Source organism: Anomaloglossus baeobatrachus, chromosome 5 (assembly GCF_048569485.1).
Source record: "Anomaloglossus baeobatrachus isolate aAnoBae1 chromosome 5, aAnoBae1.hap1, whole genome shotgun sequence".
NCBI lineage: Eukaryota > Metazoa > Chordata > Amphibia > Anura > Aromobatidae > Anomaloglossus > Anomaloglossus baeobatrachus.
Window position 1 is genome coordinate 338,110,239 of NC_134357.1, and position 144,179 is coordinate 338,254,417.

Below are 144,179 nucleotides of genomic sequence, written 5' to 3' on the forward strand. Positions count from 1 at the left end.
GGGCGTCTTGTTCCGGGCACAAGAGGAGCAGGCTGAGACAAAAGACGCGACGTCCGTGCGAAGGGATGGCCACCAGTAGTGACGTACAATTGTACTCCATGTTCTCTTCTGACCAGCATGGTCGGCTATTTTCGAGGCATGGCCCCAATGCAACACTTTTTGTCTGTCAGTTTCAGAGACATAGGTCTTCCCGGGCAGTATCTGGGCCAGAGTGACAGGGGCCACCGGAATGATTTTACTTGGGCAGATGATGGGCTGGGATGTCTCCTCCTCCTGTTCCATTGGCACAAATGACCTGGACAAGTCATCTGCTCGCACATTCTTATCCGTGGGCCGAAAATAGAGCTGAAAATCGAACCTGGCAAAGAACAAGGACCATCTGGCTTGTCGTGGGTTCAGTCGCTGAGCAGACCGCAGGTATTCCAGGTTCTTGTGGTCCGTGTAAATGATCACGGGGTACACTGCTCCCTCCAGAAGGTAGCGCCATTCTTCCAGAGCTAGTTTGACTGCTAATAGCTCTCGGTCACCGATGGTGTAGTTGCGTTCAGGCGCTGAGAAGCTCTTGGAGAAGAAACCGCAAGTAACCATCTTCCCGGTGGAGGACTTCTGCATGAGCACTGCTCCAGCTCCAGAGGAGGAGGCATCCACCTCCAAGGTAAACTGTCGGTTTAACGCAGGACGGTGGAGCACAGGAGAGGAGGCAAATGCCCGTTTCAGGGAGCCAAACGCGGCGTCGGCCGCAGGTGACCAGTCCTTTGGATTAGCCCCCTTCTTGGACAAGGCAGAGAGAGGCGCAGTCAGGGCAGAGAAATGAGGGATGAACTGACGGTAATAGTTCGCAAATCCAAGAAACCGTTGAATTGCCTTCAGTCCGGAAGGAGGGGGCCAGTTGAGAATGGAAGAGACCTTCTCTGGGTCCATCTGCAGGCCGGTATCGGAGATTACGTAACCCAGGAAGGGAAGAGAAGACTGCTCGAAGACACACTTCTCGTACTTGGCGTACAGACGATTCTCTCTCAGTCTTTGTAGTACCAGCTGCACGTTCTCTCTGTGGGTCTGGAGGTCCAGAGAGAAGACCAGGATGTCATCCAGATATACCACCACACAGACGTAGAGAAGGTCATGGAACACGTCATTCACTAATTCTTGAAAGACTGCCGGTGCGTTACACAGGCCAAAGGGCATCACACAATACTCGTAGTGCCCATCGCGAGTGTTAAATGCGGTCTTCCATTCGTCCCCAGAGCGGATGCGGACCAGGTTGTAGGCACCCCGAAGATCCAACTTGGTAAACACACGAGCTCCTCTAAGCCGATCAAACAATTCGGGGATGAGCGGCAGGGGGTATTTATTTTTTACGGTGATTTGGTTCAATCCCCGGTAATCAATGCATGGGCGCAGGTCGCCCTCTTTCTTCTTAACGAAGAAGAAGCCTGCTCCAGCAGGAGAGGAGGATCTCCGGATGAATCCCCTTTGTAGGCAGACATGGTTCTTGTTTCAGCAGGGGACAAAGGATATATCCGTCCTCGAGGTGGTGTAGTTCCCGGGAGTAGGTCGATGGCACAGTCGTAAGGACGATGTGGCGGCAGTACCACTGACTCCTTTTTATCAAAGACGTCCGCGAAGGACCAGTAGGCCGAAGGCAGTCCTGGTAGGGACTCCGGAACCGGAGGTCGTCGGATGGGCTGTATGGACTTCAGGCAGTTCTCGTGGCAAGAGGAGCCCCATCGGGTAATCTCACCAGTACACCAGCTGACCGACGGTTCGTGTGTCTGTAACCAGGGGAGTCCCAGCAGGATTTGATGAGACATGTGTGGGAGGACATAGAGAGTGATGTTCTCGGTGTGCAGGGCACCGATACGTAGTTCTACTAGCTTGGTGATCCACGAGATGGTGTCAGAGAGGGGTCTCCCATCTACAGAGGCAATCACGAGGGGTTTGTCGAGTGGAGTAACCGGCACCTGGTACTTGTCCACCGTGGCCTGCTGGATGAAATTGCCTGCTGCCCCGGAATCGAGGTACGCCTCTGCCGTGAACCGCGTCTCTCCCGTTGTCACTTGAACAGTCCACGTAACCGGGTCTGAGAGAGTCCCAGCACCTAGGGTGGCCTTTCCTACCAACCCTAGGCTTTGGAGTTTCCCGGCCTCTCTGGACAGGAACGTAGCAGGTGTGTGCCCTCTCCGCAGTAGAAGCAGAGACCCTTGGCGAGCCGTTCTGCTCGGTGTTGTTCGGACTGCCGCACACGATCAATCTGCATGGGTTCGTGGACAGAGACGTCAGACGATGCCGACTGAGGTACGACGGGCTTCTGCGGAGGAGAGGAATGCTGTATCAGACGTCTCTCGTGGGACACCTCTTTGGATCGTTCCTGAAAACGGAGGTCCATGCGGGTGGCTAGTGCAATCAGGGCATCCAGAGTGGAAGGAACATCGCGGCCTGCCAGCTCGTCCTTAATATGACTGGAGAGTCCATCCCAGAAGGCGGCGGTGAGAGCCTCATTGTTCCACCCCAATTCTGAGGCCAAGGTGCGAAAGCGGATGGCATATTGGCCCACTGTCAAGGTCCCCTGACGTAGCCTGAGGAGTGATGAGGCGGATTCGGCGGCACGTCCAGGTTCATCAAAGGTGGTTCTAAATGCCTGCAGGAATTCCTGGATGTTAGTAGTTACAGGGTCCTCCCTCTCCCACAAGGCGTTCATCCAGGCCAGTGCCTCACCCTCTAGATGGGACATCACAAACGCCACCTTGGCTTGGTCGGAGGCAAACAGGTGCGGAAGCAGCTTAAAGTGGAGGGAGCACTGATTCAAGAATCCTCTGCAGGTCTTAGGATCTCCGGCATATCGGGGTGGAGAGGCCAAGCGGAGTTTAGAGGCTTCCGAGGAAGCTGCCACTGGAACTGCGGCCGTGGACTGTGCTGTTGAAGCCTGAGATGCCAGGGATGTGGCAGTTGCTTGCAGCGTGTTCAGGCGGGTATCCACCGAGGACATGAAGGCCAGCATGCGGGACTGAGTCTCGCGCTGTCGTCCGAGTTCCTGCTGCAAGTTGCCCAGCTGGGCCGCTAGTGCTTCGGCGGGATCCATGGCCTGTTCTTACTGTTAGGACCAGGAGGACGGGTAGGCCCAGGAGGTGGATCCACTGGGCTGAACACCTCACCGAGGGCAAGGTGCCCGGTAGCCGGAGCACTACGGGTAGCAGGACAGTCCGTACAGAGGAGTGGAGTGAAGAAGTCCCTGGGACCACGGAGTCTCTGAGGGTAGTCCGGGTGACGGAGCTCAGGTTCGGAGGCCGAGATGATGTCAGGCAGAATCCGGAACCAACAGAGCGAGGAGGTGGGTCACCACACGGATCCAGGGATCGGAGATGGTAGGGACTGACGAGATGGCGGACAGTCACCGTTTCGGGGTTCTGGAATCGTCAGGACCGGTTGGCGGGACAGGAGCGGCTCTACAAGAGAGATAGTTGAGTACGAGACAATGGCACAGGGAGACCTGACTCCTAGCTTAGCAAACACGAAGAACAGGCCCCGCCCACTTGGAAAGGAACCCCCTATATACCCTGTACCTGCATCTTCAATATCCTGTTGGAGGACGCTGGCCCTTTAAGAAAAGGTCAATGACCGCGCGCGCGCCCTAATGCGCATGCGCGAGGCCCGGGTGCCAGAAGCCAGAGCAGGATGCGGTGTACAGGAGGCAGGAGTGCCGGGCCGGCTCAGGACAGCAGACGGGAGCCGGGACCGGGGACCGGGTTGCCTGGAGGACGCAGGTGAGGGAGCATGGAGGCTGAGGAGCGGGGGACCGAGGAGCGTGGCACGGGAGCGGGGAAGCGAGGTCCGGGAGCGGGGGAGCGTGGCAGAGGAGCCGGGGAGCGTGGCAGGGGAGCCAGGGAGCGTGGCAGGAGAACTGGGGAGCGTGGCATGGGCACCGGGGAGCATGGCACGGGCACCGGGGAGCATGGCACGGGCACCGGGGAGCGTGACACATGTTCTAAAAATGGAGTTTTTCTGGTATATTTTTTACATTGGCTTCTTATAAGAATTTAAAATGTTAGAAAAAAGTAGGTAAAAATGTTACAAAATAAAAAATTCAACTAAAACACCTATAAAAAGACTAAGATAATGGTAAAAATGATTGGTCAATTTTGCAAGCATTTAAAAGGGGTTGTCCAATTAAAGAAAAATGTTGTGCTCAGGCATAGCTTAGGCTACTTTCACACATCCGGTTTGAGCACTGCGGCTCAATCCGGCTGTGAAAACTATGCAACGGATGCGGCGAAAACACCGCATCCTTTGCATAAGTTTTTACATGCGGCCCGTCCGTTTTTTTCCGGTTGCGGCATGCTACTGAGCATGCGCAGTGGCAAAAACCGCATGCGGCGAGCTGATGCGTTTTTTTCCGCATCGCGCCGCATCCGGCCTCCATAGGTATGCATTGAAAAATGTGCCGCAGCGGCCGGATGCGGCGCGATGCAGTGTTTTTTGCCGGAGCAAAAAACGTTGCAGGGAACGTTCGATCCGGCCGCGGCATCGGCTAAATCTGCCGCATGCGGCAAAAACCGGACCGGACGCAAGCCCTTGCGGCACAATACGGCACTAATGTAAGTCTATGCAAAAAAAAAACGCAACCGGCGTTACAAAAGCCGGTTGCGGTTTTTCTGCAGAACGCCGTATTGTGCCGCAGAGCAAAAATCCGGATGTGTGAAAGTACCCTGAATGTAAAACACAAGCAAACTGCTATTGTCACCCTTCCTGCTTTCAGCACTGAGTCTCCACCATTGCTGAGCCAATCATTGAGCTCAGCGGCTCTGCTTATATAAACTGCATGAGTGGAGACTCAGTGCTGTTTACAGGGAGGGTGGAAAAAGTACAGTTTTTTTACTCAAACTGCGACTTGGGAGAGAAATTTATGACTCGCCCACCCCAGGGCTATGGGACACCCGGTGCCGGGCCGGACTAGTCCGGTGGTAGTCAGTGGTGGCTGGGCCCGGCTCCGTGGCCCTGGTGGGTGTCAGTAAAATATGTGGCTAGATGAATAAAGTTTGTGTTCGTGACGCCACCTGTGGTATGCGGCTAATAGGCCGCCGCTGCTGTATGAGGCCTCCGGGGGATGTTATAGCAGCAATGGTGGTACTGCTCCCCACAGGTGGAGCAATGCCCGGGGCACTGTTGGTGCTTGTGAGTGTCTATGCAGATGAAATAACAGAGGCAACTTCAAGGGTGCAGTTCAAGTTCTTTACTCACAATTCTTGTTGGGGCCCAGGGCCCTTGGACTGCTGGGACCACTGTCAGGGACCTCCGCCGTTTCTGGGTGATTCTGAGAGTAAAAGCCGGTACCCTTCTCTTTAGTGTCTCTATCTTCTGCTGTCTTCCTTAGCCTTGCCTTTGATAGGATAAACCTGGCTTGGCCTCCACTACAGCCTCCAGGCTGGGGGGTCACCTGTCGGCTGATTACCCCTTTTCTGAAAGGTCTGCTATGGGTTCTGGCCCGGGGAGTTTACAACATTCCCTGGGCCTCGGTTTTTACTGTTTGGAGATGATCTTTGCACTCCTCCAGTCTCTAGGGACCGTCCCCTGTTGCAGCTTGATCCCTCCACCGATGTTCTTGTGGAACAGGCCACCGCAGCTCTACAACTACCCGTGGCACCTCTAGGACTACCCGTGGCCCTGGGACCCTTTCTGTTCTCTGCGTGGTGTCACCTGGACCCTCAGAGTCCCAGGATCTTCACCAGGAAGCGTCTCTTTCTTCCTTTTCAGCTCCTGACTGACTTGGAGCTTTCTTTCCGTTACTTCTTCTCCTCCTTGCCTGCCTCCAGCAGGCCTCCTCCTCCTTCCCCACTTTCTCTCGTTCTCCTTCTCCAACTACATGCTGGCTCCTCACCCTCTCACTCCCTGAGGTAGACTCCTTAAACTTGACCTTCCTCTCTGTGTCTCCTCTCAGATGGCTCCTCCCACCTCCCCAATTGCCCTGTTCTACCCAATAGGAGCAGGGATGGGTCTTACGACCCCTCCCAGCATGCAGCATGGGAGGGTTGTCTGCCACTTTCCCTGGTCCCAGTGTGTTCCTAGCAATGGGTGTAGTGTGGATTTACCAGGGGACCGGAGTTCACTCTCTTCCTCTCCCAGAATGGGGCATCACACCGCTGGATGGGGTGCAATGACCTGTGGCGACGGAAGCATCAGGGGCGCCACATTTACTGATACTGGAAAGTGGCTTTAAAAATATTACAAAATAGTGTGTGTGAAGGAGGGGCTTATTATTTTTAATGGGGTGCATTTATAAATTTGAAAAATTTAGATTATATGATATTGAGTGGTGACGATATATGATATTGAGTGGTGACGATGTGAAAGGGTAAATGCACGGAGCTGATTCAAGGATAAAACAGTCTTATATTTCTGTAATCTTCCCAGCCAGCCTTGCATTTAAAATATTAGAAAACAATGTAATTGAGTTCTAAATTGATGACCTGCAACATTGCACATTTCTCCATAGAATAACATATATCTCCATTAACAGTGAAGCATTTAGTGCAGTTCACTAATTATCATAATATAATACTGCCATTCCCTGTATATTATTTAGTAGTCCCAAGCTGTTTCATCACTTTTCTTCCACAAAATACCTCAAGCATTAACAATGTTGCTTTAAAGCATTGCACACATTAGTTGTCCACAATAGTATACTCCATCACTAAGCTGACTGTGAGGAGCTAGCCATGAACTAAAGACTATTGGACCTTTTCCAGTACAGAGCGCTGGTTGCGTATTGTTGTGTTTTCTTAGACATTTGCTTCTTTGTCAGTTTGAGATCAGTTGTCTGTACACAATTGGAAGGGGGAAGGGGTTGTAATGCTGTGTCATCCAGTGTTATCAGTCCTACAGTAGGATTCATTGTCTTGCATCTGGTGGGGAGGTGGGGTTTTTGTTCCTCTCTGCAGGGCTTTCTCCAATACACATCTTTTCACACTGGGCTTCCAGAACCTTCTGCATACTTCAGTTAAATGTAAGGATTGTTTAAGAGGTTGGGATATGATCACCTCTTATAAACAAGGGGGCTTATCTCAGGAAAATAGAAAAGCAAGGAAACAAGTTTGCTAAGCAGTTGGTGCTGTGACATGGAGGGGCAAGGAACTGTTGCTGTGGTAAGGTGCTGGTGCCCTTAAACGCCAACTGAATATCAAAAGGGTATTACAACTCCAATCAACCAAAAAACAAACCCCTTGTTAAAATAGATAGCTTTAGTAATAACTACAAAATCACACATCACAAACCAGTGCATATAATAAAACCATGCAATTGCACATATACAGTTAGGTCCAGAAATATTTGGACAGTGACACAATTTTCGCGAGTTGGGCTCTGCATGCCACCACATTGGATTTGAAATGAAACCTCTACAACAGAATTGAAGTGCAGATTGTAACGTTTAATTTGAAGGTTTGAACAAAAATATCTGATAGAAATTGTAGGAATTGTACACATTTCTTTACAAACACTCCACATTTTAGGAGGTCAAAAGTAATTGGACAAATAAACCAAACCCAAACAAAATATTTTTATTTTCAATATTTTGTTGCGAATCCTTTGGAGGCAATCACTGCCTTAAGTCTGGAACCCATGGACATCACCAAACGCTGGGTTTCCTCCTTCTTAATGCTTTGCCAGGCCTTTACAGCCGCAGCCTTCAGGTCTTGCTTGTTTGTGGGTCTTTCCGTCTTAAGTCTGGATTTGAGCAAGTGAAATGCATGCTCAATTGGGTTAAGATCTGGTGATTGACTTGGCCATTGCAGAATGTTCCACTTTTTTGCACTCATGAACTCCTGGGTAGCTTTGGCTGTATGCTTGGGGTCATTGTCCATCTGTACTATGAAGCGCCGTCCGATCAACTTTGCGGCATTTGGCTGAATCTGGGCTGAAAGTATATCCCGGTACACTTCAGAATTCATCCGGCTACTCTTGTCTGCTGTTATGTCATCAATAAACACAAGTGACCCAGTGCCATTGAAAGCCATGCATGCCCATGCCATCACGTTGCCTCCACCATGTTTTACAGAGGATGTGGTGTGCCTTGGATCATGTGCCGTTCCCTTTCTTCTCCAAACTTTTTTCTTCCCATCATTCTGGTACAGGTTGATCTTTGTCTCATCTGTCCATAGAATACTTTTCCAGAATTGAGCAGGCTTCATGAGGTGTTTTTCAGCAAATTTAACTCTGGCCTGTCTATTTTTGGAATTGATGAATGGTTTGCATCTAGATGTGAACCCTTTGTATTTACTTTCATGGAGTCTTCTCTTTACTGTTGACTTAGAGACAGATACACCTACTTCACTGAGAGTGTTCTGGACTTCAGTTGATGTTGTGAACGGGTTCTTCTTCACCAAAGAAAGTATGCGGCGATCATCCACCACTGTTGTCATCCGTGGACGCCCAGGCCTTTTTGAGTTACCAAGCTCACCAGTCAATTCCTTTTTTCTCAGAATGTACCCGACTGTTGATTTTGCTACTCCAAGCATGTCTGCTATCTCTCTGATGGATTTTTTCTTTTTTTTTCAGCCTCAGGATGTTCTGCTTCACCTCAATTGAGAGTTCCTTAGACCGCATGTTGTCTGGTCACAGCAACAGCTTCCAAATGCAAAACCACACACCTGTAATCAACCCCAGACCTTTTAACTACTTCATTGATTACAGGTTAACAAGGGAGACGCCTTCAGAGTTAATTGCAGCCCTTAGAGTCCCTTGTCCAATTACTTTTGGTCCCTTTAAAAAGAGGAGGCTATGCATTACAGAGCTATGATTCGTAAACTCTTTCTCCGATTTGGATGTGAAAACTCTCATATTGCAGCTGGGAGTGTGCACTTTCAGCCCATATTATATATATAATTGTATTTCTGAACATGTTTTTGTAAACAGCTAAAATAACAAAACTTGTGTCACTGTCCAAATATTTCTGGACCTAACTGTATATAAGGGAAGGGGCCCAGGGCAAGTTCCCTAGTGAATCCCTTGTTAACTGCAGAGGTTGGCAACCTAGTATAGTGATGTGCCGCCTCCGCTCACTGATGGCTAGCCCTTATAGATCCTATACTGAGACCACTAATAGATGTTTCTAGCCTAAATGAAGGGCATACAAAAAATACACCGGAAACGATAGGGTAATAATTCATATGATAATACCCCTAGTGCCTTTATGCCACTTCAAAAATACCTTAATGAGCTTTCAGAACCATAGGAAATCACCCACCCAATAATATTCCTTCCAGTAATAAATAAAGAAGGAAGTAACCAACTAAATATCATTGGTGGGCCTCCCTGAGAAGACAGGATCATGATAGTGCTACTACAAATATATGGAGAAGGCCCATCATCGGTCTACAACTGCTGTTTAATCAGATAAAGGTGAACACAGTTGCCTGAAATGATTGTGTCCCAATTCGAATATACAGGGTTAAACATAGCATTCTAAAAGATTACTCATATGTGCAAAAGAATATCCACCAATAAAATACTGTGAGCCACAAATAGAAGGTAAAAAAATTGCCTAATGGCTAGTACTTAGCTTATAGATTAAGGGCTATGGGATATAATATATAAGCTAAGTACTATCAATTACGCAATTTTTTAGAATAACTTTTTGATGATATTCTAATTTATTGAGATGCACTTGTATGTGGAGAAAGATACACACCAGAATTAAACTGGAAAAACTGCAGAGAGGGAAAGTTAATGGTGGCTTGGCTATGCCAAATCTATGGATCTATTTAGTGGCTTTACAACTGCAACAGTTTCATGGATGGGGTACATGTGGGCAGGGCTGCCACTAGGAATTTCAGGGCCCCATACTGGCAACATTTTTGGGGTCCCTTGAGTCTCCGTCCAGTCTCCAACCCAGCTCTGCCTCCAACCCTCAAACCTTACACATTCTCACCGCCACTCTTGAACAAACAGTCATGGCCAAAAGTGTTAGGACCCTTGAAGTTGTTCCAGAAAATAAAGTATTTCTCTCAGAAAATGAATAATACACCCCCCACACCACCACTCTCCATAATAAACCCTTTACACCGCCCATCACCATGATATCTCTCCAACACTGCCCCTAAGTACATTCAGTTCAAGCAGGGGCTGGGGTCTGCGGGCCCCTCCACCACCCCCGGCGCCTGTGATCATCTCACACCTGTCTTTAGCTCCTCCATGGAGCGCTTACCATTTTCCGATGGCTGCCACGTCCTCCACTTGCGCGGCTCTGCGTATGTTGCCCGCAGCAGTGTGATGAGGTTGCAGCATGATGACCTCATCACACTGCTGCACGCTGGACCGCGGAATGATGCCCCACTGTCCCTGGCACCATCGCATGGCATGTGATGTGCCTGAAGTGCATCATTTGCTAATTATCCATGTGGTAACCAGCACTCAGTTAAGCAAAGCGACATGGCTAGCCCACTCTGCTGTGGCTATACTACAGGCTTTGACTGGGGTATGGCCAGGATTTAATAAATAGTAATAATATTTATTCACTTTACAGCGCAAATAATTTCACAGCGCTTTACTTACATTGGCAACTCTGTCCCCATTGGGCTTCACAATCTAAAGTCCCTATCAGTATGTTTTTGGAGTGTGGGAGGAAACCGGAGAACCCGGAAGAAACCTATGCAAACATGGTGAGAATATACAAACTCCTTGGAGATGTTGTCCTTGGTGGGATTTGAACCCAGAATCCCAGCGCTGCAAGACTGCAGTGCTAACCACTGAGCCACAGTGCATAGTAATTACACTGGCTGAGCCCACCTCCCCTCTTCACAGTGCCACATACATCGGTAAGGGCAATAATGCCCTGATGGTGGCCCTGCTCGTACCTAAGGGAGCCCAACAAGCTCTCAAAAAGTCATATACATAGAAGGAGAAAAGATAATTGGGAGTGATGTTACATGAAACACAGAGGCACATGAGCTTAAAGGGTTTTAGCCATCTTAGACATTTACAGCGTGTCCACAGGAAATAAATGTTCAGCAGCTCTGAATGCAACTGCTGTCTTGAGCATGGGGCCTCATTACAGAGGTGCTTAGCAATCGTGCTCAGCAGGTTTGTTTTAACTGTGATACAAATTGGTGAGGAGAGCCAAGCATACCACGTCTCCATTGACAGTATTATATGGAGAGAAGGTATGCACACCAGTGACTATGAAAAAGGAGCCAGCACGATCTGAAATTGGCATGCATCATATAAAAAGTGCAAAATCACAGATTTATTCCAACTGTCCTATAATAAAAAAATGAGATTTTTAGCAAATAATTGATCAATTGTTTGAGCCACCCCTGCCAACGTGACGGTAAATCTCAATAGGGGGGTCCTAACCTATATTATGTATTTCATGTGCCATGCGGCCTCCTAGATAAAGTTAAAAGCAGAACCATAATGGAGCACACATACCTGTAACCTGTATATAGCCGCTTCCATGTTGCAAAAGAGGCAATTATGGATAGAGGCCAGCCCAGGTCCCAGCATGTGGAGCAAGCTCTACACCTACCAGGACTATATCAAAACTGACCCTCCCAGTGCCAGACAGCAACCATTGATAAAGGCGGACCAGATCCAAGTATAGTGCTTAATTAGCATTGCCTTTGGAAAGGGGTGAGGCAACTGAATGTGAACAGCTACCAACAGGAGGAATACATTGCAAACCAAAATCAGGCGTGCATGGTATGGTGATGGTCAGTCACCAGAAATATAGTGTAGATTTTTTTAGGTTTTTGTACCCAGTTCAGATTCAGAATGGTGTTCCAGATGTTATTTCTTAATTGATTTGTAGTTTTTCGTTTGTAAACCCGGCCCCACCCACACCTATTGCCAGTCCACATTATACGCATATATAGCCTGGGTCTCAGCTTCCCATACACGGTAAGTTTTTTTAACTGCATGAGAGGACACACACTAGCTAGGGACCCCAACGTAGAGAAATACTTTGGCGTAGTGTTGGGGCTCTGTTGCATTGATCAATTCAATAGCTGAATTTCTCTTTATTCATATGTTCATGGCAGTAATGCAGGTTCCATTTTTCACATTTTCACTCTTGCATATAGCTATTGGATTTTTCATGTCAGTATTCACACAGCAGTTTCTGCTTTTCATATATTCCCCTTACATAGTCACTGGTGTGCATACCTTCTCTCCATATAGTGTAGATTTTTTTAGGTTTTTGCACCCAGTTCAGACTCAGAATGGTGTTCCAGACGTTATTTCTTAATTTATTCCATTGACAGTATGTGATGGTGCCACTTTCTCTGGATAATGTCAGGTTCAAACAGCAGAACATGCATCTTAATAACATTTTTAGCATATGCTATACATATGCAATAAATGTCCCAAATGCTAATGTGACGCCCCTGGACTAGTCAGGGCATCACAGAGAACTGCACTCCTTTCTCTTACAGTGCAGAACTCACCCTCCATGGTTCTGGGATCCTAACCATTGGTATTGCTTCATCAGCATTCAAATCCTAACCACACCTCACACCACACCCTGTTAGGCACACCAGTGGGTGGTCTAGCTGGAAAAAGGCCACCCGCCTAGGAGTCAGATAGGCTGGTGGAAGGGACATAGTCAGTCGAGTGGTATCCCTCAGAGAGTGAGGAGCTGAGGGAGTTGGAGCTACTCTTAATTTGCCCCTGTAAGTATAGTCACCCTACTAGATTGTTTCCTGCTGTCCTGTTTTCCAGTTCTCCTGCATTCAAGATGACCCCAGCATTGAGAGGCAATCTAAATGGCCTAGGGAGCACAATGGATGGTCTGAACCATACCTCCTTTACCTTTCCTGTGCTGTTGGAGGTGTGATCAAGGCATACCACTGTTCCCCATTCTGCAAGCAGGAGGACTCAAAAGCTGATATGACCAGAGGACACTGCAGGAGATGAACGGAGGCCATCAGGCAGGGTGACTATACATTAAAAGGTCACTTTTCAATGCCAGGGTAGAGGATTCCTTTAAGGGTACAGTTCCACTTGGATGAGTGCAATCCGACTTCACTCGCACCAGTTCAAAGCTAAGGGGCAGTGTCTATCTGCAATTGATTTATCATGCTATATCGGCTTGAGAAATGAATTGCAGCCCGCTGCATTTGGCAGTGAGTCTCGGCTCACTTGCACCCATATGTGACGCCCCTGACTATCAGCACTCTCCTTTCTCTTAGTGCAGAACTCACCCTCCATGGTTCTGGGATCCTAACCTTTGGTATTGCTTCATCAGCATTCAAATCCTAATCATACCTCACACCACACCCTGTCAGGCACACCAGTGGGTGGTCTAGCTGGAAAAAGGCCACCCGCCTAGGAGTCAGATAGGCTGGTGGGAGGGACGTAGTCAGTCGAGTGGTAGCCCTCAGAGAGTGAGGAGCTGAGGGAGTTGGAGCTCCCTGGGAGACTCTGGTTAGGTCGCAGATGGTTTCTGGGACCAAAGGAGTCGGAGACCCAGTCGCAGGGTATTGGAGAAGGGTGCCCAGAATTAGTTTTGGAGAACGGTCGGCACCGGAAAATCTAGTAACTGGACTGGTACCGAGCACAGCGGGGGTACTGGACCCTAGATCAGGGAGTAGCTTCATGCAACCTGATAATTAACCTGTGGAGGATAGTCTCTTTATAAACTTTCCCCAAGAGCTCAGAGATCAAAGGCACCAACACAACAAGGGGGATAGGGCTATCCAGCTTATGCGGCCCACTGAGATCCCAAGTGTCAGCCATCGAGAGCACAGCTCCTCTAACTAATTGTATTGAGCGGGACCCCGAAAGCTTAAGGCTGAGGGGTCACTTAGAAACATCTGAATATAGTGCATAGAGGCAGATCCAGAACCATCAGCAATACCAACGGGGACGGATTCCCGGACGAGCTCCCCTGAGTGGCAGTGGCACCCAGAGTCTTGGTTTACTCCTGTGTGAGAATCTGTTTAATGGCCGCACTAACACCCACACAACCTGAGTGAGTATGCTGATTCCCCTAAATCTCCCCGCCTGGCCTGCACCACGCTACCCTACATCTCCACCATCCAGAGTCCCGGGGCCTACCCTACCCGTGGAGGGAATGTCATCTGGCTACCTCGCTCCATCTCCCCCGGGTACTCCCATCGGCAGCGGCGGTACTCCCCTTACTGCGAACCACGGGTGGCGTCACGAACACTAATCCCCCTGTAAATAGCCCCTTTTATTTTTGAGTGCCCGCAAGCCCCTGGCTCCGGAGACCCTCGAGCCACAGTAACCCCGGATCCGAGCAGTCCGACTGCTGCAGGGGCGGTACACTAATACTGAGCCAGCTGTAAATCAGTGGCGGGGACACAGTTGCAGTCACTAGTCACTATGCACAGAGCGGTGACTAAAGCCACATCGACAGCCCACCTCTATGACTGAAAGCCACACTGCCAGAAGGAATAAAGTTAATTTCATCCCGGCAGTGGGCCTCTCAGGTGCTATACTGAACACAGATTAACACCATGTTTGCAGGTTAATACCGTTAATTTACATGACAGGTTCCCCTCAAAAAAGGAAAGCAAACTTGAAAAATTATGCAAACTTTATAGGGAATAATGCGCAGATACTAAAGCCACTAATCAAAAGCAATTGTAGTGCCCCTGAAGCCATCAGGAGCTACAGGGACCTGCATCCTATCCAGGATGCAGTGCCTACCCCCAGGGACCCAGAAGACCAGTGCCGGTAACAGCAATACATTCAATTTAATCCCTGTTTTTCCCTATTCCCAAAGACTGGTGACAGGCTAGAGTTGGACCCAATGGATGGCCACCTAGGGTGGAACTGATCCAGTCCACTAGACGACAACCAGGGGGGAGGAGTCAGACAGTCAGTAAGTGGAAGTGGGAGGAGACGGACGCAACCGTACTGACAGGAGAATGTAACGGTGACCTGAGGGCACAGGCGTGTGGTTGCCGGTATAGTGCGGTGGAGTGGAGAACCATAGCACTAACGGGGTACAGAGCCCTAGGTCAGGCAAACGCTTGAGGTAGACCTGATAAAATCTGCACAGTGAGGGGACAATCCAGGACCTCACTTACCACAAAGTTTGGGACATAGTAGCAATGGGAGAACCGGGGAACAGGACCCACAGGGTTCAAGCTACCTGTCATACGGACTAAGATTGTGAGACTACCAGGAGGGGACCCCAAGACACTCCAAGCCACGAGGACCCACCAACCAAAGAGGTGCAGGGGAAGACAGCCACCAGGTCATCACACCGGAACTGGACCTAAGGGGACCAGTGGTGAGGACCAGCCTTCATCGGGTTGCTAGTGTGACGCCCTGGCAAAACCAGGTAGTCACAAAAGTGTACATCCTCCTTGTTACCACCAGAAACCCACATCCAGGCATAACACACAGCCATTAAACCCTAACCACCCCTCATGATAATAAGGGCACGCCAGTGGGCGGGATCAGGCGGATGAGAATGCCCACCTAGGGGTCCTGAGGTGTCAGAGGCAGGAACACAACAGTTCAAGTTGGAGTTGAGTTCAGTCGGAGTCAGAGAGAAGTTCAAGTTGAAATGTGGAGAGCTGACAGCAGTGTAGTCCGGGGTAGTAGCCCTTGGACTACCCAGCTAGGTGGCAGACAGTGAACAGGGCCACGGGCGACGGAGATCCGGTCGCAAGAGACCTAAAGTGGACGAGGGCACAGTTGTAGCCCGCCGGTGCCGACAGCGGGAATCCGGTCCAGAGGCCGTGCACAGTAGGGGTGCCTGGACCCTAGGGCGAGGAAGGTTGCAAGCCCCTTTCCAATTAACCAGATGGGGACAAGGTTCCAGACTTTGTCCCACTAACTGCCCAGAGAGAGCGAAACAGAAGCCCAACGCGGGGGATAGGGTGTCCGTCAGAACCCACTGAAATCCCAAGGGTCAGCTTTCGCAGGCCACAGCTCCCAACACATACAGAACCGGGAGAGGACTTCTCCATTCCATGCGAAGTCGTCCAAAAGGAAAGACAAACACAAAGTGCAGGAGGAAGGGACACCTGTTCATTAACCAGGGTGCGGGACCCGAATGCACCCTTCTGAGGCAGCTGGCCACTGGCAACTTGGTTTACCACTGGACTTGTGTGAAGTTACTGAACTGTGAGTACATCATGGTCCCCCAGTCCAGCCCGGCGCGCCACCTCCAGCATCCATCACTCCCGTGTTCAATCCTCGGGCCCCGGGACTACATGTCCCCTAGCTGTGGAGGGGATCCCATCTTGCTGCCCCGCTCCATCAGCCCCGGGCGCCCCATCACCAGGCAGCGGCGGTGCCACCATCCTTCATCGCAATCCATGGGTGGCGTCACAGACACAACAACTCCCCTGTAAATACCCCCTTTCTGACGGTTGTGAGGATGGGTGGCCGTGAGAGGCCGGGTCCGGTCACCGCTCGAGCCGCAGCAGCGAACCCAGATCCAAGCAGGCCCACAGAGAGAAGCGGCAGCGGCCCCCACCCACAACACTAGCCATAACAACGCTGTGAGTAAAAGGAACCAGTTATACTGCAATCCCTTGTGTGCTCTACATTCTTTCCGCACCCAACATCATCATCTATCCCCTGGGGCCTGGCGCTACTTGCGGAGGGCCCAACTTACAGGCTGCCACTAATACCAGCCCCAGTATTAAGAACTGTGCAGCGGCGGCTCCACTAACATAGCTGCAACCCGCAAGTGGCATCACAACAAAAACTTTTTTAACATTTCCCCTGTAAATAACCCTTTTTTTAAAGTTACCCCCCCAGGGTCACGGAACCGGGCAACGGCCACCCAGTGAACTGTCCCAACGTAACCAGGCCCAGGACCGAGTACCCCATAGTCCTGGGACGAGTCAAAATTTATTCCAGAAACTGGAGAAACAACGATGCTGTATGTGGGCCATAGTTTCTCTTCCATAATTTTGGCTTATAAGGCTGATTTGCTGATATTCATCAACTAGACTTGCAAATATGACCAGAATGGCTATATTCCCCTATGTCATGCCAAGAACTGGTACAGCTGCCAGGATAGCCACTTTTGTATTTCCTCTAAACATCCATAGTAAAGTAGGAATCTGTATTACACCAAGCAAAGGACGGCAATATCTGCACAGAGAGCAGTGCATTTATGTCCTTCACAAATCATTGTCTATTTAGTACCATGCATTAATGGATTTTTCATTAAAACGTTTCGTAAGGTCTGTAATGCAATTTCAAGCTCTTATGGTAAACCAGTTATAACGGCTTTATCGTGAAGTAGTGGGTGTAGCTTTATTACTAAGGGACACCCAAGTATGCGTCTATATAATAATGGAAAGTGTCATGTTTATCTGCGCTACGTTGAGAGTGTAAGTTTCTTATTACACAAAGCACAGTGTGTAAATCTGTATAATACACAAAGAGGTGTGTATTCCATATAACAAATTAAATATGGATTATTCACTCCAAGGTTGCTTACCGTCTAAAATTGTATTTTCAGCTCTCCCGTAACTACGCCTAATGTATTCTACAGGGCTAAAATGCCCCCTACTGTTAGCAATAATTAATACAGCCAATATCGATGTCAGGTAATGGGACCCCGGGGGGGAAGTAAGAGGATTTCAGTTGAGGAATGGTCACCGTCCTGTCTTCTTGTGCTTAGCTCACTAATACATCATTTAAAGCCCTGATTCAGGATCCTACCCTAGAGAATTAGAGACCAACAGGCAGCAAAGTCAGTGCAAGGAGAAAAACGTCCTTATTGTCTGTGATTTCTAATGTGCCATAGTGACCTTCTCCATTTCATTTGTGTAACGTCTGCTTGTAGCTGTATGTTAATTATCTATGATTAATCCCCCACTGCCTATGACATTTCCCTTGAAGAAATCCCTCTCGAAATGCACTGCTAATTCCCGAATGCTAACTACATTCTACACATTTATCTAGTATGCAAAGTATTTTAGGTTTGACCAAAAGCTGTGCAGACACCAAAATCAGCACAGCAACTGTCATAAAACACTTTAAAAAGTTTAAAAATGTTTGTGCACCATTTGAAATAATCACACCAGTTTGAAGCAGCTTTGTCAAAATGGGTGGAACAAACGAGAAGTCGGGGTAGAACTTGGCGTGCACCCATCAAATTCAGAAAAAATTGTACTGTTTCTTATACCAGAAATGCTACCCCAGCCCCTGTCTGGAAAAGTATTTCTGGCTACGCGCACAGAGAGGCATAACACTGAGAAGATGTGCCGAATTCATTAACGAACCACTCGTTTTGGTTTTTTCTTCATCGCTGGAGTAGCGCTTTAAATCTGAGTCCCCTGTCTCCTGTCATATACTCACTTTCTGGTATCTTCACCTTTTACTAACACCGCTCCCAAGGCACCGTTTTGTGCCCATAACTTCTGACTGGCCAGTGCAAGTCTATGAGAGCCAGAACAAGGTCAGAACGAGGCTCTCATAGAGATGTATTGAATATTGACCTCTAGGGGGCTCTATGAAACAGGGGATCTCCTGGTAGGTCACAAATCTAAAGAAACAGACCGGAACGCTGCGGTAAAAGATGAAGACTCCAGAAGATGAGAATAATACAGGGGGCAAGGGACTTACATATAAAGCACCATTCCTGCAATGCAATAAAAAAAAAAACGCCAGAGTAGTGCTTTAAGTGCAAATTCAGCATATCGTACTCTAACGGATCCTTCATTAGGACGTCAGTCTTAATGAATTTCCCTCTTTATATCATGCAATTTCCAAACCTTTATTACATTCTTAACCCAAGATTACAATGTTCGAGGGCATCAGTAATCATGTCATCTTTATTTGATGCTTGGTTTTGTGTTAGCATTTAGAGTCGTCTTATAATATGTCAAGATATGTCACAATTATAAGATGGTCATTCATTGAGTAAGTCTAGGATCTTGAAGGGTACAAATGCCAATGGCGTAGCTATAGGGGCAGAGGTAGCAGTCACATCCAGGTCCTGATGCCTGAGGGTGCCAGAGTCCCATCTGCAAATGGATAAAACATCAATATAATTACTGGCACACAGTATTTGGGGTCCCTGCTATACAAATGCAGCAAAGGAAAAGTTCTGATTCCCAGCACACCATCTTGATTACTTGCCACAGAAGGTTATCTGAAGATAACTTAATATTTCACAAACATTGACTGTTCTCAATTTGGGTATCAAAGTTCGCTTTTTGGTGCTTTGTTATGCTATCATCGCTTGTACAGTAGATACTTCCAATTTTGGATCCATCTGGAAGGGAATAAACAGGAATAAATTGAACCCGTTCAGGATCCATTCATTTGTTTGGGGATATGTTCTAAAATGTCTTTCATTTGACTGTAGTTCATCTGCAATCCATTTTCAAGCTGGATTACGTTCTGTTCACATGTCCAGTTGTCATCCGCTTGTAAAAGATCCAGAATTTTTAAAAAATTGGATCTGTTGAAAAATGGAGCAAAAAAACAAAAATGCACACTCTGGTTTCTGCAGTGCATCCTTTTTTGTTCTGTTTTCTTTTAACCTCCTCTATACACAGCTTCATCCTGTGTATCCTTTTTTGTTCTGTTGTGCATCCTTTTTTGTTCTGTTTTTAACAGATACATTTACTAGAGGTGGATCTGAACATCTCCAGTGTTCTGGGCCTTCACAATACCTAAAAACACATGTCTGTTAATGGATGACATAACTTTGACCATCTCTTATGATCTGTTTCCCATACACTTCAAAATTAAACACAGATCCAATTGCTGTTTTTTTGGCCAGCCCAAAAAGTTTTGAACAGCACATTTTTTAATCTAGCTACAAAAAAAATGTTTTACAGTTGGATTGCAGTCAAATGAAAGGTATTTCAGTTCCCACTCATATAAATGGATCCCGTACTGGATCATTTCGTTTGCATTTTTATAGTCACAAAAGGGATTGAAATATGAGAATAACATAGTCCTTAAAGGGGTATGCCATGAACACAGTTAATTTCAAATTTTATTTTATTTAATAGATATAATAATAATAATAATTTCCACTATTGGATGTATTTAAAAAAATGTTCCTGTGCTGAGATAATTTTATATACAGTTAGGTCCAGAAATATTTGGACAGTGACACAATTTTCGCGAGTTGGGCTCTGCATGCCACCACATTGGATTTGAAATGAAACCTCTACAACAGAATTCAAGTGCAGATTGTAATGTTTAATTTGAAGGTTTGAACAAAAATATCTGATAGAAATTGTAGGAATTGTACACATTTCTTTACAAACACTCCACATTTTAGGAGGTCAAAAGTAATTGGACAAATAAACCAAACCCAAACAAAATATTTTTATTTTCAATAATTTGTTGCGAATCCTTTGGAGGCAATCACTGCCTTAAGTCTGGAACCCATGGACATGACCAAACGCTGGGTTTCCTCCTTCTTAATGCTTTGCCAGGCCTTTACAGCCGCAGCCTTCAGGTCTTGCTTGTTTGTGGGTCTTTCCGTCTTAAGTCTGGATTTGAGCAAGTGAAATGCATGCTCAATTGGGTTAAGATCTGGTGATTGACTTGGCCATTGCAGAATGTTCCACTTTTTTGCACTCATGAACTCCTGGGTAGCTTTGGCTGTATGCTTGGGGTCATTGTCCATCTGTACTATGAAGCGCCGTCCGATCAACTTTGCGGCATTTGGCTGAATCTGGGCTGAAAGTATATCCCGGTACACTTCAGAATTCATCCGGCTACTCTTGTCTGCTGTTATGTCATCAATAAACACAAGTGACCCAGTGCCATTGAAAGCCATGCATGCCCATGCCATCACGTTGCCTCCACCATGTTTTACAGAGGATGTGGTGTGCCTTGGATCATGTGCCGTTCCCTTTCTTCTCCAAACTTTTTTCTTCCCATCATTCTGGTACAGGTTGATCTTTGTCTCATCTGTCCATAGAATACTTTTCCAGAACTGAGCTGGCTTCATGAGGTGTTTTTCAGCAAATTTAACTCTGGCCTGTCTATTTTTGGAATTGATGAATGGTTTGCATCTAGATGTGAACCCTTTGTATTTACTTTCATGGCGTCTTCTCTTTACTGTTGACTTAGAGACAGATACACCTACTTCACTGAGAGTGTTCTGGACTTCAGTTGATGTTGTGAATGGGTTCTTCTTCACCAAAGAAAGTATGCGCCGATCATCCACCACTGTTGTCATCCGTGGACGCCCAGGCCTTTTTGAGTTCCCAAGCTCACCAGTCAATTCCTTTTTTCTCAGAATGTACCTGACTGTTGATTTTGCTACTCCAAGCATGTCTGCTATCTCTCTGATGGATTTTTTCTTTTTTTTCAGCCTCAGGATGTTCTGCTTCACCTCAATTGAGAGTTCCTTAGACCGCATGTTGTCTGGTCACAGCAACAGCTTCCAAATGCAAAACCACACACCTGTAATCAACCCCAGACCTTTTAACTACTTCATTGATTACAGGTTAACGAGGGAGACGCCTTCAGAGTTAATTGCAGCCCTTAGAGTCCCTTGTCCAATTACTTTTGGTCCCTTGAAAAAGAGGAGGCTATGCATTACAGAGCTATGATTCCTAAACCCTTTCTCCGATTTGGATGTGAAAACTCTCATATTGCAGCTGGGAGTGTGCACTTTCAGCCCATATTATATATATAATTGTATTTCTGAACATGTTTTTGTAAACAGCTAAAATAACAAAACTTGTGTCACTGTCGAAATATTTCTGGACCTAACTGTATGTGTCCTTGCTGTGTACTGTGTAATGGCCATGTCTGACCGTACAGGGACATGGTCTGATCATACCATATCTCCTGGGCAGAGGAGGACGCAAAAGAAAGTACTGTATAAAGATAGCACAGCATAGGATCATATCTGATTCTTTTTTCAGGTAAAATATTTCCTTGTCTGTTTTTAAAATATATTTTACCTCATAGGAAGAATAATTTGCGATCCCATGCTTTAATGTTTTTATACTATATTACTTCCTCCGCTGTCCAGAAGATGTGGTATGATCAGACCATGGCCCTGTACGGTCAGACACGGCCATTACACAGTAGACAGCAGGGACACATATATAAGATTATCTCAGCACAGGAAATTTTTCTCAATCACATATAATTGTGGATATAATTATTCCAAGATCTATTGATTAAAATCAACTTTAAAATGTACATTATTCGTGGGAAAATCCTTTAAGGCTATATGCACACGCTGCAAATTTACCACAGATTTTGCCGTGGATTTCCCGCAGATTTGCTGCAGAAAATGTGTCTAACATTGCTGCAGTCATTCCCTAGAAAATTCTATGGGTTTTAAAAAATGCTGTGCGCACACTGCATTTCTTTATACCTGCAGATTTACCCGCGGATTTTCCGCTGCAGAATTAATGAGCATGTCACTTCTTTTCTGCAGATACCTGAGGTTTTTGCCATAGTTAATGGTAAAAATCCACAGGGACCAACCTGCGGAAAATCCGCGGTAAACACTCGACAAACCGTGGTAAAACCGCATGCGGATTTCGTCGCGGTTTTTTACCGCAGGTGCGGGAATCTTTAAGAGGGTCCGGATTTTCCTTAAGAAAAAGTCACTTTCTAGTGTGCACATGGCCTAAAACATTTTTGGGACGCTTAAAACGGATAGCTACTGGATCTGGGGGGTTTTACATTGAAGGCTATGGGAAATGGATCATAATGTTATGCCATCCATTAACACATCAGTTTTTAAGCACAGCACATGTCCAAAACACTAGACTGTAAAGACACCTCTCGTAAAAACAGATTGTTAGAATTGTAATTAAGACAGGTGGAAAACGGTAACCAAAGCAGTTTTGCTCCTTTTATAATGGATCCTATTTTTTATTTATTTTTTAATATTGGATTTATTAGAAGTGGATGAGAACAATACATATACTTTTCTTGTCCTGCTTCAACATTACTAACGTTCACAATGCTATAAAGATCTGGTCGTATAGAAACTTTGGTTTCTTTTTTTTTTTTTTTAAAAACCATAAGAACCACTATAAAATCTAAATCTATAATCGGTTATCCCAACCATATAGCCATATAAGACCATGTACAAGGCTGAAACTTTGGATTTTATACAGTCATGAAAGTACTACTTATGTTCAAAATCTGAGAACTGTCTCCATCGCTACATCAGTCAACACTTTAATCATTCGAATGACACTTCACAAGTCACATTGAAAAGTTCCTGTTTCAGAATGTATGATATAATTACTGAGAAGTATCAATTATTTACCGGCTTCTGGTTCCTAGATCTTAGAATAGGCTTAATGTGTGTTTTTTACCTAGAAAAGAATATTTTAACACGTGCTTTCATCTTTGATAAACCATGACTGAATAAAACAATGACTTCCATAATACAGCGTTATTACCAGAATATTACCTGAACCTCTAACCAAACATATCTACGGGCCATCTTGTGACAGTCCGACAGAATAGATGATGTTATGGATAAGTTTGACCCAAATGACATCTATCTTCTAACATGTCATTCAAATTGTTGCAGATCAATGTATTTGGACCTCCTCATCCCTTTGAAAGACCTGGTCATGTCACTAGGGTCAGACTGAGGTTTCTGGTATCCACAGGAGGAATTGACTCAAGGGTTCCCACTACAGCTATATGCAAATACATGTAAGTCATTATCCTTGTTATAATGGAGCATTGACTGTAAAATATAGGAGTCTCCTGAACATCTACTTTGCACACACCATTGCGTCGATGTATAATTACGGTAGTTTGCATTAAATAAGTGCTTTGGTGAAAACAAGTTATCATCAATCCACATGATAGGTGATAACTTATAAATTGGTGGAAACCACACAGATAGGAAGAATAAGAAACTTTTATTCCTGACAGGTACTTTTATCCCCATTTTAAAATGTAGCTGCAGGTGGGATGTGTGACCGCAGCTTCATTCATCCTCTTTCGGGTGGTCAGAAAAAGCCAAGTGAAGCACTCGCAGCCACTGAGTGTATGAAAGAATCAGTGATTGAGTTGAACATGAGCTCCACTCTACTGGGGATTAAGTTCTCCATGCTGCCATTTGGTGCAGTTCTAGCAGTTGAACCTCCACCCATCGATAAGCTATTACTTATCCTGTGGGAAGGCGATTACTTGTATTTACCAGAGAACCCCTGTAAGAACATCTCTGCCACTGTGGAATAGCCACAGAACAGGAAAGAGTTAAACTTCCACGTATTTAATCTCATATTGAAATAAAGAATGTTCTCCTAATGAATATCAGAGAGAATGACCTCCATACACAGCCCAATCCACTATACCAATACCAATAATGCCGCATACAAGAGACAAAATACCACCACACTATGACCAGACTGCATTGTACTACAACATAGTGACTAAATAATACCACATAAGGGGAAAAATACCACCACACCATGACCAGACCACATAGTGATCAAACAATACAATTCTGATCATGAATAAAAAACACAATACTAACAACAGTAATTTTACGACCATAATACAAATAATATATACATAATAAGAGCTCTGTATATTTTCAATAGTATACAGGTTGCTCAGAGTTCACAAGTGACATACACAGGAGCTCTGTATATTGCAGGATTGGGAAATGTATTTTTCCGAGGGGCAACATGAGGGACCATGACAGTTGTGGAGGCAAAACCAATAGGCTAAAATAATTTTGCTCAATATTAATAACATATTATTCATAATATTATTTCCCATTAATATTAATTGTATCACTTAATATTGAGCAGAATTAAGTAAGCTGACTCCCACACATATGATCCCCACACAGCCCCCTATGTACAGCATGATCCCAACACATCCCCCTATATGCAGCATAAGCCCCACCACACAGACCCCTATAAACAGCATGCCCCCTATAAACAGCATGATACCTACACAGCCCCCTGTATACAACATGATCACTACACAGCCCCCTTGTATACAGCATGATCCTCACACAGCCCCCCTATGTACAGCATTGCAATACATTATACCTTTCAGTGCTGCAGTGACAGAAGTCTCTTAGACCATACTCCTGATATGGTTTAACAGGCTTGCCGTAGATGGCTTACCCAGATGTCCTCGTAACAGCCACAGGTTGCCATGGCAATGATTGCCCCCAGGATCACGTCAGCGGGGTTCCAATCGGCAGGGTGAGGGAGCACACTCCCTTTCCCAGCCTCCTATATGCTGCAATTGCTATTGATAGTGGCATTTAGAGGGTTAAAAAGCATGTGCGGGCACCATCCCTAGCTGTGACAGCTATAGGTCATCTATATATTACGCCAAGCTCCCAGTGGTGATCATGCAGGCACAGTCACTGTGCCTGCGTGAGCTTTATGTCACGCTCCCCGGGTCCCCTGTCCAGCTTCCCGGCTCCCCTGCCACGCTCCCCGGCTTCCCTGGCTCGCCCCCCGGCTCCTCTGTCCGGCGTCCCCCGCTCCACAGCCTCCAGGCCTCCTCACCTAGGATCCCCAGGCGTCCCGGTCCCCGCTCCCAGCGTCCGCTGTCAGCTTCGCTCCAGCCCGGCTCCCCTGCCTCCTGTTCGCCGCTCCCTGCCCTGGCTTCTGGCACCAGGGCCTCGCGCATGCGCATTAGGGCGCGCGCGCGGTCATTGACCCTTTCTTAAAGGGCCAGCGTCCACAGACAGGATATTGAACACACAGGTACAGGGTATAAAGGGGTTTAATGTCCAAGTGGGCGGGGCCTGTTCTTCGTGTTTCCTAAGCTAGGAGTCAGGCTCCTTGTCTCTGTGATATACTCACCTCTCTCTCTTCTAGAGCCACTCCTGCCTCGCCATCCGGTCCTGCCGATTCCCGAACCCCGAACGCTGACTATCTGCCATCCCGTCAGTCCGTACCATCTCTGATCCCTGTGGTGACCCGTCTTCTCGCTCCATCGGTTCCGGACTCCGCCTGACAACATCTTGGCCTCCGAACCTGAGCTCCGTCACCCGGACTACCATCAGTGACTCCGTGGTCCCAGGGACTTCTACATTCCACTATTTTGCACGGACTATCCTGCTACCTGTAGTGCTCCGGCTACCGGACTCCTTGCCTTCAGGAAGGTGTTCGGCCCAGTGGATCCACCTCCTGGGTCTGCCCGTCCACCTGGCCCTAACACTTTATGACGTACATTTATGTCATTTTGAGGGAACCCTTTCTCAACCATGACATAAGTGTGCATCAAATGATGCAAAGGGGTTAAAGGGATTGCTACTTTATCTTTATTTTACCATATTTGTTAATGACTTGATTTTGTGGCATTTACTCATATATAAGTATTAGAGGTTCTCCTTCTGTACTTCTGCTTTCACATCAGCTTTTTTTTGGCGGTTGGCAAAAAAATGCAAAACACATATGACAGGATCCTTTACAAATGCGCTGTCATTTTAATGCATTTGTAATGGAATTGCGGCAATATGCGTTCACTTGTGGTTGCATGCAGCACACACTGGATCCGGTAAGATGCAGTATTTTATCGTTTTTCAAAATACTGCATCTCACCGGATCCTTCATATTGCGGCGGTACCAGCAATGCTTTTCAATGAGCCAGATCCTGCTCTACCGGAAGTCAAAGCATTCTTGTAGGCAGGATTCTGTTTTCAGTACTGAGCATGCCCACAAAGCAGTTCCTCCCCCGTGCTTTCTATTGGAGTTGCATCAGTTGAAGAAATAAGACAGAAGAAAGAATACCAGGATCGTGGAGGGGTGAAAGGGAGTTAAGATGGATTCTCTAAGTGTGTCTGTGTATTTATTTCTAATAAAGTGTCTGAGTATTTATTTTTAATAAAAAAAAATTTCTCACTGTGATGTCTTTTTTTAACCCTTTATTGGAGATTCTTAATGGCTGGGTCAAACTTGGGCTGACATTAAGAATCTCGGGCTCCTTACAGAAAAAGCTCAACATTTTACAGTAGCAGCAAAATAAATGAAATTTCTAAAATTTCATTCACATGGTAAATTGTTTTGCCTTCACTCTTTGACCTGCTGTGCATTTAAAAAAAACAAAAAACAAAACAAATAACACAACATGTCGGTTATTTTGTGTTTTATTTAGCCATTTAAAAAACACATAAAAAATGTACGGAATTATGTGAACATACACTAAGGCCATGGGCACACATTGAGTATATGGTGAGTTTTTACCTCAGTATTTGTAAGCCAAAACCAGTAGTGGGTATAACATACAGAAGTGGTGCCAGTGTATCTATTATACTTTTCCTCTGATTGTCCCACTCCTGGTTTTGGCTACAAATACTGAGGTAAAAAACACCAAATACTGAACAGGTGCACATGGCCTTAAAAATTGTGAGGTAAAAAAACTCACCAAATACTCAGCGTGTGCACAGGGATTGAATGTTCCACTCCTGGTTTTGGCTGACAAATACTGAGGTAAAAATACCCACCACATACTCGTGTGAATGTGGCCTAATACTTGGATATTAGTAAGTTCTACAAACTCATGGTAATAAAAAATGAATAGAGTGGCCAACCCCTCTAAGAAAAATATTATTAACCTGTTTACATAAAAAGGTTACCGATGAGCTTCTTCTACACTGCCGTATTTTCCCAAATCCTGAGCTAAACGCTACTGCATAGACTGCTTTAATGATATTCCATATTTTCGATAGGGAATCAGGGAAATTGGCTGCTTTTAGCGTTAGCAATGTGCTTATGTTATATTGTATAATGATTTCCATAAATATAATTCCTCCCTACAAATTAGTTTGCACATCTGTGTGTAAAACTGCTCCATTCAATTATACTCCAGGTACTATAATGTGGTTACAAGCAGATTTCATGCTACGGCTCCGTCTTCTTCGCAAGCCAATAACCGGAATCAGAGGGATGAGCAGACCACAGTGCCGTCCCTGTGATGTGTGCTTATGTCTGGGGGCAGATTGTAACAAGATGTGATCATTTGCCCCGCACACAGCTGCGTAGGGAATATTTGTGTGAAGTGGCAGAAAAGATTTTAAATGCTTATGAAGTTCCCACAGCCACAGACATATCTAAACAGATGAATATATTAAGATTCATTAATTAGGGACTTAAACACAAATCCCTGAGGTTAGTTAGTATGCAGAAAAGCAGCAGCGATCGTAGACTAGTGCAGCTCTTAGCCAGAAATTGGAACTGCAGAGCATCGCACTCCAGAGGGGAGGTGAAAATGGTGGTATAATTGGTGAGACATCAAGAAGAGCCGAAGATGAAGGAACACAGCAGAGGACACTGCGTCACTGTCCTGCATTAAAACAATAGGTCACAGTGTACAGCGGCTCTAAGGAGAGATACACTCATAGGAAGGACACTGCATACATTATTATGTATACTGTATGTAAACTATGTGTAGGAGTGTGGTCATAAAGAGATATGACAGCGTCAGCTGGCAATCACACATAACTCAGAGTTACAACAAGCTTTAATGATGAATTTGGCTCCATTACTTCTGTGTACCCCAGTTAAATCTCAGTTCCACTTGCGTATAGCTCCCGATGTGAGAGCATCGGAAGCGATATGCTAATGATCCTTTGCTGCGGGTGTCAGCCGAGGGCTATGCAACTGTGATGCCATCTTGTGATCTTGCCGGCCTGTTTCTGTGTACATTGCATTGCAGTCGGATGACATGCGAGTGCAGTGCGATGTTTCACACGCTCCCATAGACTTGTATGTGTGGTGTCCCTGCAGCAGTCGGACTGCTCGGCTCCAGGGGGTCCCCGGACCGGGGCTCAGCGGTCACTCAAATAAAAGGGGGAAATATTTTACAAGGGGACAGTTTGTGATGCCATCCGTGGTGTGCGGTAAGGGAGTACCGCCGCTGCCGATGGGAGTACCCGGGTTGGATGGAGCGGAACAGCGAGATGGTGGTCCCTCCATAGGTAGGGAAGGCCTCGGGGTTCCGTAGGGCTGGTGAATGGGATGGAGGAGGTGATTTGGGCAGGTTGGGACCCGGGGAGGCAAGTGTATTCACTCAAGCGGTGCGGTTGTTAGTGCAACCAATAAGTAGACTCTAACACGGAAGTAAACCAAGTCTTTGGGTGCTGCTGCCACCCTGGGGAGCCCGTACGGGTGTCCGCTCCCGCTGGTATTGCTTAGTGGTCGGAGCCTGCCTCAATGCACAATTATGTAGATGTTCCTGAGTGACCCTTTGGCCTAAAGCTGTCAGGGTCCCGCTCCCTATAGTGAAATAGTTGAGCTGTGCACTTGTCGCGGGCGGGGAGGAGGGTGTCGGCACACCGCGCTCACCCCTTCTGCTCGGGTCCGGCAGTTGCTCCTGGTGGCTCGAGCTGTGGGCCGGATCCCGGGGTGTCTCGAGCGACACTCCTCGCCCGTGAGTGAAAGGGGGTGTTTGTTGGGTGTGGGGATTGTTATAGTTCGTGACGCCACCCACGGTTGTGGTGATTTCACCACCGCTGCTCAGTATGGGGGTCCCGGGGATGGTGATGCGGAGCAGCCAGGTGTTGTGTTGCCCCTCCGTGGGTAGGGGTTGGTGATCCCGGGGCCCAGTGGAGAGATGTAAAGTGTGGGGCCCGGTGGGCGCAGGGACGCGGGAGCAGCGCTGTGCCTTGCGGCACTGTGGTACTCACTCAGCCTGAGACACGGACACAGTTTGTACGGTAAACCAACGGCTGGTAGGACGGTCCCACAGACGGCTGCACCTGCACTCCCGGTAGGTGACGGTGACGTCTCTCTTCCTTGCACCTGTGTTGTCTGATGGTAGCGGTGGATTCCCTCCGGTTACCCGCTCCCCGACTGCAATCTGGGCCGGAGGAGCTCTACACTTTGCCCGCAGGCGCTGGCCCTGGGGAAACTGGTACCCTGGCGGTGGCGGTGTCTCCCCGGTAATGGTTGGGCTGTTGCCGTCAATCGGGACTTGGTTGTTGGGGGATCTACGTCCCCGTCACTGACGGATTTGGCAAATCTGGCGACTCTTAGCCTTGCCGGTGTCCGAGAGGCCCCTGCCCTGGTGCTGACTGTCCTTCGGAACACTGCTCCAGACCACCGGGCACACAGCCAACGGGGTCCTTCCAGGAACTTCCAAACGGTCCCCCTCCGGACAGTCACCACCGTCGCTGACCTTGCTGTTCTGGCCCTACACAAAGCTGGGCTCTCAGGCTCTGCACACTCTCTGCTCTGTCACCACTTGCTCTCCTCCTTTTCCACTTTTCCTTCCTTCACTTTCCACTTGCTGTTTACTTTAGCCCTGCCTGGGCTAATCTGCTGTTTTCTCAAGCTCGTCCCTGAGCTGACTGCCTGGTTACTTCCTACCTCCAGAGTTGTGAGCTCCTCGGTGGGCGGAGCCAACCGCCTGGCCCACCCCCTGGTGTGCATCAACAGACTCCCGGAGGAAGGCAACAAGGATTTGTAGGTTAGCAGATGTGCCTACCTGGAGTGTGGGGTGTGGTGGTGTTGTGACCTGTGTCCCCTGGCTTGCCCAGGGCGACACATTCCCCCTTAGCAAAATGCAGACCGTCCGCGGGCTGCCGTCCTACACCGGTTTTATTTTTCTGTAAAAAGGGGATAACAGGGTTAAGCAAAATATAAATACATTTTTAATCAAAACTCTTCCCAAGACGGGAGGCACATTTCTTTTAACGTTACAACGGTGTATGGTCACGGTTTCCGCTCTCTCCCACCCAAGCAACCTGGCCCTGATGCTGCCCCTAAAACCCAGGCAGCACCCCTTGACCCACAGTCCAGCACAAGTTACCCGAGCGGGATCTGTCCTTCCCCTCCAGAGGGTAGCCACCGGTTCCTTTGGTGGCTGGGCCCTAGCCTGCTCCGCTGAGGGCCCTCCCTCTAACCTGCCTCTCCGGAGGCGGCATTGCGGAAACGGTAACGGTACCCAACATATTTACAAGCCACTTAACGTTTGTGGTGCCCTGCAAGTTCACGGGCTTGTCCATGGATAGTTTCCATGCATTTTAAACGGTCCCCACGGGGACAACGGTGCCGGCTCCAGCCGGTTGCAAATCAACATCAGATAATCAGGTAACTTCTTCGGTAATTTCACTTATCATTTCAAACTTTCAAACTCTTAAACAAACAAACAACTTCAGTGATGGTCCCAACGGGGACGGTGCAACGGGCATCCGCTGCCCTACTCCGGTCCTTTTGCTGCTTCATCCGAGGGAGGGGATGCAGAGCTCACCTTGCTCTCCGGGCTGCCCTTCAGCTTTACATCCAGGGCAAACCACCCCCTCTCTCCGCAGTGCCGGGTATAACGCACCATGTCCCCCGGTATGAGATTGCGGCCAGGATGCTCCTCGGGCAGATGGGCATTCACGTCCCGCCGGGCCACAAACACCTCGGCCTCCAGGCCCGGTTCGTATATGAATCCGTAGCCCCGGCGGACATCAAACCGCCTCACCTGCCACTCGTAGAACGGGCCCCGGACACGGAAGGTTGCTTGCCGCAGGTTTTCCTTTTCCCGAATGGCTCGGGCCACCAGCTCGGCTTTCCTTCTCTCCCTCTCCGCGATCTCCAGGCCCAGCTTTGTCGGCTCCCTGTCCCAGTATGGCGCTGCTGCCAGCTCCGGCGCACGGGTTGAGCCCGCGGGACATCCAGCACGTTACCCACTGTCAGGAAGGTGGGTAGCGTATCCCGCGGTGTCATGGCCTTGGGCGCTGCCTTGCAGCAACAACCCGGCGCCACCTCAGCCGAGGTGTGGGGGATGGGCACAGGGGCTTTCCGCAGTTGGGCCTTCGGCTCGGAGCGGGTCATCGGCTCCGGCTCGGGAAACTGCTCGGGGACTGTCTCTGGCACACTCTTTGGGGCCTTCCAAGGCAATGCCTTCGGTTTGCTTCGGGCTCCGGCTACAGGTCGGTCCGCTGGGGCGGACGGGCTGGGTATCGCTACCGGTTGCGGTGGTAGCGGGCCTAGTGGCGGGGTCACGGCCCCCGAGACGGGTGGCGAGGGAGGCAACGGGGGGAGAGGGCTTGGACCGGGTCCCTCAGCCGCAGCGACCGGTCCCTCCGGGACATAGGGGCGTGGGTCACTCACCCTCCCTTCCTCCGCTTCCTCCTCGCGTCTCCGCACGGTGGCTATAACGTCCGCCATGTCGGTCTCCCACTCCTCCAAGAGGAGCTGCATCTTGACCTGCAGCCTTAGGTGGAGCTGCGCGGTCCGGATCTCCACCCACGCTGCGGTTCCCGGTGCGGGGGCCACGGTGTTTCGGGACGGCATCCACATGGTATCTTCACTGTTTGCTTCCAGGAACGGTCTTCTTGCAAGGTCCTGGCGTCCCTGCTTTTATAGCGGCGACTACATGCCGCCAGCCGCCATCGCGTCCCCCTTAGCTCTTTCCCGGCCCCTCCTCTCTCGGGGCGGGGTTTTGGCCTGCGCGCCTCTACTGCTCGAGAAGACGCTCGAGCGGGAACTTTTCGCGCCAAACATGGCGGCTTCTGAAATTTTTCTGCCGGATACCTCCGGCGGTAACAAGGCGCACCTCTACCAGACGGCAGAGCGGTAAGATCCTGTTCGTGACGCCAAGTTGTCGCGGGCGGGGAGGAGGGTGTCGGCACACCGCGCTCACCCCTTCTGCTTGGGTCCGGCAGTTGCTCCTGGTGGCTCGAGCTGTGGGCCGGATCCTGGGGTGTCTCGAGCGACACTCCTCGCCCGTGAGTGAAAGGGGGTGTTTGTTGGGTGTGGGGATTGTTATAGTTCGTGACGCCACCCACGGTTGTGGTGATTTCACCACCGCTGCTCAGTATGGGGGTCCCGGGGATGGTGATGCGGAGCAGCCAGGTGTTGTGTTGCCCCTCCGTGGGTAGGGGTTGGTGATCCCGGGGCCCAGTGGAGAGATGTAAAGTGTGGGGCCCGGTGGGCGCAGGGACGCGGGGGCAGCGCTGTGCCTTGCGGCACTGTGGTACTCACTCAGCCTGAGACACGGACACAGTTTGTACGGTAAACCAACGGCTGGTAGGACGGTCCCACAGACGGCTGCACCTGCACTCCCGGTAGGTGACGGTGACGTCTCTCTTCCTTGCACCTGTGTTGTCTGATGGTAGCGGTGGATTCCCTCCGGTTACCCGCTCCCCGACTGCAATCTGGGCCGGAGGAGCTCTACACTTTGCCCGCAGGCGCTGGCCCTGGGGAAACTGGTACCCTGGCGGTGGCGGTGTCTCCCCGGTAATGGTTGGGCTGTTGCCGTCAATCGGGACTTGGTTGTTGGGGGATCTACGTCCCCGTCACTGACGGATTTGGCAAATCTGGCGACTCCTAGCCTTGCCGGGGTCCGAGAGGCCCCTGCCCTGGTGCTGACTGTCCTTCGGAACACTGCTCCAGACCACCGGGCACACAGCCAACGGGGTCCTTCCAGGAACTTCCAAACGGTCCCCCTCCGGACAGTCACCGCCGTCGCTGACCTTGCTGTTCTGGCCCTACACAAAGCTGGGCTCTCAGGCTCTGCACACTCTCTGCTCTGTCACCACTTCTTGCTCTCCTCCTTTTCCACTTTTCCTTCCTTCACTTTCCACTTGCTGTTTACTTTAGCCCTGCCTGGGCTAATCTGCTGTTTTCTCAAGCTCGTCCCTGAGCTGACTGCCTGGTTACTTCCTACCTCCAGAGTTGTGAGCTCCTCGGTGGGCGGAGCCAACCGCCTGGCCCACCCCCTGGTGTGCATCAACAGACTCCCGGAGGAAGGCAACAAGGATTTGTAGGTTAGCAGATGTGCCTACCTGGAGTGTGGGGTGTGGTCGTGTTGTGACCTGTGTCCCCTGGCTTGCCCAGGGCGACACACACTCGATGGCTGACACTTGGGATTTCAGTGGGCTGCATAAGCTGGAAAGCCCTATCCCCCTCGTTGTGTTGATGCCTTCGATCTCTGAGCTCTTGGGGAAAGTTCATAAAGAGACTATCCTCCACAGGTGAATTATCAGGTTGCGTGAAGCTACTCCCTGATCTATGGTCCTGTACCCCGCTGTGCTCGGTACCAGTCCGGTTACTGGACTTCTGGTGCCGACAGTTCTCCAAAACTAAGTCTGCTACACCTCCTCCAATACCCCGTGACCGGGTCTCCGACTCCTCTGGTCCCAGACCACCGTCTGCAACCCAACCAAGGTCACACAGGGAGCTACAACTCCCTCAGCTCCTCACTCTCAAAGGGCTACTATTCGACTTCAGGGAGCTGCTACTCCCAGCTCCTCACTCTTTGGGGGGCTACTGCTGAACTCCTCTATCCCTCCCACAAGTCTGCCTGACCCCTAGGCGGGTGGCCCTTTTACAGCTAGACCACCCACTGGTGTGTCTGACAGGGTGTGGTGTGAGGTGTGGTTAGGATTTGAGTGCTGAAGGAAGCAATACCAGTAGTTAGTGTAAGACCTGTTAACATTTATATATATATATATATATATATATATATATATAGGTTAAAAGACTGTTTGGTGGACTTCCTTGTGTTATGCTGCCACCTGCTGTCAAAACAGAGAACAGCGGGAAAAAGTCCTGCTGCTCAAGTGACTTGATTGAGTCTGGAACAGGAGGAGGAGGAGTCTACATGTGGCTGTTTTGCAGAGAGGAGTGTGCTGGAGTGGGCTGTAAGATAGAAGGCCTCAGTCTGCCCTGTTTTTCCAAGGTCCAAGTACCTTAGAGTGTTGCGTGGTGTCCCCCCCCAAGACACAGATCCAAAGAGGCTGGATGTGGAGCGAGGAGCCAGACAGCACGTGCAAATTACAAAATTACAGATCCAAAGAGGCTGGATGTGGAGCGAGGAGCCAGGCAGCACGTGCAAGTTACAGACTCGGGACAAAGACTGAACTTTAGAGGTGTCTGCCAGCGGAATACGGGCCCCAACGGTGACGAGGTACCCCACGCTGAAACCTTGCAGTTAAGTGTGCACACTACTTTTAGTTAGGGACAGATAGGAAAAGACTCTGCACTGTGTTATACGAGTAAGGTAACAAGGACTCTGCGTTTTTTTGTTTAATAAGGATTTCTGTGTTTTGCTTTTGGGAGTACAATCTGAGGCTTCCTACCCTTGAAAAGTTATTCAAAGTAGTTGTATGTATATTGCATTATCTCTACTGCTGTGCACCTTTCCAGCTTTTCTCCCCTTCCCACAATTTTCCTCTACCTGTGTTGTGCAATACATTATTAAATTTGCATTGATTAACCCCCGTGGTTCCGTGCAGTCCTTGCGTATCCCGTTACCTGCAGGTTATTACATTTGGCGTAGTCAGCAGGATACACAGGCTGGTACGGAACAATGGACGGACAGGGGGGTGTCGCTGATGGGGGTGTTGCTGATGGAGGTGTACTAATACAACCTGATGGGGGAATACCAGCAAGGCAGCTGTCCCTGGGGGCTATGCTGACCCATATACCAAAATTTACTGGCAACAATGTACCTCTCCATGACTGGGCGCAGAGAGTGAGGGGCATGTTGAGAGTAGCAGGAGTGACTGCAGAAAATCAAGGGGAGATACTGTTGATTGCCCTTGAAGGCCATGCTCAAGAGACTATTTTATTGCGCCCTGAGAGTGAACGAAAGACGTTAGAGCAGGTGGTGAAGATTCTTGAGAGAGTGTATGGTGGGAAACCAGAAGCAGGAGATTTACAGGCGCAACTGTTCTACAGGCTGCAGGGTGAAGAAGAAGGTCTGCCACAGTATGCAAATGCACTCCAGAGAATAATGAGACAGATGCTTACAGCAGAGCCAGAGCTAGCACAAACCCCCAGTTATGCTGACCGTACCCTACGAGATCAATTCCTCCGTGGGTTACATAACCGCAAGATCAAAGGTGCCCTCCGTGAACGGCTCAGGGTAGAAAAAAAAACTAACTTTCCAGGAGATATTGGAAGAAGCAGTCTCCCGTGCACAAACTGAAAATTGCGACCCGCAGAAAGCCTGGGGAGAAGTTTGTATGCATAAGGTAGTCCCGGGTGAGAAAAACCGAGAACCGAGCCAACTTGAGGCTAAAGTGGATCAGTTACAAGAGACTGTTACTGCTCTACAAGAGTTGCTGAAGAATATGCAAGCCCCGGCGTCAGAAGTAAGAACGACAGCACCGCGATCAAATACCCGCACGCATACCTATCAAGAAGAGAGGGGACAGATCGAGCAGAGACGACCAAGACCCGCTGGAGACTACCAGTGTTGGAACTGTGGAAATCGGAACCATTTATTCCGACACTGTCCGGAGAGGAAGACGTCACAAGAAAGACCGCCGTTAAACTAGTGCCTCCCTCCATGGATGGGCACATGGTGGGGAGACCAACTGAGCTTAGAGAAAACCAACGCCCTGAAGATATAGCAGCCTGCACGCCGACGATCATGGCCGAATTTGAAGGGAAAGAAGTAAAATGCCTGATGGATACTGGGTCCCAAGTGACCACCATGCCAGAACAGTTCTTCTACCAACATTTTGGACAAACTGTATCCATTGACAAAGGGGCACATATCAAACTGAGGGCTGCAAACAATCTTCCCATTCCGGTTGTAGGGGTCGTGTGGATGAACATACGTGCCTGTGGCCAGAACTTAGGCAAAAAAGGGATTGTGTTAACGGAGGGCCGGTACGACAGAGAGGTGCCAGCTATCGTGGGCATGAACGTCCTGAAAGAATTACACCAGTTGCTCTTCAACAAGGGGGGCTGTGATTACTGGAAGACGACAGTTGCTAACAGGCCTGCCCAAAAGGTCTTCCAACACCTTATCCGTGCCCGAGGACTGTGGAAGAATGGTGGGAGCCGCTACCCGGTGGGGAGGGTTCGAGTCCCAAGACAGACAACAATTACTCTACCTCCAAATCGTGAGACAGTCCTCACCTTGCCAGTCGGGGCCCACCGTACACTCGAGGGGATGGAGGTGTTGGTGGAGCCTTACCGTGGTGAAGAGAACGGAGACGAACCGTTGGTGGCTCGCACTTTAGCAACAGTGAGAAATGGAAGGGTCCCTTTCCGTTGCGTGAACACCGGTGAACAGGCCTACACCTTGACTTCGGGAGTTGTTCTGGCCCATGTCTACCTGGCGCCTGAAGAGGTGGCGGCCGCAGAATCTATTGAATTGCAGCCCATGGCAGGGGAAGCCTGGACTTGGGCTCTTTCTATGGAAAGAAATGAGAAACCCACTGATCAATGGAACAGTCGCGTCATCTTAGGGCAGATGGGAGTGGACCTAAGCCCCTTCGATTCGGAGCAAGCCCAAGCCATAGAGGACTTTATTTGGGAGAATCAAGCCACGTTCTCCCGTCACGCAGAAGATTTCGGCTGTACTGACAAGATTCAGCACGAAATACCCACAGGAGATGCCCCACCGATCAGGGAAAGGTACAGGCAAATACCCCCAAAGTACTACCAAGAGGTAAAAGAGCTTTTGGCGCAGATGCTGAAGAGCGGGGTGGTAAGAGAAAGTCAGAGTCCATGGGCTGCCCCAATCGTGCTGGTCAAGAAAAAGGATGGGTCTACCCGCTTCTGTGTTGACTACCGCAAGCTTAATGGATGCACGGTTCGTGATTCCTACCCTCTGCCCCGGATAGAGGAGTCCCTGTCGGCGTTGGGAAAGGCACGTTACTTCTCCTCCCTCGATCTGGCCAGCGGATATTGGCAGGTCCCTGTGGCAGAGAAAGACAAGGCCAAGATCGCATTTATTGTACCCATGGGACTCTTCGAGTTCAATCGCATGCCGTTTGGACTAAATAATGCCCCAGGAACTTTTCAGCGCCTCATAAAAAGTTGCCTTGGAGACATGAACTTCGAGGCCACATTGATTTACCTGGACGACATAGTAGTGTATTCTGCAACCTTTGAGAAACATCTAGAAAACCTGGGCCAAGTGTTTCAGCGGTTACGGGCCCATGGGCTTAAACTAAAACCAAAAAAATGTCGGATCTTTCAGGAAGAGATTGAATATCTCGGACACAAGGTGTCAGAAGCCGGCGTACAGCCCTCCGATGGGAAAGTGAGAGCAGTGCTACAATGCCCCACACCCAGCACAGTGCGGGAGGTTCGAGCTTTCCTGGGGCTAGCCGGTTATTACCGTCGCTTTATCAAAGATTTCGCGAAGGAGGCAGAACCTTTGCACGAATTGCTCCGAGGCACTGCGAAAGGACCAAAAGCACAGAAAATTTGCTGGGGACCAAGACAAGCAGAAGCCTTACACCGATTGAAAGAGGCCTTGGTTAGCGCCCCTGTGCTTGCCTATGCAGACTATAACCTCCCCTTTCGGTTGTATACAGACGCGAGCCTCTACGGCCTGGGTGCAGTACTGGCCCAGGTACAGAATGGTACTGAACGGGTGATTGCATATGGAAGTCGGACGTTGCGAGAAGCCGAGCGCAACCCCGAGAATTACAGTTCCTTTCGGCTGGAGTTACTGGCACTAGTATGGGCAATAACCGAAAGGTTCTCGGAATATCTCACGGGAGCTCAAATTGAAGTCTATACGGATAATAACCCCCTGGCTCACATCTCCACCGCCAAACTGGGAGCAATGGAACAGAGGTGGCTGGCACGACTCTCCAGATACAATTATCATGTGCAGTACCGCTCTAAGCATGAAAATCAGAATGCGGATGCCCTTTCTCGTGTTACCACCGAAGCCCCAGTGGGGGAGAGAGATGAACAGTTGGAGGAAGACGAAATTCCGGACTTTAGTAAATTCACCGCTCAAGTGGTAGAGACTCGTATGCTGGAAATTACGTCGGGCACGACATCACGCCTGCTTGGCCAAACCAGAGAGGAATGGGTGAAAATCCAGTCATCTGACCCAGAACTGCTTCAAGTGAAAGAGTGGGTGATCCAGCAGCGCAAGCCTAGAAAGGAAATACGGGCCACGCTGTCGCACGTGGCCCTCCAGATTCTCAGCCAGTGGGATAAGCTGTCGGTGCAAGAAGGGATGCTGTATCGGAAGGTGCACCTAGCTACAGAGTTGGAAGTACGGTGGCAAGTAGTGATACCCCAGAAGATGGCAGTACCATTGGCCCGAGAGGCGCATGAGAAGGGAGCCCATTTCGGACCGGACAAGACTTACCAGTGGTTGCAAAGAATAGTATACTGTCCTCAGATGCTTCGGGCAGTAGAGAAGGCCTGTAAACTGTGCCGTTCCTGCGAGTTAAGTAAGGCTCCTCCACAGCAAGCACCAGTACAGACTATTGTAACCAAAGAGCCGTTGGAAGTACTCATGATCGATTATCTCAAGATTGGCCACTCCCACCGGGGCTATCAGTTCTGCCTTGTGATGACAGATCACTTCTCCAAATTTGCGGTGGTGACGCCCACCAGAGATCAGACGGCTGAATCAGCTGCTCGAGCCATCAGTGATGACTTTATCCAGGTGTACGGCTGCCCCAAAAGAATACATTCTGACCAAGGAGCTTGCTTTCAGGGCAGTGTCATGAGAGAGCTGCAAAGGATTTACGGAATGCAGAAGTCAAGGACTACGCCTTATCATCCACAGGGCAACGGAGCCTGCGAGAGATTTAACCGGACCCTCCTACAAATGCTACGCATGTTGGAGGATGATCGTAAGAATCACTGGCCCGGCTATCTCGCAGAACTCGTGTGGGCGTACAATAATCGTGTCCACTCCACCACTGGGTACACCCCATACGTGCTACTGTTTGGAAGAGCCGGAAGAGGCATTGAAGAGCTGAACCTAGCTCCCCCTGAGATCAGTAAAGGTCAGAGCGTAGGTTCCTGGGTTGATTGTCACCGTCGACGGCTGGAGACTATCCATCGAATTGTCACCAAGCGGTTGCAAGAAAAGACACACCCGCAGCGGAAACCTGTGTGTGAAACCCCGTTCTTACCAGGAGACAGAGTACTAGTTGCAGAGAAACACCCGAGACACAAGTTGAGCGAGCGCTGGAAAACAGAGCCGTATATTGTGATCAGAAGAATCTCGCCCCATGGATCAGTATACGAAGTAAGAGGCGAGCAAAGAGGCGGCACCCTCATCCTGCATCGTAATATGCTGAGGCCCTGCTATTCAGAAGACAGGACCAGACAAAGTACCTCGGAGACGGTGCCCGTGCCTGTTCCTGTTACCTTCGAAGAGGGCTCTGACGATGAAGAATGGTGGCGGGCCCCGACCAACCCAGCAGACTGGGAGAGATCCACACCCCCATCCGTTCAAGACACAGGTGCCACCCCTGCAGAGCAGGAGTCACTAATCTCCAGAGATGGGGACGGGAATACTGTACTCCCTGATACGGCGCCGACGTCTGGCGAGTTAGCTGTGGTGCCACGCCGGACTGAGCGGGCTAATGCTGGTATTCCCCCTGATCGGTACTTGGCAGATGAATTTGTGTGTTCGGTCACTGAATCCTGTTTTACAACATTGGCTCCCAAGCAACAGGTTGTGAAGCAGGGCAGGAGTTGCCACCGTGTGCCCCTTTGCAGAGTGCCTCAGGAGTGTATCGGCCGGGACGGCTGAGGTTAAAGAGGGGGGGGAAATGTAAGACCTGTTAACATTTATATATATATATATATATATATATATATATATATATATATATATATAGGTTAAAAGACTGTTTGGTGGACTTCCTTGTGTTATGCTGCCACCTGCTGTCAAAACAGAGAACAGCGGGAAAAAGTCCTGCTGCTCAAGTGACTTGATTGAGTCTGGAACAGGAGGAGGAGGAGTCTACATGTGGCTGTTTTGCAGAGAGGAGTGTGCTGGAGTGGGCTGTAAGATAGAAGGCCTCAGTCTGCCCTGTTTTTCCGAGGTCCAAGTACCTTAGAGTGTTGCGTGGTGTCCCCCCCCAAGACACAGATCCAAAGAGGCTGGATGTGGAGCGAGGAGCCAGACAGCACGTGCAAATTACAAAATTACAGATCCAAAGAGGCTGGATGTGGAGCGAGGAGCCAGGCAACACGTGCAAGTTACAGACCCGGGACAAAGACTGAACTTTAGAGGTGTCTGCCAGCGGAATATGGGCCCCAACGGTGACGAGGTACCCCACGCTGAAACCTTGCAGTTAAGTGTGCACTGGCTAACACGGTACAAAGATATATTTTACTTTTAGTTAGGGACAGATAGGAAAAGACTGCACTGTGTTATACGAGTAAGGTAACAAGGACTCTGCGTTTTTTTTGTTTAATAAGGATTTCTGTGTTTTGCTTTTGGGCGTACAATCTGAGGCTTCCTACCCTTGACAAGTTATTCAAAGTAGTTGTATGTATATTGCATTATCTCTACTGCTGTGCACCTTTCCAGCTTTTCTCCCCTTCCCACACTTTTCCTCTACCTGTGTTGTGCAATACATTATTACATTTGCATTGATTAACCCCCGTGGTTCCGTACAGTCCTTGCGTATCCCGTTACCTGCAGGTTATTACATTAGGATCCCAGAACCATGGAGGGTGAGTTCTGCACTAAGAGAAAGGAGAGTGCTGATAGAGTCAGGGGCGTCACATATGGGTGCAAGTGAGCCGAGACTCGCTGCCAAATGCAGCGTGCTGCGATTCATTTCTCAGGCCGATATGGCATGATAAATCAATTAGACACTGCCCCTTAGTTTTGAACTGGTGCGAGTGCAGTCGGATTGCAGTCATCCAAGTGGAACTGTACCCTTAAAGGAATCCTCTACCCTGGCATTGAAATGTGACCATGTCATGTATAGTCACCCTGCCTGATGGCCTCCGTTTGTCTCCTGCAGTGTCCTCTGGTCATATCTGCTTTTGAGTCCTCCTGCTTCTAGTATGGGGAACAGTGGTATGCCTTGATCACACCTCCAACAGCACAGGAAAGTTATAGGAGGTATGGTTCAGACCATCCACTGAGCACCCTATGCCATTTAGATGCCTCTCAATGCTGGGGTCATCTTTGATGCAGGAGAACTGGAAAACAGGACAGCAGGAAACAATCTAGTAGGGCGACTATACTTACAGGGGCAAATTAAGTGTAGCCTGGGATTGCCCCCTGCCGGAACCTAATGTATCATGTGACCTATCACAACTCCCATGAGAAATCATGTGATGGGTCACGTGATTGACTCACAGCTGCTCTGGTGCACACTTGCAGGTGCAAAATGACACACAGTATATAGTGGTCCATTTTTTTCCAATGTTTAAAACACTATATATTACATAGTGTAGCGCCCCTGAAACCATCAGGGTGCTACAAGGTTCTGCATCCCCACAAGGCTGCAGAGCCTACCCCCTAGGCCCCAGGAGACCAGTGCCGGTAACAACCAAAACCTAGGTAATCCCAATTTTCCACAATTCCCCATACAATGGTACCCAGCTAGGGTCGGACCAATGGATGTCTGCCTAGATGTAGAGCCAATCCAGTCGACTAGTTGACCAGGTGGGAGGGGCAGACTGTGGAGTGTAGTGAAAAACAATTTATTTAGTTAATAATTTTTATTTAGTTACAGCAGGGTATGTTTTCACAATTTTTCCCTTGGTTTCTCTTTGTCTCATGGCCAGTGTGAACATGGTCTCACAAGTTCCATGTATACCATCTCATACTCCGGCTCACTTTTTTGTTTTTATGTAGTTTTTTTGTATTCAGTACAAACAGGGAGTGGCCCCCTTCTCAGCGAGCTGGACATTTCATTCTGTGAATCCCCCTAACTGTGTGTGTCCTGTTGGGACCCGGTCGCCCTCAGCCCTTAGCCACATTGAGGCCTATTTTAGACCCATGGTAAGGTTTTAATATTAGAGAGTGTAGGTACTATCCCAACTGGGTACACCTTGACGTTTGGTGGGATAGCTTTATGCTTTTTTTGATCAAAAACAGTGTTTACTAAGTACCCTATGTTTATATGCACTATGCTTTTATTTAGTTACAGCAGGGTATGTTTTCACAATTTTTTCCTTGGTTTCTCTTTGTCTCATGGCCAGTGTGAACATGGTCTCACAAGTTCCATGTATACCATCTCATACTCCGGCTCACTTTTTTGTTTTTATGTAGTTTTTTTGTATTCAGTACAAACAGGGAGTGGCACCCTTCTCAGCGAGCTGGACATTTCATTCTGTGAATCCCCCTGACTGTGTGTGTCCTGTTGGGACCCGGTCGCTCTCAGCCCTTAGCCACATTGAGGCCTATTTTAGACCCATGGTAAGGTTTTAATATTAGAGAGTGTAGGTACTATCCCAACTGGGTACACCTTGACGTTTGGTGGGATAGCTTTATGCTTTTTTTGATCAAAAACATTGTTTACTAAGTACCCTATGTTTATATGCACTATGCTTTTATTTAGTTACAGCAGGGTATGTTTTCACAATTTTTTCCTTGGTTTCTCTTTGTCTCATGGCCAGTGTGAACATGGTCTCACAAGTTCCATGTATACCATCTCATACTCCGGCTCACTTTTTTGTTTTTATGTAGTTTTTTTTGTATTCAGTACAAACAGGGAGTGGCCCCCTTCTCAGCGAGCTGGACATTTCATTCTGTGAATCCCCCTGACTGTGTGTGTCCTGTTGGGACCCGGTCGCTCTCAGCCCTTAGCCACATTGAGGCCTATTTTAGACCCATGGTAAGGTTTTAATATTAGAGAGTGTAGGTACTATCCCAACTGGGTACACCTTGACGTTTGGTGGGATAGCTTTATGCTTTTTTTGATCAAAAACAGTGTTTACTAAGTACCCTATGTTTATATGCACTATGCTTTTATTTAGTTACAGCAGGGTATGTTTTCACAATTTTTTCCTTGGTTTCTCTTTGTCTCATGGCCAGTGTGAACATGGTCTCACAAGTTCCATGTATACCATCTCATACTCCGGCTCACTTTTTTGTTTTTATGTAGTTTTTTTGTATTCAGTACAAACAGGGAGTGGCCCCCTTCTCAGCGAGCTGGACATTTCATTCTGTGAATCCCCCTGACTGTGTGTGTCCTGTTGGGACCCGGTCTCTCTCAGCCCTTAGCCACATTGAGGCCTATTTTAGACCCATGGTAAGGTTTTAATATTAGAGAGTGTAGGTACTATCCCAACTGGGTACACCTTGACGTTTGGTGGGATAGCTTTATGCTTTTTTTGATCAAAAACAGTGTTTACTAAGTACCCTATGTTTATATGCACTATGCTTTTATTTAGTTACAGCAGGGTATGTTTTCACAATTTTTTCCTTGGTTTCTCTTTGTCTCATGGCCAGTGTGAACATGGTCTCACAAGTTCCATGTATACCATCTCATACTCCGGCTCACTTTTTTGTTTTTATGTAGTTTTTTTGTATTCAGTACAAACAGGGAGTGGCCCCCTTCTCAGCGAGCTGGACATTTCATTCTGTGAATCCCCCTAACTGTGTGTGTCCTGTTGGGACCCGGTCGCCCTCAGCCCTTAGCCACATTGAGGCCTATTTTAGACCCATGGTAAGGTTTTAATATTAGAGAGTGTAGGTACTATCCCAACTGGGTACACCTTGACGTTTGGTGGGATAGCTTTATGCTTTTTTTGATCAAAAACAGTGTTTACTAAGTACCCTATGTTTATATGCACTATGCTTTTATTTAGTTACAGCAGGGTATGTTTTCACAATTTTTTCCTTGGTTTCTCTGTGGAGTGTAGTGAGTGTCAGAGGAGGAGAGGAGTGAAGGTGGGCGTGAGGAGGTGTTCTGACTTGGGTTAACGGTATCCTGGTACCCAGGAGAGTATTTGCCGGTGGAGTACGGTGCAGTACTCCCGGAACTATGCACCAACGGGGTACAGGACCCTAGGACAGGAAAGAGCTCCAAGCCGACCTGTTAACACCTGCGCAGAGAGGGGACCATCAAGGACCTTGCTGACCCTAAAAATACAAAGACTCAGTAGCAAAGGGAGAACCGGGGACAGGACCAGAGACTCCAACTCCACAGGGTTCACGCTACTGTCAGGAGGACAGAAGTGGACAAACCACCGGACAGGGACCCCCAGTTGCTATATGCCACCCATATGCCACCCATTGCAAGATCGCATCACAGTCGCATGACCCTCGGCTGACACCCGCAGCAGAGGGTCATTTGCATATCGCTTCCGACGCTGTCGCATCGGAAGCAGTACGCAAGTGTACAAGAGCCCTCCGACGTGTGCGGGTGATGCAATGTCAGACTCGTGCGGGTCTGACATTACTTCACACACCACAGCCTGCCACTGGTCTGAACATGAGCGGGCATGTACCTAGAAACACATGCACGCCCCTGTCAGATGTGTGTGCGGCTGTGCTGCGATGTCACACTTGTGGGAGTCCCACGCTGTGACTGCTGCCTAAGATAAACCGCATGCGGTTTTTTTTGTTGTTTTTTTTAAATTTAAATAAAAAAAAAATTTCGTGCGGTCCCCCCAATTTTCATTCCCAGCCATGATAACCCCGGCTGGGGGCTGGTATATCCTCAGCCCGCAGTCGCCCGGTATAGCCGTATCTGTTAGATGTGACCATTCCGGTGTGATATCGGCTTATCTTGATTGCCCTGGTGCGGTGGCAATCAAGGTAATAGCAGGGGTTAATAACAGCGCACGGCTGTTATTAAACCCCAGGTTTGTGATCGCACGGGCGTCTGCGAGATACCCGCATCACAAACCTGTAAATTACAGTAAATAAACATGACACAGAGAAATGCTTTATTTGGAATAAATTACACACGCAGCCTCCTCCTTCACCACTTTATTATCCCAACACAGCCCTGCAGCTCCGGCGTAATCCACACGACATCCAGCGGAGACACACCCAGCTCTGCTACATGTCAGAGCGAGCAGCCATAGAGCACGACTGCCCGCTCTGAGTGCAGCGTAGTACTGACTGCGATAAGCGATGACTGCACGGCAGAGCATCACAGGCTGGGGGCGCGTCAGCCAGGAACCAATCACAGCTGAGAGGACGGCCGGTGGGCAGGGAAAACACGGAAAGCTGTTTGATTGTGTGCACAGCAGAGGAAGTGAAAGTGCGACCCGGAAGCAAGTGTGCCGCCATGACAGAGTCTCGGTAAGTATAAAACGCTCATTCATTTATTGTTTTTTTTTCATTTTTATTAATTGCCGATTCCGGATCGTGCAGCTGGAATCCCGCGCCCGGGTCCGGCCAGGGGATAGCGCTGAAACCGCGCGGATCCGGACATTTACAGTCCGGGCCCGCTATGCACTAGTCACAGGTTATTTCTTGCTGATGGGCACCTGGTTGAGGCCGCTCCACAGACAGGGTCTGATGGAACGCTGGCAATTCTACTTCTTCCAGGTCATCTTCATCCCTCCCATCATCGAACAGATGGGGCATCCTGGACAATACATCGGCGTTGGTGTTCTTGCGACCAGCCCTGTTCTTTATAACAAAATCAGAATTTACTAACCTTGCGACCCAGCGTTGCTCCAAGGCTCCCAGCTTTACTGTATCCAGGTGAGTCAACGGATTATTGTTTGTGTATACCGTTAAGTTGGCAGCAGCAAGGTAATGCTTGAACCTTTCTGTTACGGCCCATACGAGTGCCAGGAACTCAAGTTTGAAGGAGCTATAATTCTCCGGATTCCTCTCTGTGGGCCTCAACTTCTGACTGGCGTAGGCGATCACTTTCTCCTTGCCCTTCTGCACCTGTGACAGGACGGGCCCGAGTCCCATATTACTGGCATCTGTATAAGGCACGAACGGGAGACCGTAATCGGGATAGGCCAGGATTTCGTCCCCGGTCAGGACAGACTTCATCCTCTCAAAGGAATCTTCTTGCTCCTTACTCCATTTGAATGGAGGCCTTGAGGATTTGCTGTGTACCGACTGACCTACCAGAAGGTCCTGCAAGGGGGCCGCCATCTGGGTGTACCCCTTGACGAACCTCTGATAGTACCTCATCAGGCCCAGTAACTGACGCACCTCCCTGACTGTGGTGGGCCTAGGCCAGTTCTGTATGGCTGTGATCTTCTCGGGGTCCGGTGCCACACCTTCAGCACTCACCACATGCCCTAGATATTGTACCTTCGGCTTCAGCAGGTGACACTTGGATGGCTTGAGCTTCATCCCGTATTTGGACAAGGCGTCAAACACCTCAGCCTGGTGCTCCAGGTGTGCTTCGTATGTCTTGGAGTAGACAATGACATTGTCCAGATACAGCAGGACTGTTTCAAAGTTGCAGTGACCCAAGCAGAACTCCATCAGCCTCTGGAACGTCCCCGATGCATTGCACAGCCCGAATGGCATGCTGTTGAACTCACACAGGCCCATCGGGGTAGCAAACGTGGTCTTCTCCCGGTCTTCCTCGGCGACAGCCACCTGCCAGTCCCCACTGTTGAGATCAAGGGTGGAAAAGTAAGTAGCGGACTTTAAAGCAGCTAACGATTCCTCAATTCGGGAAAAAGGGTTGGCGTCTTTGTGTGTGATCTTGTTATTCTGCCGGTAGTCTACACACATCCTCATGGTACCATCCTTTTTTCTCACAAATACTAGTGGGATGGCCCAGGGACTGCAACTGTCGCGGATCACTCCGGCTTCTTTCATGCTCCTGAGCATGTCTTTGGCACATTAGTAATGGGCAGGTGGTATGGGCCTATACCTCTCTTAGATAGATGAGTGAGTGCCTGTGGGTATGTGATGTTGTACCAATTTAATCCGCCCAAAATCCAATGGGTGTTTGCTAAAAACCTGCTCATACTCCTTGACAACCCTGTAGACCCCTTGTTTATATGTGCAGGTGTAGAGTCGGTGTCCATGTGTAACTCCTGACACCACTTCTCTACCGGGTCCTGAGGACTGTTACTAGGCTGGCTTGAGGAACCTGTAGCATGGATGTCATCTGCATTAACTACAAACAGCTTGGCTAGGGTGGCATATCTGGATAGTATGACTTCCTCCTCTCCACAATTCCACACCCCCCCGGGCACTCTCCCCTTTTGAACGTCTACTACCCCTCTGGCCATGAATACAGTGGGCTAATGCTCTGAGGGTAGGGGCTCTACCACCGACTGGTAATCCTGTCCCCGGGAGCCTACAGCTGCCCTGCACCATATCATCATTTCACTTTGTGGGGGCACTACTAGAGGGGCCACACGTACACCACCTATCTCACCTCCAGAGAGATTTACCTGTTGCTGCTGCAGGAGGGCTTGGATCTCACGTTGCAGGACTCTCTGCCGCCCTGCTCCTGCAGTCTCAGACAGCTGTTGAAGCATAAACAGTACTTCTCCCATACAGTTCTCAATGACATTTGTACCTAAAATGATCTTCGAGTTCCGATCACTAGGGTCATTTTGTACCACTATGAGGCCTTGCCTCGGCAATTCTACCTGGCCCACTTTAATGGTCACCTCCTTGAACCCGATTTAAGTCACAGGTAACCCATTGACGGCATAGATGGTAAGGCTGTCATCTGGTGGGATAAGTTCACCATCAAGCCAAAATTTCTTATATCGTACATAGGGAATAGTTGTTACCTGGAAGCCGGTATCGAGAAGTGCAGAGGTCGGAATCCCATCCAGGATGATGGAAACGATGGGTCGCCCCCCTCCAGTCGGCTGGGCCTTGGGAGTTTATTCCTGGGGATTGTCCCTTGTCCCCAGGGGTTGCCCGTTTAAAAAACAGCTCTTGGCGTAGTGGCCGGTTTTATTACATTTGTAACAAACAGGTGGTCCATACCGGTCACTGCTCCGTCCGTTGTATGCCGAGGTCTGCCTCCTAATCCAGGGGGCATCCTCCAGACAGTCAGCGAGTTTGAGCTCTCTCGATGAGGTAACCTTCGACTTGAGCTGCATCGCTTCCAGAATCCTTGCAACGTCGTTACTCAGTTGCTGTACTTGGGCAGACAAATCACTTGTTCCGCTCCCGGACGTTGTTAAAGGAGCGGGCTCCGGTAGTGCCAAGGCAGGTGGCTTTACTTGCATCGGGGACGTCTCAGCTTGCCAGCATGGGAGTGGAGAGTGAGGGGCCTCTGGGGGCTGCAGGGCTTTGATTGCTCGTTCTTTCAAAGTAGTAAAGTCCATAGCAGGATGTTCGAGTGCCCACAGCCGGAGCTGCCTGCGGTCCTCCACCGAACCTAAACCTTGCAGGAATTGCTCCACCAGCATCTTGTTCCCCTCTGGCTCTCCAATATTGTTGGTCAGCCTTAGGGTCCACAGCGCAGCTTGTAGCTTTAAGGCGTAATCCCTAATGCTATCTTGGGGTCGTTGTTTGCAGCTGTAGAACCGCATCCTCAGCTCCGCTTCGGTGTGGGTCTCAAATGCAGCTCCCAATCTTCTGAAGATGGCGGGCACTGAGACCCGATCCGCCTCAGTCCAGGTCTCCACTTCTAATTCAGCAGCGCCAGTTAGCTGCCCGAGCACTACAGACGCCCGCTGCCATCCAATCAGGGCATACATGTCAAGCACATTGCGTATTTTCCTTTTGAATCCTTGCAGCACGTCTGGTCGGCCATCATACTGTGGGAGCCAGGCGGCGCCCGGCACATAGGGCAAGGTTATCGGCATTATGGGAACAACCGCCTCAGGTCCCGGTGCCGCCGCTCCCGCGGCCGGAGCGGCGTCTGCCACACCACCATTACCTTGGTCAGGTGGAGGTAGCGCCGCCACACTTCCATCATCTGGCGCCGAAATCTTCGCGCGCCCCCTTGGTTTTTGCTTCGCACTCCTTCGCGCGCTGTGGCCCTCTGGGAACTTCTGGTTCCAGCCTAACACTCAGGACGAAGGGCGGGACTTCCGCTTCGTGCGTTTTCACAGACAAGACAGCGTTTTGGCGCGAAAAGATGGCGGAAAATGGCGGAATTAGCGGGAAAAGAGATTTTGACTTGCGGTTTTCGGTTCTAAGGTGCACATCACCCAGGTAAGTGGGTCCTGCTCGAATCCTGTTCGTGACGCCAACGTTTCAAGGGTGTGCCGCCCCCGCATCAGCAGGCGGCTGCTGATGCTCGGATCCGGATCCGCAGTGGCTCGAGGGGTGTCCGGACCCGGGAGTCGGGGTCGCGCGGCCACTCGGAATAAAGGGGGGTATTTACAGGGGATTGTATGGACAGTTCGTGACGCCACCCGTGGTGCGTGGTAAGATGGAGTACCACCGCTGCAATGGGGAGTACCTGGTGGCGATGGTGTGAGCAGCCAGATGTTTAACCCCTCCACGGATAGGGGGAATGCCCCGGGATTCGGTGTAAATGACAGGGAGGTGCCATTGGGATGGTTAGGTATCACTTTAGTACTCACTCAGTCCAATAACGCTGACACTGACAACCGTGGTAAACCCAAGTTCGTAGTACTGCTGCAGCAGGGAGGGAGCACGCCTGGATCCCGTGCCCGTTGGTGTTGCTTGTGGCCTGTGGTGCCTGTGGCTTTTTCCGTGGCACCTTACTTCTAATTGGTCCCTCTAGCATAGAACTATCGGGTCCTGCTCACCAGTGTGGCTAACTGGGTGAGCTTGCTCTCAGGGTTCATGCTTGAGATTTTCTGGACTATGTAGTGGGAAAGTCCTATCCCCCTTGTTGCGCTAGTACCCCGATTTTGGAGTGGGTGGAGAATGGATCTTGAAGACTCTGTCCTCGTCGGGTAATTGTCAAGACGCTTGAAGCTCCTTCTCGACCTAGGGGCCACGTATCCCGTCATGTCCTGGCCCCTGCCCGGTGATGGCACAAGGCTGCCGGCTGTCCTCCTTGACAGTCCGTGCCCCTTGTCACGATCCCCCTGCGTCTGGGGTCCAGCTCCTACCAGGCCTAGACCAACGTCTGGCACCTAGTAAACCAAGGAGCCCAGCTCCTGACCTCTCCTCTTGAGAGTCACTCCTCAACTAACTGTCTCTTAACACTCCTGACCTCCCCTTACCAACCCCCCAAGTGGGTGACCCTATTCCCTTCAGATCAGCCACTGGTGTGTCTGGTGGGTGTGGTGCAGAGTGTTCCTAGGATTTTGATTAGCCTATTCTTAGTAACACCAAAGGTCAGGGACCCATAACCAAGGAGGAGGTGGATACTGTGCAGAAGGGCAGATTGCACAATACCCTGTGATGACCTGATAGGCCAGGGCGTCACATCCCACACAGCCTGCACCTCCATATCCCACACAGCTTGCACGCCCATGTCCCACACAGCCTGCACCCTCATATCCCACAAAGCCTTCAGCCCCATATTCCACACATCCTGCTCCCCGTATCCCACACACCCTGCACAGCCTGTACTCCCACTTACCCCTCTCTCAAACACCCTGCACCCCTTCATATCTCTCTGTCACAGTCTGCACCCCTCATATGCCATTCACCCTGCACCCCCATATCCCTCGCACCCTGTACCCCTCTATTCCACACTCCCTGTCTCTCTATATCCCTTGCACCCTATAACCCTCTATCCCACACACTCTGTCCCCCCCATATCTCAAACAGCCTGTACCTCCACTTACCCAACACCCTGCATTCCTTCACACCCCTCTGTCACAGTCTGCACCCCCCTTATGCCACTCACCCCGTACCACCCCAATGTGTCCTCTTCCGTCACTACCGGTCTCATGTGTCCCCTTCTACTTTAGAATCTACTGCTTCCTGCCAAGCAAAACTATGTGGCTCCTCCACACGGTCACAAGGTCATGACGTCTATCACAGGTCCTGTACCAATAGCAAGTATTTTCTTCATCTGGGCAGAAGTTAGTTAGTGCTTCTGCTCTGCCCCTGCGGCATTGGCAGAGGGAATTCCTCCTAGTGGCTCATTCATGAGTAGCGGTAGCCTCGGGTGGGCCCCTCCAGGTACAGGGCCACAATGCTCAAATCTTTTAATGAAACAATCAAACCTAACAGATTCATTTTGCCTTCATGTGAAGTGAGAATCCAGTAAACATTACATAATGGGCAGATTTCCCCCAAAGATGGCAGAATCAAGCATCAATTAGCTAAATTGATGTTTTAGCTATGTGAGAACTTGCAGGGAGGTGCATTGAACCTCTGAGGCCTCGTGCTAAGAAACTGTAGACATTGCGCCATATGGTGCTCGGCACTGTGGCATATTATTTAGATATTATCCCCGAGAAACAAAGTTTCTATGGAAGAATACTAATAGGACATCTGCCTCCATCAGCGTAGCAATAGGACCCCATAGATTTTAATTGGTGGTATTATAAAACATCAGGCAATTCCGTAATGGCCACTCTTGCTAGAAATTAGTATATATTTCTAACATTACAGACATAAAGTCCATTTTTTCAATGACCCCCATATTGTGCGAACTACAGAAATTCAGCGTAAATAGAGAGCCATATTTGCAGTAATTATACGCTGCTTTACACTGTTACACAGAATGCACACAACAGGTTAATACACTCCTCGCACACTTGTGATAGCTATCAGACATCACGCAGGCTAAATGCATAATTGATCAAAGCTTCGTCAATATCACTGTCATTCCATTAATTAACAGCTCTGTAAGAGAATTAGAGGCAGGAGAGTGGAGGAGACGGGAAGTGGGGGGATTATTAGGGATTAAAACACTTTAACCCCATGATTGACAAAGTAGCAAGTAATTTAGCAACTATAGACCTCAATCAGAGCATCAGCAGCAATATTCCCGCGGGAGCAGTCCCTGCAGGCTTCCTGTCTACATTCAGTATATATTCAGTATAGTTACTAAAGGGCAGCAATAATATCCAATTATAATAATGGTGCTCATCCGCTACTCAAACCATTAATAAGAATAGAAACACCATATTAATAATATTCCGTTGAATAGAAGACCGAGAGAACAATGAAGTGTATTGTCACTCGCAGCATAGATGTCATTGCCTGAATGGAAATATTCAGCTTTGTAAAGCTAATACCAGCACTTTACATCCCAGGTGTAATAAGAGGAATCCTATATATAACATAAATTATATCATAATTAACAAGAATTATAATAGAAATCTGAGTAATAATGTTAGATCTGATAATATAGCTTTGATATATTTTTATATGAAAGAGATTATCGCGTAATTTTAAATATTACATCTGAAGTTGTTTCACAGGAAGGTGAAATGTCGCCATTGAAATTAGTGAATTGCATAAAAGTTCCCAAATATATTATTAATATCGTCATCGGCATTACTTTCAGCTGTGAGTCAATTTTAATAATAAGATGCTAAATCATTGAATATCAAATTTCTTACACTTTTTCCATAGTACATGCTGGGAGGAATAGCAGCCTACTATACTAGGCTGTAAGTGCAACATTGGGAGAAACTTAGAGGGGTTGTCCACTACTTGGACAACCCCTTCTCATTCAAAATATTCACCTCCTTAAAAATAACAAAGCCTATACTCACCTCTGGTGCTGTCGCTGTTCTAGCAATGCCAAAGCTTGCATTCATGGGGCCCCCGTAACATAGTTATGACACATTAGCCCCAGTAACTAATCAGCGCCGGCTTTCTTTTCTCCTCCTTCGAACATTTAAATAATTAACAGGAAGTGAGTGGAAGCCATAGCACTCGCTTCCTGTTAATTGCATAAAAGTCCAAAGGTGGGGAGAAGAAAGCTGGCGTTGATAGGGCATGGGACTCTCCTGTCATAACAATATCATGTGGGCCCCTGGAACTCGAATTCCGGCATCTTTGGAACCATGCCAATGTGACACCCCTGACTCAATCAGGGTGTCACAGTGAACTGCACCCCTGTCTCTCATGGTGCAGAACTCACCCTCCATGGTTCTGGAATCCAAACTACTGGTATTGCTTCCATCAGCACTCAAATCCTAACCACACCACACTCTGTCAGGCACAGCAGTGGGTGGTCTAGCTGGAATAGGGCCACCCACCTAGGGGTCAGGCAGACTGGTGGGAGGGAGGAAGTGAGTTCAGCAGTATCTTCCAAAGAGTGAGGAGCTGGGAGTAGCAGCTCCCTGAAGTCGAGTAGTAGCCCTCAAAGAGTGAAGAGCTGAGGGAGTTGGAGCTCCCTATGTGACCTTGGTTGGGTCGCAGACGGTGGTCTGGGACCAGAGGAGTCGGAGACCCGGTTGCAAGGTATTGGGAGAAGGTGCCCAAACTTAGTTTTGGAGAACGGTCAGCACCAGAAGTCCAGTAACTGGACCGGTACCGATCACGGTGGGGTACAGAACCCTAGATCAGGGAGTAGCTTCACGCAACCTGATAATTCACCTGTGGAGGATAGTCTCTTTATGAGCTTTCCCCAAGAGCTCAGAGATCAAAGGCATCAAGACAACGAGGGGGATAGGGCTTTCTAGCTTATGCAGCCCACTGAAATCCCAAATGTCTGCCATCGAGAGCACAGATCCACTATTTCAATATAGGGAGCGGGACCCTGACAGCTTCAGGCCGAAGGGTCACTCAGGAACATCTACACAATTGTGCATGGAGGCAGGCTCCGGACCACTATGCAAAAACAGCGGGAACGGACACCTAGACGGGCTCCCTAGAGTGGCAGTGGCACCCAGAGACTTGGTTTACTTCTGTGTCAGAGTCTACTTATTGGCCGCACTAACAACTGCACCGCCTGAGTACACTTGCTTCCCCGGGCCCTGACCTGCCCAAATCACCTCCACCATACCGTTCCACCTCCCTCCGGAGCTCCGGGGCCTTCCCTACCCATGGAGGGATCACTATCTAGCTGCCCCGCTCCATCAGCCCCAGGTACTCCCATCGGCAGTGGCAGTACTGCCTTACCGCACACCACGAGTGGCGTCACGAACTATCCCTTGAAATATTTCCTCCCCTTTTATTCGAGTGGCCGCTGAGCCGCCCCAGGTCCGGGGACACTCGAGCCACAGCAAAACCCCTGGATCCGAGCAGTCCGACTGCTGCAGGGGCGGCACACCGACACCAGAGGTGAGTATAGGCTTTTATATTTCCATGGAGGGAAACCTGGGTAATAAACAGGGGCTGTCCAAGTAGGGAACAACCCCTTTAAAAGCACCACTGTAGCATTTTTTTTATTGCACCTCTGGGGTGGAGCTTTTAATCTCTGTCCCTGTCCCATACTCTTATACTCACCCTCCAGCGTCTTCACCTTTTATTGTTGCTGCTCCTGTTGGTCTCCATCAGTTTTTGACCTGCAGGGGGCAGCCACCGACTAGTGACAGGGACCAGTGGGAGGAGCAGCCACAAGAGGGAGTTAGGAGCCAACACAACAGTTAGGGGAGGAGAGGAAAGGAGCAGACGTGCCTCACCCGTGCTCGGGTGGGAGACAGGAGTTCACACGGTTGCCAAGGGGAGAACTTCATTACTCCCACGGAACCGGCGCCACACACAGGATGCAGGACCCTAGGGAAGATCATTCTCCAAGTTGGTTTTCCAGAATCTGATGGGACAGGAAGGTTCCAAGCTTCCCTAGCAAAAAATAGCCCGAAAGCACAGTGCCAGATAGGATCTGGGGCCTTGGACAGCACGAGGCCCCATTGTGGAGCCGCGGTACCTGCAAATAGGGACAAGAGTACTACTCGAGACGGACTGGGGTCCCCAAGTAGCTTTAAGCCACGGGGATCCAACACACCAGGCGCTAGGAGGAAGGGGCCTACCGAGTACCACACCGGACTGACCTCCAAAGGAATTTGGGTTCGACGGAGCCCATCACAGTGGGTGACCAGTACTATCCGGGTGAGCTGCACAAAGAGTGAGTAAAGACACCTCGAACCACAGCCACTAACTTGGACTCTTATTACCGGCGCCACCGCCCCGTGCTTCAGCGCCAAAGTCTAACGCCATCACTACTCCCCTAATTATCCTTCCCAGGGCCCACTCCACCTGTGGGGAGTGATACCATCTTCGGCTGCTATTACCATCCGCCCCGGAGGACAGCGACAGCATCAGCGGCTAATCTCTGGCCGTGTACCACGGGTGGCATCACGATATTATCCTACTACTACCCCCCTCATCTTCCCTCCTTATTAGTGTACACCTCAGGGCACAAAGCTGGGCAGGCCACCGGGACATCCGAAGATCATCACACCAGCACGGTGACGAGTAACTCAGGTATGAGACCCCCCCCCGTGCCTGACTAACCCCCTGCTCCCTGGGTGATATAAATATATTTATGGAAACATATATACTGCATCATTCCAGCATTTAGAGAAAAGATTTTTCTATATATGCCTCATATACAGTAAAGTTGATACTTTTTATACAACTCCATACAATTGTCTAATTCCAAATCTGAAAGGTATAGCCAGCGACATACATAGAGGTGAAAGAACCAAATAAAATGCCAAAATTAAATCTACCCCTATACTGGCAGTTGATTCTCGGTTGCCTCAGATTCTCCTTTTCATAATCCATTCCATGATTCCCTCACTTCATGGTATAAGGGTTTCATTTCTCCAACAACCATAATAGCGATTTGTATCAAAATCTCAGGGTTTTGATCCCAAAGTCCCTTTTTTAAGCTACTGGTCTGGGAAAACTTTGTACAAGATTTTGGACTGTATCTGTGGGAATAATTGCCAATTTAACCATAAGAGCAAAAGTCCAAAAATATCTTGGTCTACTGAAGCATTAAGATTTCCCTTCACTGAAACTAAATAGCCTTTTGCCAACCCCTGAAAAACATCCCCATACTATTGTCTCTCCTCTATCAAACTCTGAAGTTGTCACAATGCAGTCATGCCTATAACGTTCTGGCGTTTGCCTAATCCAGCTTTATTGACAAGACTGCCAGGTAGAGAAGCATGATTCAACACTCCACAGAACGTTTCCACTGCTCCAGAGAAGGTAATTTTCATATCCCCATCTGACACTTGGCGTTGTACTTCATGATGGAAGGCTTCCGTGCAACTGCTTGGTGTCACTATTCCTCTGTGCAGAGCATCTTGCACACTAGCAGATGCTCTGCTGTGTTTTCCTGGGCTACTGAGCTGGCAGGTTGATTGATTGCTCAGGTGTCCATCTTTCTGGTAATTGATCTGCTTATTTACTGAGCATGCGCCCACAGAACCTTGCCAGTCGTACATTCTGGTTCTTTTGTTGTGCTTTTGGCTTGTGTTTCTGCTAGTCTTCTGATCTTTGTTTTTTTTACCCCGGACTGTTGTTTAACTCCTCTCTGCCCACTTCCTGTTCCTGTCGTGACCTCCTGGCTTTAGACCTTGGACCATTACCTGACCACATCTCAGTTTACTCCTTTCATCTATTACGTGCCTTCCTAGAATTCTGACCCCTGGATTGTGAAAATGCTTTTGTGTATTCTATATATCCATACGTGAACTCCTGTTACCAGACCACGGCTTTCCTGATTATTCTTCTGTTTGTACAACCCGTAAGTAGTGACTGCATTACACTTGGCCATGGAAACCCATACCATTAACACTAAAGGAGATAGCAATGGCACTAAATGGGAAACCTGGATTTAGTAATTAACCTTTGTGTCCCCAAATATTTCTGTCCATTTATATTCACATCATCAGAACTACAGGAAATATTTTTGCATCTGTTGTATGGAGCCTGAAATGAAACTATATAACAGCCAAGAGATATCAAGCTTATGAAGACTACATTTACTTCTACATTATGTTGTCTATAAGAAGCACTACAGTGTTAATTTAGCTAGACGAAGAAATATAACAAGAAAGATACCTACTGTAAAACTAGCGTTCAGATAACTGATGGGTCTTCAGCTTGGCGAATAATTCAGGCATTCAATGGTTAAACATAAGAGGATAAGTAAATGACAGTGAAAAAAAAAGAGATCATGAAAAGATTTCTAGAAAGGATGATGAAGAGGATGGCGCGGTGACAGCAGATTTAAATAGTCTGACATTGATTATAGCCTCTGTCAGACTTTTTCACTCTGCTCACTCCTTGTTTCTCATTCACCTCTGAGCTATCTTGCAAAGTTGATTTATTGTTGTCACCGTCAAAAAAAGAACTCGAATGGGGACATTATAATAGATCCAGGTTCCAGTATCACTAAAAAGGCCATATTATACAATCCAAATAATGAATGGAAAATTGCTGTGTCTCTTGCACAAATACAGTATATTGAACTTTGAAATTTATCTATTAGATTTTCTTTACAGTTCTTAATATTTAACAAATGTTAACTATAGGTTTCTTTTTTTTTTAAAATTCTGAATTGTATTCAAAGTTTTATAAGAAACCCCACCTCCCCCCCAAAAACAAACAAAAAACAACAAGCAGGATTATTTGACACCTCACCTAATTTGGTTGAGAAAGAATGTCATTACATATTGTATACAAGTTTGTCGGATTGAAAGAAGACAATATGAGGTAGATCAGTAGCACCTGGTTTCGGTCCTAGCGCGGCATCCATCCCCGGCCTTGCCCTCACCTGCCTCCCTGCTGAATGTGTTCCGTTTCTGCCCTGAGATCTTCCACCTGTCTCCTCCTGCTTCCAGGCTGCACGCAGACCTTCTGTGAGTGCCATTAGGGTGCGCACATGGTCACACCCCCTTTTTTAAAGAGTCAGCATCTCATTACCCGGAAGTGATTCTAGAGGTCATCTCAACCTGAAAGATATTTAGGTCTCCCCTTAGAGGCAGCACCTGAGCAACGTTGCCTACTAGTTAGTGCGTTGCTAGTATTCAGGTCCCATTGGGGTGGCACGGTGGCTCAGTGGTTAGCACTGCAGCCTTGCAGCGCTGGGGTCCTGGGTTCAAATCCCACCAAGGACACCATCTGCAAGGAGTTTGTATGTTCTCCCCGTGTTTGCGTGGGTTTCCTCCGGGTACTCTGGTTTCCTCCCACACTCCAAAGACATACAGATAGGGACTCTAGATTGTGAGCCCCAATGGGGACAGTATTGCAAATGTATGTAAAGCGCTGTGGAATTAATAGTGCTATATTAATGAATAAAATAAAATTATTATTATTATTATTATGCATCTCCGTGCTGCCACGTCTGAGTCATCATCTCCATGCTGCCATGTCGGAGCCATCATCTCTATGCTTCCTCGTCTGAGCCATCATCTCTGTGCCGCCATGTCTGAGCCATCATCTCCGTGCCGCCACGTCTGAGCCATCATCTCTTTGTCGCCACATCTGAGCCAACATCTCCGTGCTGCCTCGTCTGAGCCACCATCTCTATGATGCCAAATCTGAGTTACAGTAACAGTTTACTCAGGCCATGGACTCTGCCGGGACTAAGTGTATCCGCCTGGCAGACATGCATCAGGAACTTTCCCTTCAACGTGATACCCAGGTAAAACTAATGGCACACATGAAGTCCGTTAAATCCCGTCTGGCATCCATGCAGGCTTCTGGATCCTCTGATTCTCCCCAGCTTGTCAAGATGCAGAGGGAACTCTAACGCCAGCACAAAGCACAGAAACGCATGTCTGAGTACATGGTGTCCAATGTCCTTAGACTCTGTTAGCCCTGCAGAACCCAGCTCTCCTAGCTATTCCAGACCCTGTAGGGTCACCGGCATTCCTGTCCAGATCTCGCCTTGCCTTCCCACCAATGTATGGAGGGGACCCAAGACTATGCCGAAGGTTTTTAAATCAGTGCTCCTTGCATTTCGATCTCTCTCCTTTACAGCTGGCGACCGATCGCTCCAAAGTGGTGTTCGTCATGTCGTTTCTGACTGGACAGGCCCTGGCATGGATGAATCCCCTATGGGAGAAGAAACACCCTACTGTCCAACATCTGCCCTCCTTCCTAACTACGTTTCGCAAGGTATTCAACGAACCGAGATACCTCGCCTCCACCGCCTCATTGCTCATGAGAATCCGCCAGGGGAATCTCACGATTGGGCAGTGCACCATCAAGTTCCGCATCCTGTCTTCTGAACTCAGATGGAACAATGAGGTATTAGTGGCCACGTTTTGGGAAGGTTGGTCCAGAGGAATAAAGGATGAATTGGCCAGCCGGGACGTACCTTCCACCTTAGAGGGCTTGATTTCTTTGGCAACCTGTGTTGACTTACGCTTCTAGGAGCGTGCCAGACAGATTGCCCGTGAGAGGGAGCGGAAAACCACGTGCCTGGCTGCTACCTTTCAGCGTCCCATGTTGCCTCACCCCACAAGGACCGCTATTCCATATGAGCCTATGGAGGTGGAGTCGCAGAGTCCAGGCTGCATCAGGAGAGTAGCTAGAGAATGCTACTACTTTGGAAGTCTCAAGCACTTGATTTGGAAATGTCCTGCGAGGCTTGGAAACTACTAAGCCTAGGGTCCATGGGAGAAGCGACCCTAGGTCAAGTCAAGTCCTCTTCATTTCTCCATGTCCCAGTATCCCTGTTCTGTGGTTCCACCCAATTCCAGGAGCATGCATTCCTGGACTCCAGCACCACCAGAAACTTCATCCAGCAGTCACTAGTGGACTGAAAAAGAAAAAGGACGGGTCTCTGTGGCCTTGCATTGACTTCAGGGAGCTGAATAAGATCATGGTAAAGAATAAAATATGGTAAATACCCACTTCTTCTTATTCCAGAACTGTTCGACAGTCTTTGAGGCTACAAGATCTACTCTAAGCTCGATCACTGGGGAGCATACAATCTGTTCCGAATTCAGTCAGGTGACGAATGGAAGACGGCGTTCAACACATCATAGAGCCTTTCAAACTGATGGTGGCCCCACTTGACATGCAACAAGTTCCCCCAGGTAAAATATTCATTGCAGAGGCTGATAGAAAATGAGTCCTTCAGTGGGGTCACTCCTCAAGACTGGCAGGTCATGTTGGTCAGAAGAAGTCTCTGAAGCTAATTTCTTGGCACTCCTGGTGGCCTAAGTTATGACAGGACGTTCTGGACTTTGTCGCGTCCTGTTCCTCTTGTGCCCGGAATAAGACTCCAAAGACACTTACTACTGGCACTCTACTTCCTTTACCGGTGCCATCTACTCCATGGTAACTTATTGGGATTGACTTTATCACAGACCTGCCTAGGTCCTCTGGGTGCATTGTCATCTGGGTTGTGGGGGACAGGTTTTCCAAGATGGCCCATTTTACGCCAATCACTGGCTTGCCGTCCGCTCCGGTTCTTGCCAAGCAGTTCATTCAGCATATTTCCGGTTACAGCGTCTACCCCTCCACATCATGTCCAATAGAAGAGTCCAGTCCACAGCGCAGTTCTGGAGAGCTGTCTGCAAGATGATGGATGTCACATTGGAATTTTCATCTGCCTACTATCCATAGTCTAATGGCCAAGTGGAACGTGTTAACCAGGTCCTGAAAAACTACATCCGCCATTTCGTCAATGAATACCACAGCAAGTGGGTCAAGCTTCTTCCGTGGGTGGAGTTCTCCTACAACAACCATGTGAGTGAGTCCTCTGCCAAAGTTCTGTGTCCTGTGGTGTATTCCTATGGCAATCCAGAAGCCGATACTCTCGTCAAGTCCTTCTCTGACATCTAGGCAGAGACCAAGTTCTTTGGAGTGGTACTCCATCAGTATGAAGAGAAATGCGGACAAGAGGCGCCTAGATGGTCTTTCTTTCCAGCCGGAGACAAGGTATGGCTCTCTTATAGATACATCAGCCTGAAGATGCCTTAATACAAGTTGGGTCCCCACTTTATTGGTCCCTCCAAGGTGCTCCAGCGTATCAATGAGGTATCGTACAAGTTAAAGTTGCCTCCCACTTTACGCATCCCCAACTCCTTCCATGTATCCCTTCACAAGCCTGTCGTCCTGAGTCGTTTCAACGGGATCCTAGTACCTCACCTCCTCCGGTCAGTGATTGAGACATCCATGAGGTAAATGCCATCCTTGCAGTGAAGGAGGTCAGAGATAAAACCTACTAATCTAGTAGATTGGAAGGAATTCAGTCCTGAGGAAATGTGTCTTGGGAACCAGAGGAGAATATTGATGCCCCTCTTCTCCTTAGCCGATTCCTAAAATAGGAGGGGGCATAAAGGGGGGGGTACTGGAGCGCCTGGTTCCAGTGCCAGCATGGCATCCCTGCACACCACCGCTCCCAGGCCCAGGCGGGAGTGCCCTTCCCCTCACCTGCCTCCCGTTCCTGCCCTGAGCTCTACCGCGGCCTCATCTCACTTCCAGGCCACACGCAGGCCTTTTAGGAGTGCCCATAGGGTTCATGCGCAGCCACGTCCCCTTTCTTAAGGGCCAGCGTCCCATTACCCGGAAATGATCCTAGAGGTCATCTCACCCTGAAAGGTATTTAAGACTGCCTCCACTTAGAGGAGATGCCTGAGCAACATTGCCTACTAGTTAGTGTGCTGCTAGTTCTCAGGTCTAATTATGCTACTGTGTCTAGTACTGATTGCCTTGTCCTAGTTCCAGTTCTGTGTTGCTAACCTGTGTCTCGTCCTAGAGCCTGCTCTCTACCACCATCTCCATGCTGCCATGTCTGAGCCATCATCTCCATGCTGCCACATCTGAGCCATCCATGTCTGTGCCACCACGTCTGAGCCACCATCTCCGTGCCACCACGTCTGAGCCACAATCTCCATGTTGCCACATCCGAGCACACCAGCACCAGATGCCAAGAGACTTTACTAGTCCGTAAGAGCTGACCTTCACTGGTTCCTGGTAGTCATGCAGTTAGGCCCCCTGTGGCTGTGCCACACAATCCCTATATAGGGGTTCACTACTGGTTGCCTACTCAGGGGAGTCCGGTGTACGGCCCAGTGGGTACACTCCCGGACGATCGCCACCCATTGTCGAGCGTAACAAGATCTAAACAATAGACACCATCATTCTAGTATATTGAGGAACTGAGAATCACTGTACCCAAAAAATAACATGAAGGTGGTTATACAAGGTAAATTGTATAAAGTACATAAAAAACAGGGAACCAAACAATAGGAGATATAAATCTGATGGATATCTATGTGCCTTGCTTGTGTAGTTTACTGTACTTGTTAATAAATTAATAAATGACACACAAGACATTAGGTCCCCCCTATTTTTGATAACCAGCCAAGATAAAGCAGAGAGAGTTAGGCTGGTGTTATCAGGCTGGGAAGGTCCATGGTTATTTGACCCTTCCCAACCTAAAAATATCTGCCCGCTGCCGTCCCGAAATTAACACATCCATTAGATGCATCAATTCTGGTGCTTTGCCGAGCTCTTCCTGACTGTCCTGGTGCAGTGGCAATAGGGCTAATCATTTTTGGGATTGATGTCAGCTGTGTAATGTCAGCTGGCATGAAGCCCAGGGGTTAGTAATGGAGAGGTAGTGCTGATAACTCTCATCAGAGCCACTAGTTCAATGCTACGCTCAACACGTCAGTGGTAGTGGCTCGTATGCTCCATAATAGTGAAATCACAGATGTCCATGCAAGCACCGTGCGATACTTGCTACACAAGTCCACAATGATTGACCAAAAAAGGTGGCTTGATTTTAATACTGTAAAAAAAAAAGCAATAGCTCAAGTTTCCAAAAAAATGTAGAAAGCTGACAGTAGAAGATTGGAGATTTGGCGGTATGACTCAAAAGTCAACAGACTAAGCACTGATGGGTGAAAATTGGTCTGGAAGAAACAAAGGAAAAAGGTGCTAACCGATCAAGAAATTGAAGGAACTGTCAAGTTCAGTGGAGGAAGCCTGATGATTTGGAGTGATTTCATAGCCAAAGGCTTTGGATGGTTGGTTGGTGGTCTCAATGGTAAGCCATATGTGAGTATGCTACAAGATGAGTTACTTCATATACTCGAGTACTATGGGTATGAAAAGGATGACATAGAGTTCCAGCAGGACAATGACCCGAGATTGCCAGAGACAGCAAAACAACCCCAAAATATCTTTAAACATCCACCATATTTGACTGTAGGTACTGTGTTATTTTCTTTTTAGGTCTCATTCTGTTTTCAGTAAACAGTAAAGTGATATGCTTTACCCAAAAGCTCTATCTTGGTTTCAGCTGTCCATAAAATGCATATATTTTGGCAAACTGCAGTCTAGCTTTTATATGTCTCTGTGTTAGCAGTGGGGTCTTCTTGGGTCTCCTGCTATGGCTTTTATTTCATTTAAATCTTGACCGATAGATTGTGCTGACACTAATGCACCCTGAGACAGCTTATACTTCTTTGGAACTTGATTAAGGCTGCTTATCCACCATCCAGACCATCCTGCATTGCAACAATTCATCAATCTTTCTCTGCCGTCCAAGTACAGGCAGATTAGCTACAGAACCATGGGTTATAAACTTCTTGATTATGTGGCACACCATGGACAAAGGAACATCAAGGTCTCTGGTGATTAACTTTTAACCTTGAGGTTCTTGATGTTTTTTAACAATTTTGGTTCTCAAGGCCTGAAGACAGTTCTCCTCTTTTTGTTCTCCATGCTTAGTGTGGTACACAGAGACAAATAATGCAAAGATTGAGTCAACTTCTCACCTTTTTATCTGGTTTCATGTGTGATTTTCATATTGCATCACATGCTTAAAAGAAAATTTTTTTCCCCACAATTTTGGAAAAGTGGCAACAATTTTGTCCAGTCCATTTTTGAGGTTTTGTGTGAAATGATGTCCAATTTGCCTTGTACTCTTTTTTTCGTGTTGTTTCACTACACCCAAAGGAAATAAACATGTGTATAACAAAACATGTGTAAATGGAAAGATTTTCTGAGAGAATTCTGAAACAATTTCAAGGGTACCAACAATTTCACCCATGACTGTATATGACTTAACCCTAGAACGCATACCTGGGGGCTCGCAGGCCTGCTAGGTTACTTGTTTTCTATGGTAGATTTTTATGGTTGCGCGTTCTAGGGTTAAAACATGAAAATCTGACAGACTAGAAGAACATCTTTTTTTTTCCTTTGTCATCACTATTATATTTATTTACGGCCACCCATAGTTAAGTCCTGAAATATTTGGACAGTGACACAAGTTTTTGCATCTTTAGTTAAATCAAGATAGCATTGTATAATTGGAACGCCCATACCGGCACCCTCCCGCACTGTCCTACCCTCCTCCCCAAGCAATACTAAAAAGGGAAGCTCTGCGTCACTGATTAGTAGGTGCTCTAGGGTAAAATATGTCCATAGAAAGAAGATAACCCCGGCACACTACAACTCCCAGAAAAAGGCAACATGCAAATTTTGTATGCAAAAAAAAAAATTTTTTTATTAATACAGTAACCTCTTAGGTGTTATTCGGAAAAAATGAATATGGTCCAACATACATTGCGGTCTCGGATATGTTGGGGAGACTACCCAGCATATCCGAGACCGCATTAGCCGACACAAATCAGACATTAGATGCGGGAATACCCTGTTACCTATTCCCCACCACTTCTCAACAACCGGACATCAGATTTCACAGTTGAAGTTCCAGGTCATTGATCATGTCGATTTAGCACGCAGGGGGGGCAATAGGACGAGACGCTTGCTAGATAAGGAGGCGAGATGGATACATGTTCTAGGCACACTAGAACCGTTTGGTCTGAATAGGAAGTATGAGACAGTTGTGTCATGATTCTTATTAAATTCCCAGGTTTTGAACCAACCCCTATTATTTTGGGGCCAATCAATTATGTAAATACATCGAGCGGTGGCATATTTTGTAAAAACACAAAATGAAGGGGGCATGATTCCCTCATAGTGTGTAATGTAATTTGCATTTCCTCATGTCCAATATGTTGCGGTTCATTTCCTTTATAGGTAATTCATACTTGCATATATGTGATGCTCGCACATGTTTCTGAATTATTCATATGTTGACATTGTTTTTCTCTCTCTTGCAGAAACGCTAACTCTTTGATAAAGTGGCACCTATCTACACTCACATGGTGTCAGGACCGGGAGGACTGGTAAGCCCAGGAGGTGGATCCTCTGGACCAAGTACCCCACTGGGGGGCAGGGTACACGGCAGCCGGAGCACTGGCGTGGCCAGGACGGGTGTAACCAGGGTCACGGAGTTCTTTAGGATAATACTGGAAACAGGCACAGGTACCCGGTAGCAAAAGACAAAACAGTAACAGGGTACAGCACAAGGGGACCTGAGCACCTAGCTCAGAAGACAAGCTTCAGGACACGTTGATCAGGCCCCGCCCACATGGAAAGGCAAGTCTTATATACCCAGCACAGCCCTATGTCATTTCCTGCTTCAGGTGTGCTGGGCCTATAAGACCAGGAGAGTGGGCGCGGCCTGGTCCTATACAGAACCATGAGGCCAATACTCAGAGTCAGACTCCTGAGACCAGGAGCAGGACTCAGGGGAGCAGGAGCGGGAGCGGCAGCCATGACTGGTGGACACATGGAGTGGATCAGTGGGTAAGGAGTGGTGCTGGGACACGGGGAGCGTGACAGTACCCCCCCCTCTAAGCCCCCCCCTCCGAGCACAGAACCCCAGGGGCACCCCGGATCGAGACACCGGACCGGGACCCAACGCAAAGGCGGGGAAGGACCGCTGACCCCGTACCACCTTCTTAGCCGCACGGCGCTTAGCCGATCTACCGGCAGTGGCGACGGGGGCAACGGGAAGAGGAGGACCGACAGAAACAGGACTGGCATCGTGAAGGACCGGCCCGGGCGTCTCGGACCGGGCACAGGACAGTGACTCATCCCCGGTAGCCGGTGGCATCAGAGTCTCAATCATCAGGGACGGTGGAACGACGCTGGAGTGCGTCATCACTTCTGGTTCTGGTGGCACCACAGGCACAAGTGCCAGGATCTGTGGTACAACGCTGGACTGCGTCATTTTCTCCTCTTCTTGTGACATAATAGGGTCAGGTGCCAGGGGCTGAGGAACGGACTGTAGACAGGTATCATTGCACGAGGGACTCCAGCGAGTGATTGCACCAGAGCGCCAACTGATGTCAGGGTCATGTAGTTGTAGCCAGGGCAGACCCAGCAGGAGCGCAGGAGTCATTCTCGGGATGACGTATAACGCAATAGTCTCAGTGTGCAGGGAACCAATACAAAGTCTCACGGGTTCGGTGGTGTACCGGACAGGTTCGTATAGTGGTTTTCCGTCCACGGAGGCGAACCAGAGGGGTTTTGCAAGCGGGATGACCGGTATCCGATAACGGTCCACGGTAGCTTGTAGGATGAAATTACCCGCTGCTCCCGAATCAATGTGAGCCTCTGCCGTGAACTGGGTTTTCTCGGTCGTGACCTGGACAGTCTGTGTAACCGGGACTGAAGGGATTCCGGTACCAAGGGTGGCGGTTCCCACCATCCCTTGGACTTGGGGTCTACCTGGTCTCTCCGGGCAAGAGCGAAGCAGATGTGTACCGCTTCCACAATAGAAACACAGGCCCCGGGCAAGTCGCTCTGCACGGCGTTGTTCAGCTTGGCTCAGTCGGTCGATTTGCATTGGTTCAGGAGTAGAATCGCAGAACGGCAGTGGCGGGGGAACGGTAGACCTCTGCGGAACGGAGATGTGACGGATTGGTCGCTTCTCCCGGGATACTTCCTTGGTTCGCTCTTGGAAACGGAGGTCAATCCGGGTGGCTAGGGATACCAAAGCATCCAAGGTACGGGGAACGTCACGACCGGCTAATTCATCCTTGATGCGACCGGAGAGCCCCTCCCAGAAGGCTGCCGTCAATGCCTCGTTGTTCCAGCCTAGCTCGGAGGCAAGCGTGCGAAACTGGATGGCGTACTGGCCCACCGTCAGGGTTCCTTGGCGTAGCCGGAGGAGCGAGGAGGTAACCGCGGTACTGCGTCCCGGTTCATCAAAGGTACTTCGAAAAGCCTGAAGGAATTCCCGGATGTCGGTCGTCACCGGATCCTCGTTCTCCCACAACGGATTTATCCAGGACAACGCCTCGCCTTCCAGGTGGGACATCACAAAGGCTATCTTGGCTTGATCGGAAGCGAAGAGGTTCGGGAGTAATTTGAAGTGCAGCGAGCACTGGTTCAAAAACCCCCGGCAGTTCTTGGGGTCCCCAGCATAGCGAGGCGGTGCCGCGAGGCGGAGTTGCGAGGCTGCAGAGACAACGGGTTCGGACGTAGAGACTGGTTGCTGCGTGGACTCAGACGAGGCGGCGGTCTGCAGCGTATATAACCGGTGGTCCACGGACGCCAGGAATTTCAGCATCCGGGTCAGGGTTTCACGCTGTTGTGCCAGCTCCTGGCGCAGCTCAGCCAGCTCGGATGTTTGCGCTCCAGCGGGATCCGGGGCCTGATCAATCTGTCAGGACCGGGAGGACTGGTAAGCCCAGGAGGTGGATCCTCTGGACCAAGTACCCCACTGGGGGGCAGGGTACACGGCAGCCGGAGCACTGGCGTGGCCAGGACGGGTGTAACCAGGGTCACGGAGTTCTTTAGGATAATACTGGAAACAGGCACAGGTACCCGGTAGCAAAAGACAAAACAGTAACAGGGTACAGCACAAGGGGACCTGAGCACCTAGCTCAGAAGACAAGCTTCAGGACACGTTGATCAGGCCCCGCCCACATGGAAAGGCAAGTCTTATATACCCAGCACAGCCCTATGTCATTTCCTGCTTCAGGTGTGCTGGGCCTATAAGACCAGGAGAGTGGGCGCGGCCTGGTCCTATACAGAACCATGAGGCCAATACTCAGAGTCAGACTCCTGAGACCAGGAGCAGGACTCAGGGGAGCAGGAGCGGGAGCGGCAGCCATGACTGGTGGACACATGGAGTGGATCAGTGGGTAAGGAGTGGTGCTGGGACACGGGGAGCGTGACACATGGCTATGTGCACCGTTCCTGTACCTCTCTAGGCACTTAGGATGAGCCAGACCGGCCTCCATCCAATAGAGCTCACGATCTGTGTGTTGTCCCAGCAATTCCTCCTCCCCATCACATGACACAGTCACTTTTACACCTGTCAGTGAAGTCGGGCCGGGAACGCACACTGCGCATGCGCGGTGTGCGTTCCACCGCCCAGACTTCCTGTATTCCAAATACAGGAAATGGTAATCCTGAACCCGCCCTCACTTCCCTTTTAAATCGTCTCTATGCTGGTTTTAGCTCACTGTGCAGCAGTCCTTACACAGAACGCACGCCAGCGACGGTTCAGTAAGTAAATAGCAGCCGAACCTCTTCTTTTCTATTTTCTTCTGCTCCTAGCATCTCCACATTACATGTTACTCATATGTTATTTCATCCTTGTCGTTATAAGGTCCTGATATTTTACACCTCCGGTGCTACCGGTTCCAATCCTCCCACTTTGCAGGACATTATAGGTATTGTATCTAATGATGGTATAGTTTTGGATGGAGGATAATGTTACAGGCTATAACATTAATTACTGTTCACTTTTACCACAGAACTATCAAATAGACACAGAGCAGGCTCGCTTAATAGTGGCTACATTTTTCTTTTTCTTTATCTTTTTTCTGCTTCCTAGCAGGTAATTATTATTATCCACACAATTATGTTATATACCTTATTGGTCATATTTTATTACTCATGGGCATGTTGTTTTATATACTTGTAGTTCCATCCATTTGGAGACAGGATTCAATTCAAACGTTACCTTAAGATTACGTGCTTGTGCTATCTGACCCAACGCACGCTGTTCAGCTTTTTTGGCGTCTTACATATAGGTAAATCCTTTTTAAGGTGTTATGTGCGTATCACTTCTTTCATTATGGTCCGTAACATGAGGTTTGGTTCTCTTTATTAGGGCCTGTTTAGATAGCACATTCACCAATATACCCTGCACAGAATTCCTGTGCTAATAGTACACCTGATGATTATTGTTGCCTAGATTGGGGATATATGAACCTACTCAGGTACCGTAATTTTCTATGTAAGAATACACATTAGATATTAATTGTGAGTATATCTCGCTTGTTTGCTATGTCTGGCTAACACGGATTTTTTCATTGTAGTAAAACACATAGGAGATTTGATTCATCCCCAATACTACTAGCCTCTTAAAATTGAGTGTCTTCATGCATTTGAGTTTGCACGGTGAGTGCTACGTTTGCTGACCTTACATGCCACTCCATAGACTTGCCTCTTCTCTAGCCCCTTTTTTATCTTTTCGCTTATTTTCCTTCCTGCTCTTTATTTCCTCCTTTTTCCTATTCCCTGTCTTTTTCCCTCTGCTGCTTTTCTCTTCTTTCCTTCTTCTCTCTCCTTTCTTGTTCATTATTCTCCTCTCTTTATTTTCTCGTTTTTCTTCTCTCCTCCCCCTTTTTCTCAGGTCGGACTTCTATAGATAAAGCTGGGTTCACACCTTTACCACTGGCGTAACTCACATTATGATCATCCTAGGCCTAGAATATGCACCGTCTATTTACCATTATTTATTTTCTATTATTTATTTTCTATTTTTTATTTTTTATTTTTCATGGACATATGATGTCAGATGTACTATATGTCACGTTATGTTTCTACCTCACTACTTTTCCTTGTCACTAAAATGATGTTGGAAGGTATATGAATTTTTTCTTTTCATTATGAATATATTTCTGATTGTAACTTTTTATGTATTTGTCAGATAATAGTCCATGTTGACGAAGGCCTGTGGCCGAAACGTCCATGTATGTTGGACCATATTCATTTTTTCCGAATAACACCTAAGAGGTTACTGTATTAATAAAAAAATTTTTTTTGCATACAAAATTTGCATGTTGCCTTTTTCTGGGAGTTGTAGTGTGCCGGGGTTATCTTCTTTCTATGGACATATTTTACCCTAGAGCACCTACTAATCAGTGACGCAGAGCTTCCCTTTTTAGTATTGCCTCTTTTTGGCTCTAGCTCCTGATCTCCCGCTCCAACATTTGTATACACAAATGTCACAACCAAGTTTTTCTACATTTTCATATAATGATGAGGAAACCTCTACCATAGTTTCTAAGGTGACTACATCAAATAAGTTTCTGGTCATACCCCCCGAGGAATTACGGGGTAGAAACTACGAGAGAGACCTACAGAGACAAGCGGCACTCGACCTTCACCTGGTGACCCTAGCTGAGTATCACCGTACTAAGAGGATACCTAGGGGCCTGAGAGTGTCTCTCAGACCTACACTTTTTTCTGACAACCCACTTTTTTGCGACAAGTTTGAGGCAATCCTCAATAAATGCTCGATGGACGTCATCATACTAACTATTGAATATTTACAACAGGAAATTCAGCAGATATCCGAAAGTATACGTTCTACTGAAGAACAATTGAAACAATCCCTGTCAGCCTCTGATCTGGATCAGCTTAAGACCAAAACCAATAACCTCATCACAAGTTTCCGTTCCAACCTAGAAACTAAGAAACGGCATAAGTTCCTGAGAGACCAGGAGGATTACGCAAAGGGCGCAGTATACCGATGGCGATCTGGGGAAAATTTTCGACCACAGCGTCCCTACAGGTTTGGCGGTTACATTTCTACCAGCGATTCGGATGGAGAGTATGGGGTTCCTCGACAGTCGACGAGTTTTTTAGAACAACGGAGACCACCCACAAGAAGACCAGGCGGGGGAAGAGACCGGTATCCCAACAACCAAGACAATCGGATATGGACTCGGTCACAGGTAACTCCAACCTCGTCTATAATATCTCTTCCTACAGTCTATCGCCGGCAGAACACTTAGTTTTGCAAAAGGGTTTGTCATTTAGTCCTACTGCAAAATATGATACCTTTCAAGTAGAACAAGAATTGAACCAATTTTTTAGGTCCTTAAGACTAAAAGTCCATTTTAATGATAGTGACATGAGAATTGGGCCTCCAGTGGCGAGTGGTGTCTGCTTTAACCCTAAAGATCTTGGTCTGAGTATGACCAGTACATACATGCCGCCGAGACACTACCACCCTGTTGAGACCTTTGTCTCATTGGTTACCAGAGATGTTGATGAACTTAATAGTAAAATACATAGAGGTGACTTCCACATTAGTCATAATCTTAGTTTTGAAGAATCTAGGGCTATCAGGAGTCTAAAGGAGAACCCTAATATTATTATCAAGCCAGCCGATAAGGGTGGGGCAACGGTCATCTTGGACCGCGAATATTATGTCAGCGAAATCCTAGGCCAATTGGCAGATACTAGTACCTATGAGATCATAGCCAGAGATCCCACTTCCCAGATCTCATCCTTGATAAAGGACATTTCTGCACATTATCTACAACTAGGCACTATTGACCAGAAGCTTGCCAACTTCCTCATTAATCCACACCCTATCATACCTGTATTTTACACGTTGCCCAAAATTCATAAAAACTTAACACGCCCACCTGGTAGACCGATAGTGGCCTCAACTGACTCGATTTTATCCCCCTTGGCAAAGACTATTGAAAAAATATTGTCCCCATTCATATCACTGATAACTTCATACGTGAAGGACACCTCGCACTTCCTTGAGATTGTCAAGGACCTACATCACATTCCCATCAATGCATACCTTGTAACGCTAGACGTCAATAGTCTATACACTAGCATTATGCATGATGAAGGTATCACAGCAGTCAAATGGTTCTTGAATGAGTTCACGACCTTACCTAATGACAACAAGCAGTTCTGCCTTGATCTCCTGAAAGTAGTATTGGAGAAGAACCATTTCATGTTCCAGGATTGTTTCTATATGCAGCGCAGGGGGACCGCCATGGGAAGTAACATGGCGCCTCCTTATGCAAACATCTTTATGGCCTACTTTGAGGATCACTTCATCCATCCCAACCCACTCATGAACAAGCACGCCCTGGTGTGGCGAAGATACATCGATGATGTGTTCATGGTATGGGATGGTGAACTGAATATCCTGTTGGAATTTTTTACGGACCTCAATGGGTTCATGCCGGGACTCACCTTTTCTATTCATTATGACAGACACCAGATCAATTATTTGGATTGTATGGTTATCGTTGAAGATGACGGCCTCCTGACGACGGACATCTACGTTAAGCCCACCGATAGGAATAGCCTCCTATACTATACCAGCAATCATCCCAAACATGTTAAGAAAGCCCTCCCCATCTCCCAACATACGCGTGTTGACAGGATTGTCAGCAAAGCTGAGACCAAAGGTCTTCGCCACAATGAGATGAGTCAAAAGTTCATTCAGAGGGGTTATCCCAAGAGGATAGCTGAGGTCACACATCCTACATCCAGCCGGAGTAATATATCACATAACCCACTGACGTGCGTTACTACATATCACCCTTTCCAACCTCTAGTGAGGAAAATCATTTGTCAACACTGGCCCCTTTTAAAAACTGCATACCCCAAGATTGAATCTTTTCGTGACTTACCTCTTTTCTGTCATAAGAAATCACCCAATTTAAGGAACCATCTTGTGCGTGCCGACATCGGGTCAACTAAAAAGGTCCCACGTCAGATTTTCTTTGACACACAGCAGAAAGGCACCTTCCCATGTCTGGGCTGCGCACAATGCGCTAATGTGACTAAAGGCAGCTTTTTTACACATGCCAGAACGGGCAAAGCTTTCCAGATTAAGGGCTTTTATACATGTGAAAGTACGTATGTTGTCTATTACATCAAGTGCCCTTGCGGTCTCGGATATGTTGGGGAGACTACCCAGCATATCCGAGACCGCATTAGCCGACACAAATCAGACATTAGATGCGGGAATACCCTGTTACCTATTCCCCACCACTTCTCAACAACCGGACATCAGATTTCACAGTTGAAGTTCCAGGTCATTGATCATGTCGATTTAGCACGCAGGGGGGGCAATAGGACGAGACGCTTGCTAGATAAGGAGGCGAGATGGATACATGTTCTAGGCACACTAGAACCGTTTGGTCTGAATAGGAAGTATGAGACAGTTGTGTCATGATTCTTATTAAATTCCCAGGTTTTGAACCAACCCCTATTATTTTGGGGCCAATCAATTATGTAAATACATCGAGCGGTGGCATATTTTGTAAAAACACAAAATGAAGGGGGCATGATTCCCTCATAGTGTGTAATGTAATTTGCATTTCCTCATGTCCAATATGTTGCGGTTCATTTCCTTTATAGGTAATTCATACTTGCATATATGTGATGCTCGCACATGTTTCTGAATTATTCATATGTTGACATTGTTTTTCTCTCTCTTGCAGAAACGCTAACTCTTTGATAAAGTGGCACCTATCTACACTCACATGGCTATGTGCACCGTTCCTGTACCTCTCTAGGCACTTAGGATGAGCCAGACCGGCCTCCATCCAATAGAGCTCACGATCTGTGTGTTGTCCCAGCAATTCCTCCTCCCCATCACATGACACAGTCACTTTTACACCTGTCAGTGAAGTCGGGCCGGGAACGCACACTGCGCATGCGCGGTGTGCGTTCCACCGCCCAGACTTCCTGTATTCCAAATACAGGAAATGGTAATCCTGAACCCGCCCTCACTTCCCTTTTAAATCGTCTCTATGCTGGTTTTAGCTCACTGTGCAGCAGTCCTTACACAGAACGCACGCCAGCGACGGTTCAGTAAGTAAATAGCAGCCGAACCTCTTCTTTTCTATTTTCTTCTGCTCCTAGCATCTCCACATTACATGTTACTCATATGTTATTTCATCCTTGTCGTTATAAGGTCCTGATATTTTACACCTCCGGTGCTACCGGTTCCAATCCTCCCACTTTGCAGGACATTATAGGTATTGTATCTAATGATGGTATAGTTTTGGATGGAGGATAATGTTACAGGCTATAACATTAATTACTGTTCACTTTTACCACAGAACTATCAAATAGACACAGAGCAGGCTCGCTTAATAGTGGCTACATTTTTCTTTTTCTTTATCTTTTTTCTGCTTCCTAGCAGGTAATTATTATTATCCACACAATTATGTTATATACCTTATTGGTCATATTTTATTACTCATGGGCATGTTGTTTTATATACTTGTAGTTCCATCCATTTGGAGACAGGATTCAATTCAAACGTTACCTTAAGATTACGTGCTTGTGCTATCTGACCCAACGCACGCTGTTCAGCTTTTTTGGCGTCTTACATATAGGTAAATCCTTTTTAAGGTGTTATGTGCGTATCACTTCTTTCATTATGGTCCGTAACATGAGGTTTGGTTCTCTTTATTAGGGCCTGTTTAGATAGCACATTCACCAATATACCCTGCACAGAATTCCTGTGCTAATAGTACACCTGATGATTATTGTTGCCTAGATTGGGGATATATGAACCTACTCAGGTACCGTAATTTTCTATGTAAGAATACACATTAGATATTAATTGTGAGTATATCTCGCTTGTTTGCTATGTCTTTGATTCATCCCCAATACTACTAGCCTCTTAAAATTGAGTGTCTTCATGCATTTGAGTTTGCACGGTGAGTGCTACGTTTGCTGACCTTACATGCCACTCCATAGACTTGCCTCTTCTCTAGCCCCTTTTTTATCTTTTCGCTTATTTTCCTTCCTGCTCTTTATTTCCTCCTTTTTCCTATTCCCTGTCTTTTTCCCTCTGCTGCTTTTCTCTTCTTTCCTTCTTCTCTCTCCTTTCTTGTTCATTATTCTCCTCTCTTTATTTTCTCGTTTTTTCTTCTCTCCTCCCCCTTTTTCTCAGGTCGGACTTCTATAGATAAAGCTGGGTTCACACCTTTACCACTGGCGTAACTCACATTATGATCATCCTAGGCCTAGAATATGCACCGTCTATTTACCATTATTTATTTTCTATTATTTATTTTCTATTTTTTATTTTTTATTTTTCATGGACATATGATGTCAGATGTACTATATGTCACGTTATGTTTCTACCTCACTACTTTTCCTTGTCACTAAAATGATGTTGGAAGGTATATGAATTTTTTCTTTTCATTATGAATATATTTCTGATTGTAACTTTTTATGTATTTGTCAGATAATAGTCCATGTTGACGAAGGCCTGTGGCCGAAACGTCCATGTATGTTGGACCATATTCATTTTTTCCGAATAACACCTAAGAGGTTACTGTATTAATAAAAAAAATTTTTTTTGCATACAAAATTTGCATGTTGCCTTTTTCTGGGAGTTGTAGTGTGCCGGGGTTATCTTCTTTCTCCTCCCCAAGCAGGGACGTCAGTTTCCACCTGTCCGGGCGTCCTGCAGTGGCTGTTTTGTGCTCGTCACACGCTGCGGTCTCCTGGAGCATCTGTGCACCTTGTAGGCTTGCGGCCTCTGCCCGAAGGGTGCAGGAATGGCCACGCCCCTTTTCTTAACCTCTTCAGCCCCCAGCCTGTTTTTACCTTCATGACCCAGCCATTTTTTGCAATTTTGACCAGTGTCACTTTATGAGGTTATAACTCTGGAACGCTTCAACGGATCCCAGTGATTCTGAGATTGTTTTTTCGTGATATATTGGACTTTATGTTAGTAGTAAATTTAGGACAATATTTTTTGCATTTATTTGTGAAAAAATTGGAAATTTGGAGAACATTTTGAAAATTATGCAATTTTCAAAGTTTGAATTTTAATGCTCTGCAGTTCCAGAGGTGCTACAGCTGCTTCTTCTTCTCTTCCAAACATCAAGGTCTTGATGACTGCCTCCTGAAACTGAAGGAAGGTGTTGGTCTAGCCTGCACCTCATGAGAGCACGAACGCGTTGTACAGTGCCATCTGCATGATGTGCACAGCCAGCTTCTTATACCACACCTTCCACATCGCACTATAGGGCTGGAGGACTTGATCGGAAATATCAACTCCCCCATGTGTTTGTTGTGCCCCAAGGCACAGTCTGGTTTACGAACCTGTGCCGAGGTACCTCGAACAGTGATGGCTGTTGTGCCGGGACCATGTATTGTGGTCAAGAAAAGGACATCCCTTTTGTCCCTGAACTTCACCACAACCATGTTGTTGCTACATTGGGCTCTACTCTCACCTCTTTGGAGCAGCTGCCCAATTAGCGACACAGGAAGGCCCCTCTGATTTTTCCGGACAGTACCGCAAGCTATGGCGGGAGAGTGGGATGCTTATATAAAAATAATTAACATACAGGTGATAACCTTTATCAAGCAGTGGGTGGATCAAATCCCACACAATTTTCCCACTCACCTCCAGAGTAGGTGGGCATTCTGGGGGTTGGATCCGCATGTCCTTCCCTTCGTAAACTCTAAAGCTGTGAGTGTACCCTGAGGTACTCTCGCACAGCTTATAGAGTTTAATGCCGTACCTTGCCCTTTTACTGGGCAGGTACTGGCGAAACGTCAGTCTCACCTTGAAGGGGATGAGGGACTCATCCACACAAACTGCCCTCTGGGGAACGTACACTTCAGCAAACTTCTTTCTAAAGTGTTTGATGACCGGACGAATTTTGAACAGTCTATCAAAATTTTGGTCATCATGGGGAAGACACTCCAAATTGTCCCTAAAATGTTAAAAATTTGGGCATGGTCTCAAAATGCTTTACAGGTCATAACCATGCCAAATACTGGAGTGTTGTATAAAGCATCAACACTCCAATATTGGCAAAGTTTTTCCTCTTCACCAGCCTCATGTGAAGAGCCAGACCCCAATACTTCATCATTTCTACTGAATCCGTCGGGGTCCAGCTAGAATATGCTGAGTCAGCATTTTTGGCCAAAACTTGTTGGGTGTAAAGATTTGTTTACACCACCATGAGACTGACTAACTCTTTAGGGAACTAGACTTTGAAAAAGTCTATTTCTTTAAGGTTGGTAGTATCAAATTGGATTCCTGAATGGGGAAGAAAATCAGGAATCTGTGGTGAAAAGTTTTCAGGGGCTGGGGTCAATACCCGGTCACTAGTGCTAGGTTGGGGGTTACAAGCACTAGTGCTGGGCTGGGGCGTCACTCACGCTCTGCTTTGAGTTTCTTCCTTGGGCTCCAGCTCTTTTCCCCTGGGCTCCAGCTCTTCTCCCCTGGACTCCAGCTCTTCTCCCCTGGACCGTGACCGATTCCTCGTCCTGCGACATCTTCGCGGTGGTCCTTCATCACTGGAGGAGGAAGAGGATTGGGAGGAACAAAGGAATGTAGGGTCTCGGAGGAAACATTGGCATATGCCTCCTCATCTGAATATAGTCTCTGGGATCGCAAGGACTGCGATATTGTATGTGTGGTGTGTACAAAATATTTATTTAGTGTTGGTGTGTGTGTGTGTGTGAGAAAAAAATACTTTATTTAGTGTGTGTCTTTGTCGAACAACGAAAATCTATAAAGAAAGAAAAATACAAAAAAATATTAATTTGGCAAAATAAAAAACGGACATCAGTAAAGAAAAATGTAAAAAATATGAGCGCCTGCAACTGACACTAAGGCCAGTGCCACACGTGAGAGCGATGCATGATGGGGTCAGCGGCAGATGAAGGGGAGCAGTGGTGGATGTGAGAGGGTGCCGACAGCTGGGAGAGGGTGGCAGCGGCTGGAAGAGGGTGGCAGCCGATGGAGGAGTGGTGGATGGAGGAGTGGCGGCAGATGGGAGAGGGAGTAGCGGATGGAGGATCGGCGGAGGATGGGAGAGGGCGCAGCGGATAGAGGCGTGGCGGAGGATGGGAGAGGGTGCAACAGATGCAGGAGCTTTTATCTAAGGGGTTAAAAAAAATTAGAAGTTTATCCAAAAATAGTGATGTACTTTTTGCGTCATTGCGTTCTCATTTTTCGGGATATGGGGCTTAGTGGTGGTTTATTTTTTGCGTCTGAGCTGACGTTTTTAATGGTACAATTTTTTCGCAAATGCTACATTTTGATCGCCTGTTATTACATTTTGTGCAAAAAAGTAATTTTGGGGTTTGGATTTTTTTGACGCTACACCATTTACCTATCAGATTAATTAATTTTATATGTTGATAGATCAAGCATTTCTGAACACGGTGCTACCAAATATGTGTATATTTTTTATTTTTTAACCCTTTAATTTTCAATGGGGCGAAAGAGAGGTGATTCGAACTTTTATTTTTTTTTTTAAACTTTTATTTTACTAGTCTCCCTAGGGGACTATAAGTATCAGCAGTCTGATCACTCATTCTTTTCTGTTGATCACAGATACAAACCTGAGATCAGCAGGAAAACTGACCTCTTTTTATGTACCTGTAGTCCTCGGTCGGGTGAAACAGGAAGTGAGTCATGTGAGCTACAGGAGTCATCACATGACCTTGTACTACCATGATAACCATCGGCTCACAGTGATCATGTCACTGCGACGCTGATAGAGCCCAGTGAGTACAGATTTACCCCAACGGGGATTTAAATGGCTCTGCCAGATTTTGACAGCGCCATTTAAGGGGTTAATAGGCACGTGCGGAACGCGAATCCACTTTTGCCTGTGAGGCACACATGTCAGCTGTACAAATCAGCTGACATGTGCGGGGATCCCTGCCGGATGTCGGAAAGTGCCGGCAGAGATTAGACTATGACCACTTAGGAAATATTACTGTCCGCGGTCATTAAGGGGTTAAACATGACAATTTACTCTTCAACTGCATCTCAGTTTTTTAATCTTAAAAAAAATAATAGTGGCTTATAGACTATCCAAATATTTCTGGATCTGACTGTATGTAAACATTTTTAAATTGCTCCAATGCATCTAAAGTAAAATAGGAAACAACTTTCCATATAGTTTTAATTAGTAAGATTGAAAGGTTTTGGTCTCTATACAGTTAGGTCCAGAAATATTTGGACAGTGACACAATTTTCGCGAGTTGGGCTCTGCATGCCACCACATTGGATTTGAAATGAAACCTCTACAACAGAATTCAAGTGCAGATTGTAACGTTTAATTTGAAGGTTTGAACAAAAATATCTGATAGAAATTGTAGGAATTGTACACATTTCTTTACAAACACTCCACATTTTAAGAGGTCAAAAGTAATTGGACAAATAAACCAAACCCAAACAAAATATTTTTATTTTCAATATTTTGTTGCGAATCCTTTGGAGGCAATCACTGCCTTAAGTCTGGAACCCATGGACATCACCAAATGCTGGTTTTCCTCCTTCTTAATGCTTTGCCAGGCCTTTACAGCCGCAGCCTTCAGGTCTTGCTTGTTTGTGGGTCTTTCAGTCTTAAGTCTGGATTTGAGCAAGTGAAATGCATGCTCAATTGGGTTAAGATCTGATGATTGACTTGGCCATTGCAGAATGTTCCACTTTTTTGCACTCATGAACTCCTGGGTAGCTTTGGCTGTATGCTTGGGGTCATTGTCCATCTGTACTATGAAGCGCCGTCCGATCAACTTTGCGGCATTTGGCTGAATCTGGGCTGAAAGTATATCCCGGTACACTTCAGAATTCATCCGGCTACTCTTGTCTGCTGTTATGTCATCAATAAACACAAGTGACCCAGTGCCATTGAAAGCCATGCATGCCCATGCCATCACGTTGCCTCCACCATGTTTTACAGAGGATGTGGTGTGCCTTGGATCATGTGCCGTTCCCTTTCTTCTCCAAACTTTTTTCTTCCCATCATTCTGGTACAGGTTGATCTTTGTCTCATCTGTCCATAGAATACGTTTCCAGAACTGAGCTGGCTTCATGAGGCGTTTTTCAGCAAATTTAACTCTGGCCTATCTATTTTTGGAATTGATGAATGGTTTGCATCTAGATGTGAACCCTTTGTATTTACTTTCATGGAGTCTTCTCTTTACTGTTGACTTAGAGACAGATACACCTACTTCACTGAGAGTGTTCTGGACTTCAGTTGATGTTGTGAACGGGTTCTTCTTCACCAAAGAAAGTATGCGGCGATCATCCACCACTGTTGTCATCGGTGGACACCCAGGCCTTTTTGAGTTCCCAAGCTCACCAGTCAATTCCTTTTTTCTCAGAATGTACCCGACTGTTGGTTTTGCTACTCCAAGCATGTCTGCTATCTCTCTGATGGATTTTTCTTTTTTTTCAGCCTCAGGATGTTCTGCTTCACCTCAATTGAGAGTTCCTTAGACCGCATGTTGTCTGGTCACAGCAACAACTTCCAAATGCAAAACCACACACCTGCAATCAACCCCAGACCTTTTAACTACTTTATTGATTACAGGTTAACGAGGGAGACGCCTTCAAAGTTAATTGCAGCCCTTAGAGTCCCTTGTCCAATTACTTTTGGTCCCTTGAAAAAGAGGAGGCTATGCATTACAGAGCTATCATTCCTAAACCCTTTCTCCGATTTGGATGTGAAAACTCTCATATTGCAGCTGGGAGTGTGCACTTTCAGCCCATATTATATATATAATTGTATTTCTGAACATGTTTTTGTAAACAGCTAAAATAACAAAACTTGTGTCACTGTCCAAATATTTCTGGCCCTGACTGTAGATGCTAATGCAGACCAGTGTACCTCCATGGCTACACACATTTAAGCAAATCCGGTATGTATATTAGTAAGGTGGAAGTGTGACGCCCTGGACTAGTCAGGTCGTCCCAGGTAGTCCCCCACACACACACCCTCCCTAAAAAGGTGACAGCAGCCAAACTACAAAACCCTTGTCACCTCCCTCTAGGTTTGATGTCCACACCAGGGGGAGGTGGAGCCAGGCAGTTGGCCTGGAGGCGGGAAAAACAGTAGTTCTAAGTAGATTAGCTTGGACAGTGGAGACGAGTTTGTCAAGTTCAAGAGCAGACCTGTGCTCAGGCCTGCCAATAAGTCTAGACCAGGTGTCTGGGTTGGAGCCCAGTCACCTCTGGCAAGGAGGCAGACGGTGGTGGCCACCTGCAGGAGCTGGGATTACAGCCGGTGGAACCGTAGGGACCGGGGACGGGCGGTGGCCCGCCGGTACCGAACTGGGGAACCGATTGGAAACCGGAGCAGCAGGAGGGGTACTCGGACCCAGTACGAGGCCCTGAAACAACTAGGCTAAGTCAAATCAACTGATTGAGGACTGGACTTTAGGACCTTTCCCACACAAGACCCGACTGAAGACAACAGCCCAACGATTAGGGTAAAGCCACCGCCGAGGCATAGAGACCCAAGGGGCCAGCATCTGCGGGCACACATGGCTCCCCTGGCACAAACCAGCCAGGGAGTGGACTACCGTTGCTCAGGCATAGGAGTCAATACAAATCACACAAGTGAGGTGCAGGAGAAAGGCGGAAACCATCAACCTATTAAGGGGAGAAAACTGCAGCCGGCTATGGGCACCATTCACCATCTTGTTTGGTTTACCAGAGACTCCAGCGTGTTTCATCATAGTGAGTACAGCGGTGCCTTCAGGCCGCGCACCATGCCGCGCCGCACCGACACCCCCCAGCACGCACCCGCTTCCCCGCCTCAGCACCTCCCTCAGGCCCCCGGGACCATCACTCCCCTACCCACGGAGGGGTCAACACCAAGCTGCGCAACACAGTCCCCAGGAGGCCTAGTCAACAGCAGCGGTGGTGTCCATCCATTCACCACAACCCGTGGGTGGCGTCACAAACTCAAATCCCCCTACAAGCCACCGCGGCCCAGGCCGTGGAACTCCCCGCCGAACTCCCTGCGTGTAGCGCCAACCCCCTTTCAGAGCGACGTGACCCCCGGGTTCATGGAGACCTCGAGCCACCCACCGACGAGCACGGATCCGAGCGGCTCGGCAGCCGGCCTAGCCCGCGGGGTGGTACAGAAGCAACATATGGAAGTTAGTTTTTTTTTAGGGTCAGACTACATAGAGTTTGTTTGTTGTCTGTTACCATGGTTGCACATAGGTTTGCATACAAGCTGCAGTCAAAGACCTTTACAGTATTTTAATGCAAGACCATTTCTAAAGTTTCTCTATTTTTCAATTTATCCATTAAAAATCAATAGTCAAAGGGGTTGTCTCATCTTATTAAATAGGTAAAATTGTAAAGTGCTCATAAAAACAAGCAACTTTACAATTAACCTGTTTTCAAAAATCCTTTTCTTTGTTAAGATTCATGGAAATTTTACTTCTATAGCTTACAGCTCATTGCCAAGGTCATTGACCCCACATGCAGTGTACCTGATGTGGAAGAAAAGCCCGGACGCCTGCCCTGAAGGGGCTCAAGGGAGGGCAACATGACTGAGGAGGGATGCTAGGCCGGAGGGTTAGCAAGGGGTTAAGGTGTAGGGCATTTTTGTGCGGGAAAAGTGGGAGGTGGAGTTATAAGGACAGTGGGGCCATGTAATTGGTCAGCGTGTTGTCAGTGGTAAGTGAGTATATATAGGGCAAGATATGTGGTGGGAGGTCATTCACTACCTGGAAGACGTCCGGAATTGTCGTGGTGTCCAGGACGGTCCGAGGAGGAGGTCCCTGTCCCGAAGGATGTCGACTATGGCGGAGAGACGTGGGAGCGCTGGCTCCGGGTACTGCAGCAGTGGTGGACAGTGGCCGATCGGATGGAGGTGGCCGAGCTCCTGGTGCCTCCGGGAGGGGGACAAGGCCCTCGCAGGAGCTGGATCCGGATGGGCCCCAGGACCCCTCCGGCGCTGGCAGCGGCATCCTAGGACGTCGGTGGAAGGAAAGAGGATTGCAGCGGCGGCGGGGCGGTGAGTGACGTCATCGGCCTCCTATTCTGTGGCGCTGCGGCGCGGGGTCAGCGTTGTGAAGGGGCGGCGCGACCACGTGACCCGGGGCGCGGTCACGTGGTCCGGCGTCGCGGTCACATGGCCCCGGCGTCCTGACGTCACGGTCACATGGCCCTATGGTGCGGTCATGTGACCGGGCGCCGAAGCCGGAAGTGCGGCCTGCACAACAGTGCAGGGCCTGAATGGGATCCCGGATAGTCTCGGATAGGGGTGAGGGCGGCGCAGCCATGTGACCCAGGGCGCGGGTGCATGGTCCGGCGTCACGAGCACGTGACCGTCCGGCAGTAACCGGGAGGAGCGGCCTGTGTACCCATGCAGGGCCTGGGCAACGGATGGCATCGCAGTAATCGACCGGCACTACGGTGGGGGGTGAGTGACATCTACGCCCCTTCTCCTTCATCCAGTGCGGCGCGGGGGTCAGCGTAACAACGTGGGCGGTGCGGCCCTGTGGCCCGAGGCGCGGTTATGGGGTCCGGCATTGCTATTACGCGCCCCCGGCGTCACGGTCACCTGACCTAGCGGTGCGGTCATGTGAGCGGCTACATCTGCCAGACAGTGCGGCCTGCGCAGGCGCAGGGCCAGGCGACGTGACTCATCCCTGCCTCGGTTGGATAGCGGCGCGTGGGGTTGGCGTGACGACGACATAGGTGGTGCGGCCGCGTGACCCGCGGCGCGGTCACGGGGTCTGGCACTGCGTTCACGTGCCTGCGGCGCCAGGTGCTGATTCCTGTGTGCGGCGGTGCGACTGGAGTGCAAACCCCCCTCCCCCCCAGTGGTGGCTCCGAGTCAGTGATCATCGCGGGCAGCATCCCAGGCTGGCCGGCGGGCCTGGGGTGACTACTCTATGGCCCAGGAGGACTGCAGCCTGGGTCGTTCCACATAGAAGATGGCAGTGCTCGTCGCGGAGGACACGTGGCGGCTGTTCCGTGGGACACCGCGGAGTCAGCCTAGTAAGATAAAGGTTTCACTTACACCTCATATAATGATTTGGTTATAGGGGTTGGTAGGGTTGTTATTATGTATGGCTTTTGGGTGGGTTAAGGTGGTGGTGTTTTGTCAGGGGGGATGGGACCGGCGTCTGGTTGGACAGGAGGGTGGCCCTGTAGCGGCATTTTGGGCGGCTGGCAGGACGTCCAGACAGGATTGCAGGTACCATTGTTTTGCGCGATATGCGTTTCATGGGTGTTTAGTTTTTCATGCGGGTGCGTATGTTTATGCTTATAAAGGGGACGAGTTGTTTTGGTCAGCTTCTTGTTGCTCAGGCTCTTTGGTGGACTATGTATGCTTGGTGGTGGTGGTAACAGTGCTTCGTGAGTCGATCAGGTGGACGTCGGCGGTGGTGCGGAGCCTGAGGCGAGGTGAGGGACATTGGCGGAGAGGCGGAGGATAGCCGTGAACCCCGAGTTTTGTGTTTTGTTTTGGTGATCCTGGGGGTTTCCACAGCTTCCTAGGATTGGTTAAGGTTTCGATGGTAGTTCAGTGACATGACGATCCGTTTTGTGGGTGTATTGGGTCAGCTTAAGCGTGATTGTTGCTGTTGTTTCATGAGGGTGAGAATGTTATACCTATGTCCACGGCAGGAGCTTCCATAAAGGGGGCCGCATGAGTAATGGGTGTTCCTGGGGAGTTTTTAGGTCCGCTTGGCAGGTACGGCGTGGTTGTTGAGGTCAGACGGGGTCAAGCTGGTTTGGACAGCAGGTTGGTGGGATCCTTCCTTTATTGCAGTGAGAGGATACCTCCTTTTGAGCCTTGGATGAGGCCATTTACCTGGATTTCGGGTCCGGGCTGGTTTTCTTAAGAGGGACGTTGTGAGTGGTTTCAAGGTGGTACGGTAGTTCCTTTGTTGGGGATTGAGGGCATTCTTTCCGTAGCTGGAGATTACGGTTTCATGACAATCTGTCGGGTGCGCATGTGCAGCCTGTAGGGATGGCCACTTTGTATTAGCTCCATTGTGGGGGTGATTTTATGGGTTGGCCGTGGGTGGCCGTTTGGGTGGCAGTTTGTGGTACTATTAGGAGGCGGTCAGCAGTTCGGTAACTGGAGTGGTCTCGTGCTTAGTTTCCAGTACATGGGCCAGTGAAGGGTGCTAGAGGTTTTATTGATGTTCAGGGTGTTTGGTGGCCCAGGAGTGTGTGTTTTGACAGTCCGACGGCCCTGAATCATCTGGGGGGCCTGATGTCTGGGTACGGTTACAGGTAAATATTAGATTTCAGCATGCTATTAAACGGGTGCTTTAGTGGGTGCGTTAGTGGCCCAGTTGGTTTATCGGTATTGGTTGATCAATCTGGGGCCGTATGTTGCTTGTGGCACTTGCTAAATCAAGCTGTTGGATGCGCAGCACTTGGGGGGCTTATTAGAGGCTGCGGGGTAGTACCTACACAAGGGTATTTTCAATGGTTTGCACGCGGGGACGGGTATGTTCCCTCCACGGAATTTAGTATGGTTGCAGCCAGTGCAATTGGAGGGCTGTATTGGGTGGTATTCGTTCCTGGCTGTGGGTCTTGGGCTCTGCAGGAGGTTAGTATAAAGTGGAGGTGGTTCTGCAGTCACGGCAGACAGGGGTTTTGGGGGGGGTAGCTTGTCCTGCTTCCCAAGAGGTTATATTGGCCTTGTTTATATCGGCAGGTTTGGTTAGTGGGGTATCCTCTTTTGGCCTCCAGGATGGCCGAGGCGCGTGGCGGTTGAGGAATGGGGAGACAGTTTGGGATACGCGGCCCTTTGTTGACAATTGGAACCGGGGGACCGCTGCTGTTGGTGTATGGTCGTTGCCTAATTGGCCAATGCGGATTTTAAGGCAGGTTCCATTTGTTGGGACTGTTATTTAGAGGGTGCGGGGTGTCCAGTCGTACGTGTTTTGGCCTTACATGATGGTGGCCCTAGTGGCACCATAGAGCCTTGAGGGCCAACTGTTACCACGTTTTGTATGTCCTGCATGGGATTGTGAGAACATAACTGTTCACTGCGCAGCCTGGGAGAGGCACAGTTGGCAGTCACGTGTGAGCAGCTGACAGGCGGCGGGTGACAGGCCATGGCACTGGACTTTCGGCATTGCGCGCTACAAGTCTGCTGGCTGAGCGGGGCGCAGGCATCCGGTTATTGATGGGGGGGGGCCGGGCCCCGTTTGGGGCGTCGGAGGAGCTATTTTGTCACGGGGGGACTGCTTGATATTGTATATGGTCAAGGCAGCATCGGTGGCGGCCCCTCCTCCATCCAGTAGTGGACCTCCAAGATTGGGGAAGTGGCCTTAGGCTGATCTGGGGGTTATAACAGGGTATGCAACAGTTTAGGTTCATAGGGTCTTATGTTGCTGGTAGCGTTTTCATGCTGAGGGGTGGACATGTAGTGGCCACTGGGCACCTGATTGGTGTGCTGTTTTGAAAGAAAACCGGAGAAACGTGGCGTCTGAGTTTTCCTGGACTTCGGGTCGTGTGGGAGTCGCTGCTCTCTCATTTTGTGAGTAGTGTTGAGTCTGCAGTTCAGCGGGGATTGGGCATGGAGTACAGTAAGTCTTGGCAAGAATGTGGCAACAGCAGTGTTGTGATTTTGCGTTCAAAGTGCCCGGGGACACCAACCGTTAACTCTGGTCATGTGCCCCCTTTTTACTGGGCATTGAGCAATAAGTCGTGGTCAGAAGGGTGTATTCTGACTTAGGTGTTGGGAATGCCTCTGGTGGCGGGAGTATCGTGATACATTGGTATATAGTTAAGGTCTTTCAGGCCGGCGATCGGCTTGACGGTCTTTGGGTCAGTGTTGCTGTGATTTCGGGGCGGATTGGTTCTGGCTATTGGGCTAGGTAAAAATTTCAGGATTGGTGCTATCACACACGGTTCACGGGAACTACAGCGTTTTGGTACTGCGCGTGGGTGGAGGAGAGTTGGTCGCTGGGGCATCCGGGGTGCTTGATCCGTGACATCGGGCCTGACTGCCTTGGGCCATTTCTTCTGCCCGGGGGCGTGCTCGTGTTGTTGTTCAGTGGGGCGTGACCGCCTAGTGAGTCTGTTCCTGGGTAGGTTTTCAGGAATCTGTTCGAGGTTGGGGAAATAGTGGAGGTTCTTTTGTTACACCAGTGATGGTTGGCTTTGCTTAATTATCTGTTGATGTGTAATTTTCGGGGGCGCCTGCAATGTTGCTGTCTCAACGAGCCAGAGTTTGCCCCCCCCCCTATGCCATTGAGACGGGGGCGGCGGCTCAGGTGGCTCGTTGGGGACTGGTCGCGCAGGCGGTGCATAGGATCGGATAGCGTGGTTGGCTAGTTGCTGGTCTTAGGGCGGCTGCCCTTGTTGTACTGGTACACCAATAATGGTTGGCTTTGTTTAATTATCAGTGGATGTGTAAATTTCAGCGGCGCCTGCAGTGTGGCTGTCTCAACGAGGCCAAGCTTGCCCCCTATTCCGTGGAGATGGGGGCGGCGGCTCTGGTGGCTCGTTGGGGACTGGTCGCGCAGGCGGTAAATAGGATCGGACGATGTGGTCGGCTAGTTGCAGGTCTTGGGTCGGCTGACCTTGTTGTATTGGTGGTTTGGTGCAGGTTGGCATCGTAAGGTCTATTGGGGGGTCGTTTTGCTCGATTGACATTGGTCCCGCAGTATTGGTTGCTCGACCCGAGGAGTCGGCTCGGGTCGGGTTTTGGTGGTGGGGCTCGCACGTACAAGGTGTCATACGTGCTCGCTGTGGCGGAAAGGAGGGGGGTATTTGAAGTCGGTGGATTGCACAAAGAGCGGGGGGGAACCCAGTGCAGGAGCGGGTTACCCCTGGTGGTGCAATGGTATAGTTGGTGGGTCCCTGCTGTGCTCGGTCACAGCGGGACATGTTAACGTGGGACCCTGCTGTGCTGGGTCACAGCAGGGCATGTTAATGTGCTGGGTGTCCTCGAGCCGGTGTGGTGCGGCTGAGGGCACATGGTGGAGCAACACTCGGCTGGGTGTCCTCGAGCCGGTGTGGTGCGGCTGAGGGCACATGGTGGAGCTGGTGTTGCAATCATGTACAACGGGACTCTTCACTTACCCCCCCTCCTTTGTTTGTGGTATATTTATGAATAAAATGTTGTTGATTATTTTGGTGATAATAAACGAGGCTGCTGTGGCCTTTTACATCCAACGTCACGCAGTCTGTGTCTTATTTTGGTTGAGAAGCGGTAAAAAGGTGGATAGCTGGTTTGGGTCAGTACGGTAAGATAGGGCCAACAGTCAGACTTTCCTAAGTCAAGAAAAGCCCGGACGCCTGCCCTGAAGGGGCTCAAGGGAGGGCAACATGACTGAGGAGGGATGCTAGGCCGGAGGGTTAGCAAGGGGTTAAGGTGTAGGGCATTTTTGTGCGGGAAAAGTGGGAGGTGGAGTTATAAGGACAGTGGGGCCATGTAATTGGTCAGCGTGTTGTCAGTGGTAAGTGAGTATATATAGGGCAAGATATGTGGTGGGAGGTCATTCACTACCTGGAAGACGTCCGGAATTGTCCCGCCCACCCGCCCATTTTCAAGAATTCTGGAGATCGACATGGAGAGACGAAGAGGATTGACCTTGTCGCAGCAGTCGGCGGAAAGGAGGGGGGTATTTGAAGTCGGTGGATTGCACAAAGAGCGGGGGGGAACCCAGTGCAGGAGCGGGTTACCCCTGGTGGTGCAATGGTATAGTTGGTGGGTCCCTGCTGTGCTCGGTCACAGCGGGACATGTTAACGTGGGACCCTGCTGTGCTGGGTCACAGCAGGGCATGTTAATGTGCTGGGTGTCCTCGAGCCGGTGTGGTGCGGCTGAGGGCACATGGTGGAGCAACACTCGGCTGGGTGTCCTCGAGCCGGTGTGGTGCGGCTGAGGGCACATGGTGGAGCTGGTGTTGCAATCATGTACAACGGGACTCTTCACTTACCCCCCCTCCTTTGTTTGTGGTATATTTATGAATAAAATGTTATTGATTATTTTGGTGATAATAAACGAGGCTGCTGTGGCCTTTTACATCCAACGTCACGCAGTCTGTGTCTTATTTTGGTTGAGAAGCGGTAAAAAGGTGGATAGCTGGTTTGGGTCAGTACGGTAAGATAGGGCCAACAGTCAGACTTTCCTAAGTCATGGTTTCCTAGGCAAGGAGCTTACACTTCTAAGGTTTTTGCTATACAGTTTACAAGTGCTGCTATGAAGCTGGCAGCAAAGGATTTCCAGCCAGCAGCTCAGCAGTGCTGTCAGCCCAGACGTTCAATCATCAGGAGCGCACTGCCCCCTGGCAGACAGAAAGCTGGGCGGCAGGGGAGCAGTGCGCTTTTGAAGATTAATGAGAAAACCTATTTAAGGTATGCAAATATACATAAACCAAATGGATTTAATTCCAAATAACCAGATCATGGATTTTTCAGTAAATCTGAAACTTCAGTAATGCACTTGTACTGCTAAGGAAATATAAGTTAAGCTTTACCAAATAAATGTACAGAAGGAACAGCTATGGCCTGATGACCTACTGTACATAGGACATCTTTCAGCTTTTCAGTGAGATGAACTGCTTAGCAGTATATTATAAAATTTTAGAGATAACCATTTTCTACAGATATTCTTTCATTCTATGATCATTTCTGTTCCCTAAGTAATAGCTGCCATGCTTCAAACATTACCTAGAGGATGACTGGGTGAACTTTCTGCCCACAGCTGGGTTTGCCATGTTAAGTCAATCTATTGCAGACTTTGAGATGCAAGCACCAGTCTGTGCCCAGTCATCATTCATGACCTTTTAATTCTACTTCTATTACAATGGTGACACAAAGGTTAACAACAGCTTTACAAAAGGTTAAGGAGAAATTCAATTTTTTTTTGCCTTTTAACTAAAATTCTAGCATTGTGCGTTTCACTCTCATAGTTGGGTCACTTCCAATTCCTTCTCAGGTTTCTGTCTACTTAAGTTTGACACAAAGAAGTATGCGGCTCCTTTGTACAAGATCGTTGTGGAAATGTTAATTTCGGATAGTACCAACATTTTGTAGATTTTTATTTAAGCAGAGGTACCTATTTCTAAAGAATATTAGCCTTTATAATTTTATGTATCTTTTCAATATCTGGTTAAATATATCCAAATTTGTTTTGAATTGTTGGAAACCAAAAGAAATTGGCCAAATTGGTAGACTTTTTGGGCCAATTCATCAGGGTGGTTTTGGCAGTTTTCTAACATAAAACACAATGAAATTACACAAAAATCCCCAGCCAGCTCCACGAAAGCGCGAGGCAGAGAATGGGTGGCATGTGGCGAAACCTATCCGGCAAATTAATCATATGTACATAACTTTAGTACTGTAAATTATAACATAAATGTCCCTGACTAAAGTAATATTTCTGGCTAAGTTTTGCAGATATTGCAAGATACGTCTCTGAATGAATTTGAACACATCTAAAGGGGGCGTTACACGCAACAACATCGCTAACGAGATGTCATTGGGGCAACGGAATTTGTGACGCACATCCGGCCTCGTTAGCAATGTTGTTGCATGTGACACGTACGAGCGACCGCTAATGATGCAAAATACTCACCATATCTTTGATTGTTGACACGTCGTCCATTTCCCAATTGTCGTTCTTTGAACGCAGGTTGTTCGTCGTTCCAGAGGCAGCACACATCGCTACATGTGACACCCCAGGAACAACGAACAACACCGTACCTGCGTCCTCCGGCAACGAGGTAGGCGTGACTTCCATGCAGCTGCTCCCTGCCCCTCCACTTCTATTGGACGCCTGCCGTGTGAGGTCGCTGTGACACCGCACGAACCGCCCCCTTAGAAAAGAGGCTGTTCGCCGGCAACAGCAACGTCGCTAGAAAGGTAAGTATGTGTGACAGGTCCTAGCGATATTGTGCGCCATGGGCAGCGATTTGTCTGTGACACACAAACGATGGTGTTTTTTTCACTGACATGTGAAAGAGGCCTAAGAGAAATATTACTGAACTGTGTATTTTCAAGTGTAATGCTCAGTTGTGTGGAAATGTCAAAAAGCCCTGTCATGTGGGTTTTGTTGCAGTACTGTCAGGTACCACTAGATGGCACTGGGCTCCTTAGGAGAGAAGGGAGGCTCAGATAGAAGGTTTAGTGGCAGGATTGAAAGGGTTAGCTGAAAGGCTCGGCCCATAGTGAAGAGATCTAGTCGAAGGCAGGCATTTTCTGGTTTTAGTCAGATAGGGAAAAGTGAGTAGAGAATGATGAAGTAGATGTAGCAGAGTGGAGATTATGGTGTGGAGCAGAAGGTAAAAGCAGAAGACTGAGCAGAAGGGAGAAACCAGGTGACCAGAAATACAGCTGGCAGCAGGGAGGCTTCAGTGAGGAAGAACGAGGGATCAAAAAGCACCCCCTCTTCAGGTGGGCTATCGTGAATGGTGCGGACAGTCGGCGGAGTTGGTATTGACTGACAGGGCTTCTGACACCGCACGAAGATGACTCTATGAGTTATCCTGTAAAAGTAGCATAGCCATGCAGGGGACAGCACAGCACCTAACAGCAGCACCAAACTCTCATCCTCTTTGCTAGCGGAAGGGACTCTGACTGCAGCCGTAATGCAAGAACCGGAATGTGTAGATAAGAAAATGCCTGATGTAACATTGAAACCACATTGTAAGAGAAGTGCAATGGTGTGCTGAGTTATCGCAAGTAAAATTTGTTCTGTTTTTAAACGGTGTCAAGGCGTCTCAAGTAACTCGGCACAGAGAATCGCAGATGGTGAACCAGACCTCAAGAGCCAGCTTACAACCCAGAAGCCCTACTGCCCCTAGGTAACACCTTCACACCCACTCCACTATCCACTCTGTACCCAGTGCCTGTAGCGAACCGGAGCGGGTTGAGAACTGCCACCCTTGCCCATGACTACCGCCCCTGGCTGCATTACATTATCCCTATTTTTAAAACCTGTCTATGATGATAAAAAAAACCTCTATGTTTGAACCATATATTTAGCTTCAAAAGCAGAATTGGAAAAGTTAAAAGAAATGCAGGAAATCCTTTTACCAAAACTTTACATGATTGAGTCCAACTTAAAAATCTACGACCCCTTTCAGGACCCAAAACATTGCTGTGGCTGTACTGATGATGTGATCGATATCCAGACCAGTTTATGTAAAGATCAAAAAACATTTATTGTGAGCGATATGCAATAAGATACGCCAGGAACGGGTAAAATACATTTTACAGCAATGTATTTACATAGTTTAGTAGATGACACCACTATGCCACTTAAGCATCAAGAACATTAAATCTATTCTGCTGCCTCACTTTGTAATCTGCAATCAATATAACATATTAGAGTCAAAGCCGCTTCAAACACATTGAAAATAAAAGAAAAATTATGTACTCTCCTAAAGTAAATGTGTGAAAGTAAGCTTAATAAGGATCATTACAGGAACACAATATAAATCAGATGTGTCCACTGCACTTAATACTTTATACATTACAGGGAAATTTGAAGGGTTTTTTTTACACATTTTTGTAAAAAAAAAGAAAAGAATCATGACAGAACTTTTAATCAATTACTGTATATTCTTATTGAACTTAAATTGATATCATAGTGTGTTGGTAACTAAATTATCATAGGTGACCCCTAGTTCGTGGCCAGCTGCATCCAAGAGATGATTGAATTTAGAGGAGTTTTGGCACATGCACGACTCTCTCCTTCTGTGTCTATGGACGTAAAATTGCCAAGCACAGGGTCATATATAGAAAACTGGGGGCACATAGCAAAGGTTTAAGGGCTTCCCTCTGTCTAGCCAGTTAGATGCCTTGATTGCAAGTGATACTGGCAAATGATGGTGTCGCGGGCGGAGGAGGGGACGCCGCGCTCTCCCACTGCTCGGGTCCGGCTGCCGCGGCTGCTGCGGCCTACTGCGGCCTGCTGCTGCTCAGTGGCTCGAGCGATGGGCCGGATCCCGGGGTCTCTAGCGGCGCTCCTCGCCCGTGAGTGAAAAGGGGGTTCTGGAATTTGGGATATAGTTTATTGTCCGTGACGCCACCCACGGTTGTGGTGATTTGTTGACACCACCGCTGCTCTGTATGGGGATCCCGGGAGTGATGGTATGGAGCAGCTAGATGTTTGTCCTCCCCTCCGTGGGTAGGGGGGTTGGTTGTCCCGGGGCCCAGTGATGAGGTGGGAGATGCAGGGCTTGGTGGGCGCAGGGACGCGGGGGCAGCGCTGTGCCTTGCAGCACTGTGGTACTCACTCAGCCTGAGACGATGACACAGTTCTCGGTAAAACACACGGCTGGAAAGACGGTTCCCACGGACGGCTGCACTTGCTTTTTCCCAGTAGTTGACGGTGACGGTCCCTTTTCCTGCACCTAAGATGATGATGGTTGCGATGGGTTCCCACCGGTAACCCGCTCCCCGGCTTGGATATGGGCCGGAGGAGCCCTACTTTGCCCGCAGGTGCTGGCCCTGAGAAACTGGTGCCCTGGCGGTGGCGGTGTCTCTCCGTTACGATTGGACTGTTGCCTTCAATCGGGACTTGGTTGTTGGGAGACAGTTGTCCCCTTCACTGACGGATTTGGCAAATTATGGCGACTCCTAGCCCTGCCGGGATCCGAAAGGCCCCTGCCCTGGTGCTGACTGTTCCTTGTATACTGCTCCAAACCGCCGGGTCACCACCCGTCCGTGGTCCTTCCAGCAACCTCCGAGCAGTCCCCCTGCAGACTATCACCGCCGTCTTGCTGTCACTGTCCGGGGCACACACCCGGACCAACTTCAGGCTTTACATACTGTCACTCCTCTTACTTTCCTCCTTTACCACTTCACTTAGCTTCCTTTCACTTTACTGTTTACTCCTCCACTTCCCTAGCTTATCTGCCTGGTTTTCCCGCCTCCAGAGCTGTGAACTCCTCGGTGGGTGGAGCCAACCGCCTGGCCCACCCCCTGGTGTGGACACCAGCTCCTGGAGGAAGGCAACAAGGATTTTTGGTTAGCCTTGGTGTTCCTAACTGGGGTGTAGGGTGTGGTGGTGTTATGACCTGTGACCCCTGGCTTGCCCAGGGCGTCACAATGGTTTTGTGAAACAGCTCCCAAACAGCTTTTCCCAACATTTGCCTTTCATATATGTTGAATGTCATGAGAGAAATGGGGGAGGATGGGCAGGGGAAAGGATCATTTACCAGGCACAACAACAAATTCCATAGTGGGTGCATGATCTGCACCACTGGCTAAGCGATTTGTATTAAGGATAACCACATACAGCGGGTGAAATAAGTATTGAACATGTCACCAATTTTCTAAGTAAATATATTTATAAAGGTGATATTGACATGAAATTCTCAACAGATGTCAGTAACAACCTATCCAATTAGCACAGGCAAAGAAACCAAACCATAGATGTCAATAAATTATGTGTAATATTGTGAAATGACCCTGGGCAAAAGTATTGAACACATGCAGAAAGAGAGGTGAAAAAAGCCATGGAAAGTCATTATACCAACTCAAATCTATCAGTTGTTAGAAAGCAATCCTGCCACTTGTTGAAAAATGATATCAGCTGGTTCAACTGATGGCATGTAAAAAGGTTTCTCATTAACAAGGTGCCACACAAGAAACACCTTATGATGGACAAAACCAGTGAGCTGTCTAAAGACCTTTTTAACCATATTGTGGCAAAACATACTGATTGAACTGATACAGAATTTCTAAACTGCAGAAGAGCTATAGAAAGACATGGAATTAAAAGAAAACAATAAGTAATGCACTCAATGTCCATAGCCTGTATGCACGTTCACCACGAAAGATTCCATTGCTTAACAAAAAGCATGTTCAAGAGCATTTAACATTTCCTCAACAACATTTAGACAAGCCTGAGAAATACTGGGAGAATATAGTCAGGTCAAATGAGACCAAAATTTAATAGTTCAGATGCCATAATACACAACATGTTTGGAAGCCTTTAACATCATACCAACAGTGAAGTTTGGAGATTGGAACATCATGGTGTGGGGCTGTTTTTTAGCATACTGCACTGGCAAATTTAATCTAATTGAAGAAATGATGAATGGAAAAATGTACCGAGACATTATTGATAAAAAATCTGCTGTCATCTACAAGGATGATGAACATGAAACAAGAGAATACATTTCAGCAAGACAATAATCCCAAACACACAACCAAGTAAACTCGAAATTGGTTTCAGATAAAGAAAATAAATATTCTAGCCAATCACCTGACCTGAATCCAATAGAAAATTTATGGAAGGAACTAAAGCTCAGAGTTCATAGGAGTCCACAGAACCTTCAGGATTTGATGAATGATTATGAATGATATGTAAGAATGAGCCAAAATCACACGTGAGCAATGCATGTGACTAGTTTGTCCACACAGGAGGCGTGTAAGACATGTAGAGACATGTAACTAGCACAGAACAGTAGAACTGATCTTTGTCTTCTTACAAGCACATATGCTGCAGCTCTCACAGCTCTGCTATAATGCAACAATATTGTAACATTTACTGCCTGTGAGATGGAAGCTGAAGCTGAAAGGAACTCGTAGATTATGTGTCAGTTATGCTGTAACCATTACATGAGTCACACTGATAACTCCCTCTTTTATTTAAAATAAACTGTGTGTGGTTATAACTGACACATCTGCAGGTGCCTCTCAGTACTTCAGTTTCCATCTCACAGGTAACCAATATTCCGTGGATTTCTTTCGAATGAGGCATTGGATTGACAATATCAAGGTATCATTTTATTTAGCTTACTATGACATACATGTACATAAAGTTGGCTTTGGAGTGTTGATCCTACTGGCAAATTTCCATTAAGGACGATCCTGGGCCTTTACCATAAATTATTAAGGTGTGAGTGTGACGCCCTGGCCGGGCCAGGTAGTCACAGATAGGGCCCCGCACTACACCAGTCCCCTAACAAGGTGACAGCAGCCAAACACTTAAAACCCTAATCACCCCCCTCAGAGCTTGATGGACACACCAGGGGGCAGAACCAGGCAGTTGGAAGATGTCCACCGAGGAGTCTCAGACAGCCTGGGGCGGGAAAGTAGAGAGTCTGTTAGTGGAGGTGAAGTGAAGTGGAAGCAGGCCGGTGTGTCAGGCCTGAAGCTAACTGAGAGGTGCCATGGTAGGAGCCCTGTACCTTTGGCTAGGAGACAGACAGAGGCCTCTGTCTGCAGGAGCCGGGAAGACGGCTCGGTGGAACCGAGGTGGACCGGGACAGGGTAGTGGCCCGCCGGTACCGACCCGGGGAACTGACTCGGAAACCGGAGCACAAAGGGGGGTACTCAGACCCTGAAGCTAGGTCCAGAAGCCACTGGGGGCTAGGTTAGTAACTGATTGCAGCCAGGACTATAGGTCCTGTCCCACCCAATTTCCTGACTGAAGGCAACAGCCCAACGAGGTGGATAGAAAGCCACCACCACGGCAGAGAGATCCCATGGGCCAGCGTCTGCAGGCAAAGGGCTCCTCAGGCAACTACAAGCCGGGGAGTGGACTCCTGAAGTTCCAAGCGCAGGTAGTCCACCATCACAAACAGGTGCAGGAGAAAGGCAGAGACCACCAACCGGGTGGGGGACCAGACTGCGGCCGGCTGCGGGCACCGACCACCATCACCTTGGTTTACCAGAGACTCGTGTGTATACTAATCGTGAGTACATCAGTGCCCTCCGGCCGCCCATCTCCCTGCACCGCCAAACAGCCCAACAGGTCCCGGAGCTACCATTCCTGCCCACGGAGGGGTTAACAACTTGCTGCATAACATCTCCCCTGGGTGCCCCGTAACTGCAGCGGTGGTGTCCACCTTCACCACATCCTGTGGGTGGCGTCACGAACTCAAACATGGCTCCGGCCATACACCTACGTCCCCAAACCGCCAAACCCCTTTTGATTGACGTGATCGCAGGACCCCCGGGTCTGGAGACCCTAGAGCCACCCACTGAAGGTCCGGATCCGAGCGGCTCGGCTGCTGCCGAGCACGGAGCGGCACACCTGTACCCCAGAAAATAATCTTTCTCACTCAAAAATATGTCCTTTTAAGATTTTTTTTTTATAGTATGGAAATAAAAGTTTTCAAAACAATGGTGTGATTGCATATATAGGAAGAAAAATTGTTTTGTGTTTTTGGAAACTATTCATTCAACCTGTGGTAGTGCTACATTGAAATTAATAATTTACTACCTTATCCTTCAAAAGAGTACAGCTGATTACTGTTGGTCCCAACAGTGGAACAACCTACAATCAACTTTTTGTTGGCAGTGCACTTTCTAATTATCAAGGATTGTACAAAGTGGGCAACCCCTTTATAGGGTTATTTATTTATGTTGAAATCTTTGCAAATACTGCAGCTTGACAAATTAAGAGCAATGTCTATTACACTAGTAGGATTTGGCTCCACTTGCCAGTCAAGTATCTTAAGTATGTGATTTGCATATTTGTGGTGATATGATGACTGGTACAACCGGCATGCAGAAGCAAATCCTAACAGTGTGTGCACTACATACCATCAGGATTTGTCAAGTTGAATTGCTTGCCAAAATTTTCAACAGGAGTAGATTATTCCTTTAAGAAATTCACTGACCAGTCACACTTGACAATGAAGATTTTGCTTCTTGAACACTTGTCGGTGTATGTTATGTAATTTGGACTGCTGATCACAAAAATTGCCTTGAAAGTTTCCTGTCATGTGCCACTTTTCTGAAATCTTCTGTTTAAGCAATTTTTTTTTCACATTTTCAGTCTGTCCATGTATTGTCCACAATATACAGTATGTGCTGTTATATCATTCATAGGCAACCAAAGGCATGGATTCCTTGCATTTCATTGAGGTTGCAAAATTTCAGTGGAATTGTTACAGACTAGGTACACTAAAGCCTGCTTTACACCTTACGATCCAGCATACGATATCGTATGCGATCGTAACCGCCCCCATCGTATGTGCGGCACATTCAATTTGTTGAATGTGCCGCACATACGAGTAACCCCCCGTCACATGTACTTGCCCGTCCATATGACCTCAATGTGGGCGGCGAACGTTCACTTCCTAGAGTGGGAGGGACGTTCGGCGTCACAGCAACATCATGCGGCAGCCGGCCAATAGAAGCGGAGGAGCGGAGCTGAGCGGGACGTAAGCATCCCGCCCACCTCCTTCCTTCCGCATTACCGGCTGGGAGCCGCAGGACGCAGGTAAGATCTGTTCATCGTTCCCGGGGTGTCACACACTGCGATGTGTGCTACCCCGGGTACGATGAACAATCTGACGTTCAATTCATGAGGAATGAACGACGTGCGTGCGATGAACGTTTTACCGTTCAATCGCAATCACGCGTAGCTGTTACACACTGCAATGTACCTTACGATGCCAGATGTGCGTCACTTACGACGTGACCCCGCCGACACATTGTATGATACATTGCAGTGTGTAAAGCGGGCTTCACACCTGTCTAGACATTCCTGGACGCTGCCTGCAGAGGATGTAAAATCTGTAAAAGATTCTGAAATTTATTTCAAATCTAAGCAGCTATAAACTACTACAGTACAATCTGATATACTGTCGCTAAAATGTCTTGACAGTGTTCGAACAGTCGCAATATCTTGTGTTACATTTGTGGAAAAGACGCACCACAACAGCTCTCATCCTGAAAATCTATGAGCTGTACTTGGGATGCAAGATTGGTGATCAAGACAAATCCTGGACTCCTCACATCTGTTGTCCACGATGTGCTGTTCACCTTAGAGGTTGGCTGAGAGCTTCTCGCAAGTCAATGCCGCTTGCTGTAACAATTATATGGTGAGAAGGATCATGTGATTGACTGTTCCATCTGTTTAACTAGTATTTGTGGTTTTGCTGCTAAGTACAAAAAAATCCATTGAATATCCTAATTCTATTCTAATCTGCTTTCAGGTAATAGATCAGTGCAACATGAGGACACTCTTTCAGTTTCAGGCCTGAAACACACATCCGTGAAAACGCACGCACGTGTAATACGGGCCATTTTTCAGGTCCGTGATCCATTTTTATGTACGTTTTCATGGTCCGTGTGGCATTCATGTGAACGGCGTATGCTAACTGCGTGTGTAATGCCCGTGTGTCCGTGAGATTTGTAACTGACATGTGAGTGCGATGTCCGTGTGCAATGGTACGTGTGTGATGCTAAATGACGTTGATGCATACCCGCTGACAGCAGACAGAGTCGCGCGCTGAGAATGAACTCGGGTGAACTTCACCCGACTTCATTGTCATACCGCGGCTCTGTCTGGCTGTTGTGTACTGATTAGCGGTCACACGTGAAGGACTCACCGGTGACCGCTAATCCCCTGAGTGACAGAAGTGAGCAGCGCGATTAGCGCTGCTGTCACTCAGGCTACCCGCGGCTAGCTGGATCCTCCACCCGAGACCGCAACTCACCTGTGACTTCATCGCTGTCACTCGGGCGACTTGCTGTCACAGTCGGAGGATCCAGCGGTGGCCGCGAGTAACCTCAGTGACAGCACAGCTGATCGCGCGGCTCACCTCAGTTGCTGTGTGGATCTGGCAGGAGCGGCGGTGTTCTTCTGCAGCTCCTGTCACCTTCATGCAGCAGAGCTGGAAGCGACGCGGGACCTCCGTGGATTACGCCGGACATGGATGGGTTTTTGGGGCTTAATAAATTGGTGAATGAGGGTATTTGTTAGTGTTTATTATTGTAAATAAAGGATTTTTCATTGTGTGTTTATCTACTATAACTTACAGATTAATCATGGAAGGTATCTCGGGGAGATACCTGCAATGATTTATCTTGGACTTAGTGGCAGCTATGGGATACCATTAACTCCTTATTACCCCGATTGCCAACACACCAGGGCAATTCGGGAAGAGGCGGGTAGAGTCCCAGAACTTTCGCATCTAATTTTGGGCGGCTGCTGGCTGATATTGTTAGGCTGGGGGGCTTCCCATAACGTGGAGCTCCCCATCCTGAGAATACCAGCCTTCAGCCGTGTGACTTTACCTTGGCTGGTACCAAAATGGGGGGGACCGCACGTCGTTTTTTTAAATTATTATTTTTTTTTTACTGCACAGTATAGACCCGCCCACCAGCGGCTGTGATTGGTTGCAGGGAGACAGCTGTCACTCAGCGTGGGGGCGTGTCTCACTGCAACCAATCATGGGCACCGGTGGGTGGGGAAAGCAGGGAATACGAGATTGATTAATGAGCGGCCGGCTTTTTCAAAATAGTAAAAGCCGCCGGAGTTTATTTAACAGCACTGCGCCGGTAATCGGGGATCAGTAAGTATGAGAGAGGGGGGGAAGAGACTGACCAACGGACTGAGAGAGGGACAGACAAGACAGAGAGAGACAGACAGACAGAGAGAGACCGACCGACAGACTGAGGGAGATTGACCGACATACACAGGAAAAGAAAGAATGACCGACATCGCTACAAAAAAAGCACAAAACGTACATGGAGCATACGGAGATGCATCCGTGTCACGTACTTGTGCGCACAGACCCATTGACTTTCATGGGGTCCGTGTGTGCGTGTTCCGTGCAGAAAACGGACATGCTTCCATGCAAAATGGAAACACATACGGATCACGTACACGCACACACAGACATTATGGAATAACGCACGTGTGACCTCAAACATAGCCTAACATTGGTGCACGTTTGACCGTGTCTCTGGTATATACGGAAACGGAACAAACACGCACTTGTTTAACGGATGTGTGTTGGAGGCCTTAATGACACCAAAGACATGGTTCCTAGAGGTGGCAGCCGATGGAGATGTTGCAGTCTATAGGTCACAGATGGAGAACAATGCTGATTCAGACTTTGAGGCATGTATGACTGACTGTGAGCCTCATCTTATAACACAGCCAGAACTGAATGACTTGATCTGTTAATTAAAGGTAAGGTGTCGTGTTTTTTAATTTTTGTATTAATAATAGTGATTATGGAATCAAGTATTTTTAATTCAAAATTAAACTGTTTATTTAGTTTTTATTTAATTCTATTTTTACTGAAGCACTGGGGGCTGCCATCTTGGATCTGCTGTATGTAATTGAGCCTTCAGCCCCCGCAGATGACGAGCAGGCCGCAATGCCTCCGGCCCTACCACCGGCCAGACCAGACCAGGCCGCACCGCTCCCTATACCATCCACGGCAAGACCAGACCCGGCCTCATCCCCAAGCCCGTACCTCGGTATGGAGCACCTGGCCGCTGCTTCCCCGGCTGCGGAACAGCCGGTTCATCTAGTTCTCACTGCAGAGGAGGGGCCCACCGACATGCGGGTTCTGCTGCAGCGCGGCCCCTCGGTAGCTGCCGAGGCCGCAGGAATCCGAATACACCTGGTTCCCCTGGAGGAGGCGGAGCCTGAGGTCCACATCCCATACTGGGAGAGACAGCACTAGTAGCTGCTTGCAGAGGTATCCGCCAGAGAGCAGCGTTGGGCAGAGGTTGCCGCCCACACGCACAGAGAGAAAGAGCACCTGAGAAAGGCTAAGTTCCAGGTCAGTGGGCCGCGGTACCGAGGCCTGGTGGAGCGTTTTGACCCCATCAAGGTGTTTGTCTCTAGTAGGGATGTCGCAGAGCACCTCCCAAAGGGGCATCCTGACTGAAACCTGAAGCCAGGGGATATAGTTTCCTACTGCTGGCATTGTGGAGAGCAAGGCTGGTATGCCCTGGAGGTTAGTAGGCATGGCATGCAAGATGGAGAAATAGTACAATGACAGCGGAATCCGACTATCTTGTCACAATGTTATGTTTTACACTGAGGTTGTTATTTTTCTTAAAAATGATAAGTAATGTTTGAAAATGTTGAAAATGATTAACCGAAAAGTAACCTGATTTGCAAGTTTTCTAATTTTTTGCACCCGGTGCATTGACCCTGTTTTACGCTCCCTTAGTATTTAAAATGGACCATAGCTGCAGGACTGGCAGCAGCCCGCACGATCTTGTGCTCATTGTAAATAGTTGCACCTCGTGTGCCTACCAGAGTCATCTCCTGAACCATCAGGACTTCAATTCTGTCACCATGGACACTGCCAGGAAATCGGGGTGGTGTGACACCATGACTAGCGGTGGCACCTTGACTAGGGGTGGCACCAGGGGTTCAGGTGTTTTGGGTGGCGGGTTGAAGGGAAAAGGAACAATGGGAATGGACTGTCGCAGGAAGGAGCTGCAGCAGAGGAGGCTGAGTCTCCAACTACCGCTACAACCGGTAGCATTCCCAAGTGTTCTTGTGTTAGACTCTGTGAGTTAGAAACATTTAAGTGTATTACCTCCCCTATGTGGGAAGAATGTCTAAAATATAACATGTTATCCTTTTTAAGTTTCAGTTCAATAATACCTCTGCGTGTCCTGTAGCTCGGGGACAAGCTATATTTAACCAAGGGGGAATGTGGTGCTCCTGAATATATCAGGGTACCACAGGGTACTGCAATCCTTACCAAGGGTGCAGGGCCTACTCCCCCACCCCTGTTCCAGGCTCCTAAGAAATCAGTGTCAATAACATCAGCACAAATCCCAATCACACCTCACATCATGACCTGTCAGGCACACCAGTGGGTTGGATAAGCGGAATAAGACCACCCACCTAGGGGTCAGGCAGACTGGTGGGAGGGAGGAAGCGAGGAGTTACGTGGGAGCCCTCAAAGAGTGAGGAGCTTGAGTAGTGGCTCCCAGGGAGTTAGACCAAGGTTGGGCCGCAGACGGTGGTCCGGGACCAGAGTAGTCGGGCACCGGTGGCAGTGACATTGGAAGGGTGCGACGGACATAGTTTAGGAAGACTATTGACATCAGAAACCCAAAAGAACTGACTGGAAATCATTCAGAGATATTTCTGAGATTTTCCTTGGCAGTTATTGAGCACCAAATTACATCAAATTGACTCCAAACCTTCTTGAAGCTTACAAAGCAATGAAGTGCAACATGTCATTGAAAATTCATTTTCAGCATTTACATTTTGAATTTTTCTCTGAAAATGTTGGTGCAGTCAGTGACGAACACGGTGAACGGTTTCACCAACATATTGCCACAATAGAAAAGTATTATCAAGGCTACTGAAATCCATCAATGCAAGCTGACTATTGATGGACAACAATACGGGACTCATGGAATGTCGAGTACAAAGAAAAATCAGCAGCAAAACATTTTTGGTTCAGTTGAACTAATGCTACCGGTAACATTTAAATGCCAGGAAAACTTAATCTCATATTTTTCAAAATTTCTACGTGATGCAAACTATTGGAAATTAGATAACTGCTTATCTCAAATGGGTTTATCATAATCACCTCAAATTTTCAAGGGAAAAAACTTTAAAAAATGTGTTGTTTAGTGTAATCACTGAATGGTATATTGATACTATAACGACACTATAAAACATCTGGTTCCATCTTTATAAATGCAGAGGCTCTTGCACTGAGATTGGCTCCTCTTAAATACTACAATACAAAGAATAAAACCCATTTCTACATGTTTATATATACGTCAATATATTCAACTTGAAAGACTTTTCTTCAGTCCTATCAGCCTCACTAACCTATATGTATATTAAGAGGATGCAGAAGATGATACAAGATAAAATGATATACCTTCTCCATGTGTTTGTTTACAAGCTTGCATCTCACTCTCATCAACATCCTGATAAGAAAGGGCTGTCCAAGAAGAACATCAAAAGGACTTCTTCACTCTACCCTTAAATAAAATACTTTCTGGCGTTAATGGTGGAATATATATATATATATTGTACACATTGATAGATCTTTGAAACAAAGTTTGGGATATCATATTTCTGCTTAGTAACTTCAACTCTTTTATCTCCCAGGTGCCACAAAACAGCAATTAAAAATAAATCGCAGCTACTGAAATCTACTCTTCTTTGATGTTTCATATGTAAGAGGATTGAGGCTGCTCCCTGTGAGCGTTGATCTAACCGCTGGACCTTGTTATACCGATCTAGGATTAATGAGACATTTCTTGTCTGCGTGTCATCGTAGGTGTGTGCTTAACTCTCTCTGTGCAATAGACGCATGCAACACACCTCTAAAGGAAGAGTCACAAGAAAGACACAAAGGAACATTTGGAGTACCTCGTTTTCAAAGTTAAATGTCGCTTTTTGTTCTTCACAAATTCCTTTTGTAGGTTCGGCACATATTACCGCCAAAGTAATTTATCCATTCACAGGCAGGAAGAGACATACAGTATATGCCCAATGAAGTGGATGTCTACTCCTGGTACAAGAACACTGTAGACACTACTGCACATACCTCACCATGGCAGGGGCTCATCATACAGGCCTTCTCCTCACAAGTTTGGAACATTGTTTAGGAAAACCAAAGCTTATCAGTAGAGTTGAGCGCGGTTCGTGGTTCGTGGTTCTCCAGTTCGCGGCTCGAGTGATTTTGGGGCATGTTCTAGATCGAACTAGAACTCGAGCTTTTTGCAAAAGCTCGGTAGTTCTAGAAACGTTCGAGAACGGTTCTAGCAGCCAAAAAACAGCTAAATCATAGCTTGGTTTCTGCTGTAATAGTGTAAGTCACTCTGTGAATCAAACTATTATCACATTTCAGTGTATAGTGTGCGTGAACAGCGCCTTCAGATCACTGCTGTTTCTATAATGGCGATCGCCATTTTTTTTTTTTTTTTTCTTGTCTTCCTTCCCTAAGCGCGCGCGTCTTGTGGGGCGGGCCAGCATGTCAGCCAATCCCAGACACACACACAGCTAAGTGGACTTTGAGCCAGAGAAGCAACGGCATGTGTGATAGGATCTGCATGTCACATGTCCCTGCATTATAAAACCGGACATTTTCTTCACGGACGCCATTATCTGCCTTCTGCGTCTTTGGTGTCAGACATCACTGTCGCAGCTCCGTCTTCCTGAGTCCTATAGCCGATACAGCTGTATGCGCTGCATACACAGCGTTAGACAGCTTAGGGAGAGCACTTTATAGCAGTCCTTTTAAGGGCTCCAACCGGCAGGGTCAGAGAGCCATAGGTGACAGGTCCTGCAAACAGCAACAGCGTCTGTGTAGCCCAGGTCAGGGATTTCCTACCTGCATTTCACCATTAGGAGGGAATAGAAAGGCAGTCTTCCATTCCTCTACCCAGAGCACCACAATCCTGCCACTGTACCCTCTTGTCCTCTGCACACTCCAACTGATAACTAAGCCATTATACTAGCAAACACTCAGTGTACCTAGTGGCATCCTATACGTGGCTATTGGACTTTGCTATAGTCCCACTAGTGCAAAGACATTTGCAGAGCGCGTCTGCCTGCATTGCACACTACAACTCATTCTAACCAAGCCATTATACTAGCAAACACTCAGTGTACCTAGTGGCATCCTATACGTGGCTATTGGACTTTGCTATAGTCCCACTAGTGCAAAGACATTTGCAGAGCGCGTCTGCCTGCGTTGCACACTACAACTCATTCTAACCAAGCCATTATACTAGCAAACACTCAGTGTACCTAGTGGCATCCTATACGTGGCTATTGGACTTTGCTATAGTCCCACTAGTGCAAAGACATTTGCAGAGCGCGTCTGCCTGCGTTGCACACTACAACTCATTCTAACCAAGCCATTATACTAGCAAACACTCAGTGTACCTAGTGGCATCCTATACGTGGCTATTGGACTTTGCTATAGTCCCACTAGTGCAAAGACATTTGCAGAGCGCGTCTGCCTGCGTTGCACACTACAACTCATTCTAACCAAGCCATTATACTAGCAAACACTCAGTGTACCTAGTGGCATCCTATACGTGGCTATTGGACTTTGCTATAGTCCCACTAGTGCAAAGACATTTGCAGAGCGCGTCTGCCTGCGTTGCACACTACAACTCATTCTAACCAAGCCATTATACTAGCAAACACTCAGTGTACCTAGTGGCATCCTATACGTGGCTATTGGACTTTGCTATAGTCCCACTAGTGCAAAGACATTTGCAGAGCGCGTCTGCCTGCGTTGCACACTACAACTCATTCTAACCAAGCCATTATACTAGCAAACACTCAGTGTACCTAGTGGCATCCTATACGTGGCTATTGGACTTTGCTATAGTCCCACTAGTGCAAAGACATTTGCAGAGCGCGTCTGCCTGCGTTGCACACTACAACTCATTCTAACCAAGCCATTATACTAGCAAACACTCAGTGTACCTAGTGGCATCCTATACGTGGCTATTGGACTTTGCTATAGTCCCACTAGTGCAAAGACATTTGCAGAGCGCGTCTGCCTGCGTTGCACACTACAACTCATTCTAACCAAGCCATTATACTAGCAAACACTCAGTGTACCTAGTGGCATCCTATACGTGGCTATTGGACTTTGCTATAGTCCCACTAGTGCAAAGACATTTGCAGAGCGCGTCTGCCTGCGTTGCACACTACAACTCATTCTAACCAAGCCATTATACTAGCAAACACTCAGTGTACCTAGTGGCATCCTATACGTGGCTATTGGACTTTGCTATAGTCCCACTAGTGCAAAGACATTTGCAGAGCGCGTCTGCCTGCGTTGCACACTACAACTCATTCTAACCAAGCCATTATACTAGCAAACACTCAGTGTACCTAGTGGCATCCTATACGTGGCTATTGGACTTTGCTATAGTCCCACTAGTGCAAAGACATTTGCAGAGCGCGTCTGCCTGCGTTGCACACTACAACTCATTCTAACCAAGCCATTATACTAGCAAACACTCAGTGTACCTAGTGGCATCCTATACGTGGCTATTGGACTTTGCTATAGTCCCACTAGTGCAAAGACATTTGCAGAGCGCGTCTGCCTGCGTTGCACACTACAACTCATTCTAACCAAGCCATTATACTAGCAAACACTCAGTGTACCTAGTGGCATCCTATACGTGGCTATTGGACTTTGCTATAGTCCCACTAGTGCAAAGACATTTGCAGAGCGCGTCTGCCTGCGTTGCACACTACAACTCATTCTAACCAAGCCATTATACTAGCAAACACTCAGTGTACCTAGTGGCATCCTATACGTGGCTATTGGACTTTGCTATAGTCCCACTAGTGCAAAGACATTTGCAGAGCGCGTCTGCCTGCGTTGCACACTACAACTCATTCTAACCAAGCCATTATACTAGCAAACACTCAGTGTACCTAGTGGCATCCTATACGTGGCTATTGGACTTTGCTATAGTCCCACTAGTGCAAAGACATTTGCAGAGCGCGTCTGCCTGCGTTGCACACTACAACTCATTCTAACCAAGCCATTATACTAGCAAACACTCAGTGTACCTAGTGGCATCCTATACGTGGCTATTGGACTTTGCTATAGTCCCACTAGTGCAAAGACATTTGCAGAGCGCGTCTGCCTGCGTTGCACACTATAACTCATTCTAACCAAGCCATTATACTAGCAAACACTCAGTGTACCTAGTGGCATCCTATACGTGGCTATTGGACTTTGCTATAGTCCCACTAGTGCAAAGACATTTGCAGAGCGCGTCTGCCTGCGTTGCACACTACAACTCATTCTAACCAAGCCATTATACTAGCAAACACTCAGTGTACCTAGTGGCATCCTATACGTGGCTATTGGACTTTGCTATAGTCCCACTAGTGCAAAGACATTTGCAGAGCGCGTCTGCCTGCGTTGCACACTACAACTCATTCTAACCAAGCCATTATACTAGCAAACACTCAGTGTACCTAGTGGCATCCTATACGTGGCTATTGGACTTTGCTATAGTCCCACTAGTGCAAAGACATTTGCAGAGCGCGTCTGCCTGCGTTGCACACTACAACTCATTCTAACCAAGCCATTATACTAGCAAACACTCAGTGTACCTAGTGGCATCCTATACGTGGCTATTGGACTTTGCTATAGTCCCACTAGTGCAAAGACATTTGCAGAGCGCGTCTGCCTGCGTTGCACACTACAACTCATTCTAACCAAGCCATTATACTAGCAAACACTCAGTGTACCTAGTGGCATCCTATACGTGGCTATTGGACTTTGCTATAGTCCCACTAGTGCAAAGACATTTGCAGAGCGCGTCTGCCTGCGTTGCACACTACAACTCATTCTAACCAAGCCATTATACTAGCAAACACTCAGTGTACCTAGTGGCATCCTATACGTGGCTATTGGACTTTGCTATAGTCCCACTAGTGCAAAGACATTTGCAGAGCGCGTCTGCCTGCGTTGCACACTACAACTCATTCTAACCAAGCCATTATACTAGCAAACACTCAGTGTACCTAGTGGCATCCTATACGTGGCTATTGGACTTTGCTATAGTCCCACTAGTGCAAAGACATTTGCAGAGCGCGTCTGCCTGCGTTGCACACTACAACTCATTCTAACCAAGCCATTATACTAGCAAACACTCAGTGTACCTAGTGGCATCCTATACGTGGCTATTGGACTTTGCTATAGTCCCACTAGTGCAAAGACATTTGCAGAGCGCGTCTGCCTGCGTTGCACACTACAACTCATTCTAACCAAGCCATTATACTAGCAAACACTCAGTGTACCTAGTGGCATCCTATACGTGGCTATTGGACTTTGCTATAGTCCCACTAGTGCAAAGACATTTGCAGAGCGCGTCTGCCTGCGTTGCACACTACAACTCATTCTAACCAAGCCATTATACTAGCAAACACTCAGTGTACCTAGTGGCATCCTATACGTGGCTATTGGACTTTGCTATAGTCCCACTAGTGCAAAGACATTTGCAGCACGTCTGCCTGCGTTGCACACTCCAACTAATTATAACTAAGTTGCATTGTCAGGGATATTTATTCTTTATTATTCTGCTGTTAATAAAGCTAGACCACCACTGCAATCTTCACCACCTCTCAATTTTTACTACCACATTTTCAGTCCACAATCTTGTCGCAATCAACATGAGTGGCAAAATGACAGATGCTGGTGGAAAGGGGAAGAGGCGTGGTGGAAAAGGCAAAAAAGGTTTTGTCCGTGGGGAAGGTGGCAAAGCTCCATTATCATCTGCTGAAGATAGACCATCTACCAGCAAAAGTAAGATGTCTACTACTTACCGTGGACAATCCGATGTGCTCCCTTTTTTACGGACACGAACAACAGGAAGAAAGGTAGATGATGGGCAAAAAAGGAAAATGCTTGAATGGATCTCAAGTGGTCCAACAAGTGCCCTCTCAGCCACTTCAAGTACCGCATCCAAAAAACACCAGTCCTCTGAGTTGTCATCCCAATCACACTTGATTTCTCCCAGCTCTGAAGTCTCCATCAGCCCTGCACAGTATGGTGGAACTGAGATGGCTGAGTCTGCAGAGCTGTTCAGTCACACTATAGCCTGGGAATCAGAGGTCTGCTCCCAAGCTACAGTGAGTACAGAACAGGAAATGGTCTGCAGTGATGCCCAGAACCTTTGTGACTCAGATTCAGGCCGTGAGGACCAAGTTTCTGAGCATAATGTTGACCCTTTGTCACAAACTGTAACACCTGTGGTTATAGACAATGAGGAACATACTGATGAAGATGAGACGCAGATACCCGATTGGGATGACAACTTAAATATTCCGTCAGGGCAAGAAGAGGCTCGGTCTGAGGGGGAGGGGAGTGCAAACACAACAATTGATGATGACGTTCTAGATCCCACCTACTGTCAACCCCCAGTCAGGCACTCGAGGAGGTCAACAGAGGCGGTGGAGGAGGATGCAACCGACGACGAAGTTACCTTGCGCCTTCCTGGACAGAGTCGGAGCACTGGTAGCACGTCTACAACTGCATCCTCAGCCACCACTCTGCCTATGAGCATTATTCGGGGTGGATCAACAGGTCGCATGGCCTCTAAGCCTTGCCTAGCCTGGTCCTTTTTTCACATCGAAAAAGATCGCCCAACTCATGTGATATGTAACATTTGTCATGATTCTCTTAGTAGAGGTCAAAAGCTCAGCAGTTTGACAACTTCTTCCATGAATCGTCACATGAATAAATATCATAAGTCCCGGTGGGAAGCTCACCGTGCTGCAATGCGGCCTAGCGGAGCGAACCATCCACCGCCCGCCCCTTCCACTGCATCCGCGCGCTCTTCATCTTCTAGGACTGTGGGGACAGCTGCCACACCTGTTTTTCCACGCAAAACTTCCACCACTGTAACCGCAACAGGCAGTTTGCTTGTAAGGTCGTCAGTTGGTTTGGAAGGGGAAACAAGTGAGTGTGTACAGCTCTCTCAGACATCGATAGCACCAACGTTGGATGAAGGCAACATCATGTCTCCGCCTGCACTTTCCTCACAAACCTGCATTTTTCCAGGGACACCCTACTCAACACCGTCTACACACAGCAGCCAGATCTCTGTCCCTCAGATGTGGTCAAATAAAAGGCCACTTCCTCCGACCCATGACAAAGCTAAGAGGTTGACTCTATCCCTCTGTAAGCTGTTGGCTACCGAAATGCTGCCTTTCCGCCTAGTGGACACACAGGATTTTAGAGACCTTATGTCTGTCGCTGTGCCCCAGTACCAGATGCCTAGTCGCCACTACTTCTCTAAGAAAGGTGTGCCCGCGCTACACCAGCATGTCGCACACAACATCACCGCTTCCTTGAGAAACTCTGTGTGTGAACGGGTGCATTTCACCACCGATACTTGGACCAGTAAGCATGGACAGGGACGTTACATGTCGCTGACTGGGCACTGGGTAACTATGGTGATAGATGGTGAAGGGTCTGCTGCACAAGTCTTGCCGTCCCCACGACTTGTGTGTCAATCCTCTGTCTGTCCAAGTTCCGCCACTGCTTCTGCATCCTCCACCTCATCTGGGTCCTCCACCTCCGCCCCAAGCCTGCCTGGTCAGGCCACCAGCGTTCTCACTGCGCAGAAGGAATCACGCACCCCTCATTACTATGCTGGCAGCAGAGCGCAACGGCATCAGGCGGTCTTTAGCTTGACATGTCTTGGTAATAAGAGTCACACAGCTGAGGAGTTGTGGTCAGCTTTGCGGTCCGAGTTTAATAAATGGTTGTCTCCACTCAAACTGCAGCCTGGTAAGGCCGTGTGCGACAATGCTGCAAACCTGGGTGCGGCACTTCGCCTGGGCAAGGTGACACACGTACCTTGTATGGCTCACGTGTTGAACCTTGTCGTGCAGCAATTTTTAACACACTATCCCGGCCTAGATGGCCTTCTGAACAGGGCACGAAAACTGTCAGCTCACTTCCGCCGTTCAAGCGCCGCAGCAGAGCGACTTGCATCGCTCCAGAAGTCTTTCGGCCTGCCGGTTCATCGCCTGAAATGCGATGTGGCGACACGCTGGAATTCAACTCTCCACATGTTACAGCGACTGTGGCAGCACCGCAGAGCCCTGGTGCAATACGTCATGACGTATAGCCTGGGCCAACGAGATGCAGAGGTGGGGCAGATCACCCTGATGGAGTGGTCTCAGATCAAGGACCTATGCACCCTTCTGCACAGTTTCGACATGGCGACGAATATGTTTAGCGCTGACAATGCCATTATCAGCATGACGATTCCAGTCATTTACATGCTGGAGCACACGCTAAACACTATTCGGAGTCAGGGGGTGGGACAACATGAAGGGGAGGAACTACAGGAGGATTCATATGCGCAAGGGACAACAACATCACCAAGGTCCAGACGTTCATCATCACCAACGCAGCAGGCATGGGACCATGGGGGACAGGGATCGACAAGGGCGCATAGTAGCAGGCGAAATGTTGAGCAAGGTGCAGGAGAACATGAAGAAATGGAGGACGAACTGTCCATGGACATGGAAGACTCAGCGGATGAGGGAGACCTTGGTCAAATTTCAGTTGAAAGAGGTTGGGGTCAGATGTCAGAGGAAGAAAGAACGGGTAGCACCTCTATGCCACAAACACAGCATGGACTTGGTCCGCATGGCTGCGCAAGACACATGAGTGCCTTTTTGTTGCACTACCTCCAACATGACAGTCGTATTGTCAAAATTAGAAGTGATGATGACTACTGGATTGCCACACTATTAGATCCCCGGTACAAGTCCAAATTTTGTGACATAATTCCAGCCATAGAAAGGGACGCACGTATGCAGGAGTATCAGCAGAAGCTGTTACTAGATCTTAGCTCGGCTTTTCCACCAAACAACCGTGCAGGTGCAGGGAGTGAATCTCCCAGTTGTAACTTGACAAACATGGGACGGTCTCGTCATCTTCAACAGTCTACCCGTACCAGTAGGACCTTTTCTGGTGCCGGTAACAGCAATTTTATGGAATCTTTTCATAATTTTTTTAGACCCTCTTTTGCAAGGCCACCAGAGACAACAAGTCTGACACATAGTCAACGGCTGGAGAGGATGATACAGGAGTATCTCCAAATGAACATCGATGCCATGACTGTGCAACTGGAGCCTTGCTCCTTTTGGGCTTCAAACCTACAAAAATGGCCAGAGCTCGCAACTTACGCCTTGGAGATTTTGTCGTGTCCAGCTGCCAGCGTTGTCTCTGAACGTGTATTCAGTGCTGCTGGGTGTGTGCTGACAGATAAGCGCACGCGTCTGTCCAGTGACAATGTGGACAGACTGACGTTCATCAAAATGAACAAGTCATGGATCCAGAAGGAATTTACTACCCCTGTGTCATCCTGGGGAGAGTAAATGCTTGTGGATTTGGAATGTGCTTGATGCAAATCAAAACATCCTGTTTGCAACTAGGGCCCAAGTGCTGCCACTGATGGGGTGGGTGTCTGTGTGGCCCAATTTTTGGAAAAAAGGGAGACTCCGCTTGGAGTAACCCTTGCTTGCTGTGTTTTTAAAAGAAGCCAAGATGAACAGAGCTGGGATCAGGAAAGACTTTGCTACCTACCCCGGTGTCATCCTGGGGACGGCTAAGAATAGCGTATTTTTGAATGTGCTTGATGCAAATCAAAACATCCTGTTTGCAACTAGGGCCCAAGTGCTGCCACTGATGGGGTGGGTGTCTGTGTGGCCCAATTTTTGGAAAAAAGGGAGACTCCGCTTGGAGTAACCCTTGCTTACATTGTTTTTAAAAGAAGCCAAGATGAACAAGTCATGGGTCAGCAAAGACTTTGCTACCTACCCCGGTGTCATCCTGGGGACGGCTAAGAATAGCGTATTTTTGAATGTGCTTGATGCAAATCAAAACATCCTGTTTGCAACTAGGGCCCAAGTGCTGCCACTGATGGGGTGGGTGTCTGTGTGGCCCAATTTTTGGAAAAAAGGGAGACTCCGCTTGGAGTAACCCTTGCTTGCTGTGTTTTTAAAAGAAGCCAAGATGAACAGAGCTGGGATCAGGAAAGACTTTGCTACCTACCCCGGTGTCATCCTGTGGACGGCTAAGAATAGCGTATTTTTGAATGTGCTTGATGCAAATCAAAACATCCTGTTTGCAACTAGGGCCCAAGTGCTGCCACTGATGGGGTGGGTGTCTGTGTGGCCCAATTTTTGGAAAAAAGGGAGACTCCGCTTGGAGTAACCCTTGCTTACATTGTTTTTAAAAGAAGCCAAGATGAACAAGTCATGGGTCAGCAAAGACTTTGCTACCTACCCCGGTGTCATCCTGGGGACGGCTAAGAATAGCGTATTTTTGAATGTGCTTGATGCAAATCAAAACATCCTGTTTGCAACTAGGGCCCAAGTGCTGCCACTGATGGGGTGGGTGTCTGTGTGGCCCAATTTTTGGAAAAAAGGGAGACTCCGCTTGGAGTAACCCTTGCTTACATTGTTTTTAAAAGAAGCCAAGATGAACAAGTCATGGGTCAGCAAAGACTTTGCTACCTACCCCAGTGTCATCCTGGGGACGGCTAAGAATAGCGTATTTTTGAATGTGCTTGATGCAAATCAAAACATCCTGTTTGCAACTAGGGCCCAAGTGCTGCCACTGATGGGGTGGGTGTCTGTGTGGCCCAATTTTTGGAAAAAAGGGAGACTCCGCTTGGAGTAACCCTTGCTTGCTGTGTTTTTAAAAGAAGCCAAGATGAACAGAGCTGGGATCAGGAAAGACTTTGCTACCTACCCCGGTGTCATCCTGTGGACGGCTAAGAATAGCGTATTTTTGAATGTGCTTGATGCAAATCAAAACATCCTGTTTGCAACTAGGGCCCAAGTGCTGCCACTGATGGGGTGGGTGTCTGTGTGGCCCAATTTTTGGAAAAAAGGGAGACTCCGCTTGGAGTAACCCTTGCTTGCTGTGTTTTTAAAAGAAGCCAAGATGAACAGAGCTGGGATCAGGAAAGACTTTGCTACCTACCCCGGTGTCATCCTGTGGACGGCTAAGAATAGCGTATTTTTGAATGTGCTTGATGCAAATCAAAACATCCTGTTTGCAACTAGGGCCCAAGTGCTGCCACTGATGGGGTGGGTGTCTGTGTGGCCCAATTTTTGGAAAAAAGGGAGACTCCGCTTGGAGTAACCCTTGCTTACATTGTTTTTAAAAGAAGCCAAGATGAACAAGTCATGGGTCAGCAAAGACTTTGCTACCTACCCCGGTGTCATCCTGGGGACGGCTAAGAATAGCGTATTTTTGAATGTGCTTGATGCAAATCAAAACATCCTGTTTGCAACTAGGGCCCAAGTGCTGCCACTGATGGGGTGGGTGTCTGTGTGGCCCAATTTTTGGAAAAAAGGGAGACTCCGCTTGGAGTAACCCTTGCTTGCTGTGTTTTTAAAAGAAGCCAAGATGAACAGAGCTGGGATCAGGAAAGACTTTGCTACCTACCCCGGTGTCATCCTGTGGACGGCTAAGAATAGCGTATTTTTGAATGTGCTTGATGCAAATCAAAACATCCTGTTTGCAACTAGGGCCCAAGTGCTGCCACTGATGGGGTGGGTGTCTGTGTGGCCCAATTTTTGGAAAAAAGGGAGACTCCGCTTGGAGTAACCCTTGCTTGCTGTGTTTTTAAAAGAAGCCAAGATGAACAGAGCTGGGATCAGGAAAGACTTTGCTACCTACCCCGGTGTCATCCTGGGGACGGTTAAGAATAGCGTATTTTTGAATGTGCTTGATGCAAATCTAGCTGTGAAGTGTACAACTGGGGCCCAAGTGCTGCCACTGAAGGGGTGGGTGTGTGTGGGGCCCAATTTTTGGAAAAAAGGGAGACTCCGCTTGGAGTAACCCTTGCTTGCTGTGTTTTTAAAAGAAGCCAAGATGAACAGAGCTGGGATCAGGAAAGACTTTGCTACCTACCCCGGTGTCATCCTGGGGACGGATAAGAATGGCGTATTTTTGAATGTGCTTGATGCAAATCTAGCTGTGAAGTGTACAACTGGGGCACAACTGCTGCCACTGAAGGGGTGGGTGTGTGGGGCCCAATTTTTGGAAAAAAGGGAGACTCCGCTTGGAGTCACCTTGCGGTGTTTTACATGACTTTAGAAGGGCGTGCCATGCCTATATCTGTGTGTCCTCCTCTTTTTCCTTGTCCAGCTGTTTTGTTTTCGCATGAGTACATGTCCTTGTCACTTTCCCATGTGTTTGTGTTGTGTTGTGAGTTGTTTGTCACCTTTTGGACACCTTTGAGGGTGTTTTCTAGGTGTTTTACTGTGTTTGTGATTGCCTGCCATTGTTTCCTATGGGCTCGAGTTCGGTTCGTCGAACGTTCGACGAGCCGAACTCGAGCCAGACCCCCCGTTCGGCGAACCGCCTCGAGCCGAACCGGGACCGGTTCGCTCATCTCTACTTATCAGCCCATGAGACAGAAGCATAACTTGAAATTCATGGTCCAAAAGCAAAATATGTAAAAGCAATAATGAATTCTACCCCTACAGCCCCCTGTAGCTATGTCGCTGGATAACGTATGAAGCTAAGTAGTTCACATACTTTTTTTTCTTATCTCAGACATACTACATTTTCACAGCCTAATTCTGTATTGATCAATGCGTTGTCTCTCTATTTCTGAACCTTATGAGATATTGGCTCAGTCACCTGAGTAACATTTGGTAAGTTGTTGGATGTTAAAATAATGATACACATCTTTTAGCCAGAATGGAAAGAATCTATATAGAGTAGAAATGAGTGGATCGTTTGAAATTCAAAATTACCTTTCCATTGAGAATACAGTCTCTTCAATCTCAATACTGGAAATGAGAAACCTCAATATGACATTTATATTAGTCTTACCCAGTGGAATATGGAGATGGAAACCAACACTACCACACAGACTGAAAGTCCTGTGCCCAACTGTGCTCCAATGAGAATACTGATTTCTGACTGGCCACCACTGTACAAGGTATGATAATCCGCTAAATGTCACAGCTGAAGGGCATTATGGGTAAGTCATCATAGCCATGCAAAACGATATTAGCCCTCTCAACGTTGCTTCGGCAGTGTGGGGAATGACAGGCAAGGGTTTTTTTGGTGAAATGCGAATCGAATTTCAAAGTGTTCAAATTCACGTGGAACCATGAACTTAAGGAAATTTTACTCAAACTCAAATCGATCTGATCCTCTCTAAGAAAGTGCATTTCGCCCTTTGCAGAATCCAGCTCATCTTTGCATCACAGAGACAAATTATTGATTTTAATAGGATGTGTGTAATGCTTAATTTCCCATGTAGTGGTAATTAGAGAAGAGCGGTTCCATGGAGGTTTGGTTCGCTGGCAGCAAATGAGCTGAGCCTCCACTAGTTCAAGCTTGACCAGAAGATCTGAGCAAGCCACTGATTGGCAGTTTGAGTCTCCACCATTAAACAGCTAGCCATAAGCAGATCACTCCCAGTGGAGAATGAGTGGAATTTTTCAAATAATTTATGGAGTTGCACGCTGCATCTAATCATGATGTTACCCCCAGTGCAAGCCATTCAAACACTGCAAGTGGCTTGCACAGGGCTGAGCAACAAGCGTACCTGAGTACTGCGAATGAAGTTCGCACGTAAAGCATCTAAACTCCGAACCCGAATCTTGATTTTTTTTAAGTTGGTGTTCAGTTCGAAAACCGAACCTCAGGTTCGCTCATCTCTAGTGGTGATGCAGGAAACCTGAACACCGTTAAAAGTTCCTCTACAGTGTAAAGCTGATCATAATTTAAAGAATTTATTATTGGGAGAACCCGTCTGACAAAAAAAAAAAAAATATTCTTCTGATCTGACAACTCACTATGCAAAAATTGTGCTTTCACAGTAGCGAAACTATGTAAATCTTATCTTTTTGTATTTTCCCATTTATGTTCACAGATTTGAACGGCCATACAAATTGAATCTATGAGATCCAGTATATGTACTTTCATTGTCGAATGTCCTCAACAGAACATTTCACCATTAACTACCACTTTCATTTCCTCCTTTAATCTAGATGCATTTTCAACAAAAGACTTTTTTGACATAGCCTGATGTTGACTTGACCTACAATGGATTGGTCTACACAAAAAAACTGAACAATCAGAATAAGATCCTCGGATTTCTTTGTTTTTCCACTTGAACAAAAAAAGTCATCTTGTTGATTTTCTATTGGGATAAACTTCAAGGTAGACTCATACAGTATGTGGTACCGCTCCCTATGGAGAATTTAGAACCTAAGTTAAACTTTGACCTGCCGCATAAACATCTAGAATTCTCCTAGGTGTTGTCTCTCAGTCAGTATTGGCTTTAGTTTTAGTCTTTTAGTATTTCAGTGAGGCTGAACCTCCCCTGAGACATCTGAGCTGTCTATTGCAGAAGAAATGTAGAGTATGCAGCCACTGGGGATCTGAACCAAGCATATGAGGGGTGCGTGGGATGATCATGTGCAATCTGTGGGTGAGCTTTAAGGTGATGGTGGTATCTTTTAAAGGAGATTATAATAATTTTATGTAGAGCTGATGGCACTATCATTAGTGCATATAACTAGTGTTTTATTTATTGGAGCAGATTTCTTTGATTTATTGTTTGTCTTTTTATTTCCAATTAACTGTAGGAAACAAATATGCAAACATATTCATTTGCAGTGAATAATATTCTGATTAACCTCACATATATGGATAACTATCCCTCCAAGCAAGCTTTGATCCATGTAGCCCAGTATGGTTTAAGAGAGCGTAGAAATCCATTTTAAAATATTTTTTTAGATTGTTCTAACTGAATAGACTGAGGATCCGTTTAGGATCCTGTGATAACAAAGAGTGTATCTTACTCCAGAGAACGCACATGATCTTACAGTCCAAGGACAGCTTATTGGTTTTAATAATAATCGTGTTATTCTTACATTCTCCTATGGTAGTGCTGCAGGGAAATAATCATTTGGTATTGGATACCTTTATAATTTACAGCTAATATATCAGCAGTGGGACACAAAGACCTAAATAGGACTTTGCTAGATGGATATCGCAATAAATGTAATATTATCTGAGGAACAATTACTTACACTCAACCTTGTCCTATTTGTGTAATTGGAATTCATGATATTATTATTATTATTTATTATTATAGCGCCATTTATTCCATGGCGCTTTATAAGTAAAAAGGGTATACATAAAAACTAGTACAATAATCATTAACAGTGCAAAACAGACTGATATAGGAGGAGAGAGGACCCTGCCCGCAAGAGCTCACAGTCTACAGGGAATTGGTGGGGGTACAATACATGAGGACAGAGCTGGTTGTGCAGTGGTGTACTGGACTGAGGGTTATTGCAGGTTGTAGGCTTGTTGGAAGAGGTGGGTCTTCAAGTTCCTCTTGAAGCTTTCCCCGGTAGGAGAGAGTCTGATATGCTGGGGTAGAGTGTTTCACAGTATTGGGGAGGCATGGGAGAAATCTTGTATGCGATTGTGGGAAGAGGAGATAAGAGAAGAGTAGAGAAGTAGATCTTGTGAGGATCTGAGGTTGCGTGCAGGTAGGTACCGGGAGACTAGGTCAAAGATGTAAGGAGACAGGTTGTGGATGATATTGACTACTGACAACCATTGCTTTTAAATGGTTTACTTGTCAGCATATTGTTATACCATAAATAGTGGTGGATTATTATTGCCACCTCCAAAAAAGCAATAGCACCAGCAAATTTAATTTAATGCTGTATAGGGTCCCACAGAAATAATTTCAGCACAGTGCCCCAATAAACAATACAGACAGCAAGGTGGTCCACTTCTCAAGTCATAGAATTAAAGTGGACCTAATGTGTCAGGACACTGTTCAGAATAGGCTGTCATGCAGGAACAGGAGCAATAACAATTTTTGGCTATTATAAGGTTTACTTATATACAGCATTTTTCCACAGTTTTCACCTTTCCATATTGTACAATGGTGTCAAAGTCTTTGCCCCTTCCTGATTTCTTATTCTTTTGCATATTTGTCACACTTTGGGATCACCAAACAACGCATTGTCAATTGTTTTTGCCATTTGCATTTAGAACTGCAATGCAGAGTTTTTGCCCAAATTTCTGCCACAAAAAGGCTGCAGTTTGAACTGCATAGTGGGGTTTAGAAACCCAAATTCCCATAGACTAAGCTTGAAAAGCAGAACACAGCCATTTTGGCATTAAACGCTGCAGTAAAAAAAGCAGGTAAAAAGCAGGTAAAAAGCAGGTAAAAAGCAAAGTGGGGTCTTAAACCCTTACTATCCGGGGAAAGCGCTGGCCAAAAGGTTACCCCCACCCCCAAACCGCCGTATATAAACCCCAACGGTCCCTAACCCCCACCCCTTACATTATGTCACCTCCCTCCCTAACCAAAGTCATGCGGGCCTCCACCCACACCAGGGGTGAGGTTCCGGCCTTATACTGGATGGAGGAGACTATACAGCAGTACTGAGTGTTGTAGCTGTGAATCTAGCTGTCAGGTGAGATACACACTCACTAAAAAGCAACAACATCTGTCTATGTGTGTATGTGCCTCATTATTTCACTCTGCTTTTCCTTTATCCTCACCTCCCCACTCCATAGATTTTAATAGGCAGTGGTAATCTGATACCTCACTGAGGCTTCAGTCCTGCTTTGATCAAGATAGATTTTTGCCAGTTTTCTGCATTAATCAGTTCAAGAAGTATGGTGAGGAGAAGAAGTAGCTAGTGAACAAAGAAGATTATTGCCTTGATAACATTTTCTTGTACTATTGATTAATAAAAAAATTGTTAAAAATGACACTGATTATTTAAACCACTGTCTCCTTGCAGTTGTTATCTAATATATAAAGCTGAATGTGTGTATGTGTGTGTGTATGTCCGGGATTGGCATCCGCACCGTCGCAGCTACAGCCACAAAATTTTGCACACTCACACTTCTGAACCCCGAGAATGTCATAGGCTATGTTTTGAGGGTAAATTTTAACCCCGCTCTTTACAGTTATTCACCAAAAAACCTGCCTCCATTAAAGCGAATGGAGCTGGGAGCCACAGTGCAGGCTGAACTTCAGAAGAATGTGCAGCCACGCCCTTATATGGAATGTTGGCGTGTCACAATGCAGCCAGGGAAAGAGACAGACACAGACAGGGAAAGAGGCAGACAGGGTAAGAAACAGACATAGACAGGGTAAGAGACAGACATAAAGAGACAGACACAGACAAAGAGACAGACTGACAGGGAAAGAGACAGACACAGACAAAGAGACAGAGACAGACACAGGGAAACAGACAGACAGGGAAAGAAAGGGAAAGTGACAGACAGGGTAAGAGACAGACAAAGACAGGTAAAGAGACAGACAAAGAGACAGACACAGGGAAAGAGACAGAGGGAAAGAGGGAAAGAGACAGAGAGGGAAAGAGACAGACAGGGAAAGAGAGGGAAAGAGACAGACAGGGAAAGTGACAGAGATAGATAGACAGACAGGGAAAGAGATAGACAGACAGACAGGGAAAGAGATTGAGACAGATGGAGAAAGAGACAGAGACAGTCAGAGACGGACAGGGAAAGAGACAGACAGACAAAGAGATAGATAGACAGACAGGGAAAGAGATTGAGACAGATGGAGAAAGAGACAGAGACAGTCAGAGACAGACAGGAAAAGAGACAGACAGACAAAGAGATAGAGAGAGAGACAGAGAGATATATACAGAGGGGGAGACAGACAGAGAATGGGAGAGAAACAGAGAGACAGTTACTATCCCGGACATTAATACATTCTATTTATACATTCTATCCTGGGAATGTTAATACATTCTATTTTGTTAACAACAGTTATTAACCCGGGCGAAGCCGGGTAGTACAGCTAGTATTATATAAAAATATGCAATAACCATTAAAGTCAGTGGGAGCAAAAGAAATCTATACACAGCAAACTTCAAGAAATATGTACCCGCTGTGATGGGAGTCCAGAAGGGTGGGCAGGTATACATAATTAATAATGTTTAATAACTCGTCTCAGCCTTAGCATTGATAAATCTGCCCCGTGGATCAAATCCTCTAATGCAAATTATCAAATGTATTTTTTAAAAAAAGAAGCTATTAAATTTTTAACACTGCGATTTTATTCCATGCATAACCTGCATAACCCAGAAAAACCAATGCATAGAAATGCGTCAGTGACACATTAGTGGGACTAATTTTTCGCCACATTTCAAACATTTCCGCAATGGATGAAAATGTTATTGACTGTGTGGGTTTGTTATTTTTTACATTAAAAGGCAATAGTTTCAAACAATGTCAAAATTAAACAGCAGGAAATCATGTTAGGGGAAGTTGCACGCCGTCTAGTGAAAAAGGGTTAATAACAATAATAATAATAACGGCTAACTATTGGAAAGCGACTGCAAGAATGAAATCTAGAGAAACCCAAGGAAGCGAAGAACGTTCTTATTATTAAGACCAAAGGGCAACGCCACCTCGGCAGTTTCTGGCTGTTTATATTCCTGTCTCACGCCATGTATTTGTGTCAGCGGTTGTTGTTTCTTATCAAGTAATGCAATTATTATGGCTGTCACTTTCTAAGTTCATTATATTACTAATAGGAATGAACTTGAATAGACCTAAAGAGATTACACATGCAGAGATATACGGACTGAGGAGACTGGTAATAACTAGAGAAGAATTAGGATTTCATTATTGTAATTTAATAGATTCCACGTCATTTGGTGAAAGGATGAATAATGGGAGTCATTTATGATGCGCTAATGTAGTGTACACATACACAGCTCTATTCCGGGACAATCAGCAAATAATGCATCATTGTGGCTAATATATTCTCTGCCAGGGAAGGTTCTGCCCTTCTGTGCCAACCAAGTACCCTCCCACGACTCCCTGTATCTGCACTCTTCATCAGACCCACATATGAAGTACTTCAAGCTTTTTGCAATAGTTACAAAATCCTTCTTCCCAAAGGAAAACACTGAGGTTCAAAGCTAGAAGTTGCCATCCATCTTTTCGCTGACCGTAAAGTGGAACAGTCAGCATATTTTACAACCTAAACTGTGTATATTATTAAAAAGATCTATTGGACCTCATGAGGCCGGTGTATGTACTTTGAAAATCCATGTCAGAATGGCTTTAAAATCCTGATATTAAGATGAGAATTATATGAGTCCAACTAGAAAGTGAATGGGCTCATGAGTCCATGTGTAACGGTCTCTGCACACCTAGCCTGACTGATAGCGGCAGCTTGTACTGAGCAATGGGAGATCTCAGCAGCAGGAGAGACACTGAGGAGCCATCTCTCAGGCCACATGATTGGAGATTGAGTTAATCCTCCATATACAGCCATTCTAATATGGATTTTCAAAGTTAAGGTCTCAGAGGTCTATTTAGTATTGTAAGCAGTTTGAATTGTGAAATCTGGTGACATCTGTTTAAACTTGAGGATTTAGTTTACATTAAAGTCTTAGGATTTCCCGTGAATGGTTTATCCTCGAAATAAGCCATTAATACATAATTTGTGGGGTTCGATCACTCCAAGATGCCTCGTGATAAGTTAAGTGGCGTGACCGGAACATTTTGCTGCTGTACCTGACAGGTGACATATATAAATACATGGGTTCTGGTACCTTACCCATACTCGACTCATCTTACTGTAAGTGGGCTGAATGGCTGCACAGGACAAATGTGTCTGAACCCCAATGTGGAAGGGGACACATTGCTCCACTGAAAGTGTTTACCCCTTTTTTTCTGCTAGGTTGGATACCTACTGATGAAAGATTGATGGAATTTGTCCGCAGGTTTTTGCTATTAAGGCCAAGGTCACATGAGCGTATGAATCGGACGAGTGTAATCCCATAAAAATTCCAATTGCACTCGGACCAATGTCAGTCAATGAGGCAGGTCAGATCTGCATGTTTTTCCTCAGCTGTAATCCGACTTAGGGAAAAGTCACAGCATGCTGTGTGTGGCAGCATATCCCGGATCATCTGAGTGCAGTCTGATATAGGCAGAGATAGGCAAGTGGATAAGATAGGGAGATTAATCTCTCCTTCTACGCCCCTGTGATGAGATTCTCGCATGCAAGAGAATTGGAGCACAGCATAATGACCCTCGGCTCACGCTCGCTGCAGGGTTTGAACCGAGTGCCACTAGCATAACGCATCTGATGTGAAAGCATCAGATATTATATGCTCGCGTGACCCCGGCCTTCATCTGAGAGCAACATAATAAAAGGCATGAGAGCCTGATTCCAGGGACTTATTAAGCACTGTGCTGTAGTTTCAACACAATCAGTGTTTTATTATCAGGAGATTGTCACTGAAGGACTAGATGTGGCATGCTAAGAAGTTCAGTTAATCTGTATAACCTCACCCACACCACTGACTGGCAACTTGATGGCAATGTTGTCACGCTCCTCGGGTCCTCGGCTCCCCTCCCCGGGTCCTCTGCTCCGCTCCCCGGGTCCTCAGCCCCGCTCCCCGGCTCACCTGCCACGCTCCCCGCTCTCCAGCCTCCGGTGCCCGTCCTTCCCAGGTTCCCTGGCCTCCGATCCCGGCGTCTGACGGCTTCCCAGGCCCTGGCCGGCTCCCCTGCGTCCTCCCCTCAGCTTCCTTCCCTGGCTTCTGGCTCCCGGGCGGCGCGCATGCGCATTAGGGCGCGCGCGCGGTCACTGACCCTTTCTTAAAGGGCCAGCGTCCATTAACAGGAAATGAAGCTAAACAGGTACAGGGTATATAAGGGTTTATTGTCCAAGGGGGCGGGGCCTGATCTTCGTGTTTTCCAAGCTAGGAGTCAGGTCTCCTTGTGTCTCCTTGCCATACTCACGTATCTCTCTTCTAGAGCTGATCCTGCCTCGGTATCCGGTCCTGCTGAATCCCGAACCCCGCACGCTGTCCGTCTGCCATCTGTCAGTCCGTACCATCTCGGATCCCTGCGGTGACCCGTCATCTCGCTCCAAAGGTTCCGGACCCCGCCTGACCTCATCTCAGCTTCCGAACCTGAGCGACGTCACCCGGACTACCATCTGTGACTCCGTGGTCCCAGGGACTTCTCCGTTACACTCACTTGCACGGACTGTTCTGCTGCCCATAGTGCTTCAGCTACCGGACTCCTTACCACCATCTTAGAGTTCGGACCAGTGGATCCACCTCCTGGGTCTGCCCGACCGCCTGGCCCTGACAGTAAGATCAGGCCATGGATCCCGCTGCAGCACAAGCGGCCTTGCAAGAGGAACTGCAACGCCAGCGTGAAGTCCAGACCCGCATGTTGAACTTTCTGACTTCCGTGGACACCCGCCTGTACACGTTACAAGCGGCAGTTACGCCTTCAACATTCCGGGCCTCCACTAGTCAATCCACGGCTCCCGCACCCGTGGCAGCCTCTTCGGATGCTTCCCGACTCCGTTTGGCTTCACCACCTCATTATGCCGGAGATCCCAAGACCTGCAGGGGCTTCATAAACCAATGCTCCCTTCATTTCACGCAGCTGCCACATTTGTTTGCCTCCGACCAAGCCAAGGTCGCCTTCATCATGTCTCACCTAGAGGGCGAGGCACTGGCGTGGATGAATCCCTTGTGGGAGAAGGAGGACCCTATGACCAAGGACCTTCAAGAGTTCCTGCAGGCCTTTCGCAGCACCTTCGACGAGCCGGGACGCGCCTCTGCGTCTGCTTCATCCCTTCTCCGCTTACGTCAAGGAACACTGACGGTAGGCCAATATGCCATCCGTTTCCGCACTTTGGCTTCAGAACTCGGGTGGAATAATGAGGCCCTAACAGCCGCCTTCTGGGAAGGACTCTCGAGTCGCATCAAAGACGAGTTGGCGGGTCGTGACGTGCCCTCCACCCTAGATGCCCTGATTGCCCTAGCAACTCGAGTGGACATTCGTTTTCAGGAGCGCTCCAAAGAGCTATCTCGTGAGAGACGTCCGGTACGGCATTCCTCTCCTCCACGGAAGCCCTCCGTACCTCAGTCATCAACAGCTGGGATTCCCGTCCACGAGCCCATGCAGATTGACCGAGTACGGCGGTCTGAACAACGTCGAGCAGAGCGGCTCGCCAAGGGTCTCTGCTTTTACTGCGGAGAGGGCACACATCTCCTACGCTCCTGTCCGGAAAGGCCGGGAAACTCCAAAGCCTAGGGTTGGTAGGAGAGGCCACCCTAGGTGCTGGGACTCTCTCAGACCCGGTTATGTGGACCGTGCAAGTGTCAGCGGGAGAGACGCGCTTCACGGCTGAGGCATACCTCGACTCTGGAGCAGCAGGCAATTTCATCCAGCAGGCCACGGTGGACAAGTACCAGTTGCCTGTTACTCTACTCGATAAGCCCCTAGTGATTGCCTCTGTGGATGGGAGACCCCTCGCTGATACCATCTCCTGGGTCACCAGGCCGGTCGAACTGCGTATCGGTGCCCTGCACACCGAGAACATCGCTCTCTACGTCCTTCCACACATGTCCCATCAAATCCTGCTGGGACTTCCCTGGTTGCGGACACACGAACCATCCGTCAGCTGGGGCACTGGCGAAATCACCCGATGGGGCTCCGCCTGTCATGAGAGGTGTCTGAAGTCTATACAACCCATCCGACGACCTCCGGTTCCAGAGAACCTACCGGAACTGCCCTCGGCCTATTGGTCCTTCGCAGACGTTTTTGACAAGAAGGAGTCTGAGGTACTTCCGCCACACCGTCCCTACGATTGCGCCATCGACCTGCTCCCAGGAACAACACCACCTCGAGTACGGATATATCCGTTGTCTCCAGCCGAAACCAGGGCCATGTCTACCTACATCACAGAAAGCCTGGCAAAGGGATTCATCCGGAGATCCTCCTCTCCTGCGGGAGCAGGCTTCTTCTTCGTTAAGAAGAAAGAGGGTGACCTACGCCCATGCATTGACTACCGGGGTTTGAATCAGATCACCATAAAAAACAAGTACCCCCTGCCGCTCATCCCCGAATTGTTCGACCGGCTCAGAGGAGCCCGTGTGTTCACCAAACTGGATCTTCGGGGTGCCTACAACCTAGTTCGTATCCGCTCTGGGGACGAATGGAAGACCGCGTTTAATACTCGCGATGGGCACTATGAATACTGCGTAATGCCCTTCGGTCTGTGTAACGCTCCTGCCGTATTCCAAGAATTGGTGAACGACATTTTCCGGGACCTCCTCTACATCTGTGTAGTAGTTTATCTGGATGACATCCTTGTCTTCTCTCCGGACCTCCAGACCCACAGAGAGAACGTACGGCTGGTTCTACAGAGACTGAGAGAGAATCGTCTCTACGCCAAATATGAGAAGTGTGTCTTTGAGCAGTCTTCTCTCCCTTTCCTGGGATACATCATCTCGGGTACAGGGCTGCAGATGGATCCAAAGAAGGTCTCCTCCATTCTCAACTGGCCTCCCCCTTCTGGACTGAAGGCAATCCAACGGTTCCTGGGATTCGCCAACTACTACCGCCAGTTTATCCCTCACTTCTCTGCCCTGACTGCTCCTCTCTCCGCCTTGACCAAGAAGGAGGCTAATCCAAAGGACTGGTCACCTGCGGCCGACGCCGCGTTTTGCTCTCTGAAGCGAGCATTTGCCTCCTCTCCTGTACTCCACCGACCGGAGTTAAACCGCCAGTTCACCTTGGAGGTGGATGCCTCCTCCTCAGGAGCCGGAGCAGTGCTCATGCAGAAGTCCTCCTCCGGGAAGATGGTGACTTGCGGTTTCTTCTCCAAGAGCTTCTCAGCGCCTGAACGTAATTACACCATCGGTGACCGAGAACTATTGGCGGTCAAACTGGCTCTGGAGGAGTGGCGCTACCTCCTGGAAGGAGCAGTGTACCCCGTGATTATCTACACGGACCACAAGAACCTGGAATACCTTCGGTCCGCTCAGCGACTGAACCCACGGCAAGCCAGGTGGTCCTTATTCTTTGCCAGGTTTGATTTCCAGCTCCATTTCCGACCCGCGGACAAGAATGTACGCGCTGATGCCCTGTCTAGGTCTCTCATGCCCATGGAGCAGGAGGAAGAGAGTACCCAACCTATCATCTCTCCTAGCAAGATTATTCCGGTGGCTCCTGTCACCCTGGCCCAGATACCGCCCGGGAAGACCTATGTCTCTGAGACCGACAGGCAAAAAGTCTTACACTGGGGTCATGCCTCAAAAACAGCCGGTCATGCAGGTCAGAAGAGAACATGGGGTGCGATTGTACGCCATTACTGGTGGCCATCCCTTCGCACGGACGTCGCTGCTTTCGTCTCTGCCTGCTCCTCTTGTGCCAGGAACAAGACGCCCAAGCACCTGCCATATGGCCGTCTTCTGCCTCTGCCTATACCCTCAGTTCCATGGCAACACATAGCGATGGACTTTATTACGGACTTGCCATTATCCTCCGGGCACACAGTCATATGGGTCGTGGTGGACCGGTTCTCCAAAATGGCTCACTTCGTCCCTATGGCCGGACTGCCCTCTGCTCAGGAACTCGCGGAAGCCTATATACATCACATCTTCCGCTTGCATGGCTTTCCATCCCACATCGTGTCCGACAGGGGAACTCAGTTCACCTCCCGCTTCTGGAGGGCGCTCTGCAAACATCTGGGAGTGACTCTGGACTTTTCTTCTGCTTACCATCCTCAGTCTAATGGCCAAGTGGAGAGGGTCAATCAAATCTTGACCTCCTTCTTACGTCACTATGTCAACGCCCATCACGACGACTGGTCCACGCTTCTGCCTTGGGCTGAATTCTCCCATAACCACCACATCAGTGAGTCGTCCTCCAAGTCTCCCTTCCATGTCGTTTACGGACTTCAGCCCTCCGTCCCGTTGCCTATATCCCCTTCTTCGGATGTCCCTGCTGCTGATACTGTAGCCCGTGACTTCGCTACCATTTGGGACTCTGTCAAGGCGTCCCTTGGGCGCGCTTCCCAGCGGATGAAGAAACACGCCGACAAGAGGCGCCTGGACCCTCCGTGTTTCTCTCCTGGTGACCTGGTCTGGCTTGCTTCCCAGTACATCCGATTGAAGATACCTTCCTACAAGCTGGGTCCTCGCTACATCGGGCCGTTTAAGGTCCTCAGCAAGATCAATGAGGTCTCCTACAAACTGAGGCTTCCGGCCACGATGCGGATTCCCAACTCCTTCCACGTCTCTCTGCTCAAGCCGGTTTTCCTTGGTCCCTTCTCCTCTGCTGCCAGTCCGGCTCCTCCTCCTATTGCCGAGGACGACATCTATGTGGTAAGGGATATCGTGGCCATGAAGACTGTTCGAGGCCGACAGTTCTTCCTGGTGGACTGGGAGGGGTATGGTCCTGAGGATAGGTCCTGGGAGCCCAGGGAGAACGTGGGCACTCCTCTGATCCGTGCCTTCATGTCCCGGTTGCGGGGAGGGGGGCGTGGGGGGGGGTACTGTCACGCTCCCCGGGTCCTCGGCTCCCCTCCCCGGGTCCTCTGCTCCGCTCCCCGGGTCCTCAGCCCCGCTCCCCGGCTCACCTGCCACGCTCCCCGCTCTCCAGCCTCCGGTGCCCGTCCTTCCCAGGTTCCCTGGCCTCCGATCCCGGCGTCTGACGGCTTCCCAGGCCCTGGCCGGCTCCCCTGCGTCCTCCCCTCAGCTTCCTTCCCTGGCTTCTGGCTCCCGGGCGGCGCGCATGCGCATTAGGGCGCGCGCGCGGTCACTGACCCTTTCTTAAAGGGCCAGCGTCCATTAACAGGAAATGAAGCTAAACAGGTACAGGGTATATAAGGGTTTATTGTCCAAGGGGGCGGGGCCTGATCTTCGTGTTTTCCAAGCTAGGAGTCAGGTCTCCTTGTGTCTCCTTGCCATACTCACGTATCTCTCTTCTAGAGCTGATCCTGCCTCGGTATCCGGTCCTGCTGAATCCCGAACCCCGCACGCTGTCCGTCTGCCATCTGTCAGTCCGTACCATCTCGGATCCCTGCGGTGACCCGTCATCTCGCTCCAAAGGTTCCGGACCCCGCCTGACCTCATCTCGGCTTCCGAACCTGAGCGACGTCACCCGGACTACCATCTGTGACTCCGTGGTCCCAGGGACTTCTCCGTTACACTCACTTGCACGGACTGTTCTGCTGCCCATAGTGCTTCAGCTACCGGACTCCTTACCACCATCTTAGAGTTCGGACCAGTGGATCCACCTCCTGGGTCTGCCCGACCGCCTGGCCCTGACAAATGTACAGAATATACAGGAAGCTGACAATAGGGGGTGTGGGAGAGGTTATTAACAGCTCAGCATGCATCGCACTGCAAAATACATGGCAGAGAAAATAAGCATTTTATCAAAATTATACTAAGTAGTTTAGTAAATGATGTTTTGCTGGAATCTGGCTCTCTGCCCCTTCATCATGCTGCTCTCAGATTACATAGCAACCACCCACTGACAGATTCATTTTAGGGCTTGTTTGCACTGGCATATAAAACGGACAAGTGCAATGACAGAAAAAAAATCACATAGCACTCAGAGCAATGTTAATCAATGAATCAGATCAGATCTGTGAGTTTTTCTCAGTAAGAATCGGACTGAGGAAAATATTGCAGTATGCTGCGTATATCGTACGTCAATGCAAATCTATGGGTGTCAAAAAGAAAATGGATATATGTGAAACTGTGGATGAGAAGCGAAGATAGGGTCTTAAGAAAGGGCAATAAATAAAATCAAACTCACCTATAGGAGTTGTTCCATATATTGTCCAGGTGAATAGCTGCAGCCCAGGGTTTAGCAGATGAAAGGTAAAAGTAGAAATCGTGTTTTAAAGCCGCGCTATTGACCAATACGGAACGATGAAAGGATGTTTCTTTATTTTCATGCACAGGTCAACGCGTTTCAGGAGTACTCAGCTCCCTTCATCAGGACAACAGGCTAAACAGGGATCTGATCTTTTTTGCCTGTTGTCCTGATGAAGGGAGCTGAGTACTCCTGAAACGCGTTGACCTGTGCATGAAAATAAAGAAACATTAATCCTTTCATCGTTCCATATTGGTCAATAGCGCGGCTTTAAAACACAATTTCTACTTTTACCTTTCAAAAAGAAAATGGATAGCACATGGACCATACTAGTGACATACGTTTTTTATTGATACATTATAATTCTGTAACATGTAAGTGGTCGTGTAAATGATTGTAGAATAATAGCTGCTGAGAAAAAAAAACCCTCATTGCTTACGGATTGCACAGGGTCCCAAGAGGTGAGGGGGGCCCACTTCATCCTCCAAAGCAGGTGCAATTTTGCATTTTTATGAGCTCTTGGGTTGCAAAGGACCCATACATTCTTTTTGCACAGGGGCCCTTTTCTGTCTGTGTCTGCCAGTAGGATGGCATACGCATGTCATACGGATGCTGAGTGAGAAAAAAATTCAAAACTTGCACAGTACTTGCTTGATATATGGAATTCCAAACAGATACATCCAACTTTTCTGAATGAGAATGGAACCCATTTTTTTAATACGCAAGTCTGAGCGTAGCCTTAAGGAAAAGATATCAAAGTAATATACTTAAAAAACCTTTAGTATTGTATTTAAATCTTCAATATTAGGGGTGGCTCACATCTGTGTATATAAAATCATTCAGATTCTCAGCCAGAAAAGTTGGCGAGTGTCATATGTATGTAATTCCGTATGTCATGGGAGTGCTATGCAAGTGTGCGTTTTTTTCTCTCCAAGCATCGGTAGTATCACCTTTTACATACTAGAATACTCTATGTACATTAAAGCTAGTTGACATAAATAATAAAGTAATTATAAATTATTATTTTACTCACTTATATAGCACTATTAATTCCACAGCATTTTACAGATGTGATCATCGTTGTCCCCATTGGAGCTCACAATCTAAATTCCCTATCAGTATGTGTTTAGAGTGTGGGAGGAAACTTGAGAACCTGGAGGAATCCCATGCAAACACGGGGAGAACACACAAACTCCTTGCATGTGTTGTCCTTAGTGGGATTTGAACCTAGATATAAACATGGAGATAGCTAGCTAGAATAGATATTCTGCAGAGGTATAGTTTTCCAACCCACCTACATAATATAAACTTGAATCATTTAATGCCTTTCATGTAACACTAAAGGGTGTTGTCATGAGGGTACCATGACGAAGAGTGGTCCCCTCTATTTCAGGTGTCAGGTGATTGCAGCACAGGGCTACACGCACACTTGCGCAGGTTAAAACTGCTGATTGTGCAGATTCTCCTTAATCTAGGGCTGCAAGGGTTTATTAGCTCTTCTGGTGTCCTATTTCAGGTTGAAAAGCCGGGTCTCAGCTGTTCTAAGTTTCTCATTCACCTCTGCTCTAAATACTCTACTGTCAGCTCAGGGAGTTGACAGTGATAGTTTTGCTATAGCTAGGCTCCAGAGTGAACTTAAGAGCTGTGGATTGAAGTAGTTTTGGGAGCCATAGTCAGAGATTGCTGCATTGAAGTTTTGTGGTGTTTTCCCTTCCTTTAATCCCATTTCAGTTTTCCTCACTTATCCATTCCCTTTACTCCTTCCTGTAGTTTGGTGTGTCACATACAAATGCTGTTTATTTTACCCCTGTCTGTCTTATCCCCTCTGTGTCTTTAAGCTAAAGCATCCCTAGTGTTTCCGCTGCGCTGCACATGTAAGCCTATGAAACTTTGTTCTATTGCTCCACAGACTTATATTGTAAGGCCGGAGTCACATTTGCATGCAACTCGCACAAGTCTTGCATCGCATCACCCAGCACGGCCGCACATTCTCCTGACAGGAGCAGATCAGCTACATGTATCTCTATGCAGCTGAGACGTTCCTGTCTGGAGAGTGTTAGGCGGGCTTTGCACTTTGCGACATCGCAAGCCGATGCTGCGATGTCGCACGCGATAGTACCCGCCCCCATCACAGGTACGATATCTTGTGATACCTGGCGTAGCGAAAATTATCGCTACGCCAGCTTCACATGCACTAACCTACCCTGCGACCGTCGCTCTAGGCCGGCGGCCCGCCTCCTTCCAAAGGGGGAGGGGCATGTGGCGTCATAGTGACGTCACACGACAGGCGGCCAATAGCGGCGGAGGGGCGGAGATGAGCAGGATGTAAACATCCCGCCCACCTCCTTCCTTCCGTATAGCCGCCGGCGGCAGGTAAGGTGATGTTCCTCGCTCCTGCGGCTTCACACACAGCGATGTGTGCTGCAGCAGGAACGAGGAACAACATCGTACCTGTCGCAGCACCGGCATTATGGAAATGGTGAATGCAACGATGATACGATAACGACGTTTTTGCGCTCGTTCATCGTATCATCTAGCATTTACACAGTACGATGTCGAAAGTGACGCCGGATGTGCGTCACTTTCGATTTGACCCCACCGACATCGCACGTGCGATGTCGTAACGTGCAAAGCCGCCCTTAGACCATGCCGGGTGATGCGATGCGAGACTAGTGCGACTTACGTGCAAGTGTGACTCCGGCCTTAAAATGACTTTCAGCTCACACATAGAGCCCAGAATTAGGCAACAAGTCCAGAAAAGGACCAAAATAATGCTAGACACAGGGGAAGATGGCAATCAGTGAATATATTAACAAACACTACATATACATTTACATGGGTTTAGAAAATAAAAATACTGATGGGTGTATTTCTTTAAAAAGGTTGAGGGCATAATCTGAAGTTGCAGAGCCTATGATGTGATTTTATAAAACTTTTCTTTATTTGTGGTCTTTTGGCTCTCAAAACCCACAGTGGCTCACTGTGTCACTTTTGCACTCCCATACATACCCAACTGATTTGACTTGAGACTCACTCACACTGCCGCATTTTCAGCCCAAGTGTGATCTGACAAAACATCTATAGAACAGAGCACAGGTCTGATTTTGGGCCAAGGAAGAAATTGCAGCATGTACCAGTTTGATCTGATTATTGGATCATACTCAGCCATGCAATTCAATGGGTCCGTTGAAAATATTGACTGAACTCCGATTTTGATGGACTGACACAATGGAGAAGTTGAAGAATTTTTTTTCTCCATTTCCTCATATGTCACAAACCACCGGGGGGGTCACTCAGAAATCCCCCGCGCTGGCTACCAGTACGTCACAATCGGGGGGTAACAAGTGGGGGTCACCCCTCCTTTATACCTCCCGACCGACAGACAGAGCACGTGACGCGCTCTCTAGCGCCCCTCTTATAGTCAGGCCAATTATGGAATTGCCCGACCATAAGCAAGGAGGCCGCTATACTACTTATGCCGATTATTGAAGGGTCCCCGGTGAGAGTAAGGTATATATTCCCCCGACCTCCGCGGGCGGAATATATAAAATCTCCCCGAATCTCACTGGCCTCCCCACAATAATCCTTGGCACAATTCGCTGCCACCAACCGCTTCACGGTAACTATTAGCCGAACACACAGACGTGGGACTCAAGATCGAGACAACAGAACAGCCCAAGATTAATTATATAATCCAATCAGCCCAAAGCACACTAGGAACTACAACATACACAATAGGGAATCCACAGAATATACATATGTCAGAGTACAGTTACAGACAAAGCATGGGCCACAACAGGCATGCAATTCAATCAGTTACCTTGTGCGTCTGGCCACAGGGGGGCGCTGTAGACCAGGCCTCCAGGAACTCCCCCACAGGTCTGTCCCAACCAGGCCCCCGAGCAGAAGAACGCTGGAAAATGGCCGAAGTAGGGTTATCAACCTGGGCAGATCCAGGTCCCCTCCTACCTTAGTGACCTCACAGGGAAGCACTGCCACTCCCCCTGCATGGATCAGAATTATCCAGCAAAGGGGACTTTGGCTATAACTTTGCCTGGGAGCGTCGCAGGCAGACGCCAACGCTCTCATTGTGACAGCCATGAACTTAGCCACAGAACGAGGGGACCCATGACCTGTCTGCCAGTTCCCCATTGGCTGACATCACGCCTGGGGCACCTCCCAATGTCCCGTTCCCATAAAAAGGTGTGCCAGCATCGTCCGCCTGCGCAAACACCATTTTTATGGTTGCCATATTTATCGGAAATATGGCTTGCGAGATATGAACCATTTTTTACTGGAGTCGTTCTGTCTGGCTATTTCCATAGCCTTGCTAACTAGCTAGCAGCTCCTACTACAGGGTGACGGCAGGGAGTCATCCTGTGTTCATTGTCCTAAAGCCACCTAATTTCCATATCACAGGACATGGCCATGGATTTGTTGCTAAACCAGTTGTGTGAAGGGAAGGGGGTAGTGACACCAGGAGAGGGCTTCCTGACATGACTTGAATGTCATGATTTATCGTCATATCTCCGGATTTACCTCACACCTCCCCCCTTTTGAGGGCGCTAGGGGGCAGCACACTCCGGTGTTCCCCCGTGCGCCCGTCCGCGACCTCTCCTTGTCGGGACAGCCCGTCTGCGTTACCGTGGTCACGGCCCCTTTTGTGGCGAATGGTGAAGTTGTATTGCTGGAGCGCAAGGCTCCATCGCAACAATCGCCCATTCGTCCCAGAGACGGTGTGCAACCAGCTGAGGGGATTGTGGTCCGTCTCCACGATGAAGTGGCGCCCGTATAGATAGGGTTGCAGACGCTGCAGGGCCCACACTATGGCCAGGCACTCCTTCTCCATCGTGGAATAGGCAACTTCCCTTGGTAACAGCTTCCTGCTCAGGTACAAGACTGGGTGCTCTTGGCTCGCAGAGTCCACCTGGCTGAGCACCGCACCGAGGCCGAAGTCACTGGCGTCGGTCTGTACTACAAACGGCCGCGTGAAGTCGGCTGCCTGTAGCACGGGCGGGCTGGACAGGGCGTCCTTTAGGGCCCGGAAGGCTGTCTCGCAGTCCACTGTCCAATCGACTGCAGAGGGCAGCTTCTTCTTGGTGAGGTCCGTCAAGGGCTTTGCCAGGCTACTATAGCGTGGAACAAACCTCCTATAGTACCCAGCGGTCCCCAAGAAGGACATCACCTGCTTCTTGGTCCTGGGGGTGGGCCAGGATGCGATGGCCCCCACTTTCTCAGGCTCGGGCTTCAGCGTTCCCCCACCTACCCGGTGACCGAGGTACTGGACCTCGCTCATGGCCAGCTGACACTTTCCCGGCTTGATGGTCAAACCTGCCCGGTGGATCCGCCTGAGCACCTGTGCTAGATGCTCTAGGTGGTCCTCCCAGGTGGGACTGAAGACGGCAATGTCATCCAGGTACGCGGCCGCGTACCCTTCAAGTCCCTTGAGCAGGGTGTTGACCATCCGCTGGAAAGTGGCAGGGGCATTCCTCATCCCGAATGGCATCACCGTGGACTCGTACAGTCCAAATGGGGTAATAAAGGCAGAGCGTTCCCTGGCCTTGCGAGTCAGGGGGATCTGCCAATATCCCCGGCTCAGGTCCATGATGGTCAGGTACTGAGCCCCGGCCAACTGATCGAGCAGGTGATCGATGCGTGGCATTGGGTACGCATCGGCGACCGTGACAGCATTGAGCCCCCTGTAGTCCACGCAGAACCGAGTGGTTCGGTCCTTCTTAGGGACGAGGACTACAGGCGAGGCCCAAGCGCTGTTGGATGCCTGGATCACCCCCAGCTCCAGCATCTCGTCAATCTCCTGGCGCATGTGTTGCTGCACCTCCAGGGAGACCCGATATGCTGAACGCCGGATCGGGGGATGATCCCCAGTGTCCACGTGATGGACAGCCAAGTCAGTCCTTCCGGGCTGGTTGGTAAACAACCCCCGGAAGGGGTGCAGGGTGGCCCACAGCTGGGACCGTTGGTCCTCCAAGAGCTGGTGGCCAACCTCCACATCCTCAATGGATCCGCCTGCCCTAACCTGGGCTAGCATATCCAAGAGGGTTTCCGCTTCTCCCTCCTCGGGCAGGTTGCACACGGGGAGCGCACATGCCTCCCGCTCATGATGTGCCTTCATCATGTTCACATGGAAGGGCTTCCGCCTTCCACGGGCAGGGTCCAGGGTGACCAGGTACGTTACAGGGTTGAGCTGCTGGTACACGAGGTATGGGCCTTCCCAGGCTGCCTGAAGCTTGTCCTGTGGTACGGGGACCAGTACCCACACCTCTTGACCCACTTGGTAGGTCCTCTCACAAGCGTTCTGGTCGTACCAACGCTTCTGATCGGCCTGGGCTTGAGCCATATTGTCGTGTACCAGTTGCGTCAAGGCCTGCATTTTGTCCCGGAAGCGCATGACACACTCGATAACCGACACTCCAGGGGTGGCCAAATCCCCTTCCCAAGCCTCTTTCACCAGAGCCAGGGGGCCCCGCACACGTCGCCCGTACAGGAGCTCAAACGGTGAGAATCCTGTTGAGGCCTGTGGAACCTCCCGGTAAGCAAATAACAGGTGTGGGAGATACCGCTCCCAGTCACGCCCATGGGAGTCGACCAACATCTTAAGCATCTGCTTTAAGGTGCCATTGAACCGCTCGCACAGGCCATTAGTCTGTGGATGGTACGGGCTGGCCACCAGATGTCGCACCTGGACTTGCTTACAGAGGGTCTCCATCAGCTGGGACATGAATTGGGTCCCCCGGTCGGTGAGCATTTCCTGGGGAAAACCCACTCGGGAGAAAATCTCCAGCAATGCGGTGGCCACCTTGTCAGCCCGAATGGACGACAAGGCCACTGCTTCTGGGTACCGGGTGGCATAGTCCACTACCGTCAGTATGAAGCGTTTCCCGGAGCTGCTGGGGATGGCCAGCGGGCCGACCAGATCCACAGCCACCCTCCTGAAAGGCTCATCGATGATGGGCAGAGATACCAGTGGGGCTTTGGGGCGTGGCCCCGCCTTCCCCACTCTCTGACAGGTTTCACACGAACGGCAGTAGGCAGCCACATCGGCCCCCATTTTTGGCCAGTAGAAATGCTGGTTTAACCTGGCCTTGGTCTTAGCGATCCCTAGGTGTCCGGCCATCGGAATCTCATGTGCGATCCGCAACAACTCCGTCCGGAACGGATAGGGTACCACCAACTGTCGGTCCCTGGGCCACGCCTCCGGTGAACCCTGCTGGACCGTGGCCCGGTACAGCCGTCCTTGGTCCCAGACCACTCGCTCCGGGTCCGAGTCCGAGGGAGGCTGTGCCGCCTGCTCCTTTAGAGCTTTCAGGCTGTCGTCAGCTTCTAACGCTGCCTGAAACCCCTGACTAGATGTGGCCAGAATCGACGAGACTGTCACATCTTCAGTCAGTACCCCGGGACCTGTGTCCTGGCCTCCACCTGACTCGGCTGCCACTTGGTCAGAAGGGGAAGAGCTATCGGACCTCCGGGAGGCCCCTTGGCTTCCAGCACTCCCACTGCGGGTGACAGCGGCCACAGCCGCTGCGACCGTGGGTCGTGCCTGCTCCTCCTCCGTTCCTGACCAAGTCGCCGGTTCAGGCAGACCTACCTGGCTTCCTGACACCCCGGTTGTGGGGGAACCATGCACCGAGATCTTACCTGGGAGCACTTCCGCTCCTGGACCGGCCCCAATCTCACCTGCCTGTTCCCCTCCTGCAGCAACAGAACCCCGCTGTGAAATCTCTGGGGACCCCACATTTGCTGTGGTAGCCCCCACCCCACACACTGGTCCTCCCCCTGCAGCACCCTGCTCTCTGCTTATCCCTGCAGAGGGCAACAGATCCCAGCTCACAGGCTGGTTACTTGTAGAGGCATTGTCACACCTTTCTCTGACCCCCTCCCCTGTCACAGCTGCAGCTGAGTGTGTGTCTATGGTGTCTATGCAAGCAGAAATATCAGAGTTCACTCCCTCCTCCCTTACATCATTCATAGATAACACATTAACATTGTTAGGAGTCATGTCAATACTGGCTGAAGGTTCAGCCCTTGGTTGGGGCCCAAACTGGGAGGTTATCTGCCCCAAATCTGTCCCAAGTAGCACGTTTGCAGGGATCCGATCAGTTACCCCCACCTCCCTCACCCCTCGCCCTGCGCCCCAGTCCACATAAATGTCAGCAACAGGCAGCGCCGGGTCAATGCCTCCAATCCCGGAGACAGCGAGGGTTTTTCCAGGGATCAAGTCTTGGGGGGACACCATCTCAGGCCGCACCAGAGTCACTTCCGAGGCGCTGTCTCGCAGTCCTATGGTCACAGACTGGCCGACGGTGACAGGTTGGAAGCTGTCCAGGGACCTACCACCACCCCCACCCACACAATACACCTTGGGCGGCCCTTGGGACGGGGACGGAGCCGGGGCCTTGGGACGCTGAGGGCACATGGCCTTGAAGTGTCCAGGTAGGTTGCACTGGTGGCACCGTCTTGGTTCTGCCACGGGCCTGGAGAGGGGAGTTGAGGGGGACACCCCCTGCAGTCTAGGGGCAGGTGGGGCAGTCGCAGAGTTCATCTTACCCCCTCTCCAGGTGCTGCTGGTGGCTGCTCTCCTGGCTTCAGGAGCCCGATTGTTGGTGTAGTCATCGGCCAGGGCAGCTGTAGCCGTGGACCCCTTTGGCTTCTGGTCTCGGATGAACTGGCGGAGATCCTCAGGGCAGTTCCACAAGAGTTGCTCCGTGATGAACAAGTCCAGGATCTCCGGTCCGGTGGAAAGCTGCAGGCCTTGGGTCCAGTGGTCGGCAGCTCGGGCAAGTGCCCGCCGGTGGTCAGCCCAGGAGTCCTTTGGTCCCTTCTGCAGCGTCCGGAACTTCTTGCGGTAGGACTCCGGGGTGAGGTTGTACTGTTGGATCAGGGCCCGCTTGATGGTGTCGTAGCCCTGATCCGCCTCAGCAGGCAAGTCCCCAAGGATATCCAGGGCCTTACCCCTTAAACGGGGGGTCAGGCATTTGGCCCACTGGTCCTTGTTCAGATGATGCTGCAAGCAAGTCCGTTCAAAAGCAGTCAAGAAAGAGTCCAAGTCTCCATCCTTCTCCAGCACTGGGAAGTCCTCAACACGGACCTTTGGAAGTTTGGTGTCTGGAAGGTCACGGGTGGCTGATGAGGGCCGGAGCTGAGCTAGCTGCAGCTGGTAGTTACGCTCTGCCTGGCGCTCTTCACGCGCTGCTTGCCGCTCACGCTCGGCCATGAGTTCCTTGTAGCCCTCCCGGTCTCCAGCCTGGCGTAGGGCCATAGCCATTTGAAGAAGGCTATCCGAGCCTCCCAGGCTCGGTGGAATGGCACGTGGTGATCTGCGGCCCGCTGCGGAGCCTGGTGATTCACTGTCCATTGCAGAGCGGAGGGCTGGCATCTGGCTCGTTGAGGACCCTTGGGCGAGCTGCTCCTCATCTTGTCCAGCAGTGCCCGGTTGTGCAATGTCCTCTGCAGAGCTGTTTTCTGGCGTCGAGCTCCTGGAGGACTCGTGGACAACCTCCTCATCGTCTCTGGCCTGAGCATCGGCCATTCCTTTGGCTTTGCTCCTGGTGCTCTCAGCCATTGTTGCAGACTTTGGTCACTGACACAGAACTGACACCTGATGCACCCACACACCTTACAGTATCTGCACTCTGACACTCTAGTGTTGAGCTAGTCTGAAGACCCCAGCAGCCACAGCTGCTGCAGGCAGTCTTTAGTGTCTGGGAGTATGGGTCTCACACTCACACACACTATTATCTCGATCCCACCGCTATGCCCCCAATATGTCACAAACCACCGGGGGGGGTAACAAGCGGGGGTCACCCCTCCTTTATACCTCCCGACCGACAGACAGAGCACGTGACGCGCTCTCTAGCGCCCCTCTTATAGTCAGGCCAATTATGGAATTGCCCGACCATAAGCAAGGAGGCCGCTATACTACTTATGCCGATTATTGAAGGGTCCCCGGTGAGAGTAAGGTATATATTCCCCCGACCTCCGCGGGCGGAATATATAAAATCTCCCCGAATCTCACTGGCCTCCCCACAATAATCCTTGGCACAATTCGCTGCCACCAACCGCTTCACGGTAACTATTAGCCGAACACACAGACGTGGGACTCAAGATCGAGACAACAGAACAGCCCAAGATTAATTATATAATCCAATCAGCCCAAAGCACACTAGGAACTACAACATACACAATAGGGAATCCACAGAATATACATATGTCAGAGTACAGTTACAGACAAAGCATGGGCCACAACAGGCATGCAATTCAATCAGTTACCTTGTGCGTCTGGCCACAGGGGGGCGCTGTAGACCAGGCCTCCAGGAACTCCCCCACAGGTCTGTCCCAACCAGGCCCCCGAGCAGAAGAACGCTGGAAAATGGCCGAAGTAGGGTTATCAACCTGGGCAGATCCAGGTCCCCTCCTACCTTAGTGACCTCACAGGGAAGCACTGCCACTCCCCCTGCATGGATCAGAATTATCCAGCAAAGGGGACTTTGGCTATAACTTTGCCTGGGAGCGTCGCAGGCAGACGCCAACGCTCTCATTGTGACAGCCATGAACTTAGCCACAGAACGAGGGGACCCATGACCTGTCTGCCAGTTCCCCATTGGCTGACATCACGCCTGGGGCACCTCCCAATGTCCCGTTCCCATAAAAAGGTGTGCCAGCATCGTCCGCCTGCGCAAACACCATTTTTATGGTTGCCATATTTATCGGAAATATGGCTTGCGAGATATGAACCATTTTTTACTGGAGTCGTTCTGTCTGGCTATTTCCATAGCCTTGCTAACTAGCTAGCAGCTCCTACTACAGGGTGACGGCAGGGAGTCATCCTGTGTTCATTGTCCTAAAGCCACCTAATTTCCATATCACAGGACATGGCCATGGATTTGTTGCTAAACCAGTTGTGTGAAGGGAAGGGGGTAGTGACACCAGGAGAGGGCTTCCTGACATGACTTGAATGTCATGATTTATCGTCATATCTCCGGATTTACCTCACAAATGGGTCCGTTGAAAATATTGACTGAACTCCGATTTTGATGGACTGACACAATGGAGAAGTTGAAGAATTTTTTTTCTCCATTTCCTCCTCATCAGAGAGAATCAGATCCCACTATGCTCCCACTCTGACCAAAGATTGATTTGCATAATCAGCCCGATTTTCTCGGATGAGAGAATATATGGCCGCATGACTTTACCCTTAGGACTATTGATTCAAGTGATATCTCTAAAGAGGGAACTTCAACTTCATATCATTACACGGTTCCATAGTTAAGCTTTATCCTATGTAGAGAATGGGCTTTCATAGTCATTTTTTCCACTATACAACTACATACCCTAGCTGAGAGTCCAGAGGATTATATACACTACTACACGCACTTAAATAGCCCCAAAATATATATTCTAAAATGTAATACCACCTACAAATAGTGAATACAATATGGTAATATACTCTAAGCCCCAAAGTGCTGAAAAATCAAATTATCCAATTTAGTCTCACTACAGGCTGTAAAGGGCTGGATGACTATGGTGGCGTCACCTAGTGGCTGACAGCAGAGCTGCAATATTTATTATTCCATTTTTAGGATTGTAGAAAAACAAATCAATAAATAAAAATACATAAATAAATGAATAAGTATAAATATGCTTTCATGAAATAAAAATACGGCACTGTACACTGCGCCTTTATCATCTTTAGGAAAGGTGTCTTTATGGGTCAGTAAAACTTTAACTAAAGCCTAGAGCTGTCACTTTTTTCTTCTAATGTAGGACTGCACGGCACTAAAATATTTAGAGAACAATACTATGATAGATTTCCTGTGAGGCAAGGTCACCATGCAGTACAGGGAAACAGAGAGCCGAGAGATACACTGTGACAAGAAAATAGAGAGAAGGGCAAAGGTAGAAGGGAGTGAGAACATGAAATGTATAAACAAGACCATGGAGCAAGAAGGTGGGACGAGAACGGATCTGAAAGAGTGACAGTGACAGATAGATACCTAAAGATGAAGAGAGAAGCCAGGAGAGTGAAAAAGATGATGTGTGGATTGGATGCAGTGTCCTGTTGTCAGGACAAAACGTGCTGATAAATGCCTGTCTGGGATGAGGAGATGTGACATGCATCCTGTATAGCAACCACAGCTCATCGAGTGACCTTCAGAACCCCTGCTGACCTTGTCCCAGAAAGCCAGGTCTAAAGTAACTACTCATCGTACATAGAACATTGGAAAAGAACAAGGATAGCATTAATAAAAAACATTTAAAGTGTAATAAAAGAAATAGTAATTATTACACATAATACCAAAGTACAGAAATATCACCAGTAAGTTTCAAGTTGGGTCTCCAGGACCAATGTTCACTAAAAGAGTTATTCTGGTATTCTTTTCAGTGGTGCACCGATCCCCAGCTCCCTGATTGTCAGAGAACCGTGTCCTAAGTTCTTGATGATTTGGACTAGTGGCATCATGGTTCCTCTATCCCAATTTGTCATGGCGCAAACATATGCAGGCCTTATCCCAGACATTGGACAAGTACAGGCCCACAGATGTAGGACTTACTCCAGTGTTCCCCAACTCCAGTCCTCAAGAGCCACCAAAAGATCATGTTTTCAGGATTTCCTTAATATTGTCCATGTATTGGAGTTATCTGTGCAGATGATTAAATTATCACCTGTGCAATACTAAGGAAATCCTGAAAACATGTGTAGCGCCCTACGGGGTAAGTGGTTAAGCTACTCGTTGCCAGGTCATTTCGGGTTGGTTCAGGCGATTTCACGGGGTGGACTTGCCCGGTCCCATTGCCCCGAGGCGTACAGTAAATGGTGGGTGAAACAGAGTATTTGGGAGAGTTTGTCGTGTTGCCACCTGTCGTACGTGGCTAGGAGTTGCCGCCGCTGCAGGATTCCTTATCGCTGCAGGTGTTAAGGTAGCCGGGATGGTATCGCTCCCCACAGGCGGAGCGGGCCCCAGTGGATGAAGAGGGAAGGTAATGGCAGTTGGCGACTGAGTGCTGGGCGGTAACTCCGGTAAGGACAAGCCGACACAGTCTCTGCGGGTTCAAGGTGTAGTTTACTCACAGCTTTGGTCGCCAGCTCAGTAGTACTGGTCATTGCCGTGTTGGGCTCCGGTCAATCCAAGGCAAACAAGGGACCACCACCGGTATTTGAAGTGTCCTATTTCTAGGGTGTCCTCCTCAGCAGTTAGGTACCCTGGCTGAGCTCCCGCTCCAAGCCCCATTCCTAGTAAAATCCATGTTTTACAGAGATGTCTTGCCAGAACTTTTGACCCGACGGATCTACTTGTTGTGAGTGTGTTGCGCCTATATCTACCCCAAGGTGGAACCCGCCCCCCAGGTGGCTGGCTTCAGTGACCCGAGAAGTCCCATTATTGTGATGGCCACCCCCCTGCCTACCCTGAGCAATCCCACCCTGTAAGAAGGCTCCTAAGCTGCATGTAGTGTGTGAATGTGGAACACCGGTGATTAACTCCCCCTTACCTGTGATAGAAACCGCACCTTAATTGAGGTGCAGTACCCTGTGGTGACCAGAGCCTCAGGAGCGCCACACATGCAGTGTTGGTGGCTCTTGACAGCTGGAGTTGGGGAATCCTGCCTTAACCTTATCCAATGAGATTAGCACCCGCTCTTTGCATATGAAACCATTATGCATAGCGTACAGAGCTGCCTGAAAGTCTAGGCAATGAGCAGTCCACAACAGATTTAAGTACCCTTCCTTTTTTGAAAGTAGAGATGATTTTTAATAATAGTTAAATTGCAAAGTACCGTAGCTGTTTTTCACAAGCACTTTTTGGAATTTTACCCAGTTATAATGATAAGAATCCCCTTTAAGGCTTTAATCCTCAGGAGTGGAAAATGGTCATTTACAGAGATGCTTGAGGATTCTGGGCCCCAATGCAAAATCCGTAACATGACCTCACCTAGTATGTGCCATTTATAATACTAGTGTATTTCTATCTGGCTCGGTGTCCTCATATGCATCAAGGTTAAACCTTTCTGTAATGTCTCTTGCAGATAATTGGGTCAGATTTATCACAATATATGTATATGCAGGGCTGGATTTGCCACTAGGCACTGGAGGGCCGGTGCCTGGGACGGCGCCTTCCAGGGGGTGGCGCCAAGACCAAAACTTAAAAAAAAATATATATATATTTTTTTTAAATCTTCCTTCCTCATCCAACTATTAAATCCGATGTCTTGTTGGAGGAGGGAGGGGGCGCCGCAGTCATTTATATTCGCATTTATAAGACACGAGAATATAAATGAAGCTGTGAGCGAGAAAAATATACAGATCTGCACTGCTTCTTTAAATAACATTGGTCCGAGTGCAATACTTTAACTCGCATTGCAGTCGTCTAAGATATACGCTAATGTGAGCATA